Source organism: Centroberyx affinis, unplaced genomic scaffold (assembly GCF_046629955.1).
Source record: "Centroberyx affinis isolate AG114_WGS23_722 - 3 ecotype Tasmania unplaced genomic scaffold, CSIRO-AGI_Caff_v1 ptg002551l_1, whole genome shotgun sequence".
Taxonomy (NCBI): domain Eukaryota; kingdom Metazoa; phylum Chordata; class Actinopteri; order Beryciformes; family Berycidae; genus Centroberyx; species Centroberyx affinis.
In genome coordinates this window covers 1-107,500 of record NW_027280765.1, presented here as the reverse complement: position 1 = coordinate 107,500, position 107,500 = coordinate 1, and the positions used below count along the sequence as shown (strand labels likewise).

The 107,500-nt window shown below is 40.9% G+C and overlaps 7 protein-coding genes across 12 annotated transcripts; 3 read left to right on the top strand and 4 right to left on the bottom strand.

Annotated features, from left to right (window-relative positions):
* Positions 1 to 6,563: 6,563 nt before the first annotated feature.
* LOC139656834 (homeobox protein EMX1-like) lies at positions 6,564 to 7,997 on the bottom strand. The gene is made up of 2 exons (XM_071534462.1): positions 7,640 to 7,997; positions 6,564 to 6,574 (listed from the first exon to the last, which is right to left on the bottom strand). Exons 1-2 carry the CDS (start codon positions 7,995 to 7,997, stop codon positions 6,564 to 6,566), a joined length of 369 nt encoding a protein of 122 aa, XP_071390563.1.
* Positions 7,998 to 22,241: 14,244 nt separating this feature from the next.
* b4galt7 (xylosylprotein beta 1,4-galactosyltransferase, polypeptide 7 (galactosyltransferase I)) lies at positions 22,242 to 31,663 on the bottom strand. 2 transcript variants are annotated; one of them, XM_071534463.1, is made up of 7 exons: positions 31,105 to 31,663; positions 30,634 to 30,675; positions 27,972 to 28,337; positions 26,892 to 27,117; positions 24,529 to 24,612; positions 24,173 to 24,277; positions 22,242 to 23,001 (listed from the first exon to the last, which is right to left on the bottom strand). In XM_071534463.1, the coding sequence occupies exons 1-7, from the start codon at positions 31,155 to 31,157 to the stop codon at positions 22,846 to 22,848; spliced, it is 1,032 nt and encodes a 343-aa protein (XP_071390564.1). In that variant the 5' UTR covers positions 31,158 to 31,663; the 3' UTR covers positions 22,242 to 22,845. The 2 variants fall into 2 exon arrangements, with proteins under 2 accessions (XP_071390564.1, XP_071390565.1); XM_071534464.1 differs by lacking the exon at positions 30,634 to 30,675.
* An 817-nt stretch (positions 31,664 to 32,480) lies between these two features.
* On the bottom strand, positions 32,481 to 41,201 carry LOC139656833 (transmembrane emp24 domain-containing protein 9-like). 2 transcript variants are annotated; one of them, XM_071534460.1, is made up of 5 exons: positions 41,053 to 41,201; positions 38,960 to 39,060; positions 38,157 to 38,282; positions 37,143 to 37,289; positions 32,481 to 36,298 (listed from the first exon to the last, which is right to left on the bottom strand). In XM_071534460.1, exons 1-5 carry the CDS (start codon positions 41,198 to 41,200, stop codon positions 36,149 to 36,151), a joined length of 672 nt encoding a protein of 223 aa, XP_071390561.1. In that variant the 5' UTR covers position 41,201; the 3' UTR covers positions 32,481 to 36,148. The 2 variants fall into 2 exon arrangements, with proteins under 2 accessions (XP_071390561.1, XP_071390562.1); XM_071534461.1 differs by having other exon boundaries at positions 32,481 to 36,253.
* Positions 41,202 to 41,646: 445 nt separating this feature from the next.
* Positions 41,647 to 47,319, top strand: tmem216 (transmembrane protein 216). The gene is made up of 6 exons (XM_071534466.1): positions 41,647 to 41,678; positions 42,647 to 42,660; positions 42,805 to 42,898; positions 44,198 to 44,290; positions 46,001 to 46,202; positions 47,070 to 47,319. The coding sequence occupies exons 1-6, from the start codon at positions 41,669 to 41,671 to the stop codon at positions 47,083 to 47,085; spliced, it is 429 nt and encodes a 142-aa protein (XP_071390567.1). The 5' UTR covers positions 41,647 to 41,668; the 3' UTR covers positions 47,086 to 47,319.
* A 1,984-nt stretch (positions 47,320 to 49,303) lies between these two features.
* Positions 49,304 to 64,621, top strand: matr3l1.1 (matrin 3-like 1.1; the record flags this gene model as incomplete). The annotated part of the gene is made up of 20 exons (XM_071534454.1): positions 49,304 to 50,329; positions 50,603 to 50,664; positions 51,563 to 51,601; positions 52,141 to 52,223; positions 52,315 to 52,346; positions 52,462 to 52,584; positions 53,382 to 53,507; positions 54,197 to 54,313; positions 55,899 to 56,023; positions 56,231 to 56,490; positions 56,900 to 56,987; positions 57,330 to 57,508; positions 57,627 to 57,838; positions 58,881 to 58,959; positions 59,390 to 59,415; positions 59,541 to 59,669; positions 60,356 to 60,486; positions 60,908 to 61,863; positions 63,015 to 63,136; positions 63,929 to 64,621. Coding segments are annotated over 20 exons (3,948 nt in total), but the record flags the coding sequence as incomplete, so codon positions are not given.
* A 288-nt stretch (positions 64,622 to 64,909) lies between these two features.
* Positions 64,910 to 88,248, bottom strand: matr3l1.2 (matrin 3-like 1.2). 4 transcript variants are annotated; one of them, XM_071534455.1, is made up of 22 exons: positions 88,185 to 88,248; positions 86,084 to 87,101; positions 85,581 to 85,642; positions 85,382 to 85,420; positions 83,766 to 83,869; positions 82,974 to 83,029; positions 81,681 to 81,797; positions 80,541 to 80,666; positions 79,372 to 79,536; positions 77,430 to 77,554; positions 75,689 to 76,124; positions 74,781 to 74,981; positions 74,467 to 74,566; positions 73,630 to 73,646; positions 72,985 to 73,107; positions 71,663 to 71,791; positions 70,489 to 70,617; positions 69,923 to 70,053; positions 68,921 to 69,266; positions 68,293 to 68,425; positions 66,773 to 66,888; positions 64,910 to 65,214 (listed from the first exon to the last, which is right to left on the bottom strand). In XM_071534455.1, the coding sequence occupies exons 2-22, from the start codon at positions 86,891 to 86,893 to the stop codon at positions 65,134 to 65,136; spliced, it is 3,546 nt and encodes a 1,181-aa protein (XP_071390556.1). In that variant the 5' UTR covers positions 86,894 to 87,101; positions 88,185 to 88,248; the 3' UTR covers positions 64,910 to 65,133. The 4 variants fall into 4 exon arrangements, with proteins under 4 accessions (XP_071390556.1, XP_071390559.1, XP_071390558.1 ...); XM_071534458.1 differs by having other exon boundaries at positions 82,974 to 83,026; XM_071534457.1 differs by having other exon boundaries at positions 86,084 to 87,098; positions 88,185 to 88,215.
* An 867-nt stretch (positions 88,249 to 89,115) lies between these two features.
* Positions 89,116 to 96,326, top strand: LOC139656836 (polyadenylate-binding protein-interacting protein 2-like). Its single transcript, XM_071534465.1, has 4 exons — positions 89,116 to 89,209; positions 89,532 to 89,709; positions 93,019 to 93,204; positions 95,456 to 96,326. Exons 2-4 carry the CDS (start codon positions 89,554 to 89,556, stop codon positions 95,519 to 95,521), a joined length of 408 nt encoding a protein of 135 aa, XP_071390566.1. The 5' UTR covers positions 89,116 to 89,209; positions 89,532 to 89,553; the 3' UTR covers positions 95,522 to 96,326.
* Positions 96,327 to 107,500: the final 11,174 nt, after the last annotated feature.

Below are 107,500 nucleotides of genomic sequence, written 5' to 3'. Positions count from 1 at the left end.
GATGAGTCACTAACAGAAATGTGCTGTTTACCGGAAAAAGACGCTCTGTTCATTTTTATATAAAAGTCCTAGAAATCTATTTTTTTTTACCTGTATTGGTGAACAGGTGAACATTAAGTCCAGCAACATCAGCAAAAAGGTAAAAGAAAAAAAAGGTTGTTTTTCATTTCATGGGGTCTTTAAACTATTCCTGTTTTTGCTGGAGAAATCCCTAGGTTTTTGGAATTGACATAGAATTGGGATTGTTGTTTATAAATTGTATATAAGAGTTTATGGATGAGTAGTGGAGAAAGGGGTAGGAAAAAAATAAGTGTATACTTCTTCCTACTCGTTTTCGAACATTTAATTTGTGTTGTTTATGAGAATTTGTTTATTGAGTTTGTTGTATAGGGTTATTGTTTATTTCATCTTATTGTTATTCTTGTTTTTTTTTGTTTTTTTTTTACATGTTCGAAATAAAACGTATCAATCAATCAATCAATCAAAAAGTCACGTGAAAACCCACATGTGAATTCAAAGCACATGTGCTTTTTGGACATGTGCACATTGGTTTTCACAAAGTTTCCACATGTGAAACAAATATTGACATATCTAATGGCAGGTGGCAAAATGTGGGAAAACAAAAAAACACATCTTCATTTAGAAATTGAAATTTTTGAAAGTAAAAACTGTCACATGACATCAGAATACAACATGAGAACATTTTTTCAAAACCAGCTTGTGTGCAGAAAACATGTGCTTTGAATTCACATGTGGGTTTTAACATGTGACTTTCTTGTAAGGGATATCTCCAGGTAACACACACACACACACACACACACACACACACACACACACACACACCCTCTAACCCGCCCCCCTGCCCCCCTCCGGTTCCCATGCCGCCTGTCACCCACTTCCAGCTAATGAATAAAAATGTTGTGTGTGTGAAAGGAGAGTCCTGGGAGCAGAGAGCAGGAGGCAGGATGGACGGTCCGCCTCTTCCTGTCCAGACAGAGAGAGGGGGGGGGGGTGATTTAATATAGAGGGGGGGGGGGGGTCACCTGTATGGGAGCAGGTAAGTCTACTCTGTTTAACTCTGTTTATGTTGTGCTGCTTGGACGCTCCGGAAATATGCCAGAGGAAAGTAATACATCCACCTCTCTGTCTCTCTCTCTCTCTCTCTCTCTCTCTCTCTCTTTCTGTCTTTCTGTCTCTCTCTCTCTCTCTCTCTCTCTCTGTCCACGCTCTCATGCTGCGTTCATGTCACATAGCCGTTACCGTAACTATAAGCTTCCGAATGGGGAAAAAACATTCAAGTCGACCTCCGAGTGCTCACTCCGATTAGGAAACACGGGAACTTTCTGAAGACCTGACGGTAAAAAACACACAGAAGTGTGTCAATGCAGCAACTCACACGGCTTGCTGGTCGGCTACAATACAATTTACAATATCAGTTTCAATTTAAAAATGACTGTTTTTGTTTCCTTTGCTCCTCCAAGCTCCTCCACGGTCGCCATCTTGAGGTTTCAAGATGCGACACGTGAACACTCTGAGCAACAGGAAGTCTTCCCATCGTTCCTCCCATATGACATAGTTTTGGTCAGCAGCTAATTTCACTTCTTGTAATGCGTGTCCTTATGGAGATTTTCAAAATAATTGTGTCATTAACAGACATAACAGATAAAACACGGGGTTGTTTTCCTATAGTGATTGACAGGTTGTGGATTACGGGCCAATAGCAGGCGGAGCTGCGGCTCTGCGGACGACCCAAACTCCGCCCCCTCCGCCTTGGCTCCGCCCCCTGTCTCTCTTTGGCTGCTCTGGCTCCAAAAAATGTCAACATGGCGGCAACTGTAAACAGTCTGCAGCTTCAGAAGATGATGAAGGAAGAACACTCACTACTGACATCTGGTTTACAGTCTGTGGTTCAACCTGCCTCTCCTCAGTTTAAAGTAATAATCTGAGTTATTTTCCTCTAAATTACTGTCTGTTCTCCTCTCTATAACTCAACAGTGATCCAACCTATATCCAGTTCTTCAATCTTCTCCACTGTCTGTTCTGAACAGCCGGTGTCTGGTCGCTCTTTCCTGCCGCACAGGAAGTGATGCGTTTTACGTTTCAGTTTTGTTTAGAATCAACAGAAGAAGAAGAAGAACTGGGTAGTTAGCATGAGCAGCGATAGCCACCATGGCTGAAAACAGACGAAGAAAAGAGAAACTCAAACTACATCAACAAGAAAATCCAAGCCCCGCCCACACACTGTTTGATTGACAGGTGATCTGTGGGAAGAGCAGTGCAGAAACACCACAGTGAGGCTGAGGGACAAAGATGGAGACTGAATAAAAACAATGAGGAACTGGAGGATTAGCACTTTGAAGAGCTGCTGACACTAAAAGAGTTTCATCAGTCTGGTTTCAGTGGAGAGTTTTAGTTTCCCATGATGCTCTGAATGTTTCAGAGGCTTTTCCATCCTGATGAGAAGAAAACTCTGGAGGAAACTCTGAATATTTGTCATAATTTGGAATTATTCCAGCATGAAAAAAGCCTAATTTACAGATTTTGCTTGCTCTGTGCATGCCCAGTGCATGCTGGGATAGAGAATGAATGAATGAATGAAACATCGGACCAAAATCAGCAGCTTCAATCTTAAACGATCAGTATCAGTTATTGATCAGATCAGTCGTCCTGCTCTCTCTCTCTCTCTCTCTCTCTCTCCTCCCTCTCTTTCATTCAGTCTTTCAGTCCAGTCTGAACACAGAATAAGCCACTGTGGAAAACGAATGAATGAATGAATGAATGAATGAATGAATGAATGAATGAATGAAAGCAGCTCAGATCAGTCGTCAGTCTGAACTCTCCTGTCTGTTTTTACAGCCACTGGACCCCCCCCCCCTCTCTCTCTCTCTCTCCCTCTCTCTCTTTGAACAAAAGCCTCTAATCTGCCATCTGAAGGAGAGGGGTGGTGTGTGTGTGTGTGTGGGGGGGGGGTAAAATAGCTATACCTGGGACCAACATGGCGTCCGTTTACCCAGGTTTCCGAGTTTTAGCGCCTGACACTGGGCTTAGAAACTGATTCCCAGTCGATGGTGTTGGACCGCCAGATGAAGCCCTGCGGCCCGTTCTGGGTCCAGAGCCACGGCTTTATAAACTAGATACTATGTGGGGTTTTTTTTTCCTTTATAAGCGTTGTGGTAGAGAGGAGGAGAGGATATGTGGAAATTACTGTAGGCTATATAGAATTATATATAGAGAAATAGAACAAGTTTGTGATTTCTGGTTTTAAAATGAAATTGAGTGATTTTATAAGGGAAAGTACTATACAAATAAAGGTATTATTATTATTATTATTATTATTATTGTTATTATTATTACTGTAATTTTTTTTTATTATTTATTGTCTTATTTATAATTATTATTATTTAATAATGCAGTAAATGTTCCTCAACCGTAGAATTCTAGCTTAAAAAAATGGTTGAAATTTGACTATAAAAAAATTTATCAGCTATTGGAAATAAGTCCTATATGTTTCATTTTATAAGATATTCAGTCAGTCTGCAGATCTAAAGAAACTGATGAAGATGTTTATATTTTGTTCAACATGGCGGCCGAGTTTTAAACTGTAATGTGAGCGAACTGAACTTCTGCTGCTGTTTTCTATTCACATCTCAGGCCTTTAGCTCTTAATCTGCTATCTGAAGAAAAAGCTTTAATTCCTTGATCAGCAACATGGGTGAAAGGTCAGAGGTCACAGCATCCTGACAAGAGATGGATCAAATATCCCTGTGAGCCTAAAATGATCTTGGAGGAAAGAGAAGAGACGGGAGAGGAAAGCGGAGGAGAAAAGTCTTTTTTCCCTTCAGCGACACTAATGTTCACTCTTCTGTCTTGTCAGCAGCCGCTTCCTTCAATTATCACTTTAAATTTCTCATTTAGGTCTTTTCCTGAAAAAACCCCACAGTGAAACAAACTGGCTTTGGTAATGATAATATATAGCGCAGAATATCCAATAGTAGCCTAATGCCACAGGAGATTAAAAAAATACCATAAAGTCACTATAAACTAATAGAAAAACTGAGTTCCTATAGAATATTATAGCAATATTATAGTGATAGCCTACTACATGAAATTAAAAAAAAAAAGTACCATCATGTCACTATAAAGTCATTATAGACTATACAGACTATAAGTATCTATAGGAATATTATAGGAATATTATAACATCATATAAGATTAAAAAAAAAAAAGTGTTACCATAAAGTCACTATAAAGTCATTAGACAAGAAGTATTATAGGAATATTATAGTGACACCGCAGGAGATACAAATACCATAAAGTACCACAAGGTCAATTCCCTATAGAGTATCATAGGCGCACTAGAACTCGGCTTATTATAGGAATATTATAGGAATATTATAGGAATATTATAGTGGTTTAAAGGCTGAAAATAGAAACTAAAGACACTGAAAGTTGATGTGAGTTTCTGTCTGTTTGGTTTGAACACAGTTAATTTTCTCCTGCAGGCCTGAACCAGTAAACTTTCTTCTTATTATTATTATTATTATCATTATCATTATTATTATGGTGAGATGATGAGATGTGGATAAACAGGCCAACCTGACGAAAAACATGTAACACTGACGGGACGGATCCTCTTTTAATATTAAAGCTAAAGAAAACTAAAGCAAATCAATAAAGTGAAGGGAAGTCGAGGAAAATAAAAATAAACTCTGAGTTCCAAATAGAAATCCAAATCAGTTCTACTTTGGGAAAATCATGAACTGCCGCATTTCCCCTTCAGAAAAGCCGTTCTGGTTTAAACTCCAATAAACTCTGTTCCTGCAGATGAAAAGCGGGTAAAGTGAGTTTCTGTCGCTGCTTTTATCTGCGTGCTGCTTCAGATTCAGTCAAATCATTTATTTCCCCTAAAATATGATTCTAAATACTTTAATGGTAATATTGTAAACTAATTATTATGCGACTCAGCTGCAGAAAGTCAGATTTCACTCTGTATCTGACACCAGTGGGATTTTTTTTTACTCGTATTTGTTATCATTTGTGCATGTAATATTTTTTACTCTATATCACCTCATTTAATGTAAGATTTTATTAAAACTTATTCTTTGACACACAATGTTGGCTATTTTTAGAGCGAAAACGCGGCTGTTATTTCTAAAGAAAGGCATATTGCTTTGCTTTTTGCATAAATATTATTCTGACTTATGGCTGGACAATAGAAATGACTAACTAGGTCATTGTAGGTTACAGCTGATAATTATAAGGTGTGAGCTGAAAAGCAGAGTCAATATTTTCCATCATCCTCAGGGTGACTTCTGGTTTACAATTATGAAAAACTCCCAGCAGTTAAAATGCTGCAGAATATCTGACACAAAATGCTTTTTAGTAAAAACGAAAAGCGCAGAAAGGCCAACATAATGAACATCATGTCTTTGCACGTTTTCTTATCTTATTTATTTCCTCTGGGGACATAATGATTTTTTCTGGATTATTCCCTCTGGGCTTTGGGCGGACCGAAGCAGAAACATCACAACTTTATTCTATAATTCCTCTGAAAACAGTTTCATACCGAATGATGAAGACTGTTTGCAAAACACTTTTTTTCGTGGAAGATCAATTCTCGTTAAAACAGACGCACGTGGCAAAGCAGTTAGCCTCCTAACCCGCACTCTCTCCTTTTAATTATTAAAAGTAAAAGATTTTATTCAAATCTGTGACTTTTTTGCCACCAGGTTCAGTTTTTCTGTTTTAATGTTCTGGTCTCGTGCAGAAGGCCTGACTCCTCACCTTCTGATCAAATCATGACCTGAAATGAACACGCGGCCCTTCAGACGAGACGCTGGCTAATCAATCAATAAACAGAGATCAATAAAGAATTCAACTTGAACTTTTCCTAAAACCTCATCCTCATTATTTTACATGAATCCCGTAAATTTCAACACGTGAACACTGAATATTTCTGACATCATGCAGCTCCGTCTGCCTCCTACTGAACATCCCGAACGAAAAAAATATCTGGGCTAGTATTCCTATATAATGAATTTCAGGATACTGTACAAATATCACAACAAAACTGCAAACTAGGCTATATATAATAACCTACAGGAATATAGTGAAACCATAGGAAATAAAAAACACCATAAACTCACTGAAGGCCTGAGTCACTATAGGAATATTATAGGAATATTATAGCGATACCATAGGGGAATTATAAACACCATAAAGTAGGTTACAATAAGGTCACGAAACTCACTACTGAGCACCGCAAACACTTTATAAATCACTCTAGGAATATTATAGGATCATTATATTAATATTATAACTGCCTGACTCCCAGCGCGTTCTTAATGAACTCGCCTGATTGAATGAGAGTTTAAACAAAGCCTCTCGGGCATCATGGGATATTATGGGCTGTGCAGCGTCGCTCATTGTTTTACTGTGCAGCTCATGCAAAAAAAAATCAAATCAAATAAAAAATACAAAAATCCTTCATATTCTTAAATGACTGCTATGTTAAAGGTAGAATCAGTGGGGAAAACATTCCTCACATTAGATGAGATGAAACTTTAATGAATCTCTTGAGGGAAAAGAGCACATACAGAGAGGAATAAGACAAATAGACTTTAATACGTAGCCTAGGTCTAATTACGGAAAATGAAAACAAATTGAGAATAAACCGATAGATAAATGAGAGAAGATAAAGCGTCTCCCTGCACGCTGCTGCTGCCGAGACCTTTGACCTCTCCACTGTAATGTAACGGAACTGATTCTGGATCAGAACATGGAGACAGTCCGTCCTGCTCAGGCCTTCAGCTGCTCAACTGGACATGAACAGTAACCTAGGCTATACCCCCCCAAAAAAAATACCACGAAATGACTATATGAAAAATTCCTGCTTCAGATGTTTATATTAATCTCTCTGTATATAAATGATTTGGAACTGAAGCTCATATTCTGCTGCTGCGCTCATTATAAATCACCGAGAAAAGACCAGCAGCTAAATGTCGAAGAAGTGTAACATCTACTACTGCCAATAGCGACAAATATTATACTATCACTACAACTACTACTACTACATTAGGATATTAGCATAATTATTATTATTATGATTATTCTAATGATTGAAACTACTACTGGAGGCCTAATAAAAATAATTTTAGCAGTAGTAGCCTATTTATTATTACCCTTGCTTACCTATTTTTCTTTATCTATCTTTCTTGTTTAATGTCATTTTACTACACAATTTATATATTTTTGTGTTTTATGTGAAGCACATTGAATTTGCCTTGTGTATGAAATGTGCTGCAGCCTAGGCCTATAAATAAAGTTAGTCTCGCCTCGCCTATTAACTCGTAAATTAGAAAATGAAATTAGCCTAATAAAATTAAATGACGCGAATAGCCTAATAATAATAGCCTAATGATAATAACAAATAATAATAATAATAATAATAATAATATAGTAGAGTAGGCTATAGAAGATAATACAACCAGTAATTTAAAAAATGAAAATAGGCTAAATAAATAAATAAATAAACAGGCTATTGAGGAAACCTGAACAGATAAATGAGTAAAGATAAATCTTATTTCTGTTCATATATTTACTCCCTCTTGTGTAACCCCCCTCCACCCCTCCAGCTCACCTGTGAACCGGTGGCCCAGGTATCTGTTCCGCAGCACCCACGGGTAGAAGCTGAGCGCCTCCCGGTGCTGCGGGCTGAAGAAGCTCTGCGGGGGGATCTGCAGCGGGTGCAGCGGCAGGCCGGCGGGGCTCTGCGTGTGCGTGCCCGGATCCTGCAGCACCATGTCCGGCCCGGAGTACAGAGTCCTCCCGCTGCCCTGGAAGCAGGAGCCGAAGGGCCCGGCGGGGTGCAGGGACTCCGGGAACCGTAGCGCCGTCGGCCGGATGGGCTCATCCCCCGAGCCGCTGCTGTTGCTGTTCGCCTCTTTCCCAACCAGAGACTCTATGGTGAAACATTTCTTATTGCTGTGCTGGAACATGGTAAGCACTTGGATCGGAGCAGGAAGGTCAGGGTAAAACAGATAGAAGTGGAGGCAAGAAGGAACAAATCGGCGTCCTGTAAGTCCAGTTTGTGGAACTCGGAGAGCTCAGATTCCCAGCTTCCCCCGGAGATCCATAACTCTCCCCAAGAGTCCGCTTGTGCGTAAAAGCCGTGCGCAAATCCCGGTTTTCCACCTGGAAACGGGAGACTCTCCCCTCTCACCTGCGGTCGGAAGGTGTCGGTTCACTCTTCTCCCCGATTCGGCTGCTTTAAGTTTCACAATCTGGGCGCAAATCCTCCGCGGCGGCCGGCTGGAGAGCAGAGAAGAGCGGGCTGCTGGGCTGAGATCAGTCGGTGTTCATGCCTCCTCCCGCCGCATGTTGGAGTCTGAGGATCCGAGAGTCTCTCTGTCACTCAACAGGCTTCAGCGCGGTACCTGCCCTCCCTGACAGAGGTGTGCTGAGCATGCGCAGACGCCACCTCTCGCAGCCCCTGACAGCCATTTTGTTAACTGAGTGGGTGACGGTGAAGGGAGGAGGAGGAAGAGGAGAAGGAGGGTGAAGGTGATGAGGATGATAAGAGTAGGCTAATAATAATCACGATGAGGAAGAAGATGATGATGAGGTTGATAATGATTATAATGATGAGGAGAAGAAAGATGAAGTTGAGGTTACTAATGATGATAAAGAAGATGATAAAGAAGGAGGAAGATGAAGATGGTGATACGGATGAGGATGATGATGAGGGTGGAGATGATTATGAAGATGATGATGATGATGATGAAGAAAATGAGGAGGAAGATGAAGAGAAGGGTGAGGAGGAAGACAGTCCTCAAGATGAAGATGATGATAAAGGCAATGAGAAGGGTGATGATGAGGATGATGAGGAAGATGGAGAGGATGAGGATGAATATGATGGTGAGAAAGATGAGGAAGGTGATGTTTATGATGATGATGAGGAAGATGATGATGATGTTATTGCTGAAGGCCTATTCACTCTGAATTGATGAGCTCATTCAAACCAAATGAAAAATCCCTATAATATTTCTATAATATTCTTGTAGGAATATGATACTCATTACTGAGTTTATAGTGACCTTGTAATATTTTATGGTATTTTTATCTCCAGTGGTGTAGGATTTTCTATGGTATACTTTTGTGACCTGTGGTAGCTGCATTATATTTTTATATATATAAGAAATTAGTGATGTGTCAGTCATCATTAAACAAAACCAGGAACATGAAGCGTTGAGAAAAGAAAGACAGAACTTAGTAAAAGGTGGAATCTTATCCAGGAGCCAAATGAATCTCATGTTTCCAGGAGGCACAAACACACATCAACACATCCACCATGCAAACCAGCAGAGAACACACAGAACATCACGCTGTCAGGTGAAAACCTCGTAACTCCACTTTTGGTGATTTTCATGTTATAAATTCAGCTGAAGGAGGAGGAGACAACTCTACAACTCTCAGCTTCATGAAACTCTTTCCAAACCAATTACATAAAGTCAGATAGAAGCTGTCAAGATAAAAACAACGCTGCTTTTCTTTACAGCTGCATTCTTTAATCCATCTGTCTCTGATGGTGTCAAGTTACTGGTGCAAGCAATGAAAACATGCAGATTACTCAGGTATGATCTATTACACAACTATAACTTTATCTTGTGGTGTGTTAAGTGTTATACTGGAGGACCGCAGTGGAAATAAGCCTTCGGGCTTTATTGTGTTTTCATCCTCTGCGATTTTTAATGTAAGTAATGACTCCAATGCAGTGTTATATGTGTTTTTTAATCATCAAATAAATTCATTCATATCATTCATATAATCATCATGACTACATATTACAAGTGGAAAAAAAATAGCTTCACAATATGTAACATTTAATATTAAATGATTATTTTTTTTAATGTTGAGTCCATGCTGTCTCACCTGTTTTTCTATTCATTTTCCTGCCTTATTTTGACACAAAATTCACACCAAATCTGATGATGTCATGTCTGATTTATCCAATTTATCACCCAACGTATGAATTTAAATCACATTTCATCTAAAGTTTAAATATAACTGATAACTGGCCTCTGGTGTGTTGCAGGTATAAATATGAATATATCAAGTCTGACTGAAAGTTGCATTCTGTCAGAGTTCTGCTTCTGTCAGAGGGAGGTGTGTGTGTGTGTGTGTGTGTGTGTGTGTGTGTGTGTGTGTGTGTGTGTGTGTGTGTGTGTGTGTGGGAGGGGGGGTTATAGCCGACTGAATGACAGGTCAATTGACACAGAACAAGCCAATTGACCCTGGAGGTCAAAGGTCAGAGGAAACCAGTCTGGTGTCCAGGGAGCCCCCCCCCTCTCCCCCTCCTCACCTCAACTCTTTATCCGGATGCTGTCACCTGCAGCCTTTAAATCACAACACACAACATGCAACATACAACACACAACACATAATACAAAACATACAACACAATACATAACATACAACACAACATACAACATACAACATGCAACATCATTTCACCTCCAATCAGGATTTTCTACAAAATTCAGATGTTATTACTTTATTATGTGACGTTTTCATGGCTTGGTTGCTGGAATGAGCGATGTAGCTGTTGTAAGTGTGTGTGTGTGTGTGTGTGTGTGTGTGTGTGTGTGTGTGTGTGTGTGTGTGTGTGTGTGGGCTTTGTATGCTGCACAACAAACTGCCTCATCCAGGACACTTGGCTCTGTTCACACTGCAGCTGCAAGTTTCCAAACTCTGATTTTCCTCCTCATGTGACTCAGATCTGATGTTTTCCCAGTTTGTCTGATTCCCATCTGGACCGCATGGATCTGAGCTACACCATCAGATCCTGAGGTATACTTACTTACTTAGAAAGTCCCTGACCGGTGGAAACCCTGCAGGTTCGATCCCCATGTTTCAATAAGTTTATCAAAATCCAAAGTCAAGTTCTAATCAGCGGTCATTAAACAGGCAGAGCGGAGGCTGACGACGTTTACATGGACAACAATAATCCGACTATTGGCCTTATTCTGAATAAGACTATATTCAAATGAGTCAATTTCCATGGGTTTCTTCTGGAACTATTCCTGTTCACATGCTGTGGAGCAATGTCCGATTAACAGGACGTCTTAATGTGGTCCTGCTTACTGCATCTATGATCTCATTCAGGTTAACATAATCAGAAAATGCTGTTTACATGACATCTTCTTATTCAGACTGTTGTCTTAATCGGGTTTATATCAGATTATTACTGTCCATGTAAACCTAGTCACTGTTTTGAACTTTTTCCTCAAAAAACGGAAACTTCGCTCTCTGGCGGCTCCAAGTGGCAGCGAGAGGTAACTGTTTGAATTTCTGAAAATTTGGAGGACTTCATTACCCAGAAACAAATGTCTTCGACCCAGGACCTTTGTGGCATGTCTTCCCCCTCTCTCTCTCTCAATCTTTGCTGTCTGTCTCTACTTTCAACTGTCAAATAAAGGTGAAAATTCCCCCCCCCCAAAAAAAAAATCTTAGCTTTAATAATAAGAAAAATTGTCTCGTACTCAGTTTTTGGGACTGTTTATGGACTGATATATTAAGAAGAAACAATAAAGGACTGGGAAAAATATTTGAACTTGAACGGTTTTCCTTGTTTATGGACTATGATATTAAAAAAAATGGGAAAAGACTAGAAAACTTTTAAAAGTCTGCTCTTAGGTTGGAAACTGGTAAATTAAGGACATTTTCTGTTGTGCTTTGCATCTATAGAATATATTATTTGAATTTACTTCGGTCTCTGTTTCTCTTTTCTGAATTTTGGCTAGTTTTTGTGTATAACCTGTTGAGAAACATTTTTCATTCATGTATATTTTGTACTGGGTGTTTTGACACTACACAACAGGTGTTTTGAGCTATCCAGGAGATTTTTTAGTTGCTCTATTGCAGTGGTGGAAAGTAACTAAGTACATTTACTCAAGTACTGCACTTAAGTACAATTTTGAGATACTTGTACTTTGCTTGAGTATTTCCATTTGATGCTACTTTATACTTCCACTCCACTACATTTCAGACGGAAATATTGTACTTTCTACTCCAGTACATTTATTTGACAGCTTTAGTTACTTTTCAGATGGAGATTTGACACAATGGATAATATAACAAGCTTTTAAAATACAACACATTGTTAAAGATTAAACCAGTGGTTTCCAACCTTTTTGGCTTTTGACGTCTTACAAAAAGCAGTGTGTAGTCGGGTCACATTTCAGATGTCTATGAGTTGTTAACAGCTCCACCAAATAGTGATTTTTCCCTCTAAACCTCACATGGTTTCATTTCAATAAATGTTCAAATGATCCAATATTTCAGCAAAAATCAAAGATTAGAGAAAAAGTCCAAAAACTGAAAACAGATTTGTGTATCAAAACTTTGTTTTTTCTTCTTTCCTCTTCCATTAATCATCTCACGACCCCTCAGGTTTATCCGGTGACCCTTTGGAGGGGCCCGACCCCTAGGTTGGGAACCACTGGACTAAACTAGCTAACTGTATATAAAGTAGTTCAAACTAGCTCCACCTCCAGCAGCTACAACAGTAACATGCTGCTTACACACTGATGCTTCAGTATTAATAATCTAATGATGTCATATATAATAAAATATCAGTCAGAGGGACCAAACCACTACTTTTACTTTAATACTTTAACTACATTTTGCTGCTAATACTTATGTACTTTTACTTAAGTAGGATTTTTCATGCAGGACTTTTACTTGTAATGGAGTATTTTTACATTGGTGTATTGGTACTTTTACTTAAGTAAAGGATCAGAGTACTTCTTCCACCACTGCTCTATTGACAGTTTTGCCTGGTTCCCTGTCTATTCAGAATTTCAGTATTGTAGTTTGTCCACTGCTACACTTTCACCACACAGTTCCCTGCCTCCTGCCTCCTGACCCTGTCACCTCCTCATCATCTTCCTCCGTTGATCAGAAACCGTTTGGGGCGTCTGACTCTGTGACCCCCGGAGCCGGAGCCCAGCTCTCCTGCCTGGCGCTCGCTTTTGAATTGAATCAGGGGTTCAGGGCCTCCGGAGCACCTGAGGGACCCAGAGGACAAATGCCGGTCCATTCAGAAGCGCCTAATCGCGGCCCGGGACGCCCCACAAAGCCCCCCTGCCTGCTGCTTCAATGGCTCGCTCTGCGGAGGCCCGTGTGAACCCGGCCGGCCAAAAAACCCCCCCTCCTCCCTCCCCATCCTGCCTCAGTATGTCAGTCTCCGCCTCTCAGTCTCAGCCTGGCTGGTCTAACCCCCCCCCCCCCCCACCACCACCCTCCTCACCCCCCTTCACCCCTTCCCCTCCCCTCCACCGCCCCCCTAACATGATAATTAATAGGCCTTACTGGCGGATTTGGATCCCGCTCGGCTTTGATTGAAGACGGCCATTAGCATCTATTAATTTTGCCTCTGGCGTTTTATCGCCAGCTCTGAAAGGGGGAATTAAGCGGCTGGAGTTATTGTGAGGCTCGGGGTGCGAGGCTGAGTTAAAATGTGATTATTGTCCCGGCGGCCCGGAGCCAGCTAACTGCTGCTAAGCCCTCTTGAAAGTGAAGGGGCGACTCCTCTCATTCGCCGGTCATTAAAGAGGAACAAGGAAAGGATATTAACAGGAAATAACTGCAATTTTCTCCCACTTGTAATCTCTCTCTTTACATCGAGGTGAAAAGGACACTTAGAGATGTAAAGGGGGAAAACTTGAGCGTGAGCTACGGGGCAAAACAATGAGAGCGGCGCTACAGTAGTTCAGCCTATATAGCGCTTCATGTTGTCAGAGAGGTTTTTAAAAAAAAAAATGCAAATTTAATCGGGCAACATCCTGAGGGAGAGTAGGTGCAGGAGTCTGGTTGGCTACTTAAACAGTGAAAGTGGCCGGTGAAATTCTGAATGTATGAAAAAAGCAAATTTGTTGAGCTGGGTGCAGGAGGAAAACAGAAAAACAGACTTCGGTTACACTTTCATCATCAGGCCGGGGTGCACACATTTGGATTTTGCTCATATTGCTATCGGATCTTCAAAACCAGATATGTTAGAGGTCAGGATCACATGGTACGGAAGAGGATTAGGGCCATGTGTGAAAAATGCATTTGAGGTCTGAATTTAAAGTCAGAATTCTGAGAATAAAGTCAGAATTTTGAGTTTAAAGTCAGAATTCGGAGAAAAAAAAAATCTGAGAATAAATCTGACTTTATTCTGAGATTCATCAAGAGACTCACAGTTTTCACAGTAATAATCATCCGCAGCATTGTGAGCTGAATTCTACACAGTTTTAACACAATCCAGCTACAATGAACATTAAAACAAAATGAAGAGAAGGAGAAGGATGGAGAAGGATGGAGAAAGTAAAGCAGACACAGATTTAAAGAACAGTTCAGTCTGGATTATTCTGGTTTTCCCCTCTGAGGATTCGTCTTCGTCTTTGGTCTGAACCAGAGTGGGAGAGTTGATTGTTGTATTTTTGTATTTGGTTCGTTCAGGTTCACACTGACTAATTGTAAACAAAAGTCACATGACTCACAAGGAGCTTGTTTATTGGACAGAGCTTGAACCTGTCATCCTGCAGGTTACAGATTTCTAGTCACATCTTTAATAATTAGGACACTGATGAGGGAAGAAAACACTGGATCTGTCTCATCTGGTTTAATGTGTGTTTGGGATGAAATGAGATTCAGGATGTGTGTGTGAGTGTCTGCAGGTTTCAAAAAGCCAAATTTAAGGTCTTTTTAAAGCTGCCTGGAATTACATTTAAGACAAATTTAACGACCAAAATAAAGAAACCAAGCTGTCAAAAGCAGCCTGTTTCTGACTGAACAGCTAGTGAAAGTTGTGAAACTATAAATGGGCAGAATGAGAAAAATGACAGCAGGAAATTAACTGTTAAGAAGAAGATGAAGATTGGACTCCTAACTCTGTTCTGGATTCATCTGAGAAACCTGACATTACATGGTGGAAAAAATAAGACTGCAATTCACTGAAATTAAGATATTTTAATATTTTTAAGGTCTTCAATTTAGATAATTTATTGTAGTACTTTTTCAGGTTCAGGATTTGTGCAGAGAATTCAATGTGGAGAATTTATTTTGCTGTAAAGAGAGATTCACTCAAAAATGGAGGTTGATGGGTTTTTTTTTTATTTGATTGACTTGCTGACTGTTTCAGTGTCTGTCGCCCTCCAGTGGCTGTTTTACAGAGATGATTTATATTCATTTTACTGGTTAAATTACAAAATCACCTCTTAACTAATTTGTACAGACTTGTTTATGTAATTCTTTTATTAATAATGTGTTCAACCTTCTTTTTATGGTTTACTATAGGCTATTTCCTTGCCTTGCTTTCATTATTGCTTTTACTTGGGAGCTATATTATGAAAAGGGCCATGTAAATAAAGATTATTGTTATTATGAATACAAAAGTGTGGTGTTATGTATTTATGCATAAAATAACATGCATGTGTTAGAATTTATAATTATAATTAGACTTCATTCCTGCATGAAACCAAACCTGCAGCCTGGTTTTGTCCCTCAGCGCTTTATTAGCCTCAGTGAACATTTTGAGCTGCACTCATCTTTCCAGTTTATCATTTCTTTTTTGCTAATTACTCCATAATAGAAGCATAATCCCACCACATTCATTAACAAAGGCTGAAAATAAAGTGTCGGCGCCACATCTGCCACTCCCGGGGCCCTTCAGCGGATATAAACACCTGTGAACCTTTCCTTTATTTATTACTATACAATTTCCATTATTATTTTATTACGGCAAAGAGAAGCCATTATAATCACCGAGTGGGGAATTCAAGAAAAAAAAATTAGCAGGAGCTGCAGGTTCGCGCCGGCTGCTATTTGTGGCAGCGGAGAGGTGTTTCTTCCATCGCATTTGCTTAGAACAAAAAGGTGAAAATTGCACCCTGGGGGGAACAGCTTTGAGGGGGGGAAAGGTGTAGTTACCCTCCATCCTCCCTTCATCTCTCTCTCTTTCTTTGGCTTGCCCCCAAAAAACCCAATATTACATTATTATACCATCATTTCTGGTTTCTAACTGCTGGGACTCCACATGGGAACTGTAATGTGTTTTATGGGAAGAGAGAGTTGTTTTTTTTTAACCAAGGTAGAGAGTTTCTCATTTTGGAACGACTGTGCTGCGAGGAAACAGATAGTGAAATCCTTGTTTCAGGCTGCGTTCAACACCCAGCATGTTCTGATCTGTTTATTCAAACTCTGCAGTGTTTCCTCCTTCAGTTCAGTTGGTTTGTCCAGGTGAGAACGATGACCTTTGACCTCTGGTGGCACCAAATAACGGCAGCGAGAGTCTCAGTCCTCTAACAAGAGAACTGCGGTGCGGTTCGACTACAGGAAACCGCCCCGAAACACAGGGGATTATGGGTAGAAGGAGACGGATGCTCGGAAAGCCCAGCAGAACAAAATGAAGTCTGGACTGATGCTCATATTCAGCTGTTTCTTCATGTGTTCTTAACTGGTATGAACACCACAGAAGAAGAGACAGACAAGTCCATCATGCTGAGATAAAGATACAGAGACTGGAGTCAGATTGGTTTGAAAACTCTGTCCAATAAACAAGCTGCTTGTGAGTCATGTGACTTTTGTTTACAAGTCCTGGTTGGCTTGTAATTGGTCAGTATGAACCTAAATGAACCAAAAACAAAATGCAACAAAGGAGGAAACACTGCAGAGTTCAGATAAACCGATCAGAACATGGTGGCTTTGAACTAGGGCTGGGCGATATGGTTGAAATCAATATCACGATAATCATAAGGATTTTTCTCGACATCAATATATATCACGATATGGTTCATGTATGCAAAATCACGTTAAATAATCAAATTAATGTTCATCTCATTGAACCGAATGGTAATGTTAGGTGTGATGTCAAACAAAACAGAAATATTCAAATAATATTCCTACCATACCTCATTTTATCAGTTTTTAAGTAAAATTTGCTTGTCATCATCAATTTAGACAGCAGAAATGTGTGTCACGATATTAAAATATCTTCATATCATCACGATATGATTCCACTGAAAGACGATAAACGATAATATTGAATTATAGCCCAGCCCTACTTTGAACGCAGCATAAAGACAGAAATAGTCAAACACAGAGTCATCCATACACCAGTCTCTCTCTCTCTCTGAAGAGAGAATTCTGCAGTCAGACTTTGTTGTCACTGACCTTTTATTGATCACATCGTATCTTGGTTGTATTGAATCTCTCCCTCCCTCCCTCCCCTCCCTCCCCCCCTCTCTCTCTCTGACAGGATATGTAGAAGAAAAATGATTCTCAGGTTTGTTTTTTTGTAGACTCAAAGCTTTATATAAATACTGAATATTGTACAAATACATGGTACTGCTGCATCTCCTTAAAATAAACATCATGGCTCATATGTGGACAGAACGCTCGTTAAAACACAGACAGACACTCGTCATCTTCAACACTGACACACTGCCACCTGAACACCGAGACACACAGGGGAAAGAGGAAGCTACAGAAGCCTACTGAGGACATAATTCATACATTTTATTTACGCCGTTTTCCATGATAACGAGTTAATTTTCTTTATTTTGTTGAGATAGATCATCTGGGTTTTGACTAAAATTTTCCTTTGGGACGTTAGTTCCAAGCAGAAAATCTCACATCGTTCAGAAAAAAAAAAAAGTGTTTTCCGAAGATAATGAGATAATTTTCTAATTACCTCGGGAAAACAAAATGTATATGTATATAGGAGATAATGACAAAAATAACTTGATATATTGAGAAAGCAAAGAAAATAATCTTGTTATCACCGGAAATCGTAATTGCGTCATTAAAATGTATGAATATGCAGTATGTCCTCAACGGGCTTCCATAGTAAGCAACCCTCTGTAGTCTGAACATAACAGAATAAATAGTCGAGAACTGTAACAGAAAACCGTTTCCTGTTTAAACCCTCCAGGATCTGAAGTTCTCAGGTTTCCACGCTCACTTGGAAATCCAGCTCAAGGCCTTTTCAAGGACTTTCCAGGTTTTGTTCGCAGTTCAAGAATTCAAAATCTGCATGTTTTGGTGGAAAAGACATGGCATTAATCAGAACTGGACATCACAGTGTTTCATTTTTACTCCTGATGTGTTGAAATCCTTCATGTTAAACCTGCAGATCTCCATCACAGGGTTTTCTCTCAAAGATCTGAGGCACACTGATGAATTTGGGTGATGTATTTTCATTTTTTTTCATGCCATAAATAAAGTTGAAAAGCAGATTCTTAGTTTTATTAACAGTCTGCATGTCAGGGTTGTTTTTTTTGGCTTTCTTTTTAAATTGCAGACTAGTTGACAATCGCAGGTTTTGTCATTTCTTTTGCAGTGTGTGATGGGATTCATTGAAATAGTGAGTAAACCCTGGGTGGGTCTGTTTGATCCTGTAGTGGAAACCTGTTGTTTGAAACACAAGGACAGAAATGCTACTGGAAAACATAAACTGTAGAGGGCGCTGCTGTGGTTTAGACACAGGAGCCTGGTGAGGAACATCTGGAGAGCGGGAGGTTACCGGTGGTTAGGAGAGACAAGCCGCCATGTTGGAAGAACGACTAAAGACACCTCCTCATCCCTGATGAAACAAAGAAAATGCCTAATACGTGAGCACTTCTTCTTCTTTTTGCCTCAAATGTAAAGCCATAGGTCCCCCTATAATATCTTACATATTTATTCTAAAGCCAAAGCTTTGTATAAAGACTGAATATTATATATTTGCATGGTACCATTAAGTTGTACACTGCTAAAATAAAAACTGACCATAACCAAAACTGACCATGTCATAGTCCACACATGGACAAAGATTTTGTTTAAAACACGCATATTAAACCATGACTGCTGTCTATGAAACCATAACCAATAGCCACGGTTAGCCTTCACCTAACTCACTTTTAACACTCCGTACTGATAGAACCATATAACCTGCCACAATACAGAAACTAGGCACTTTCTTTGTGTTGCCAAGGAGGAAGACGCACATTTTTTTTGTTATCTCTATGTGTTTTGTATATACAGTACTATGCAAAAGTCTTAGGCATATGTCAAAGAAATCCATAAAGCGAAGATGCTTTCAAAACTAATGAAATGAAAAGTTTCTGAATATCAAAAAATTACTATAAACAGCAATCTACTGACACACTAATGCAGAAAACAAATAAACATCTCAGACTTATAAGAAATGTATATAAAAAATCTAGGGTACCTAAGACTTTTGCACAGTACTGTACTTGTACAACACCTTGGTCGAAACCTGTTGTTTTTAAATGTGCTTTATAAATAAAGCAAACTTGAACTTCATAAACCCATATGGGCCAAACCCTCGCCTCTGTGTCATCAATAGATGAAAAAGGTAAAATTTAAAAATAATAAATATCAACAATTGCCAATTTCAGCCTTCAAAAACCTGTATCAGTCAAACCCCTAGTGGTGCTGTCTCTCATAACCACTGGTGTCCACTCTCCAGACACTGGTTCTGAAGGGTTTTTTTATCGCAGCGTCCAGATTGACGGAGCTTCCTCAAACGCCACACTGGCCATGAAACCCTGAAGCTTGGTTTGAGATCCGGTCACTTCTGACTCCGTCAGGCAGCTAAGAAGCAGTTCATTGATAAAAGATTAAAAAAAATATATAACCTAAATGAAATGATAAAATAAAATAAAATACAATACATCAACAGAATATTTCTCCAATATAAATACATTCCCATCTGTTTTTCCTCTGAGGTGCAAACGCTGGGTTTGAGGTCGTTCAGCTAGTTTACCGCTCAGACTTTGGGACTACAGGCACCGGCATCATCATCATCATCATCATCATCATCATCATCATCATCATCATCATCATCATCATCATCCTCTTTTTGATCATCATCAACCTTGTCGTAGTCATGGTTACCATCCAGACCTGGGTCAAATAGGAGTTGTAAATAATTGTTTTCATGTGTATGGGATACAGGATGTGTGAGATTTGCCGCATCAAGAAAATTCAGATATTTGTGGGAGAAGTTGCCAGTCACAGAAAATATATTGCATTGACTTTCAAATACTTTTCTAGTTCTGTCTAAACCACAGAACCTGAATGTATAGAACGATCTTTCCCATTCAAATCAATGTTCCCCGACAGTCAGAGCGGCGGCCATCTTGCTGTGACCCGTTGGACTAGCTTCTGTATAAAGTGACTCACAGCAAGTCACTGAGCTGAGAGGTTTTACAGCAAGAACCAAAGCAGCTTCTCTGTCTCCTTGCTGCCATGGATTGCTAACATGCTAATGATGACTAGAAGAGCTAGAGAGAGAAGTCCAGTCTGTGATGAAGCTACGTTAGCCTCGTCGCTAATGTTAGCTTCCAGTTGAGGTTTGACAGGTTGCTAACAGACTCATCTGCTCAGTTCTCAAATATAGACATAGAGACAAATACAGACAAATAATTGTTTGATCCCGTTTGAATTGTGCCATGAATTACACATATGATGTTTTGTCAATTTAAAAGATAATTTTGCATGTCAAGAAAGTGGCAGTTTGTGGTAAAACAGTAAAGTAACGTTTAGTTTAGTGTGAAACCGCTCAGTGAACTACATCTCTCGTCTCACACAATATACGTCACCGACACCGACATGGAAGGAAACATAGGAAACACACAGCATGGCGTTAACGTTAGCCCCCACTGTACTGAAACTATCCTAAAGCAGTTTAAATCCGTTCTTACTGTCTACCTTCCAGGTTGTGTATAATACTCCTGCTGTCTGAGAGGGACTGAGCTTCAGGCTCTGGGCAGCTTGTGGAGAGAGAAAGTTATGATGTCACTTACGCCACTTTTGGGTGTGTCGTCTTTCTGATTACGTATTTTCACAGTCTGATACTTCAACAGTTTTACGACAAACTGCCACTTTCTTGACTTGCAAAATTATCTTTTAAATTGACAAAACATCATATGTGTAATTCATGGCACAATTCAAACGGGATCAAACAATTATTTGTCTCTCACCGTTGACTACCGTACATATTTATTCCGAGATAAGGTCCCATGGTGGACAGCGGAAGGGGAGGGGCTTAGGCTCTCTAGGACTGATCTATTCATTCAAGTTCTGTGGTCTAAACTCTCTGACTTTCACTGAACCGTGTCCTATGTGGTGAATTCTACATCCCCAATTCCTGATCCATATTTGGGGCAAACCTCGTCCTTCTAGCAGGTAATGACCGGTAGGGAAAAGGGGGAATTTAAGAGGTATGGGTCTTCTCTTTAACGTTCACCTCACAGATCCCCCCCCCCCGCCCCTTCACTGCTGTTTTGGATGTCTGGGTAAATCTTGGCTGCGGCTGCTAAGTTAAATCTACTCTATCTTCTTCAGTTCAGCCTGGCTCGGCTCGGTTTGGCTCAGTTACTTTGTAGAGAGACACGGAAACAATCCAGTTACGAGAAGAGTTTCATTCTAAACTCAGATCTCCACCATTTGGAAAAAAATAAATCTTTCTACAATTAAACTTTGACTGCTGGCATGACAGTAAAGCACATTATGGGATACTATTAAGGTCTGTAGTCATCTTTAGACTTTTTCTTACAAAACATATCTGTTTTTGAGGAATCATCTGTCTATGAAATACAGACTGATGAATTTCAGGTTTTTACATTTTTTTCAACATGGATATATGGTGTTTTGAACTGAAACTGCCCATTGATGTATGACATTTATATGGCAGACAGATACTAAATGTAATGAGGCATGCTTTGTTGCCAACCGCCCCTCTACTCTCTCTGCTAAATTTGCACAAGCCCAGAGTGAAAAAATACTTTAAGTCTACATACAGTCCCAAGTCAACAAGTACCAATAAACTCTTACAGCTCCGGTTGTCTTTCAGTTCAGTTTAGCCTGGTTTGGTTTGGCTCAGTTATGGTGTGAACGGGCCATGTAACAGTCCAAGTCCAGCTGCTCTGGTAAGACAGTTTGGTCTTTCTCAGGTCAATTTAGTTGGTGGGGAAGGGGGTGAGTTGGGTGGGGAAAGACCAGCAGCCACCGCCAAACACTGATCAATTCTGTCTGTGTTCATTTCTGATTCCCCAACAGGCAAGCAACCATCACTTGGAGGTTTTAGTCCATTCTTATATTCTAGCTGGCTTGTATAAAACAGTGAAATCAGCTGGCCATTTTTTGAGGAGTACCTGCCACTGCATCCGAAGGAAAGTTTAGTTTGTGTTGCTGCCTGTAATCCTCGATGACATTAAGCACCGTGACCTTTTCCCTCTGGTTACGCCCACCATGGTTACATCCTGGTTCTGTTCGGTGCGGTCAGTCCTGTCTCTCTGTCTGTTAGTACCAGTAAAAAAAGCATCATGGCAGCTAGCTCTTGCCACAGTGTCCAGATAACTTCATCGCTGCTGCTCCGCTCAGTTCAGCCACATTTTGGTTTGAATGGAGAGAATTTCGGTTGCATCATATCTGTAGCTTCTCTCTTCTTTTTTGCCCTCTTCGTTTTTTTTTCTCTCTCTCGCTGTTGCACGTTCCCGACGTCCCGAGCTTAACATATTTTTTACAGCGCTAGAAGTTAAAAAAATACTTTGATTTTAGCTGAAGAGCGCTGGGATTCGAACAGGTTTTCAATAGTCTCTTAGTAAGAACTAGAACCACGACCAGCGCTTCCCACAAGCATCAGTTTAGCGCCGCTAAGCTAAAAATAAACTAATGGACACGTGGGTTCAGCTGTTCGTTTCCCTCCGTCCAGCAGACGACAAGGCGTTTAGGTCTTTTTAGTTTTTTTTTGGTTCCCACCGGTCGGTCCCGTCTCCGCCGCCCGTCCCGCGCCCGCTAGGCCAGCAGGCACCAGGGCGTCTCCGTCTGGTCACAGTCCAGTTTGATGTTGACGATGGTGCAGGGAGCGCCGCTGATGCTCACATCCTGTCTGGACTCCACCTGGTAACCAAGGTTAGTCAGCCCGCCCTCCGGATCCACCTTAAACTGCTCCTACGGGGAGGAGGGAGGGAGGGAGGGAGGGAGGGAGGGAGAGAGAGAGGGAGGGAGGGAGGGAGGAAGAAAGAGAGAAAGAAAGAGAGAGAGAAAGAAAGAAAAAGAAAGAGAGAAAGAAAGAAAGAAAGAGAGAAAGAGAGAAAGAGAAAGAAAGAGTGAAAGAGAGAGAGAAAGAGAGAAAGAAAGAGAGAAAAAAGAGAAAGAAAAAAGAAAGAAAAAAGAAAGAAAGAAAAGAGAGAAAGAAAGAGAGTGAAAGAGAGAAAGAAAGAGAAAAAAGAGAGAAAGAAAGAAAGAAAAAGGAAAGAGAGAAAGAAAGAAAAAAGAAAGAAAGAAAGAGAGTGAAAGAGAGAAAGAAAAAAGAGAAAGAAAGTGAGAAAGAGAGAGAAAGAAAGAAAGAAAGAAAGAAAGAGAAAGAAAGAGAGAGAGAAAGAAAGAGAGAAAGAAAGAGAAAGTTAGAAAGAGAAAGAAAGAGAGAAAGAAAGAAAGAAAGAAAGTAAGAAGAGATTTATACAGTTCAAACAGTTTTTTAAAATCAACAGGTTTTGAAAAGTTACCTCTTGCTGCCACTTGGAGCCGCTAATGTGCAAAGTTGCCAAAGCACTTTAACACTTTTTAGTGTTGACACTGGTGGTTATTTTCTCTCTTTATGTTATGTTAAATAAATGCTCTGTCCTTACTTACATTCTGTTTTTCTTTGCTGCATCCTGTTAATATTTTGCTGCTCCAACAACCCAGTTTCCCCATGGGATCATTACAGTTTCATCTCGTCTTCTACAGAATAATTTGAACATCCTGCCAAAAACTGAGCATTTCGCTGTTGCTGTGTGAAGACATTGTAACATTGTAAAATTTGTAAAATTTTGGTGATTTCTATGTTTCCACTTCAGTTGAAGTTTTACATGCTCCTCTTTGGGTTGAGAAAACTCTTTGATCTCTTATGAAACCCTTTGAAAAGCCTTTGGATAAAGCAAAAAAAAAAAATGCATTTGTCACCAAGCTAAAAACAAGGCTGTTGACATTTTGAAGATCCGTTTTCACCCGACAGCGACGACTTGCTTTGTTTTATCAGGGAAGAAGAGGCGATAATGTTACAATCACCATGTGACCGGCCTGTTTGATATACATTTTATTTTATTATAAACATGTATAACTATCTGAAAGCACATACCTGTTTCTGTGCTGCTACTCTCTTCTGGTCCCTCTTCCTCCAGGCCGGGTCGTGGATGTGTCGGAAGGTTTTATATCCCGTTGTTATTCCACTGGGTCTGAACAGCTGCCGAGAGAACAGACTGGATTAACAGGAATCAATAATACTGATCAGGAATACTACTGATTACATTTACATGTCAGGGAGTGATTTAGCGGATTATCCACTGGAGATGAACTAAAGCAGTTGGTGGCCGGTTCAAATCCCTGACTGCCAGGGAAACATCTGGGGGAGAGACTGAAAAGCTCGACATGTTCTGCTGAGGTTCCCTTCAGCAAGGCAGCAGACTCAGACTCCAGACCTGCAGAGGTCTTTACCTGTAGCTCAGCTTTCCTCAGTCTTCTGTAGAACTCGTCGTCTTCTCTGCCCCAACCCCAGAACCGGTTCGACATGCCGTTACACTGCAGAGAGAGAGAGGAACGACTGATATTTACACTGTTATGTAGCCGATACAATTATTATTATTACCTTTATTTAAACTCGAGAAAATCATTGAGGGCTGGCCCTCATTTACAATGATGTCAAGTATAAAAGATATAAAATAATAATAATAATACAATAAAAGAAAACAATCATATAAGTACAGTTAATAAAAGATACAAAAAACAATCAATTAAAACAAGTATGTATGTACATATAATAAAAGATACAGGATACAAAATAGAAAACAAATCAGTTAAAACAGGTGCAAACAGAAGTTAAGTGGTTAGGCGGTCGGAGCATAAAAACAAAAAGCAGATCTCCCAAGCTCAGTACAAACTCTAGGGACTTGCAGTGAAAGCCAGTCATTAGACCAAGTCTGATGTGGTCCAAAGGACCAGTCTAGCAAAGATGTGATATAAGATGGCAGCTTCCCAATAAGGGCCTTGTAGATAAATAAATACATATGCTTATCACATCACTCAGACGGAGAAGACCACCCAACTTTTTCATACAGGATGCAATGATGAGTGCTATAAACATCACCAGTAATAAACCTAAGAGCAGAATGGTAAACAGCATCCAAGGGCTTAAGAGTAGAGGCAGAGGCATGCCTATAAATTACATCACCATAAACCATGACAGAGAGAAAAAACAGCTTCAACAATCCTCTTCCTACAAAACATAGGAAAGTTAGTTCTATTTCTATTCAAAAAAACAATTTTCCATTGTAATTTGTTGACAAGACTGTCTATATGAAATTTGAATGTCAATTTCTCATCTATCCAAATACCAAGGTATTTATATTCTGTAACGATCTCAATAATGGATCCTTGTACAGTGGTACAGTACAGTACAGTACAATATAGCCTTCTTTCTATGTCTAACGTTGTATTTTAGCAGTGTTTTCTCAATCATTTTGCATTAGCACTGTACAACTAAACTTAATAAAACTACACAATTAAACAATACTTAAACTAATCCTAACCCAATCTAACTGTTATCTTACCTAACCTAACCTACGAACAGAAAGTTAAAGGCAACAATAAAGGCAATGTGATTTTGAACACGGTGCGGCACGTAGCTTCATTTACATGAAGAATATTCATATTCTTCATTTCAGCAAGCATTAAAGGGATAGCCAACTAAAATAAGCAATCTCTCATTAAAACGTTTTTTTTAGCCATTGTTGGTGTAAAAAACAACATGAAAGTGTGAGAATCTGAAGTTCTTTCTACTCTGAGAAAAGCCAATCAGTTGATTCTTGCATTTGCTGCGGATTAAAAACGACTTTCACACATCAGAGTGGGAAATCCAATCAGAAGTCTCTCTCTCTCTCTCTCTCTCTCTCTCTCTCTCTCTCTCTATGACTTGGCCTGAAAAAACATTTTCAGTCAGAAGATTTTTTTTTGCTTTAATCCCTGACTGAGACACATAGAGTCCAGAAATCCAGATTATAAAACTCTGAACTGTTCTTGCTGATTGTTTTATCGTCCAGTTTCTCTGACTGATCAATAACCAATACCATAACAAGCTGATCAATACAGTGTGCTGAGCTGAACCAGACACCTGTCTCACTGCTCACACTGTGTCCCTCTCTCTCTCCTCTGTGTCTCTCTACCTATCTGTCTGTCTCTAACTCTGTCCCCATCTGTCTGTCTCTCTCTCCACTCCTCTGTGTCTCTCTACCTGCCTGCCTCTCTCTGTTCCTCCCTCTCTCTCTCTCTCTCTCTCTCCTCCTCCTCTGTCTCTCTCCCCCACCTGTCTCTCTCCCTCTCTCTCCTGTCTCCCTCTCCTCCTCTGTCTCTCTCCCCTACCTCTCTCTCTCTGTCCCTCCCTCCCTCTCTCTGTCCCTCCCTCCCTCTCTCTCTGTCCCTCCCTCCCTCTCTCCCTCTCTCTCCTCTGTCTCTCTCCCCCACCTGTCTCTCTCTCTGTCTCTCTCCCCACCTGTCTCTCTCTCTGTCTCTCTCCCCCACCTCTCTCTCTCCCTCTCCCTCTCCCTCTCTCTGTCTCTCCCTCTCTCTCCTCTGTCTCTCTCTCTCTCCATCTCTCTCAAAACAAAATGCAACAAAGGAGGAAACACTGTAGAGTTCAGATAAACCGATCAGAACATGGTGGCTTTGAACGCAGCATAAAGACAGAAACAGTTCACTCTCACTCTCTCACTCTCACTCTCACTCTCACTCTCACTCTCACTCTCACTCTCACTCTCACTCTCTCTCTGTAAATCCATAAGAACCGGGTCTCAGCAGATCCGTACCATGTGGTAGTGCTTCTTGGTGAGCAGCAGGATGCCGCCCACGTAGGTCTTGTAGTGGTAGAGCGGGTGCAGCTCGGGCGACGCCACGTGGAACGGCCCTTCCTCGGGGAAGCCGTAGTCCAGAGCCTCGTTCAGCGGCAGCAGGTCCACGTCGTGCATCGCCAGGTAGTCCGTGTCGTTCCCGCTCTCCATGTAGCCCACGTTGATCAGAGACGCTCGGTTGAACCTGGAGCCAGGAAAAAAAAAACACTTTCTTTAATCTCTCCTCAGCTCGGATTTCTCTGAAGAATTTCCTTTCCCCGGCACTTCTTTATCAGCCATGATCTTTCTATGGTCATGAGAATTTGCTCCATCTATTGAGCTATGAGTTTAATACTCTAGAAAGAGTGTTGTCATGATTGCTAAAACCGAGGAGGATCAGAAGCAAATTTTTCCTACATTCTTTATGGCAGACCAAGCGCTAAATGTGGTGAACAAAGTAAGATATCTGGGTCATATCATCAGGAATGATTTATGTGATGATGATGATGTGCAGCCAGTGTTGTGCAGCATATTTCTGTGCTGTTTTGTCCTCATATTGTACTTTTTATATTTCTCTTTCTTTGCTGATATGGACCTATGTGTCTGAAATAAAGTTAAATTGAATTGAATACTACTTACTATGATCTATACTTTCCTCAAGATTTACATCAAGCTAAAAAGATGTAATGCATGCAAATGTATTGTGTTGGACTACTGTCTGCAAAGCAAATTGCCCCTCGGGGACATTAAAGTTTTTTGAATCTTTGAATCTTTGGATCTGAATCTTCTGGAAGGCCTGCTGCCAGTTTCCAGCAGTTGGAACGAAGTTAAAGCAAATCTCGGTGGTACAAATTGAATGTTTATCTGCTTTATATTCAATGCAAATGTACTTAGTAGTTCCCCCAAAAGCACCAAAATGTCCCTAAAAAGCAGATCGAGGGGACAAACTTGCCCTATGAAACAAAAGGTAACTTCCTAGCCTGCTTCCTGCAAAGAAACATTTGGGGAAAGTGATTTTATTTGGATCACCCCTCCCCTCCCCGTCCCCTCCCCCCTCACCTGTAGTGATCCACCTGGTTGATGATGAAGATCCTGTGGCGGATCTTCTTCTTGCTGAGGTAGGCGTGCATGAAGGGGACGAACACCAGCAGCTCCTCGAAGCGCTCCCTGAACGGGACGACGAGGGCCAGTTTGTGAGGCCCCCAGGTCGGGTCGTCCGCCGCGGTCGCCTGGCCGTCCGCCGGGCAGGGGGGGTGAGGAGGAGGAGGAGGAGGAGGCTGCTGATGCTGCGGGAGGCGGCCGCCCTCCGGCCCCGCGCCGGACATTTCCCCCGAACAGCTGAGCTGCAGCCAGAGCAGAGAGACGAGCACCAGCACCATGCAGAGACCGAACAGCTTGTAGACCGTACACTTCCCCGACAGGAACCTGCAACACACACACACACACACAACAGGGACGGGACGATAGATCACAACTGAATATATCGCAATACAAAACTGTGACAGTACTTATGTTGTGTCAGGAACATGAATGGTGACATCAGCTCCATGTTATTCTGCTGTAGTAATCACTAATGAGACTCTTGACCATCACAGTTTCACAAGCTCTCCATCCAAATTATATTATTGTCACTCTGTAATAGGGCTGTGAAAAAAAATCAATACAGCTGAGTATTGCAATATTTTTTTCCATGATACTATATCAATTTCCCAGCCCCTTGTATCGATACATTAAAAAAATTATTCATGTATTAAATGGATTTAAAATGTCCTTAAATTTCCCTCAAATCCCTTTGAATTAAATAGTTTTGACTCAGTTTGTCCGCTGAGTTATCAATATAATGTGATGTACATATTAGACTACCCAGGTGGTACACAGCAAGTTGTATTTTCAGCTCTATTTTAAAATTTTCAGTAAATTTTGTAGAGTATTGCAATGTATCGCAATATGCATCGTATCGCAATGTATCGTGATACGTATCGTATCGTGAGGTCCTTGCCAATACCCAGCCTTACTTTGTAATGACATTTTTAAATTGTTGTTTACATTATAGCAGCCAATGGCATCGCTAGAAAGATTTGAGTCTCAGAAATAAACAGAATTCTGCACAGTCAGACTTTGTTGTCACTGAGGTTTTATTGATCACATCGTATCCTGGTCAGATCACGTATTGAATTGTATCAGGAGAGAAACAGATCGCCAATCATTCGTTTCATTAAATTTAACTCATATTTAAAGAGGTAATCCACAAGATTCTTAACTGTTTACTTTGCTGTTGCTGCCAAGTGCTCATTGCTGTGGTGTTTTCTGTATTTTGTATTTTTGTCTTCATCTGTACCGAAAGTACAGAAAACGACCACAAAACGTAAGGGATTATGGGTAGAAGCAGACGGATGCGGTTCTTCATGCTTAGAAGGTCTAGCAGAATAAAATTAAGTCTGGACTGATGCTCATATTCAGCTGTTTCTTCATGTGTTCTGAACTGGTATGAACACCACAGAAGAAGAGACAGATAAGTCCATCATGTTAGATAAAGTTACAGAGACTGGAGTCAGATGACAGGTGACCAAAACTGTTGTTAACCAAAACATAACAAGGACAGGTGAGTTTTTGTTGGGAAACACAAATACAAACTGGAGAAGAAACTGACATGCAGAGCTGTGAGAGCACACACTCCATCTTCATCTTCATCATCATCATCACTGGCAGTAACGAGGCTTCAGCAACAGGTCTAGTAGTTAGTACTGGTAGGCTACTGGTGATTCATGCATCCAGACTGGAAATTACTAGTAACAACCAAAACAAATGTCGCTGGTGAATTTTACAGGCTAACCTAATAACATCATTTGTTATATTTTTAAATACTGTTATGCTGCACATAGCCTATTTACACATTTGAACATATTTTCATATTTTCCAGTCATATTTCTTTGTCTCAGTATGCACTACTGCTAATTTTTTGCACATCCTCATAATGCTGTAGGCTAATTCATATATATTCAAACTTTTCATTCATATATTTTTACTCATGATATTCCAAGGTGGGAATTGTCAATTGCATTATGTGTAATACCAACCCAATTGTTATATTCTTATTCACATCATACTTTTTTCTTTGCTGTATCCTATTAATATATGCTGCTGCAAAGACCCAGTACCATCCAGACCCATCATTAAAGTTCCATCGAATCTACTCTACTCTAATCTAACCTAATCTAAACTTGGCTGGTTAATTGAAGGTGCAGCTGGTTACTGTGGGTAAGTCAGTTTCCTGCCTTGCATGCATTACACAGCCTGTCTGTATTTGACACCATGCCACCCAGAGACAGTGAACGCACCGTCAGCAGCTCCTCATTCAACAAACTGAACACACACTCAGCATCAGGGTTCCCAAACTCTGTCAGGTCAGACCCAGATAGATTCACTTTACTACAGACCAGAGACCAGCTTTAAGCTTTACTGTCCGTTTCTACTGCAGGAGAGTCAAACCTCTGATCAGAGTGATCATTATTACAGACTGCATGAATAACATAACAGTGAAATTTAAATGAAAATCCCCCTCAGTCAGATCCTCTTCCACAGTTACACATCCTCAGTCTGTGAAGTTGAACACATCCTCATTTTGCCGGTGACCACCTGGAAACCCTTCCAGGACCTCTGGGTGCCCCTGGACCGCAGTTTGGGAACCACTGGTCTGCTCATCACCAAACTATCTACTCACTTCTCAGTCTCTTCTTGACGAGGCAGTTTAGAGGTCTCACTTCTTCAGAGGCCAAGAAACTGAGTTACTGGAGCGGTTTGGGACAAACTGATGCTTGTAGCTTCAATCTATTACTATTATTATTCTGGTTGCAATTACAGAATTATATAGAAGAGTAGCTAGACTGTTTAGATCGGAGTTATAATGGTTAAATTAAGGACAAATCCAGAACACTCACCAGCTTTGAAGCAACTATAGACAACATTAGCTCTAAACTCGAAGAAAACAAAAGTGATTCCTTCGGTCCTCCTTGATTTCTCTTAATTAAGTTGTTAGAAAAATCCTGATGCTTGGTTTCTACTGCTATGACTGTTCATTTATATTACACGATTATACTGAACAGTAAACCTAACCTAACCTACAACAAACTGAATTGATGAACCAGCTACCTACCATTAGCTCTCATTTCAAAGAAAACAAAGAAGTGCTTACCTTCTCTCCTCTTTGAAGTAGAGGACAGGTTTTCTTCTCGATGAATACATCATTTTTTTCCAAAGCACAACTAATTACAGTTGAGTTGTGAAGTTGAAAACAACAAAAAACTAATTCATTAAAAAAAAAAAGGTAATGGTGTTGATCAAGAGTCGTGTTGTTTTCCAGAATAAACCCAGGATTCTTCACTCCTCCATCCTATTATTTCCTTAACCTGGAGCCTCTCATCTCATTTTAACTTTGATTCTGTCGCCTAACTGTCCTCCATGTTAATGATTTTGTCTCGTTAGTTTCTACACACATCTACCGTTAACTTAAATAGCCGTTAAACACCGGGTAAGTAAAATAAAAAGTTAAAATTAGCTGTTGCTAACCGGTTTGCTCTGGATCCATTTCTGCCTGCTAGCTAGCCCCGCTTACATTACTGTTACTGTACACGTAGCATAGCGGTACATGGGAACGCGCCTCCTCTAAATTAACACTAAAACCTTTACTTGTATTTCATTTTCTCTGCGACAACATCTCAGATAGACTCGTTTATAACCGTTGCTTTTTAGGAAACGACAAATTTAACGGAAGAGGAAGCGAGCAGAGTAATATTTTACGATAATTTCACGCTCGTAAATATCAGAAGCCGATTGTAATGCAGTCCGTCTTTTATGTAACTCCGGATGGGAACGACGTCAATTAGTAAAAAGGGTTCCTACCAGGTATAAGAGTAATAACAATAGTTACCAGTTAGCAGTAGCGGCATAATAGTAAATAAAAAATAAATAAACGGAATATTTGTGATGAAAGTCCTACTACAATGCTATCTCAAACTTTCATGTTTTTAATTTGGTTTTTATATCCAATTTTAATGTCCATCCCACTTTCTTTCTTCCATTTTTTTTAGTAGTAATTTATTTTCATTGTTCAGGCTGTGCTTAGTTTGTAGTTTTTCGAAGATTCCAGTTTTTGTTTGGATTTTTTTTTTTTTAGTTTCTATTTCATTTTTGTGTTAGTTCTTTCATTCAGGAAGGGGAAAATGGCAGTGTGTGATGTTTAGGTACTACATGTTTAGGAAAGTACATACTTTATGTTTTTTATATGATTTAAGGTGAATTCCCTGAATATCAATGGAACATTTTTATTTTTAGTTAGTTTTGCAACCAGGCAATACAACTTTTGGATTGGTTATAATTTTATTACTTAGTTTTGCTTTTATATTTATTTCAAATTAAAAACAATTTCCATGTTAGTTTACTCACAATTGTAACATTGGTCTGTAAAAAGGTCTCATTTATAACCTGTGTGTATCTGTGGAGTATATTACTCTATGTAATGTAATGTAAGATTCTGAGCAAAACTGTAAATCACACACTCAATCCATTAAACCAAATGTGACAAAACTTTATTTCGAGTGCAATTTTAGACAGATTTCACATGTAGAGAATCTTTCTAAAAAATATTCAAACCCCTCTACCAGCCTAAACCTTCACCAGCTGATTCCAATTCCAACCCAGAAAAAACAGTTTCTCATTTTACAACAAAAAAGGAACAAAACCTTCAAGAGGGAGAAAAAAAAAATAGAGAAAAGAAGAACAAAACTTCCAATTTCTGTCATACAGAAACAGACAGAGCTCAGATAGCCTTAGAGATCAGCACAGACTGACTTCTTGGCTCGTAACATCTGCATTTTTAAATCTGACTGTTGAATATATTCAGGTCTTTATGTCTTCAGAAACAGATTTATTCCACTGGTTTCTATTTAGTGAACTTGTACAGGAGCAGTTCAGAGGACAGCAGCTGTTTCCTTGCTTCTGTGCCTCCAGGTTAAGCTAAATATTCAGCGACGCGGGTCTTAGAGAATGTAGATTTTCCACTTTGTACAAGAGTTTACAGTTACACACAGGACTGGATCAGTGTTTATTCTACCTGAAGTTCAGAGAGAAGAAGGGAAAACATCCAGGAGTGAGAAGGAGGGAAAACCACAAGCTAAAGATCATCAGACCGGTTCCTGGAGCCCGAGGTGTTCACACACACACACACACACACACACACACTCCAACAGATCTGGTTCAGGATCCCAGGCTGAGCTTCAGTCTGAAGGAATTACTTAGCATTTTGAAATTTAGTGTTTTTCCTCACTGGCTCCTCTCATAGTGTGAGGGGTTTGACATGGCTTTCAACACAGTAACACTGCAGCATTCCTTATTGAAATCAATGGGTAACACTAGAGCTGGGCGATACGGTTGAAATCAATATCACCATAATCAGGTTTTTTTTTCCAATATCTACACACATCATGATATGGCTCATGTCTGCAAAATCATGTTAATAATCAAATTAATCTTCATCCCATTGAACTGAATGGTGATGTTAGGGTGTGATGTCAAACAAAACTCAAATAATATTCCTTAAAATGCTTCATACTTCATTTTATCAGAGTTTTTCAACAAAATTAGCTTGTTATCATCAGTTTAGACAGCAGAATTGTGTGTCACGATATCCCAAAATCACAACATGATTCCACTGAAAGACGATAAACGATGATATTGAATTATCGCCCAGCTGTAGGTAACGCTGCCAACTGGTGGCAGCAGTCTAAACGTTAGAGAAACTGAAAGGTTGCCGGTTCGAATCCTGACTGGCAGAAGACAGACTGACTGTACTGGGCAGAGAAATAAGTCTTCAAAAAAAAAAACTTCCTCTCCTTCCAGAAGCAGACTGCACATCATTTGGTAGGATAAGTTTTGTCGATATGAAATCAAAACCCTAAACACTTCCTTTGACATTTAAAAACAGTAAAAAAAAAAAAAAAGTAATTACTGCTGTTTGTAGGACAGAGCTGCCAGTGTGAACGTGTGAGTCGTTTTTAGCAAAAAACCTTGTCCAGGTACAGAAAGTTGAACAGAACCCAGCTGCTGAACAAGCCGCCTCTGTGTTCACTTTCCTCTCAGCGCGTTAAGCTTTTCCTCCACTGGTGTCCGGTGAAGAAAAACAAAACGGCTAAATTCAAAATGTGACGGTAAATCCCTTCAAACTGCAGAAGTCAGCAGTGAAAAGCTCCGGCCGCTGCAGAGGAGCTCAGATGAAAAACTACGGAGGCAACAAGACGGGCCAAAGTTTCTCATCTGATGGAGATTAATGAGACGACTCCTGGGTCAAACAGACACTTTAGAGATTTAAGGTGCCTCATGATCAATAATATTCATTCAGAATATTCCAGATGCCTTTCTACAAACTAACCCCCGCCCAACCAAACAACCTATCCAGACTCAGACCGACAGAGTAAAAACAAACAGATCAGCTCGCACAAAATCACAAAGAAACTGATTCTCATTAGGTAGGATTTCACTGAGCCAGGCTTGTTCACAAAAAAAAACAAAAAAACATTGAATACACAACTGAGAGCCAACAGCAGCGTTGTCACGGTTACCCAAATTTCAACACCACTTCTACGATACCGTCGCAAAAGACTGAATTAAATATTTAGTTCATTCTTGTGCGCTCGTGTCCTCCAAGACTCTTTTGATGTGATATCTAATGACTGAAGAACGATTTCCAAATCAAAAGAACGAGAGAGAATGGAGGACGGATAAAGATCCCGGACGTTTACTTGTAAACCGAGGAAGCATCGGAGTTGACTGTTGAGAACGAATGGGAAGTCCCAAGATTCATTTCCCTAGAAAGAGGTTGAATCAGACGGGAAAATGAACAGCTGTGTGTCTTAATTGATCGTGTGTGATGTCACGCACACGGTCCATCTGAACCTGTGAAGACTCTTCTCTGTGCTCGACCTCTGGAGAAGATCTTGGGTAGATCTTTCTCCACAAGAACACCAGCGTGGATCTGAGTCTCAGTCCAGCAGGAACCGGATCCCAGTCCAGCTGAAGTGGTTCATAAACTGGTACCAGGAGCCAAATATGGAACCAGCGGAAACAAAAACTAAAGCTGTCATGTTACTGATGGTTCATCTTGTTTGCTGTGGTATCGCTGTAGTTTTTAGATTTTAAACTTGGTATGAAAGTCAAACTTGTGGCATCGTGACAACGCTGGCCAGGAAACAGTCAAGAAACTGACCGCTCTGCTTGAAGATTTAATTAACTGTGTAGGATTGTGATATTTTAGCAATAATCATTAATAATCAGAGCTTTTGGCAACACTGAAGCATTACATTTCAGCTAATGTCACTCAGCACGGCCACTGCAGTTGAAAAACAGCCAAACTGCTGATGCAAGATGCAAAAAGTGTGATCACAACACTCTGCTCTCCAAATCATGGAGACTAATTATCATGATTGCAATATCTAGCAAAATATCCAGGATTATCATATCAGCCCTACTTCAGAGGAGGAGAGAACCAATTGCATTTGCTGAAAACTGTCACCTGACCTTTCATGTAAACCTACCTATTCTTTCTTTATGTACGACTCGAAGCGACTCGGGCGATCTCTAGCGGCCAGTAACACGTCATGTACTCAGGACAGCGAGGAGCGAGGGGAGAGAATCGGTTTGACGAAACACAACGTGAAACACATCGGTCCGTCCGCCTGGCAGAGGATCACCTGGATGGTTTTTGCCTCCCGCTGCAGCAGAACTAGATTTTATGGATTCAACAAACAGAGGAACGTGTTGAAGAGCAGAAAGTGGTTTTAATACGAAGAACGCAGCCGGTTCCTCGTGATGAAATCCAGTCCAAATCAAAGGGGGTAGAACCATTTTCCGCTCTACATAAAATATAGTTGTGTAATAAATAGAATATAACCTTTTTTTCTGATAGTCTCCTGCAAATATGAGGGACAATTGACAAACAGGGGTGGTAAGAATAATAATAATAACAATAATAATAAAGAGCGTAATCGAAACCGAGGCTGTTTTCGAGCCAGATCAACCAGGTGGATTTCTCTGCATCCCGTCTCCTCAGCAGTCGGCGGGTTCCTCCATCGACCGCTGCTGCTCAGTACTGCATGAATCAACAGAGACCAAACACACACACACACACACACACACACACACACACACACACACACGCACGCATGCACACACACACACACACTCCGCTACACCAGCTTCTTGGCCTCGAAGAAGCTCTTGAGGTGTCTCATCTGCCAGAAGCCGATGGCGACCAGGATGAGCGTCTGGACGATGGACCACCACAGGACCCGCTGGTTGGTGCTTTCACTGGTCTGCCGGAAACGCTCCTCGCGGTACTGAGGACACACACACACACACACACACAAGTCTCAAGTCAAGTCCCAAGTCTAAATGTAGATTACCAAGTCAAGTCCATGTCATTAATGTCAAGTCACAAGTCTAAATGTAGAACAAGTCCAGTATCAATTTAATATCTTAAAGAAAACTAAATATCTAGGACTTTTCAATGCAATATGGTTTAATAGGATAAAAACTTGGTAAGAGCATCATGAGTTTGATTTCTATAATCAGTTTCAACTTCAATAAATTCAATCATTCCATACAAATTCAGAAAACAGAATTTAAATTCAGTCGTCTGCTGGAACAAATCTCATCACTTTCAATCTAAGTCATTTACACAAACACAAGATCTCAAGTCAAGACTTTAGAAACCTTTTCAAGTCATCAGAGTACAAGTCAGAGTCAAGTCCCAAGTCACCAGAACCCAAGTCAAGTGTCAAGCAACTAAAAGTCCAGTCCAAGTCATGTGACTCGGGTCCCCACCTCTGGTTACAGCACACATCTGCTTTGCAAACACTGGAACTGTCAAAGAGTAGTTTAGGACATCCTAACATGGCCTTCGTCATTCGTAGATGTACTTTGTCAAAATTAGATGGAGGAGAGTCAGGTTTAGCTGTTGTGATGAAGATGATGATGAAGGTTTGATGAAGTCCATGACTGTGACACCAGGACTGCCCTCCACTGCAGACAAACTCCATTCAAGTCTGACAAAAGACAGCTAAACCTGACTCAACCCCATCTAAATCTGACAAAGTACATCTACGAATGACGAAGGTGGCTGAGGATGTCCCAACACACACACACAAACACACACACACACACACACACACACACACTGACCCTCTGGTAGTTCTGCTCCTTCTGGATCTGGTCCACCTGCTCCACCAGCTGTCGGACTCGGAGCTGCAGCTCCGTCAGTTTGTCTTTGGCAGCGATCTCAGCGTAGTTGTTGGTGTGTTCTCCCACCTGGATGTCCAGGTGAACCCTCTGCACCACAGGGAGGGGGGGGGGGGGGGGGGGGGGGTTAGGAAACTACTGATATAGTCGCATCTTTCGCAATATCAGCTCCATGTTATTCTGCTGTAGTAATCACTAATGAGACTCTTGACCATCACAGTTTCACAAGCTCTCCATCCACATTATATTATTGTCACTTTGTAAAGACATTTTTAAATTGTTGTTTACATTCTAGCAGCCAATGGCATCGCTAGAAAGAATTGTGTCTCAGAAATAAACATAAGTCAATAAAATGATACTACTGTTACTGATACTACTAATACTGTTTTTTTATATGAATAACACACTTTGTTCTTTTGTTCTTTTGTTCTTTGTTCTCAGAGTAGAGTGTCTTTTTTTCTCTACATGGTGAGGTAATCAGTGCATGTGTGCGTGCACGTGTGCTATATATGGTTATGAAATGATTTTGAGTGTTCTTATAGGTGAATAATAGTTTATGCTATTCATGCGTGTTTCCGTGTGTCCCATATTAGGTGAGGTTTTTGGCTTTGAGCCAAGAAATCTGAACTGTGGGTTTGGCTTTATGCCGAGATTTATGTTTTTGTTTAGTCTAGTGTATAAAAGTGAGTGTATTGAGCTTCACTTCTTTGTTATACGCTTATCTGTCTAAAGGACTTCACAGAAGACTCTTGAACCTTTTACTCATTACCCATAATTGTTAAACGGTATTTTCCCCTATACTGCACAGTCAGACTTTGTTGTCACTGAACTTTTATTTTTCACATCATATCCTGGTTGTATTGAATCCTGAGCCTCAGATCGCGTATCGGATCGTATCCTGAGAGACGCAGATCGTCCGTCTCTACTGGACTCTACTAGTCCAGTAGAGTCACTCACCAGCATGCCTCCGGCGAACAGGGCGAACTTGGAGGAGTTGGAGTGCAGGCAGATCTGGTGTTCTCCTGGTGTGTGGGAGGTGAAGGTGAAGCGTCCCTCTGAGCCGTACTGCCGCGACAGAATCACCTGAGGAAACACACACACACACACACACACACACACACACACACACACACACACACACACACACACACACACACACACACACACACAAAACACTTTAAACCTGCCACTAAGGACTAAATGAATACTCTGATAATCTGAAGAAATTATCTCAATATTGATATATTACAAGCAGAATTACAATTTAGGAATTGATGTTCATTGCACTGGACTGCATGGTAATCCCTTATTTGTTTCAGATCTCATTTTGTGAGACATTTTGATTAGTATTTGCTTATTTGCTCTTTATCAATAATTTAGTAGAAAGGTCAAAGAAATAACGCACACTGCCAAAAACATTCTTCTTCTACATTTTTATCAATAATTCAGACAACAGAATCACCATATGATTCTATTGAAAGACTATATATAGACTATGTGCAGAATAATTAATTCTGACACCAATTGATGATCTTTACTTTCTGGTTCATTTTACTTTTAATGACTGAAGGAATATATATGCAAATATATTATTATACTATTATATACTTTATTTATATAGCACTTTTCCAAACAGTGACAAAGTGCTTTACAAATGAGTAAAAACAAAAGAGACACTTTCTTTTTCTTTTAAGTTTACCAAACTGTTTTTAACTGTTTTTTTAGTTTTAGTTGCTGTAACAGGCTCGGTCAGAACGAACCTTCTCATCAGGATCTTTGACTTCCACAAACATCCCGAGGCCCTGAGTGGCCGGCAGGTACTCCTCCTTCTGCTTATCATACAGCTGAGTCCGATAGTTACCTGGAGGTGAGAGGGAGAGAGGGAGAGAGAGAGGGAGAGAGAAAGAGAAAAAGACAGAAAGAGAGAACGGGATGGGAGTTAGAGCTTTACTGCTCCTGTTTGCAGGGTGGGGAACTCATTTGTTCTTCTACCAGCTGCACTTTAGTTATTTTAGCAGCCAGAAAGCAGAGCAGAGCCTCCAGGTGCCGGCTGGACCTGGTTACCTGCCACAGCCAAAGATCGACCAGCATTTGTCTGGTGTTTGGTGTTAATTCCCCACCCTGCATGTAAACATCAGTCAAACAGATGAATGAGCATGTAATCACTGCTGTGTGTTCACAGTGAGCGCAACACAAACAGAGACAGAGAGCAGAGTGACAGCTGTGTTAGTATTCACACAGAGGCAGATAACGTTACCATTAATACTACTTCTACTATCACTATTACTGCTGCTAAGTATATTGTGATACTTATTGCTAATCAAAGGGAAATCCTCTTTCCTTTTGCGCCCCCCTCCACAGGGAGGTCAGAGGTCAAAGTAGGGCTGGGCAATCTTTTGATATTGATGTAGGCCTAGATGCAAAATCACATCTTGAATAATCAAATTGATGCTTATTGCATTGAACTGAATAGTGATGTTAGGTGTGATGCCAAACCAAAGTCTGAAATCTTCAAAAAATATTCCTTAAGTTAATCTTTTTCGTTTCCTACCTCATTTTGTCACAGTTTTGAAATACAATTTGCTTGTTATCATCAATTAAGACAACAGAATTGTACATCACGATATCACAGTATCAACACAATATGATTTCACTGAAAAATGTTAAATGACTATATTGAATTATCACCCAGCTCTAGGTCAAAGGTCACCCTGGAGCTGTTAGGGATCCAGCATCTTGCTCAAGGACACGTCAGCAGGGTGGGGGTTGAAACCCGGCTCCTCTGGGTGAAGGACGCCACCCTGCTGCCTGTGCATGCCACCAAACCATCAACCACAGATTCACACCTTCACATTTTGTTCACTCTTGCATCTTGCATAACTGCAAATGAGGACACCCAGCTGTATTTATGCAGCTAAATGAACCATCTGTATGTGTTGCTCTAACTTCCTTCTCTGTTCAGTACAACTAACTGTTTGCAAGTTCTGCCAGATGCGTTTTGAGAACGATGAGATATCCAAACCACTTCCTCCTGACAAAGTCGAGAAGAAAAACTGAACAAGCAGTCCAGGCTGTCTGCCTGCAGTCAGACTAGACCTGATTCATGCCTTTCTTTCTCTGTTTGCATGGGAGAGAGAGCGACAGGTCAAACTGCAGGTGTGTAATGCCTTGCTTAAGGGCAAACACACACCCTGCAGAACAGAACATGACTTCAGACCTGTTCCATATGGTTGGAGTCTTCTGGTAAGGTCGACTCAGCATACATCTGATCCACAGAACATATTAAGACAATTTCAACTTGTACAGCTGCTCTGTCACTGTGGTGAGCGTTACAATACCAGTTCCCCATTCAGTGTGTATGGAGCAACTCCAGATGACACCACATATATAGGTCAGACATCTGCTTGCTAACCTCTGGTGATAGCTGCTCATGTTCACAAAGATGGGACAAACTTTCCTAGGCCACTGAATTAAAACATGAACGTTTAAATTCAGTGTCACTCCGTCTTTAAGTGGACAAACTCAGAGGAAGAGTTTTCAGTTTCAGGCCGTGCAGACAGCCTGGACACAGTTAACTTGACCTCTTCTGACAGCTTCCACTAGCTGACGTGTAGTAACGTTAACTAGCTAACAAGCATGACAGTAAACAGACAGACAGAAATGAGTGTCTGTTTGTGCCTAAGTGACTTTCCTTCTCTAATATATAAAGCGGCACATTAGGAATACACAATGATTTGTGAAGACTTCCTGGAGGAGACTGAAAAGCTTAGAAGCTAGCCGATTAGCTAACTAGCTAAAGTTGGCGAGCTAGCAGCTAGCGTTAGCCCGTCACTTAATTCACCGATGCACTCACCGATGATCATCGTTTCGTCCGGGATTTCCTCTATGAAACATTTCTTCTCGGTCTCTCCTATGTGAAAGTACAAGGAGGAGACGAAACTGTAGTAAACGTTCAAAAGTAAAACTGACAACACACACGACTGCATTTTGACGGCCACCATCTTCCTGCCGGGCGAGAACTCTTCTGCGGCTGCGCAAACCCATCAGTGCCACGTAAACCATCGTTCGTGTCTGGCCAATCAGCGCACCGCAAGAGACTGATGGGTGTTGTAGTTCTTGGTCTTAAAGATTTGGGGCCCTGCCATAATAAAGGAGATTGAACACGGCTCAAATAATCTAATATCTGAAATATATATTATTATTTTATAAATTTGTTTTAACTACTAACTTGTAACTCTATTGTTACAGTGGCAATATCTGTGATTGTTTTTATATGTAAGAACCGGGTACGGACCATAGGCTGTAAAAAAAGAAAGAACTACCTTTTCAATAAAAAAGCTGTAACGCAAGATGTAACCTGTAGGGGGCAGCAAACCAACACCCCCGCGCCCAGTCTGCTGGAAAATCAACAAACGAAGAAGAGGAAGTATTGTCGCCACTTCCCCAAGCTGTTTCCATGGTAATCAATCATGGCGTCTGGTGAGTAGCTGTGAATTTGTGCGAATATTGTAAAGATACTAAAATATTACCTTATTTTATTTTAACTAAACCTGTCGGCAGGTAATAAATTGTACCTGCTACAACATTTACTGCTGTGAAGTTTCTCCACAAACCGCGTCCGGCAGATATTTGATGCCTCCGCTAACATAGCAAACGTTAGCTGAAAAAAGTCCTGTTTTGCTTTATTGGAGTTTGGAGCTCGAGTTAGCATCATATACTGCCACAACAATGTTCATAATGTAGCAATTAGGGTTTGATTAATGTGGGTTTTTGATATTTAATACCCCAAAATCCAAGTATTCAGTGTTTCTTGTCAGGGTGGAAAAGCCTCTGAAACAGCTTTCAGACCATAACGGGACACTAAAACTCTCCACTGAAACCTGGGACACTACTACTATTACTACTACTATTACTGCTACTGCTACTACTACTACTACTGCTGCTACTACTACTACTACTGCTACTACTACTACTACAACAACAACTACTACTATTATTACTATCACTACTACTACTACTACTACTACTACTACTACTGCTACTACTACTACTACTACTACTACTACTACTACTACTTCTACTGCTACTACTACTACTACTACTACTGCTGCTACTACTACTACTACTGCTACTACTGCTACTACTACTACTACTATTATTACTACTACTACTACTGCTGCTACTACTGCTACTACAACAACTACTATTATTACTATCACTACTACTACTACTACTAAGAAAATATTCACAAATACTTGTGTAGAATCTGATCAAAATGTCTCATTAGAATCAGTTCTGGTTAAGTTCTTCTCATAGACAACCAGTGTAGTATTGATCAATCCTACAATAAATATGGAATCAATCAAACTGCATCATATACATATATCCAATATCAGCCGAGTCTAACCCTAACACCTGTATTTCCTCTTTTTCTTGTTTCATTACAGGGAGGCAACCGATCGTATCCTTCAAGCTAAACAGCAATGTGGAGCCACAGTGTGCTCTCTCTCTCTCTCTCTCTCTCTCTCTCTCTCTCTCTCTCTCTGTCTCCCTCCCTCTCTCTCTCTCTCATTCTCTCATTTATCCTTGACTGTGTCTTCCTCAGCTGTCGTCCGCTCCGCTACAGGTTCTCCTCTACCTGAACAGCTGGTATTTTGCAGCCTTCTTCCTGGCAGAAGTTCTCATGTTCATCTATAAAGGTCTGGAAGCAGCAGCCACACTGCTGCACTTCATTTGCATTTACTTGCATTGCGTTTCTGCGTGAAGCATGAACCAGGCTTTAGACCCCCCCGCTCCTCCAAAAGCACCAGCAGGAAAACACATTTTTTATTAAATTACATTTACATTATAGCAGGGCTGCAACTAATGATTATTTTCATTATCGATTAATCAATTATTTTTTAGATTAATCATTTAGTCTATGAAATATCAAAAATACCCATCACACGTTCCCAGAGCCCAAAGTGATTCTTCAAATTTTTTACTTATTCTGACCAGCAGCCAAAAATGTTAGAATGAGATGAAACAGAGAAAAGCAGCAAATCTTAGCATCTGTGAAGCTGTAACCAGCAAATGTTTGGTATTTTTACTGATAAATGAAACGAATAATCAATTATCAAAATCAGAATTGATTAATTTTCTATCGTTTGACGAATTGATTAATTAAGTAATTGATTAATCAACTAATCGTCTCAGCACTACATTCTAGACATTGAGCTGACACTCCTCTGCAGAGCGCGACAGTAGAATAAAGGATGCTTCGTTCTTCATGTGCAGACGCACGCAGCGGAGTGTCAAGTTTTCAGGAACGTAGAAAAACAGTAGTTATAGTTTTATACTATAGTTTTTAACCTGATGACAGATGTGATCCTTGTGAAAACACGAACATCAAACTGGAGATGAATGGCTGTTACGATACGATACGATACAACTTTATTGTCAGTTTACACTGAAATTCGTTTTGCATCCTTAGGCAATTCCGTTCAAGAGATTAACACACAGATTAAACATACAGTTACACATATAACACTTCTCATAGATGTACAAAACACATGAAACAATCATGATAATCATACATATCACATTATATCCTCTGGATTCAGATCTCAGTTGACAGCACACTGATTTTGGTTTAGCAACAGGATAGACTGATGTATAAAAGAATTCTTCAGTCTGTTGCATTTAAACTGAGGGACTCTAAATCGCCTATTGGAGGGCAGAAGTTGGTATTCTCCTTTTAAACCATGGGAGGAGTCAGAAGAGATGCTGTTAGCAAGTCTGAGCATGCTCTTGTTGTGAGCTGCTTGAAAGGAGTGTGCCACAGGTTTGCCAATAATCTTTGCACAAATTTGGGTTTGATTATATAGTTTAGTTTTAAGTTTCACAGATAGACTGCTGAACCAGGCTGTACTACAGTACAGCATACTACAGTACAGTTACAGTGTGTGTTGCAGACAGAGAGCATCCTGACTGACCCGAGGTCTGCTGTGTGTCTGCAGGAGTGTTGCTGCCGTACCCGTCTGATAACCTGGTGCTGGACCTGGTGCTGCTGCTGCTCTTCCTCGGCCTGGAGAGCCTCCGCATCTTCTATGGTGAGTGCAGAGCTGGCCGATAATTCAGTATTATGGTTTATCATAATATCAGTGGAATCATATGGTGATTTTGGGATATCGTGACACAATTCTGCTGTCTGAACTGATGATAACAAGCAAATTTTATTTAAAAACTAAATGAGACAAAATGAGATTTGGTAGGAATATTATTTATTTAAAAATTTCAGTTTTGTTTGACATCACACCTAACATTACCATATATTAATTTGATTATTTAACATGTGATTTTGCATATGTGAGCCATATTATGATGTATGTTGATATTGAAAAAAATCCTTATGATATATGATGTTATATTGATTTCAACCATATCACCCAGTGTCTTAGAGACAGAGTCTGACCTGACTCATCAGAAACTTTCACAGAATCTGATGGCTGCAACTAACGATTAGTTTCATTATCGATTCATCTATTGATCATTTTTTCAATTAATCATTTAGTGTATAAAATGTCAAAAATAATGACAAATGCCCATCACAGTTCCCAAAGCCCAAAGTGATTCTTCAAATTTGAATGAATGAGATGAAACAGAGCAGCACATCTTTGTATCTGTGAAACTGTAACCAGGAAATGTTTGGTATTTTTACTGATAAATGACTAAAACGATTAATCAGATATCAAAATTATAATCAATTTGTTTCCTGTCGATCAACTAATCAATTAATCAACTAGATACGAGCACTGCCTTCAGTCTGTCATACTGTTTCTGTTACATTTTCTTTGTCTCTCTATGTTCTACTGCTGCCATTTGGCAGCTCTGCATAAACTGTTTATTTGTGTTTTTATGTAGTTTGCAATAACTATAAAGATAATTATGAACTGTAACGATACATTGTTGCTCAAGCATTCACACTACAGTGATATCGTCTTATTTAAAAAAATATATAGTTATAGTCATAATTTTGGATGTTTATAGTAGATAGATAGATAGATAGATAGATAGATAGATAGATAGATAGATAGATAGACAGATAGAGTACTTTATTTATCCCCACAGGGAAATTACAGTGTTGCAGCAGCAATTCACATAAATGACGAAAAACACACACAATGAGGTAAGGCAAGGCAAGGAAAATGTATTTATATAGCACATTTCATACCCAAAGTGCTTTACAGAGTACACAGGAAAAAGCACAAGAAACAAATGATAAAAACAATAAAAACAATAAAAGCAAACAGGCAAAAGCACACAGAGTAAAAACAATAAAACAATTGAAATCCTTGAAAGTTTGTGAATTTGAGAAAAAAAAATCAAGGCCTTGAAAGTTTTTGAAAATAGACATAAATAGACATGGGTCATTGAAAGTGCTTGAATTTATATATTTTGTGCAAGAATAGAAATTGAAGTTCTTTTGATATTTTTTTTACTTAATGTTTGTAAATAGGCTACGTTCCGCTGTCTGCATGTGTGTCTCCCGCTGTCTGTGCGTTCTTGTTTCACATGGCGCCACCTGCCTGGAGAAAGTGCGACAGTCATGTGCGTGCATGAGTGATTGAAGTCGAATATTCTCAGTGTTGTAACAGTAATTAACCTTGATCCATGTCTCAAACTATGCTGTGTTGGGTCCTTGAATTTGAGGGAATTGGGCCTGGAAAGTCCTTGAAAAGTCCTTGAATTTGATGTTTAAGAAGGTGTGGGAACCCTGAGTAAGGTGTGTGTGTGTGTGTGTGTGTGTGTGTGTTGTGCAGGCTGGAAGGGGAACCTGTGTGAGCGCAGCCTTGCCTCCAGCCTGTCTCTGCTCGTCCTGCTGCCCTGTGCTGCGCTGGCTGTTTACTACCTGCTGCTGCAGACCTTCGTCCTGCGGCTGGAGTTCCTGCTCTGCTGCGTCCTGCTCTGCTTCCACAGCCTGGAGCTGCTGCTGGGCCTGCTGGGCCTGTCCGCCTTCTCCAGGTACAACGAGAGGAGACGTCTGCTGCTGCCCGGTGTGGGCCGGTGGAGGAGAGAGTACTAGAATGTCCTACTCAAGTAGAAGTACTGTTACTTTGCTGATATTTTACTGAAGTAGAAGTTTTTTCCATGGAGATATTTGCACATTCAACTATCTCCGATGCAGGTGCGTTGGAAAATATCACTTCAGTCTTGAGAAAAGAAGATCCTGCACACTGCTCTTGCTCAGCATCACAATTTATTGATCATACTAACGTTTCGGTCCCTCTGGACCGTCGTCATTTAAATATACATAGGGTCCAGAGGGACCGAAACGTTACTATGATCAATAAATTGTGTTGCTGAGTGCAGGATCTTCTTTTCTCAAGACTGAAGTAGAAGTAAAAGTTCTGGTGTAAAAATCTCCTTCAGTAAAATTTAAGTGTCTGATTTAAAATGTCCTCAGAGTAAAAGCTCCTTGGTTCCTCTTTAGAACAGAGAACGTTGTCAGCTGTGATCTTTTCCATGTGATTCTAAAAGGAGAGAGGACAGAGTTCAGACTGGATTCTTTTCTCACTGTGAATGGATCCACAGTTTGTCAGTTTACGTTAATCCAGTTTCTGCTGCTGATGGAGAGACACAATCTGTTCTGTGATGGATGGATTTAAAAAGTAGTGAAGGACAAAACTGCAGGAGAAACGTACTTTAAATGTAACTTAAAAATAAAATGACTGACTTTAAAAAAATACTCAAAAAAGCGACTCAGTTACAGTAATGTGGTTCCACCTCCCCCCAGTCTCCCTGCTGTATCCCTAGTATCCGTAGTTAAATCTATAAATATTGAAATTCAAACTTTTTGTGTTTTTCCCTTCTTTTTTTGTGTTTTTTTAGGTCGAAAGTGTATTGAAGCAGAGAAATCCGTTGTGACGTCACCTTAAACATCGAGAAGAAATCAACAGCAGACCTCAGATGTACTAAAATGTACAAAGTTTTCCTCTTTTTTTTTTTTAGTTGTAAATAAAGATATTGTATATTTTTCTAATATTCAAATTTAGGAGTTTAGTATTGAACACTTTTTACTGTTGGTTTTGTACAGGCTGTTTGCACTCATGCAAACATGGTAATAAACTGTTTTATGAGACTGTTGGACTTCAATTCTGTTTTATTCAGTGGAATGATTTTATTACACAGCAGAAACTGAATTGGTTTTATTCACAATTTATAATGATCAGTCTTCCCATGTGAGGTCAGAGGTCAGAGGTTTTCATGCCAGAAATAGATTCCAAATATTTTTCTCAGTCAATTAAAACCAAATGAAAAAGGGGTTTTGTGTTCATTAATTTAGATTGTGAACGCTAAAAATCTTTACTAAATTTTGGTAAGTTGGGTGGGGATCTGAAACATAAACAATGATGTCAAAGCGTGAGATATCACTACCTGAACCCCTTTCTTTTATTCTGGAATATTTTGATATTATGTCCAAAAGAGTTATAATTATTAAATATAATTACAAAGTAAGAGTTCAATAGGTTCTTGTTCCACTGTATAAAAGCTACATTTACATGAGAAATATATTTGGACACGGTATTATTACAAGGAAAACACTGATGAAGGATTTTATATGAGACCGCTTTCACTTTGATTGTAATTATAATTGACAGACAACAAACAGGATCCTAAAACCCCTGGGTTTTAGGATCCTGTTTGTTGTAAATTATTTTTTCACTTAGGGCCTAAGTGAAAAAATAATTAGTTTTACTAGTTTTCCCATTGGCAGATATCTATTATTGACAAAATAATTTGGCGTTAGTAGTTAGCCGTGTGCTATGGCTACTAGAACAGGCTGTTTTGAACAGATCAAGTTATGTAATTATTGTAATATCGTAATAATCTTATTAAAAAATATCAACACGCTACTAGAGACTTTTATTTTGTTAGACGCTGCCCCGGAAGTACTTGGTTAGCTTCTGGCCACAATTTGACCTAGCTTGGAATAATTGTCTCTATTTGCTGTTATTTTCTTTCTCATTAACATAATTCCTATTAGTTACTATTGCTTATTAGCCTTATTAGGCGACTGGGCAGTTTCTTTGATAAGTATTTAAGGTAAGGCCGTTTCTGAAGATGTCATCCTGTTTACCGTTATCTGTTATTGTTAGCTAACTTTACTGTGATGCTAAGTTGGTTAACGTTAGCTCGCGTTAGCCAACTGAAACTGACAATAAATTCTACGGTTTACATTTTAAAATAACGGTAAGGCTGTGGTGTTATCTGTGGTTTCATCTGGTAAATGACAAAACCGAGTCTGACGTTACATTGACTCATCTAAACTATTTTAGTGATTTTTCGGTTTCCCTCTTTTACAGCAACGGACGAAAAAAACGCTAAAATATTCTCATAATATTACCACAGTGGTTTACAGTGTGACTGTGGTGCACAACAGTGAGTTTATAGTGAACTTATCGTGCTTTGTGGTATTTTTTATGTCGTATGGTATCATAACATTCCTATAGTATTCCTATGTTGACATGCTAGTATAATAGTATTCCTATAGTCTTTTAGTATAATAGTATTCCTATAGTCTTTTTTTTATTTCCTATGTGATTAGCTACTATTAGAATTTCTATGGTATAACGTTAATTCTTGACCTGTATAAAGCTGCGTGTTTTAAAGTGTTGTTGTGACACTTGTATCCTACATGTACTACAGGATTACTACAGGTCTTTTTGTAAGGGGACACACAATTAACTTCTCATTTTTCCTTAAAACCTGCATTTCATGTTTTGATAGAAGTGGAATTGTGTTTGAATTTTTCCGTCTGTGCCTCCTGCCTTGATTTCTGTTACTAAAGACCATCAGCCCCCTTGCATTTAGCTGTCTTATTCTCTCTTCCTCACTTTCCATAGAGAAAAAGAGAGCACAGCACGGCATGTGTTGCCCTGCGTTCAGATGCCATGTTGTCAGCTGTAGCCCGACATATTCTACAATCTTAGGATATACCCTATCATCAAAATTCTCTAGTTCTCTTCTCTTTAAGCCATTTTTTACATCTCCTCTCTTCCCCCGCAACCTCTGTCTACAGAAACCCAGTGCGTCTCTCCACAGCTCCTCCCATCATGTCTCACTACCCGTACAGACGAGCGCCGCCCGCCGCAGACTCCCGGCCCGACCTGGGAACTTACAGCTCGTCAGATCGCTATCGTCCCTCGGCAGACCACGACTTTTACAGGCAACCTCACGAGCCGCCGTCTCACTTGGCGTCCTCCTCTTCCTCCTACCCGTCGTCTTCCTCCTCCAGAGCCTCGGGGGAGCTGTCGTTCTCGGCCGTGAGGCCGGACTGCGCTCTCAGCCTCCTCAGCAGCTGCGGTTTGGAACCGGACGACCTGGCCGTGCTGGCCGAGCTACCGGAGGACGTCCTGACCGTCGAGTCGCTGCCCCGCCTCCTGCAGGAGATCAAGGGCAAGAAGGGTGCGAGCGAGCCTTACCCTTCGTCCTCCTCTCGTCCTGCCGGCTCGACCCGCCTACCTACAGCCAGGCCCTCCGGCGAGTGGGATCACCTTCGCAGCCGGCCTGTGCAGTATCCGCTGGACCACGCCTTCATAACGCCCAAGCCCCTCCCACCAGAGCAGGTTCAGGACTGGCAGGACCGCTGGGGAAATCCCAGGAAGACCAGTGCCGGAAGCTACAAGCCCTCCTCTAGTGCAGAGCCGCCACCATTATCATCACCATCACCATCACCATCATCATCATCATTTTCCAACTACGTAGTGGACTACGACCACAGAGGAAGGCCTACTGAATATGGTAAGAAAGGGAGAGATGGCGGTGCGGTTTCCAGGTATGACCGGCCCTCTTCCAGCTCAGCGGCAGCAGGGAGCGGCGACAGAAAGCCTTCCCGCTTCTCTCAGCCCGGATCAGCTGATTACAGGTTCGCTCCTCCTGAGGAATACCGGCCCAAAGCTCGGGCGGAGCGCCGCGAGTCGGACACTTCCTACAACAAGAAGAGTGGCGGCGGCGGCGGCAGCGGCAGCAGGCTCAACGCGGCGCTCAAGATGCCCTCCAAGAAAGCGGCGCTAGACTTCCACGGGACGTCGCCGACGACGTTCCCGTACTCGTGCTCGCTGTGTGATATCACTGTTCTGTCAGAGAAGGTAAGTACCTCCATCTTTCCTTCCTCTTGAATCTCTCTGCATTCCTACCAGAGTCTGAGGGGGCGGGGCTTCCCCGACTTCAGGGCGGGGTGGGAGGGGCAGGTACTACTCTTCCTCACTCATCAGTCTTTATACAGCTCATCATTTGGCTTCTGGGTGCGGAGGGACGGCAGGTACGTTGATGCTCTGGCTGGACTGGAAACTGTGTTTCCCAGAAGCTCTGCTGCCTGAGTGACAGTTCAGTCTTTACATGCTTTGCTGTTTGTGTTGCAGTTCTGGGTTCAGCACATCAACGCGCCTCAGCATGCAGACAGACAGCTCAACCTGCTCCAGCTGTAAGTTTGAAGGCCAATTCAGATTTTCATTCCAACCAAACGCTGCAGCAGCTGATTTCACTGATTAACACACCGGGTCTGAATTCCTCTCCGCCCATCAGACTCCAACTGCTGCTAAAATTTGTCTTTGGTGGATAAAACAGTAAAGGTTTACTTTTTGAGATGATAACATTTGAAAGCCTTGGTTATATATAGTCTTTGGTCTTCACCTAATCTTAAATTTTGTCCCTGCTGGCCACCGTACACTCTCTGATTGTGAGCCAATCAAATCAAAGCAGAACAATGGTGCTGTATCAAATAGGCTCCTGATTGGCTGCCTGTCACGCTGCTCTACACAAAGTGGTAGCGTCTAAATTTCCTGGAAAAGAAAACATAAAGACCAAAACTGAAGAAACTTTAGTATGAATCTGCTCTTGCCTCTTTATTGAACCGAATTAATATTTGTTGCAATAGATGCAACAAATATTCCTGTAACCCCAGAATAATCATGGATGAAAGAGAAGTTCTGGGGAGAAATAAGATCATAGTAGAAATGGTTCTCCAAGCCACTTTCGACTTTTGACTTTTTGAGCTGAAACATCTCACCGTTCAAAATGACTTGTTAGATTTTCAAAGTCACACACAGAAATAGTAGTTAGAATCATATTTACTTCGGTTTACAACTTGTTGGCCTTCTCTTACACCCCTAAAACCATTGGCCTTTCTAGTGTTAAATCAGGTATAGAAGAATAGTAATGTAATAATAGAGTAATAATTAAGTTTTTATTTGTTGCCTTTTAGGTTTGTGTGAATGGGACAAGAGTTTAAGGACTTTACGTCTCTTTCTTGATGTTCATTCAAGCCGCTTTTACCTTGTTGTGGTTTTCATGGCTCTGTTGTCTTCACGTCTCTTCTGCAGGTTTCCTGACTGGGACTGTCGCTTGGAGACAGCCGGCAGGTCAGTTTACCACACGCTACGTCTTATCTCACTAAATCTTCTTGGGTTAAACATCAAGTGTGTCGTCTGTAGGGCTGAACGATTTTGAAATAATATCTAATTCCGATTATTTTGACTGATATTGCAATTGCGATATGATTTGCGATATTAGAGGGAATGATAATTTTTACATCATTATTCTCATTTTCATTGAAAAACGTATTAAAATGATTATGGTGTGATTTTTGTGGGAATCTGTACCAAACAAAGATGTTTTCTTAAGTCTGTAGAATATGATGAGTAGGCCAGGACATCTCTGCAGCATGACAATATTTAATTTAAAATGGTATTTTGACACATATTTCACCTTTAACAAATTTTGCGCCTCCTGCGTTTTGAAAATTGCAGTAGGCCATATTGAGATTTCGATAAAATTTCGATTAATTGTTCAGCCCTAGCGGTCTGTACACGCACATTTTAGCATTTTTAGCTGGCAGGTGTTTTGTTGATGAGGCTAAGCTAGATGTTATGACCAAATAAAATCCATCCTGTCGTTCAAGGGACGACCACCAACCGGAGAAGCCCAAGGATGAAGGAACGCCCGCCCAGCAGCCCCAGACAGCCAGTCAGACAGCCAGCTCTTGTAAAGCTTCTTCATCGGTCTTTCTCTGTGATGTTCATGTCGTTGTACTCATGTCATTGTTATCGTGCTAACTGTTTTCTTTGTCCCACAGACCCACAGCCGAATAAAAAGCAGAAAAAGAAGGTACTGAGAACCAAACCCTCTAGATTGCTCTATAAACACTTCTGTAGATTGGGTTCTTCTCCAGTGAGTTTACCTGAACACTAACTCATGTCTTGTGTTTTTTACATGTTATCAGTCTGGAGGCAACAGCAAAGTGGTTTGTGTGAAGTTTCCAGCCCATTCTGTGGATGAACAGCACCTGAGGAAGTTGACTGAACCGTTTGGGAAAATAGTGAAAGTCATCATGTTTCCTTCCTTAGTAAGTGGATTTCATTTTCTACCACGTTTGAACATATATTAGTGATACACACCCAAATATTTATCCATTTTAATACAGTATATATATGGTGTTGTGTGGTTTCACATGTTAAAGGTTTAGGGAGAAGCAATGATCTCATTTTGTTGTCAGGTTGTTTTTTTTTTGTTTCTCAATCTGTTCAGATTGACTTCACTTTCAGTTTATTTTTGTTCATTTTTTGTTTTTTTCTTAGTAATGCAGAATATAAAAGTGTGCAGCAGGTGTTTGGGCACCCAGGCCTCCCTGCCCTGCACAGACCTTGTTAACATGATTGTAGGAGCCATGAATGGATTTATTGTGAATTTAGAATGAATTATAAATGGATAATTTTGTGATGGTTTATATTTTGGTTATTTTGGTTGTTTATTTGTTATTGCACAATCACAGTGATTGATATAATCAGGTCACATGGATATGGGCGGTGATATTCGTATAGTTAATATAAGCACCTGTTCACCTGCGTGGCAGCTGGTAGAAAGAGAGAGAGGGTGAGCGGGTCGCTGTATTTTTTGTTGACCGCTGTTTTTTGTCTCTCATCGCTGTGATTATTTTGGGTATATTTTCTGCACGTTATACTAAGTTGATTCTTTTCATTAATAAAAGTTATAAAACGTATATTTTGATCTCAGCAGATCTTTTTTGGTAGTGCGTCAGACAATCAGCAAACAAGGCCCTATCTCAGCCTCTCAGCGACTTTTTACTTTGTTTCCAGTAGGCCGCCTAGTTGCTATAATGAGATCTCATGTAAACCCATCCAGGCGTTTGTGGAGCTGGGCTCCAGCGATCAGGCCAAGGACCTGGTGAAGTACTACACCAGCTCCCCTTCCTCCGTACAGGGGGAAAACATCACCTTCTACATCTCCAACACCTTCAACTTCCTCCAGGTAAACTCTCATCCAGCGAGCAGTCAAAATCAACTCATCAGACTGAAGGGAAAAGTTTTCTAAAACAGATAATACTCAGATCATTTTTCTGTCCTGTCACTGTGGTACATGGTGACAGGACATTATGTTGTCATATTGGTGTCAGTCTGTTTGTCTGTGTGTTGACACATTCTTCTGAACACAATAACTGAAGAATAACACATTATAGAAACTTCATACTGGCACCACGGGTTCCCTTTATACAGTAGATGATGGGATTAGATTTTGGAGCACCTTGCTGCATATATTTGGAAAATTTCCTGTCCTGTTTCACTGTTTTACCAGCAGAGTATGACTTCAGAATGACAGTTTGGTATCCACCAAAGTTGTTGGTAGAGTACACCAAAACAACCACAGCCATAATTTAAGAGCATTTGGCTGACGGTAACTTCCCACCCTGGGTTCACTTTCACGATTTTACCGTCCAGCTAGGTGTTTAGAATAAAACTTGACTCCAGATGAAGGTTTGTTACCTTGTTTTAAAAGCCAGAAATCTTGGTCTCATCTCATTGGTATTGATCAACAACCCATCAACCTTTGCAGATACAGTATATTATGGTCATTTTGTGCTATAGGGCAGAAAAAACCTTACTTATTGCCCCAACCAACATGTATATTGTAAAGTGGTTGTGCGGTGTGTTTCCTCCCAGAGTTCCCGGGTGTTGAGCTTCACTCCCGCTCCGTCAGGAGACGACGGCCACTCCGACCTCCTCAGCATCGCCAAGCGCTTCGGCTCGCCGCTCTACACGCTGTTCCTGCCTTCCATGGTGAGATCCAGATCCACCGCACTGCGCTACAGCTCCATTTGTTGGTGCAGTGATGAACCCACTGAGAGTCATAGAATTTCTGGAATATCGTGGGTATTTTTAGCAGTGTATTCCAGACAGGGAAAGTCATGGATTTCAGGGAGTTTGCTGAATGGGTACAGCAATATAGCAGAATGTAGCCTATTTTCAAACTTGGTTTCACACCTTTATTGCGTTAGCTGGTTTTCAGACTGAAAAAAAACATAAACAAACCAGGAAGGAAAACAGTTTCAGGTCATGGAAGTGCTTGGACTTAGCTCTGCAAAGTCATGGAAAAGTCATGGAATTTTACATCATGTGTGTAGGTGAGATTAAAAACCCCAATTCACCACATAGCATATCAAAGAAGAAGGAAAGATATTAAGCAAAACAAAAGTACAGATCAAAAATAAAAGATGATAAGAAAAAGCACAGCTGAACTGGATAATAGAATCTAAAACAGATTACAACACAGTGGAGCAACAATAAGATGCATGGAATGATAAGGGCAGGGTGTGGTGCCGGTCCACGGTGTCCTGGAAGATTTCAATGTCCCGGACAAATGGGAGAAATTCCGGTCAAATATTATCTGTGTCTATTGAGCTTAAAAACAATTGATAGGCAGGCTATATAAAGAATAACATCATCAAGGCATGTAGATTTATAATATTTTTTTATTGAAAAGTAGGCTTCTTTTACTTATACATTATATTCCAAATAAAATAAGTCCCGTCAATAGACTCACATGCATAACGCTATCTCTCTCAAACACACACAACGTTACCATGCAAAATAGAAAAATAGGATCATCTACTATGAAAATTTGCACTTTACTTCGTTCCTGACATGTATTTTGTTGCCAAATTGCCATATACTTTCACCATTACGCAATGCCAAATGCCAAAAACAACGTGTCCCTCTCACCATTACGCAATGCCAATTGTGCAATGTACATGTCCCGATAACCATCATCACACATTGCCAATTGCTAAATACGCAACCGACAACCAAGAAAAACAACACAGTAAATATGTAAAAAGCACAGCCCAGCAAAAAGTCATCAAAATAAACTGCAAAGGCATCTTACCTTCACCCGACGCACACACACATCACCCTTGATTGGTTAATACATTACGCTACATTCAAAACAATTTAGTAAATCCTCCCCAGTTGTGTCTCATGTCACTTAAATCAACTCACATAGTGCAATATTTATTATTACTTTACTGAAAGAGACTCAAAGCTACTTGTCTGGAGCAGGTCGGGAGACAGACTGGGAGCAGAACTCAACCTGTTGCTGTAACTCACTCTCAGTAAAACGAGTACAATGTTCCAATAATTGTGCTTAGAGGGAATTATTTTCACCGGACATTATGACCGGAGAGATTTAAATATGTCGGACTTCAACAGATTTTCCCGGTAAAAAAACGGTCATTACCGGATAATGGAAACTCTGGATAAGGGAATTGAGTGAAATATGAAAAACAAATCACATTGACATTGTCTGCTTTGTTTCTTTGATCTTTGTAAATGCAATATAACATTAACTTTCTTGTTATTTTCTCAGGCGTTTGTAGAATTGAAAAACGCTGCAGACGCTCAGAAGCTGGTTGACTATTATTCAACAAACATCCTGAGGATAAACAGTGACATTATAAAGGTCACCTACTCCGGAGAATACAACACCCTAATGTAAGTATAATGTCTTCACTTTGTGACAGTTTCCTGGTATTCATAACGGTTAGGATATCTTTGTCTCTGCTACTAGCACTTTGATATTCAGTCTGAATGTAACTTGTATGATGGATTCTCATATAATACCGATGTATCAATGACCTGTTTATCGGCTGATTGTCACTAGTGGCCAGTTGATCCTTCCTGTCCTATTCTGTCCTGCAGGCGGGTTTCATCAGCCAAGAAGTACGAAGAGGAAAGTTCTCCAACCAAGAGGACGAGGAGTCCCAGTCCGAGGAGGAGAGACGAGCCGGCATCTTCCAAGAGGAGGAGGAGGAGTGGAGAGAGGGAGGAGAAGGAGGTGAAGAGAGAAGGGAGTGAGAGGAGAACCAGGTCGAGGTCCAGCGATAAATCCAGCGATAGATCCTCCAGGGACAGCAGATCCAGAGAAAAGACTGTGGAACCGGACAAAACTCTGCAAATTAGTAAGAAAATACAAACTTACTGGACAGCAAACACTGGAACAGGAGCTCCATTGGACCCAGTTAAACCGCATTAGATCCCATTAGATCCCATAGAGAACCATTGGACCCAAGGAACCCCATAGGATCCAACCAGCCATCCTTATGCTTTTTCTCAATGTGTTAACTGCTAGTGAGTTTGATAAGATAAGATTGTACTTTATTGATCCCCTGGGGGAAATTCAGGTGCCACAGCAGCAATTGGCAGAAATTAAGCTATTTAAGGTATTTAGGTATTAAGTTATTCCTCATTTTGTTTGGGACCCATTCAAACCACCTCGGAGACCCCTGGTGGTCCCTGGACCCCACTTTGAGAGCCACTGATATACAGGACTTTCCGGCTAATTCCGGCTACGTTCTCTCTTGCCGACAGAAACCGAGTCCAAAGCCGATGAACCTGCGGCTCCCAGCTCCTCCAAACCTGAAACCAGCCAGAAGGCACCGATCAAGGAGGAAGCAGTGTGAGTTTTTACATTTGTTGTGGCTGTCGAAATGGTCTTTCATTTCATTTAGAGCAGTCATTTCCAATCCTGCAGCAGTTTAACTCTTAGTTGGGTTGGTTTGGACATATAAGAACGCGGCAATCGGACGAGACAACATTTAAAGTCTGAGTTAAAAAAATAACGAGACCCAGAAAAGTCCAAGACATCAGAAAATTGTCTGGACTAACCCTAACCCTCCAGTTCCTGGCTGAACCGATGGGTAAATGCAACAAAGCGGCAACTCGTCCCCTGATTTTAGACCAAAGCAGATGGCCTGTAGGTTTGAAAACGCCTGTGAACTAAACTCCCTGAAACCCGCAGGTCGTCCGGGGAGGAGAGCGACATCGAGGGGATGGAGGTGATCGGAGAAGACGGAGAGAATCTGGAGGACCAAGATATGGAGATTCTGGACAACACAGAGGAAGAGGAGGAGGAAGAGGAGGAGGAGGATGCTGCTGAGGAAGACGGTCCAGCAGAAACGACCGACTCTCCTGAGCGAGGTAAAAATTGATACTGTGATGAGTTGTTTCTGAAAGGTAGATGCTAAACAAAAGCTAGCAAGCTAGCATTTCCTGAAAACAAAATTGTAAAAAAAAGTAAATCACAACACTTTTGTAGTTCCAGAGCAAGAGAAGGAGATGAAGAGGAAGGAGGCTGGTGATCAGGAGAAAACTGTGAAGGAGGAGGAGGAGAAGGAGCAGCAGGAGGGAGAAAGGAGGGAGGAGGGTCCAGAGGAGGAGGCGACGTCTTGCATCAAGATGGAGGAGGAAGAACCAGAAACCAGCGGAGAACCAGTGGAGAACGCAGAGACGGAACCAGAGGAAGACGAGGTAGAGAGAGACAGCGCAAACCCATGTCACAGTCAGAAAACCCTTATGTAAATTTCATTGTATCTTAAATAAAGGAGCTGTTGCACACTTAGATGTATCGTCCTTCATCAGGATAAACCCAAGGAGCATTTCTTCACACAACTCCCATTCACTTCAAATTTAGAGTTCCATTCCTAATCAGTAGTAGTAGTAGTAGCAGCAGTGTAGTAATAGCAGTAGTAATAGTAGTAGTGTCCCAGGTTTCAGTGGAGAGTTTTAGTGTCCTGTTATGGTCTAAATGCTGTTTCAGAGGCTTTTCCACCCTGACAAGAAACACTGAATACTTGGATTTTGGGGTATTGAATATCAAAAACCCACATTAATCAAACCGTAATAGTAGTAGTAGTAGTTGTAGTAGTAGTAGTAGTAGTAGTAGTAGTATCCAAGTCTACAGTGTCTGCTGTAATCACGGCTGCACAATTAATCTTGTTTAATCATATTGCGATTTTTTTTTTAGAATATTATCATATTGGCAATAACGAAACATTTAATTTCACTTAGAGTGGCAGCTGTTCTTCAAAATAGTCAATATGTTGATGTGAGATGCAATAAGTGAAATAAAATAATTTTGTCCCTCAAATCATGGAGATTAATAATCGTGATTAATAATTATGATCACAGTATTGAGTAATTGGATCGTCTTTCAGGGTGTTGAAGGCCGATACGAAACCAATGTTTTTGGATTGAAGCTGCCAATATTCAGTGTTTTGTGCTGATATTCAATATCTTTGAATTTGACCCATTTCATGCCAAAAGACATTACAGTTATTCAAATTACAAGTATTCAGTGTTGGAAAAGCCTCTCAAACAGCATTTAGAGCATGGGACACTAAAACTCTCCACTGAAACCTGGGACACTGAAACCTAGAATGATGGTGATGACGATAATAATAACTGCAAACTGCATCATATCCATCATGTCAGAGGTGGACAGCACTGACCGGCTGATATCCGATATTCAGTAAAGGGTCAATATCGACATGTCTTCACTGTTCTTCCCCAGGAGGAACCAGATTTCCCAGTAGACCTTGAGAACTGCATCACTCTGGACGAGCTGGAGGAAGACGAGTCTGATGACCAAGGTACCAGTCAGCAGAGTTCAGGATTCAGTACAATACAATACGATGTGATCAATAAAACTTCACAACAACAAAGTCTGACTGAGCAGAATTCTGTTTATTTCTGAGACTCAAATCTTTCCAGCGATGCCATTGGCTGCTAGAATGTAAACAACAATTTAAAAATGTCATTACAAAGTGACAATAATATAATTTGGATGGAGAGCTTGTGAAACTGTGATGGTCAAGAGTCTCATTAGTGATTACTACGGCAGAATAACATGGAGTTGATATCACCATTCATGTTCCTGCCACAACATACGGATTGTCTCATTTTTGTATCGCGATATATTGCATTTCGATATATCGTCCAGTCTCTATAAACTACTATGAATGCCAAACAAGTTGTCTGCAGCTCAATATAGGGACTAATGTTTTGGTTTGTCTTTTACAGATGGGAAAGACAGAGATGAACCCAAGGTAAGGAGGAAATATATACATGTTTTAGCAGAGTGGGTTTAGTTGGATTGACTAGACGCGATACTGTCTGCTTACCTGAAGAAACATTTGAGTGATTGGGTGTTTTTGTTGTGTTTTTCCTCCAGTCTCCCTCCAGCAGAGTGATCTACCTCAGAAACCTCCCCCGCCGCTTCTACACCGACTCCGACTTTGTGAAAGTGATGAAGGGCTTCGGGAAAGTGGCGCGATATTTCCTCATCCGCAACCGCCAGGAGGTCAGAAGACATCCAGCAGTTATTTTCCTGTCCATCTCTCTCTCTCCTCCCACCACTAGTTATAGCAAATGCCTAACCCCCAACTCTGTTAATCTGATATTATTCCCTCCTCTCTTGACTTGATCAGCTTCTTAACGTTTTAATCACATTTCTGTTTTATCAGTGCCGTCTACATGCAAAACCTGTGAATGGGAAATCATTTTTCACAATTTTAGTTCCCTCTCTTCTGATAAAAAAAGAAATTGCTAAAACACAGTTTACAAGTATATTTATTGCATTTAAAAAATAGGTTATTTAATTTATTAATTTACTTTTTACACCAAGGTATTGTTTCAGAGTTTTAACACTGACACCCTTGTTTCATACTGCATATTTTTCATTGTTTTGTATATATTCATATTGTACATATTTTCTTTGAAATTAGGTTCTACTACTGTTATTTTACACACACTTGAAAAGCTGCAACATGTTTTTTTTTCATGCAATTCCAGTTAATATGTTCTTGTAATATTAGAATTGTCTGTTGTGTTATGTTAAATGCTATATATTTGTGTGTTTTTGTATTATGCTCATAGGGATCAGTAAAGTTTCATCTTAGTATCTTGGTATTGGTAACCAGAGTCATCATGTTGGTATCCTGACAGCATGTCTGTGTGTGTGTGTGTGTGTGTGTGTGTGTGTTGCAGGGCTTCATTGAGATGTGCAGCTCTTCAGAGGCTCTCAGAGCCGTCAAGAAGTTCAACTGTAAACCCGTCGAGCTCAACGGCTCCAAGCTCAACGCACAGATTTCCCACAAGTATCCGAGGCTCACAGTAGCGTAAGAACCTCCGTCACAAACTGTAATCTGTTGTGTGTTCACTGGATCCATGCTCAGGTCCGGAAAAGAAATGTCAACATTTCCAGATTTTGAGTGTGGAAATAAAGTCTGGAAAAGTATTGTTCAGTTGCAATACACATGTAATTATTTGTCACTGTCTATTCACTGTTGTGTCACAAATTGTTATATTAGTTGTGTAGAGTAATGTTCAGCTATAGAGTGATATGGTCACTATAGCTCTTTTGATTTCGACTGGTATGATGAGTGTATTTTTCAATTAAAATCTTGCCCACTGCAGCTTTAGTGGTTAATATATACTGATATCTCTGCATTCCGAGTGAGACTAAAAACTAAAGTTCTGTTCCGTGCTACTTAATTATATTGAATTTTGTTCTGTCGTTTGTGATTTTTTTCATGGCAGGTGGAAGGTGCAGTCGGACTGTGAGTCGGACGAGGAGCAGAGGAGCGAGTGCAGGAGCCGAGGCGGCAGGAGGAGCAGCAAGTCCAAAACCTCCGAGAGGGACGAGTCCGGCAGGAAGAGCTCAGAGGGAGAGGAGATGAGCAAGAAGTCTGCTGAGAGAAAAGAGTCTGCAAAAAGGACTCCAGAGAAGGAGATAGTAGCTAAAAAGACTCCAGAGAAGGAGATAGTAGCTAAAAAGACTCTAGAGAAGGAGATAGTAGCTAAAAAGACTCTAGAGAAAGAAGAGTTAACAGCTAAAAAGACTCTAGAGAAGGAGATAGTGGCTGAAAAAATTGTAGAGAAAGACTTAGCACGCAAAAAGACTCCAGAGAAGGAACTAGTGACTAAAAAGACTCTACAGAAGGAGGAGTTAGCAGCTAAAAAGACTACAGAAAAGGATTTAGCAGCTGAAAAGACTCTAGAGAAAGAGATAGCACGCAAAAAGACTCCAGAGAAGGAGATAGTAGCTGAAAAGACTCTAGAGAAAGAGGAGTTAACAGCTAAAAAGACTCTAGAGAAGGAGTCAGCGGCTAAAAAGACTACAGAAAAGGATTTAGCAGCTGAAAAGACTCTAGAGAAAGAGTTGGCACGCAAAAAGACTCCAGAGAAGGAGTTGGTTAAAACGACTCCAGAGAACGAGACGTTGCTGACTCCAGAGAAGGAGTTAGAAGCCAAAAAGACTTGTGAGAAGACGGAGTCATCAGCTGAAAAGACCCCAGAGAAGGCAGAGTCGGCTAAACAGACTGCAGAAGATGAAGAGACTCCCGAAGCGAAGGCAGTTAGTCCGGAGGAGGCGGAGATGGAGGATCCAGAGCCGGAGCGGATCAGAGACGAAGCCACAGAGGAGGCAGAGGAGGAGCAGCAGCCTGAACCTGCAGGAGGCGCTGTGGAGCCGCACAAACCCACTAAACCTGTTGGTAAGAAACCAGTTCAGCCTGCCAGTTACAGAGCTGCGGACTCACCTTCTGTCTTTCTTACTGTTTGTTCATAATAATAATAATTACTATAGCAGCATGCAGCAATACAGAAACCAGGCTCAGTCTAGCCATTTAGTCCTTATGGGAGAAAAAAGGAAATGTATTTTTTTTGCCTCCGTGCCGGTGACAGCTCTGGCCGGAGGCTTTATGTTTTCGGGTTGTCCGTCCATCCGTCCCATTCTCATGAACACAATATCTCAGGAACGCCTTGAGGGAACTTCTTCAAATTTGGCTCAAACGTCCACTTGGACTCAAGGATGAACTGATTAGATTTTGGTGGTCCAAGGTCAAGGTCACTGTCAAAGATGTTTTTGGCCATAACTCAAGAATTCATACGCTAATTATGACAAAATTTCAAAGAAATGTCTAATAGGTTAAAATGATAAAGTGATGACATTTTATATCCAAAAGTTCAAAGGTCAACTTCACTGTGACATCATGATGTTTTGCTTACCACTGTAGCTGAGAAAACGATCTTGGGTCATTCTACAAAAACGGTGGAAGTGCTGTTACTTACTTTTACAGACACCAAAATCCTTTAAGTTGACCTAATAATCACATTAATTATATATGTTCAATAAATAAAGACTGTCCTTGCAATGATAAAACAAAGTTTATTGGCAGAGGCATACAACCACGAGGCAGTTATTTCTAGTTTTGTATTCATTCAGAAGTTTTTGTAAGCCTATATAAAAGCTTATAATAATAATAATAATATAAAAATAAACTTTATTTCCAAAGTGTGTTTCCAAAGTGCTTTAACAGTCGCATTAAAGCAAACATGAAACTCCCAAAATGAATTAAAACAAGGCACCACAAGCATAAAAGTATAATTGTAAAATCAAGAAGATAAAAGAAGTCGCATAAAAGCATTTTACCTTTGACAGCCAAATACCTGCTCTGACATCACTGATTGGGGCGTGGCCAAAAGTGCAAAATGCTTTAAAGTTTCCACCCACAGACAGCTGCAACAAGGACTTTTTGACCCGTGTGATTTAGTGTTGATTTGCTCTTTAAGCTGCCTGTATCTACACTGTGTAAAGCTTGGTTGAGTGTCAGCAGAGCGGCTGATTGGCTGTGTGTCTCTGTAGGGGCGGAGTTTGTGCGCCCGGTCGTCGGATACTTCTGTAACCTGTGTCAGGTGATCTACGCCGACGAGGACGAAGCCAAGCAGCAGCACTGCAGCAGCCTGGAGCACTACCGCAGATACCAGGTCAGCTTCCCCACAGCTTCCCTCCAGCTTCCCTTCAGTCCAGCATGGAGCCTTCTGTCTTTTCATGTCCAGGGGCAAAGCAAAACACATGGGCAACTTTTTCATGGTATCCAGCGGTTCTTAAAACGGGTGACAAAGTCTTAAATTATCCTAAATTTAAGGCCTTAAAAGTATGAAAATGTCTTAAATCCAGTTATTTTTCACCATGTAATGTCAGGTTTCTCAGATGAATCCAGAACAGGTTAGTAGTTCAATCTGCATCTCGTCTGCTTTACTAAACACAGCTAATATAACCATCAGGGTTCCTACACATTTTCAATTAAAAAATTCCATACTTTTTCCACTGTTCCACTGTACTGTTTTGAAGATTTTGTCTGGTGTTCAATATGATTTCCGCAGATAGACATCTTGCCCCTAACTAGGTCATATCACTGTATAGATGAAGATTGTTCTTCACAGAGACAAATATCAGAATATGTGAGATGATTGGCAGGGTTCCTACACGGTTTCCATTTTAAAATTCCAGATTTTCAGCATTTTCATCAGCTGTTCAGTCAGAAACTGGCTGCTTTTGACAGCTGTGTTTCTTTATTCTGGTTTTTGAACCAAAATAAAAAAAATTTAGCTTTCTGAAACCCGCACATTCCCTGGTTTTAGAAGGAACTTCATTTATATAACTGTATTTTCATGTAGTTTACAGTCTGATCAGATGCTTGTTAATGCAGGTTTACATCTGCTGTAGCTCCTCCCACCTGATCCTTATGGAAACCCTTCTCTTCTTCTGTTTGTCAGGAGCACACAGGGAAAGACCCGTGGACCAGCTGAGAACTCTGCATGTTCACCACTGCATGTTCCTCTGAGAACCGGCCGGGGAACCGAGCCTCCTCAGCACCAGGAACTCTGGAAGTCCGTTCATGTTCTACAATCAGAGAAACTTTCATCCCAGGTTGACCTCGGTTGTTTCACTTCCTCGTTTGTTGGTGAGGAAACACTGACATCACCCATCAGCGGCCAATCACATTCTCTCACTGGTATCGTTCCAACCCATCGCCGCCACATAGTGGAGCTACAGTTAGCAATCAAGTGGCTCCAATCAGACATGAACACAATCGTAACCCTCTGGATTATACATGGAATTATACAGAAACACTCTCATAACCTTACAGTTCTTCATGGAAACATTCAGCAGCACATGAACACTTAATAAATCAACAAACTGCTGAGACATTCCCATCCCTCTAATCACAATGTTAACTGAAACAAAAGGCTTTTAAGATTCTTCTTTAATTTAAATTTTTCAGAAAAAAAGGTTTTTATATTTGGACTTTGTTATTATTGATTTCTTTGTTTCAGACTTCAGGTTATGTTGAAGGAAAACACTACAGACTAATTCCAGTTATTTCTGTTCTTGGTTGTTGAATTCAGATCACTAAGGGATTTCAAGTGGAAACTGAAAAGGATGTAAATTGTGCAAATGTATATTAAAGACGCGACTGTTCAATTTCTGGACGTCCCTCTTTTTCTTTACCAGTCTGCTGCTGCTGGTTCAGTGCCTTGCTCAAAGGCATTTTGACAGAAGTTAAGGCAGAGTTGAATTTCCACCTCAAACAGGATAAAATTGAGTTTTTACTGTGAACCTGATCACCAAACCAAATTACTTAATTTCAGATTGTACACAGTCTGATGATGCTTATCTTTTCACTTAGTGATGTTTCAGTGTAATTGTTCCCAAATAACGAAGCATCACATTCAAAAAGCCCAAAAGCTCTGGAAACTGGATTTTTCTGTGTTTATTTTTTTTTTTTTAAAAACAGAAGTAACACATCAACATGAGATTCAGGCATGAGAAGACTCAGAGCCACACATTCAACGTCCTTTTTCCTTTTAGTGTGAGTGAACTGAAAAACAGCTGATCCAGTCCTGGAGGAAACGGAGAAACTAAAAAAAACTAAATCCGGGTTGTTTCCATGCGTTCTGGATGTTGAACTGACCCTTCGTTACACAGAAGAAGAAGAAGAAGAAGTCTTTTTCACTTTCTTGCTGCTCTGTGCTTTGGCCTGCTCCTTCTCCAGATGTTTCTGGAAGAGAAGGAACATGAAGGAAGGTTATGTTGCAGCAGGAAAAACACATATCCAGGCACTCTTCCCATACAAAAAGTAAAAAGTAGGGCTGTGAATCGATAAAAAAAAGCATCTACTTATCAATCACACAATTTGCTGTGATTAATCAATCTTTTTGAAGCTTGTAATCATAGATATTTAAATGTAGAATCACCAAATTAATGTAGAATCAACAGAAAGGAAGTTTATTTTAAATCAAATACTGTTGTTTAATGGCATCTTTTAATTGAAAACACAGACTCTCGTGAACTACAGATCAGTCTATCAGAACCAATAGCGTTTTTTGTTTTTTTTTACACTGGTTAAACATTTCAAATGAATAGCAAAAATGAACGTGTTAAGTTTCACAGCCCTAGTAAAAAGCCTTTTTATTGGTTAACGCATACACATGTTAAAAATGTTTTAACAGCGTTGATGCGTTGCAGCCAAGCGGCCAAAACCACGGGTGAATTCTGAAGCCAATAAGGAAGTGGCTGAAAGCTGCAGTTCCTCTAACGTCCACTAGAGTCCGGCTCCAAAAAGACTCCAAACTCCATGCAAGTCAACAGACCACAACCCAACTTCTCACTCAAAATATTAAGTCAAAAAAAAATTTCAGCAATAAGTTTTGGTCTCAGTAGCTAGTTTCACTTCTTCTAATGTGCGTCCGTATGGCGATTTCCAAAATAATTTTGTTATTAACGGGATATAATTGTTATAACATGGGGTTGTTTTCCGAGTGATTGACAGGTCGCCGATTCTGGACCAATAGCAGGCCATCTGTTTATACAGTCTATAGCCCTATTCGCACGGGACCAGTATGACCTGGGGACCTCTAGTAATTTGTAATAATTGTTGAGGTCGTCTGTGATCTTAATCCCGTGCGAATCTGCCATGTCCGTAATTTGTAAAGTAAAAATTCTACCGCAAATTACCTAACATATTTCACCAAACACAGAGGTCATGTGATAATATTAGTCCCGTGCGAATCGGCATCTCTGTGATTTGGGGTCGTATTTTTTTTTTTTCAAGGTTTTTTTTGTTTTTCTCCGCGCCTTTTTTTCTGCCTCTTTTCCGGTCGAGAATTATGGAGGCTGCGTTGGAAATTATAAATGAAAGTTTTGGCAGCATTTTGGGTGCAAATTCAGGAGGCTCATCTCGCTACACAGCATGGAGAACCATTCAAGCTCGAATCCATCAGAAGAGTGAAATCTCGAAAGATGACGAGATGGATGACATTCATGGCAGCATGCGGTAAGGAACATTTTTCTATCTTTCAACAGGCTCAACAGTTATTATGTGGTAGCCTTGACATCATATCCGGGGGATAATGTCAGTAAATTAGAGTAAAATACAGACTTCGCTTAACCCGTGCGCCGCATGAAACACAGATGTGGGGGGGGTAATTTCTAAATCACATGAGGTCCCCGGGTAATACTAGTCCCGTGTGAATAAGGCTTATGGTTGCAGCACACAGCCTTCCTCAGAGTGCAGCTATATAAACACAGTGATTGTGATGAGCAGCAGTCTTCCTCACCTGCAGCTTGTCATAGTGCGCCTGGCTGCTGCAGTGAACTCTCTTGGCCGTTTCTTCATTGGAGTAAAACAGGAAACAGACTCGGCAGTAATAACCCATCTTCACGTGTTCCACACCTGCAGCGGCGACACGTTTACGCACAGAAACATCAGATGAAACATTTCCACACAGAAACATCAGATGAAACATTTACACACAGAAACGTCAGATGAAACATTTACACACAGAAACATCAGATGAAACATTTACACACAGAAACAGATAAACTTCATGATCCTGTGGAGAGTCGAGTCATATTTCATAAACTTAGTTTCATGTCATGATTTTGATTTTGCCACTTAATCTTTCATTTATGTTTTTACTTTTTAACCACTTTCTCCTTTGAACACTTGCTGATTTTTATCTTTTATTTTACTATTCTTGTTTTTATGCCTTTTTATGAAACTCTTTGTAAGCTCTGCTTTTAGATAACTACTTCCACTTCTGCTACTACTACTATTACACCTACTATTACTTCTACTATACCCACTACTCTGGGTTTCCGTTATCCGGTAATTACTGTTTTTTTACCGGGAAAATCTGTTGAAGTCCGACATATTTAAATCTCTCCGGTCATAATGTCCGGTGAAAATAATTCCCTCCAAGCACAATTATTGGAACATTGTGCTCCTTGTTTTACTGAGACAGCAACAGGTTGAGTTCTCCTCCCAGTCTGTCTCCCCACCTGCTCCCGACGAGAAGCTTTGAGTCTCTTTCAGTAAAGTGATAATAAATATTGCACTATGTGAGTTGATTTAAGTGACATGAGACACAGCTGGGGAGGATTTACTAAATTGTTTTGAATGTAGCGTAATGTATTAACCAATCAAGGGTGATGTGTGTGTGTGTCGGGTGAAGGTAAGATGCCTTTGCAGTTTATTTTCATGACATATTTACTGTGTTGTTTTTCTTGGTTGTCGGTTGCGTATTTAGCAATTGGCAATGTGTGATGATGGTTATCGGGACATGTACATTGCACATTTGGCATTGCGTAATGGTGAAAGCATATGGCAAGTTGGCAACAAAATACATGTCAGGAACGAAATAAAGTGCAAATTTTCATAGTAGAGGATCCTATTTTTCTATTTTGCATGGTAACGTTGTGTGTGTGTTTGAGAGAGATAGCGTTATGCACGTGAGTCTATTGACGGGACTTATTTTATTTGGAATATAATGTATAAGCAAAAGTAGCCTACTTTTCAATAAAAAATATTATAAATCTACATGCCTTGATGATGTTATTCTTTATATAGCCTGCCTATCAATTGTTTTTAAGCTCAATAAACACAGATAATATTTGACCGGAATTTCTCCCATTTGTCCGGGACATTGAAATCTTCCAGGACACCGTGGACCGGCACCAGTTTTTCAACGGAAACCCTGCCCTGTACATTTTCTAGCAAAATATTCTATTACAATGTAGAGTTACAAAACCAACAGAATAAAACACCAATGTAATGTGTTCAGATCCTGTTCCTCACCGATGGGCCTGTTGGGCTCGTAGGGAGCGAGCGGCAGACAGGCGGCGCTGGGTTTGGTGTCGGGGGGCGGAGCTTCAGTCTGTCCGTTCTGACCCGCGGACGCCTCCTCCTCCTCCTCCTGCTGCTTCACCTCCTGCAATTTGCACAACATTTTTTTTGTTTTTAAAAACCTGCTGCAAAACCTTCCATTTTGTTCACACTGTGAAAGAGTGTCACTGGTGTGTGTATTTTCATTTTGGTGTCTGTTTACAGTCAATTAGTGCTGAAACGCTCAGTCAATCATTTTGTCGATCAACAGAAAATTAATCTATTACAATTCTGACAATCGAGTCATCGTTTTAGTCATTTATCAAGTAACAATACCAAACATTTGTTTGTTATAGCTTCATAAATTCTAATATTTGCTTTGTGTTTTCTGGCTGCTGGTCAGAATAAGGAAGAAATCTGAAGAATCACTTTGGACTCTGGGAACTGTGATGGACATTTGTCATTATTTTTCACATTTTATAGACTAAATGAATAGTTGATTAATCGAAAAAATGATAATGAAAAAGCCCTACAGCCTATATATGAGTGTTTTCATCATCATCATTGTCATCATCCTCCTCCTCCTCCATGTGTCACTCACAGCATCACAGCTCTTCTGCTTGTCCGAGCCGCTCGGCTGATCAGACGCTTCAGGAATCGTCTCCTTCGTCTCTTTTTCTGCCGACTCTTCCTCGCTCTTCTGCTCAGCGCCGGTCGCCTCGCTGCTCTCCTTCTCCTCCTCCTTCTCCTTCTCCTTCTCCATCTCCTTCACGTCCGTCTTCTCCTCTTCCTCCTCCTCCTCCTCCTCCTCCTCTGCCTCTTCCTCCTCCTCCTCCTTGGCCTTCTTGGTTGGAGGTTCGTCGGTGTGTTTGGAGGATTTGACCGGCGTTCCGCTGCTCTCTCTCTTCGACGGCTTCTTGTCTTCAGGCAGCGTGGGACGCCGGTGTCTGGACGGACAGACAGAGAAGGGGCAATTCTTCTCAGCACAAACTAGGCTTAAGCCCTATTCGCATGGGACTAGTGTTACCTGGGGATAAGCAAAGTCTGTATTTTACTCGAATTTACTGACATTATCCCCCGGATGAGAGGAAGAAAAAAAGGCGCGGAGAAAACAAAAAACCTTGAGAAAAAAAAAAAAAATACGACCCCAAATCACCGAGATGCCGATTCGCACGGGAATAATATTATCACATGACCTCTGTGTTTGGCGAAACATGGTAGGTAATTTGTGGTGGAATTTTTACCCCAGGTCATACTAGTCCCGTGCGAACAGGGCTTTAGACAGAAATATTGGTTTGCTGATATTGTCCTTTATTCCAAATTTATTGTAGAATTGATCAATACTACACTGGTTGTCTATGAGAAGACCTAAACTGACATTTGATCAGAAAGTATGCATCAATATGTTTATTCTTTTTATCATCAGGGTTTCACTGGAGAGTTTTAGTGTCCCATGATGGTCTGAAAGCAGTTAGTGGGCAGAAGCAGTAGGAAAGGAAATTAACTTTTGTCTCGTAAAACCAAAACTTCACCGGCCACTTTCCCCGTTTTAGTAGCCGCCCAGATGTTTAGAGCAGAAAAAGTCTCCGGTGTGTTTTCTCACCCGTATTTGAGCTGTTTGTACTTCCTGCTGACGTAGACGTTCAGACGCCTCCCTTGGATTTTCGGCGGGGTCACTTTGTAAACTTCGGCCATTTTCTCTGCGTCTTCTGCGTTCTCCATCTCAACGAAACACTGGAAGACACAAAACGAACCTCAGCAGAGAATTTTAAAACTTCCTGTCGGCCGTCGCTGGGTAGAAGAGGTTTTGCTGCAGTACCTCGCATATATAAAAACAAAAGATAGAAACAAAAACCCCAAAAAAACGAAAACAGAGACTATGTTCCCTAGTTCCTCCCATTTTCCTGATTGGTCACTGTGTTCAAAGTAGTTATGTTTTAGCCTCTGTATGAGAAATTGAGAAATTATGTTATTAAGTTTGTAATTTGTTAGTTCTTTTTTTAAGTCATCAGATTGGTTTGTAGCTAGTATACCATTCAGTTCTCCTACTCTCTCCTCAAGTTCTCTTTCCAGTTTTTGCTCTTTCTTTGGTGAAGTAAGATTATTTTTCCCCTTATCACTGCCATGGCTGTTTCCCAGAGTAGTAATAGTTGAGATAAGTTTCAGTACCTCTCTCTTGATCCGGTTGAGGAAATACTTCCTCACTTTCCCGAAAGGCTCTGCCAGCTTCAGGACCGTCTCGTCCGAGTATTTGATGTTGGGGATTTGACCGATGTACACGACTCGACTGGAGCCGCACTGCAGGGGGAAACACACCGGATTTAACGGATGAAAGATTAAATGACAACGATAATGTCAATGAATATGGAAACGGACCCACAGGCTCACAACATCAGAGACAAGACAGTATGAAAACAGGTAGAAATGGTTAAATAGCTAAAAAGAACAAAAAAAACAACATAAAAACTAAAAACAGTTGTAATTTGCCTGGTTTAGGGAGTTGTCATGATGTACTGAGTGTTTCTGTTTTAAGACCGAGGATCACAATAAAAATCTTTGTTGATTTGTTAAAAAATTACCAATAAACTAGATAATTAATTAGGTGAGGTTATAAACAAAAGGTCAACTCTTTCCATGATCAATATATGGAGTTGTGGAAATGCATTCAATTTCAATAAAGAGAATTTTGAATCATGTTCTATTACACATTTCAGTTTGTGAATAAACTTCGGAGGCAGTTACTTGAAAAATCCAAACAAAAATTCATTTTTTCAGTAATTTAGAAAAGCGGCTTATTTTCTCATCGACTCCCAGGTATTTTTGAAATCATAACCATGGGGTTTTAACAGGCTTCACTGGCCCAGGGGGCGAGAAACTCACTCAACACATAAATGTCTAGGGCTGAACGATTTTGAAAAAATATCTCATTGCGATTATTTTGACTGATATTGCAATTGCGATATGATTTGCGATATTAGAGGGAATGATAATTTTTACATCATTATTCTCATTTTCATTGAAAAAAGTATTAAAATGATTATGGTGTGATTTTTGCAGGGATCTGTACCAAACAAAGATGTTTTCTTAAGTCTGTAGAATATGATGTGTAGGCCAGGACATCTCTGCAGCACCACAATATTTCATTTAAAATGGTGTTTTGACACATTTCACCTTTAACAAATATTGCGCCTCCTGCGATTTGAAAATTGCAGTAGGCCATATTGCGATTTCGATAAAATTTCAATTAATTGTTCAACTCTATAAATGTCCAGCTGAAACTTAAAATCATGCCAAAAAAAGAAGAGCAGAGGAAGAACAGAGCAGGGCAGGTGGGTCTCCTCACCTGGATGGTGGGGTAGGTCATGGAGTGGCTGATCCTCACTGATCTGCCGCAGACGGACGCCGTCACGTTGCTGTTGTAGAACTTGGCCATCGCTTTGGCTTCGTCTTCTGTAGCAAACTGCAGGTAAGCCTGTTGGGAAAGAAAATCAGAGCGATGCACACCACAAGCTATCAAGCTGAAAAGTGACAAATAAAGTGCAGCTCAAGTAGAAAAGGCTTTATCCAGGACACACAGGCCTCAAAGCCAAAGATGAAAAACTGAATTATAACACAAAGGCTAAACATTAATCTTCTTTCATTTATGTTACTTTCCAACTCTGCCTGGACTAAATATCACCATGGCTGATGAGTCGCTTTTTTCTGTACTTTTTTAAAGTGTACTATTTTAACGTCAGTAATTTTACTTTTACTTTACTTAATTCAATCCATCACAGAACAGATTGTGTGTCTCTCCATCAGCAGCAGAAACTGGATCAACGTAAACTGACAAACTGTGGATCCATTCACAGTGAGAAGAGGAATCTGACTTTACTTTGTTTCTGCACTTGATTTTGTCGTTTCTAATGTTTCCAGTGAAAAGAATCCATCCTTTTACTCTGAGCATTTTAAATCACACACTTTTTTACTTCTACTTAAGTAAAGTATCAGCAGAGTAGAGAGACGAGAAGAAGAGATGAGGAGAGGAGGAGAGAGGACAGGAAACACGGAGAGGAGAGGAGGAGACGAAAGGAGAGGAGAGACGACAAGGAGAAGAGAGGAGGAGGAGAGGAGATGAGGAGAGGGGAGCAGGAGAGGAGAGAGGAGACAAGGAGAGGAAGGGAGAGGAGACAAGGAGAGGAGGAGAGGAAAGGAGAGGAGAGGAGGAGAATAGGAGAGGAGAGGAGACAAGGAGGAGACGAAAGGAGAGGAGAGGAGACAAGGAGAGGAAGGGAGAGGAGACAAGGAGAGGAGGAGAGGAGAGGAGAGGAGGAGAGGAAAGGAGAGGAGAGGAGGAGAATAGGAGAGGAGAGGAAGAGAATAGGAGAGGAGAGGAGACAAGGAGGAGACGAAAGGAGAGGAGAGGAGACAAGGAGAAGAGAGGAGAGGAGAGCAGGAGAGGAGACAAGGAGAGGAAGGGAGAAGAGACGAATGGAGAGGAGGAGAGGAGAGGAGAGCAGGAGAGGAGAGAGGAGACAAGGAGAGGAGACAAGGGGAGGAGAGGAAGAGAATAGGAGAGGAGAGAGGAGAGGAGACAAGGAGATTTTGGCTGTAGAACCCGAGACAGAGAGAGGAGTAACTTTTTTAACGAAACTATAAAATAATTGGACATGAAGGCCGGTGTACCTCGGGTCTCAGGTCCAGCACCAGGTGTTTCACCACTTCCCCGAACGGCTTGGCGAGCGCCAGCAGCTCGTTCAGGAAGCCGTAGCCTCGCCTGAAGCCGACGACGTTCACCACCCGCATCCCCTGAGGAGAGGAGAGAGACGTAAACAAAAACAACTGGAAAACAGGACAGACTTCACTCTCAGCCGCAATATCTCAGCTCCTGCTCAGATTTTTACACATTTACTACAGCAGAGACACCAGAGAGGGCGCTCTTTATCCCACTACTATAACTGGAGAGCAGTCTGTGTGTTTGTGTGTCCCGAGAGGAGAGGAGGAGAGGAGACAAGGAGAGGAGAGGAGGAGAGGAGACAAGGACAGGAGAGGAGAGGAGAGGGGAGAGGAGAGGAGAGGAGAGGAGAGGAGAGGAGAGGAGAGGAGAGGAGAGGAGAGGAGAGGAGAGGAGAGGAGAGGAGAGGAGAGGAGAGGAGAGGAGAGGGGAGAGGAGAGGAGAGGAGAGGTGAGGTGAGAGAACAGGAGACCAGGAGAGGAGACAAGGAGAGGAGAGGGGAGCAGGAGAGGAGAGGAGATAAATGGTAGGACAGTGGCTGAAATGACCGACTGTATAGAAAAGTATTATGTGATACAGAAGTTATAGATACATACCCCTTTCCTGGACTTGTCTGCAGGGAAGAGGGAGACACACACACACACACACACACACACAGGAAAGGATGAGTGTTAGTTGTAAGCTTCATTTTGACAGCAGGTAGAAGCATCGTTTTGGTTTTTAAAGAAGATGACATCATCATGACCAGGATGGGACATTAACACCAGACACTTTATCCACTTTGTCAGCTAAACAACAATCATATAAATATCAAATTCTATTAAAAACAGATTTAAATGTCCAATTCTATTAAGAACAGACTTAAATGTCCAATTCTATTAAGAACAGTTCCATTGCTTGGTAAATTTTGGGATTCAACAGCCACTATGGCCAGAAGACAAGAAGTTGAAAGTTTACATTTCAAAAAGTTATATATTGCGTTGTAAAAAAAAAAGAAAATTGCGTTTGTAAAAAAAAACTAAATCTGGACATAAAATAAGGCTTCTCTGCTGCATTGATTTCAAATAGGCTTAATTCAAGAATAAAAAAAAGGCAAATCTGCACTCTCATATCTTGATTCAAATAAAAAAATATGCAGGTTAAATCATGTAATTTTAGGATTCAAATCTTTTTGAGAGTGTGGATTTCCTTTTTAGTTCTCAAAATTTAAACAAACATGATTACATGCTCTGAAATACTTTTTAGCATTTTCACTGTTTTTGTAAGTAAATGGCAAAAAAAAAATATCAAAAAACTTGATATTCAATAGTGAGTTTTACTTCCATCCCAGAACTTCTTTATCTCAGTTTGGGACGAAGCTGTTCAGTCTGTCCTGATCATGATCATCAGCACCGATCGATCGCCCTGATCGGTTAAACGAGGCGGATCTTTACCGACGGGATCGGAGCGATTGGCGTGCGACTCGTCCTCGTCCTCCGCCAGCTCGTCCAGAGTCACGAAGTCCTCCATGTTCTCCAGGAAGTCCAGATCCTCCTGACAGACACAACACAAGAACAGCAGGATCAGATTTATTTCCAATTCTATAATTCATATTTGTGACATCATTCCTGTTATGGTTTGTCAAACGATGAGTCCAACAGACACGGATAATGCAACAGTCACTTATTAGCTTTTATTTCCAGATTCTGTAATGTAACGTCTGTGACACCAAAACATATTTCTGGTCTCTCCATGTCGGTTTTCATACCAGATTTTCAGGTAGATCTCCCTCGTTCATCTCTGAACCGTCTCCCGGCTCGGCGCTCGGCTCGTCTTTCGCCTCCGTCTCCTCAGACGAGGCTTCGGCTTCCATCGGCCCCGTCCGTCCCTCTGGCCCCGCCCCCGGCTCGCCCTTGGCCCCGCCCACGCCTCCGTCTGCCTCCTCTGTGATGTCACCACCACCCGGAACCTGCATACGTTTCATATATTTTCATTTTCAGATGCAGTTACTTCAAAAATCCCATCAAAAAGTCTGTCTTTTTTTGGCTTATTTTCCCATTGGCTCCTGTGTATTTTTGAAATTGTAATAGTTGGGTTTCATGTAAATATGCACAAATATATATTTTTCATTTGTTTCTTCTGTCTCAGTATGTTCTACTGCTGTTGTTTTGCACCCCCTCGTACAGCTGCACCTCATTTCTATCTTTCATGCTTTTCTACATAGCATGTTCTGTGTTTAAATTGTCGGGTTATGTTATTTTTAAACTGGGGTTCATCCAGTATGGGTTTCTGAAGGCAAATACTGATCATTTTGGACTGAAGTTAGTTGACAACTAATCGATTAATCGTTGCAGCTCTACCAAGAATTATATTGTTGTCAAGAGTGGAAAGCATCTGAAACATCACGGGACATTAAAACTCTCCAATGAAACTCAGGATAATAATAATTATTATAATAAGTAGAATATTTGCATACTTGTGTGGAATCCAATCAAAATGTCTCATTAGAATCAGTTCAGGTTCAGTTCTTCCCATACACAACCAGTGTAGTGTTGATCAACTCTACAATAAATATGGAATCAATCAAACTAACTTTGTAACTTTTTTGTTTTGAAAGGTGCCATATAGATAAAGTTTATTATTATTATTCTATTGTTATCATCATCTTTTCCTCACCTTCTCTGGAGCGCGGCCGGACTCCTGGACCGGCTTGGTGGCGGTCTCCGCTGGCTCCGCCTCCTCCGCCGGCGTCGAGGCTCGGTCCTCCTCCTTCCCCTCCTCCTCTCCGTCTGTTCCCTGCTCCTCCTCCCCCTGCTCCTCCTCCTCCTCCACCTGCATCTCCTCCTCCTCCTCCTCTCCTCCGTCCTCTCCCTCCATCACCCCGGCCACCTCCTCCTCTGACCCCGGCTTCTCCTCCGCCGCCGCGTGCTTGGTCGCCTCCTTCTTCTTCTCCTCCTTGGTCTTGGCGCTGGAGGAGGAGGAGGTGGATTTGGAGGCGGGGCTCTTGGAGGAGGATTTGGTTCCTGAGCTGGAGGAGGAGGCGGTCGCTCCGCTGCTCCTCCGCCCGCGGCTGTTTCCTCCAAAATTGCCCTGGCCCAGTCTGCGGCTCACACTGAAACACATTTATAAATTTGGTTGAACACCGAAATCCGGTCAGAGGAAACTTACACCGATGGAATGAAGAAAGTAATAAGTTAATCAATAATTGTAGATAGGCGGAAAAAAGTGGGAGACAGGACTTTGACAAAGCAGATTTTGAAAGCAAAGCAAATTCTGGCAATATATTAGAAAAAAAATGAAATGTTAAAAAAACCCAAAATGAAATGCTGAAATCCAGTCGGAGGAAACTTATGCTGATAGAATGAAGAAAATAATAAGTTTACCAATAATTGTAAATAGGCAAAAAAAAAAAAAGAGACTTGTTTTTTTATATATTGGCAAAATCTGCTTTGTCAAAATCCTGTCTCCCACCTTTTTTTTGCCTATTTACAATTATTGGTAAACTTATTATTTTCTTCATTCCATCAGCATAAGTTTCCTCCGGCTGGATTTCAGCATTTCATTTTTTTTCTAACATATTGCCAGAATTTGCTTTGTTTGCGTTTGTTCACATTATAACAACATCTAAATGGCAGTGTAAGATGTGAAAGTCATACATACCAATACTGAACAACAATATTTATTTCTACATGACAGACATTTTTTGTGAATTGCCAAATTTTTGCGACTCCTGGATATTATTAATTAAACTCATTTTCCAGGCTTGAGTTGAAAACCTGCTATCATGTTGACTGAAACTATGAAGCTGTATTATTATTATTATTGTACAGTAATGGTTTAGGTTTTGTCTGGTGTTCAGTATGATTTCCGCAGATAGACATCTTGCCCCTGCTAACTAGGTCATATCACTGTATAGATGAAGATTGTTCTTCACAGAGACAAATATCAGAATATGTGAGATGATTGGCAGGGTTCCTACACGGTTTCCATTTTAAAATTCCATATATTTCCCAGTCCCTATGTTCTTGACCGGATTTGATGTTGGTGGGTATTTGATATAATGCATGCTGACAGCGGCTGGGTAATAAGAGCGTCCCTCTATCTGAACATTATTCTTCACATCAACAAAAACTGTGGACTCAAAGTGGCTCTACAACAACATAAAAGCTAGAATTATGTGTGTATCGGACCTGAACCGCAACATTTTCCATAATTTTCCAGACATTTTTTCAAATTCCCAAACTATTCAAGACCTGGAAATGATCAAATTCATTTTTAATACTTTTCCAGACTTTCCAGACCTGCGTAGGAACCCTGTGCTAAGTAGTGAACCAGTAAAGAACACACTCTCAGGCATTAATATTGCATTAAAGGTGATGTGGATTCTCTGGGGCGTTTCCCGAAGCTCCGTACTCACTTGAGAGTCTTGTACTTGGTGCAGATGTTGAGGTGGATCGGCCGGCCTTTGATGGTGAGCGGGTTCACGGTGTAATACTTCACCAGCATCTCGGCGTCCTCCGGGGTTCCCAGCTGGACGAACGCCTGGATGACACGGACAGACAGACGGGAGCAGAGTTACAACATTTGTGTTTTGGGGTGGATTTTTCTCTAATGATTCCTGCGGGGAAGTTTGGTATTTTCAGCCTCTGATGTCAGTAAAGTCGAAGTGTTTGTGTCGCGGTATAAATGTGTATTTACAGTTCAATGGGTTTGTGTTGTTTCAACATAGATTTAGTTTCATTTACACTTTATTTAATACGACAGGCCAATTCAGAAGGATGCAGAATAACTGAATACTGAAAGGGAGTCAGAGATGTGACACGGTTAATACAATATTCACAGTTTTAGTAATCTTTGCAAACAAAACAGGTTATAACAATACACAGAGGTGTGACCAAGTCAGCTTTGCTCGAGTCCCAAGTCAGTCTCATGTCTTGAGGCACAAGTCTCAAGTCAAGTCTCAAGTCTAAATGTAGAACACCAACATCAAGTCAGAACAAATCAAGAGTCCAGTATCAATTTAATATCTTAAAGAAAACTAAATATCTAGGACTTTTCAATGCAATATGGTTTTAATAGGATAAAAACTTGGTAAGAGCATCATGAGTTTGATTTCTATAATCAGTTTCAACTTCAATAAATTCAATCATTCCATACAAATTCAGAAAACAGAATTTAAATTCAGTCGTCTGCTGGAACAAATCTCATCACTTTCAATCTAAGTCATTTACACAAACACAAGATCTCAAGTCAAGACTTTAGAAACCTTTTCAAGTCATCAGAGTACAAGTCAGAGTCAAGTCCCGAGTCACCAGAACCCAAGTCAAGTCTCAGGTATTCTCTTCATGCACCAAGTCAAGTCTCAAGCAGTTATAGTCATGTGACTCGAGTCCCCACCTCTGACAATATAACAGTTAAATAGTAAAAGATTTGAAAATAGTGCAGGGAAGGGAACAGGAACCTACTTTACAAATAAAAGGTTCTGTGTCCAAAATCATCCGTGGAAAAGAAAACTATTTCCAAATAATGACAGGAATCTCAAATAGGGTTGCAAAATTCCGGGAATTTTCAAAGTTGGAAACTTTCCATGGGAATTAACGGGAATTTATGGGAATTAACAGGAATTTATGGGAATAAACGGGAATAAACCAGGAATTTACAAAATTGAAGGTATGCTCTTAATAGGGAACTTAAATATAGTTGGGGAAAATATATTTTAGCATAATCCTGACTAAAACAACCAGATATCATGCAAGTACAGTTGAATATCTATGCTATTCCTCAATCACATGCACACATAGCACACTGCTTACTGCAGGGCTGTTGAGACCACGCCCCCTACATGCACTGTGCATTCCTCTGCATTTTTATTAATTTTTGAATGGGTTGGGTCGGGGGGATGAGTAATATTTAACTCAACATTCATGTTTTTGTTCTTCAATGAAAGAATTGATTGTTCAATAAAATATTTAACACTTGATAAAGTTATACTTACAAATAAATCTGTTAATTGTATTATTTTGGATGGATGTCTGCTTATAACAAAACAAATATTTATGCTTGGATATGATACCTTTCCATTAAATTACCCTCAATTCCCAGTTAATTCCCATAAATTCCCATTAATTCCCATTAATTCCCATAAATTCCCATAAATTCCCATAATTCCCATGGAAAGTTTCCAATTTGGAATATTTCCAAAATTCCCCAGCTTAACTTCCCATGGAAATTAACCGGAAACTTTCCAGAAATTTACCGGAAATTTTCCACCCCTTTGCAACCCTAATCTCAAATCTCTAGAACACATTAAAAGCAGGAATACTTCTTGATTTAACAGCAGAAAAAAAACCTCCGTTTACCTCGTCGGTTAAGAACAGGTGTTTCTCCACGGTGCCGAAGCGTCCGGCGACGGTCAGCAGCTCCATCTTCTTCTCTTCCTCCCTCGGCAGGTTGGAGAAGAATATCACCTGGCTGCCGCGACCTTTGACCTCCCTGCTGGGTCTGTTTCCCGGCCGGTCGTCTTTCTTTTAGAGGTGGAAAAACAACACAGAACACATCAGACACATCCAAGACCAGGAGACGTTCATCAGCAGTTTTGAGTTTTTATATTTGTATCTTTTAACTTCTACAAATTGCGGCTTTGCATAAGAGCAAGACCGAGTGAAACTGATAAAAATGACTTCTCTATCTTCATCTTCACTTTCTCCTCTTTAGCTGTTGCTTATTCTGACGGCTTTTATGATGCCATTTTATTTTTTATTTATTTTATTTATTTATTTGTTCCGCTCATGGTAATGCACAGCTCCAGAAAAGAAAAAAAAAAAGCAATTCACAATCAAAACAACTCATTTTACACATTCCATGACCGAAAAGGAGCAGGGAGAAGAAAATCATATTTTGCCCCTTACTCAAAACATAAAAAATAGAAATAGATGATCTGTCAATTACAGTTACTTAACAACCAATACTTACAGTAACATGAGAAATAAAAAAGAATCAAAAGACATACACAATAATTCACAATCAACTAAGGAAACCTATTACCATCAACCAACTTCATATAGTCTAATTATTCTTTCTTTATACATTTGAACAGAAAGATATTTATACAACCCTTTAAATCATTCTGTAGAGAATTCCACAGTTTGACGCCAACAACTGAAATACACATCTGCTTTAAAGTGGACTGTGCATACTGATGCTTAAAATTTTATTTCCTTCTATGGTCCTCGTCCTCTGAACTAAAAACAAACAACTTTTGTAAATTTTCTGGTAATACTCTGCTTTTTGCCCTGTACATAACTAATAATGTCTGTAACTCAACTAAATCTTTAAGTTTCATTAGTCCTGACTTAATAAACAGTCTGTTGGTGTGTTCTCTTGAATCCACTTAATGAATAATTCTTACTGCTCTTTTCTGTAATATAAACAATGGCTTTATGTTGCTCATGTACGTGTTGCCCCACACTTCCACACAGTAACTAAAATATGGCAAATTTTCTAGTGGCGGTGCAGCCGGCGTCTTTACCTCGATCACCATCAGCTCCTTGGACAGGTAGAAGGTGACCGGCTTGCCGTACATGGAGGCCGGATGCTGCTGGTAGTAGTTCACCATGTCCAAAGCCTCCTGGTGCGTGTCCATCTCCAGGAACGCCTGAAGAAGAAGAAGAAGAAGAAGAAGAAGAAGGAACCCGTCAACGTCAACACACATCAGTTCAACAGGCAGAAAATTCACTTTGTATTTGGTGTTAAATTCAGAGTGTAAATGTCACACAGTTTCACTCTAAAATGACAGTCCATCATCACAGAAATGTGACACCTACTCTGATAAAATGAACATGATAAATATTGAATATTAATAGATTTTTCTTTACTGTATCCTATTGCTATTTCCTGATATAACATCCCAATTTCCCTACAGGGACCAATAATATTTGATTTTATTTGAATTCCAAATGTGCACAGAATTAGTGGAATGATATACCTCTATACGTCTATACGTCTTCTGTATAGATGTATAGGGCTATGTCAAACTGGAACAAGCTACCACTACATTTAACCCAGATTACTAGTAAGATCGGTTTTAAAAAGAAATTAAGAACAGCAATCATTCAGAAAGAAATCAGTTTAGGCTACATATGATATTCTGTATGTGAAGGTTGATTATATTTGTGGTGCTAACTTAGGTAATGCTTCACTGTGCACTAGTAGTATTGGGCAGTTATACTGATATATACCTAGTTTACTTATTCTATTATTTAGTTTAACCATTTACTGTTGAGGTGACATTATGAATGTGAGAGAACTTTTTTTTTTTTTGTTATTTTTATTATATTTTGTTGATATTGTGGATTGTGCATTATGTGATGTTTGAATGTCTTGTCTTGTCTTTTGTGTGGACCCCAGGAAGAATAGTTGCGACTGCGGTAATAACTAATGGGGATCCTAAATAAAACAATAAAACAATAAAACAACTCCACAATCGAAATATTGGCAGTTAAAATCATATCGAGCTGATACTGACATTGCTTTTAACGCCAATATCGATCGATACCGATGTACCGATGTCTGACGATATATCAGTGCATCCCTACTAACATTGTTTCCATGGTTTAAAGTTGAATGTGACCCAGTGCAGAGAAGCACAGATGATGTGTGGCTGCAGTACCTTGTTCTTGAGCACCAGATGCTCCCTCAGGCAGCCGAACGGCTCGCAGAAGGAGAACAGACTCTTGTTGCTGAGCGGCTTCCTGTCGTATTTCGCCACGACGACTCTGCTTCTTATCTGAGGAGGAAAACACCGTTCGGCTCAGCTGCTGTTCTGCACAGGGGGAACTCACTGTTTTATCCACAGTGTGTTTCAAAACCCACCAGACACGTTCACTATTTGACCAGCCGAACAGGACTGAAGGAAGAGCAAAGTCCTATTCGCACGGGACTAGTATGACATGGGGACCTCATGTAATTAATGCATTACCCCTAGAGCTGCAACGATTAATCGATTAGTCGTCAACTATTAAATTAATCGCAAACTATTTTGATAATCAATTAATCGGTTTGAGTAATTTTTTAAGAAAAATAAGTCAAAATTCTCTGATTCCAGCTTCTTAAATGTGAATATTTTCTGGTTTCTTTCCTCCTCTATGACAGTAAACTGAATATCTTTGGGTTGTGGACAAAACAAGACATTTGAGGACGTCATCTTGGGCTTTGGGAAAACTGATCCACATTTTTCACCATTTTCTGACATTTTATAGACCAAACAACTAAAATAATCCACAGATTAATCGACAATGAAAAAAATCATTAGTTGCAGCCCTAGAAGAGACATGTCTTTAATCATCAAATAAACTAAACCAAGCAACACTGTCAAGCTAGAGCTTAACAATAAATTGTGTTTGATTGTAGTTTGATCATAATTGCAGTTGCCACAATTGATAACTGTAAATTTTGTCCATAAAGAATCGTTTGGTTTAATTGTATTTTGTTTAGAACGACCTTTGAGGCTGAAAACAGACACGGTGATGATATAAACTACAAAAAGTGTGATAAAATAATTTGGTTGCCCAAATAAGCGGCTAATGATTATGCTTAATAATCGCGATGGCAATATCTATCAAAATGATCTGGGTTATCATTTTAGTCGTAAATGTGCAGCCTTATGCCAAAGAACAGACCAGTTTCAATACTGGATCATCAGAAACCAGAGCATTAGCACCAACAGCCAGTGATGTACAGATAAATGATTTTAGTGTCGACTGACTGCTTTAGAGACAGGAAATGTTGCTTCAGTTATGAGCCTTCATGAATATTTCAACAGACAGGATCCAGGTAAAGTAAAAGTGATGCTAAAGTAAGTGCAGATCTGACAAAGACAGAAATACAATGAATCCAACTGATTAATAATAAATATAATCATATATTAATTTATTAATACAGTAACAGAAGCACAGTGCCTGACCTTGGGTCCAGAGTGAGACTGGTTCTTTCCCGACAGACCGGGACCTCCACCGCCTCCTGGGACACAAACATACATATTATATTATGTTAGAATAGGATTCAAAACATCACATATTACAATAGTACAGGATAAAATAAGGTACAATACAGATGAATATGGCACAATAAAGAACAGGCAAATTCTGTAATTATAGGAACTCTATTTTTTGTTCATATGATAAATATGATTATATGCAATGCATCCTAGACAAGTTGGTCACTAATTATCACAATGAAACTTTTCTTTCTTCTCGCCTCTGTTCTCTCCTTTCACAAGCACTGATTAGATTATGGAAACCCAGGACATGTTGACCAGGTTTTACTGTCCTAGCCGAGTCTTTCACCTGGCTCATACTGGTTTCAGAAACGAACATGACAGGAGTGTCCGCAGTCAAAATGATGCGATTATGACCAAACCTACTTTGGTGACATTTTGTGAAATTCCCTGATATTCCCTGACTTCCCCAGAGAATTTAATAGATGACTTTCCCTGTCTGGAAAACACAGCTCAATATTCCATGATACTCCACAACTCTGTTAACAGCCAGAATCCAGAAATTCAGAAACCATATTTGACTCCCAGAAAACAAACTAACATTACTTTAGCATAATGACAGCAAAACAAACCACAGGTTAATTACAAGTTTCTAGAACGAGTTTCCAGTTTTGTCTTCAGTTGTTCTGAAGTTTAGGAACCCTGATGGAAATAATCTGATCAGAGGAACATAAATATGACCCAGCTGGCCTCCCTTACCCCAGCTGGAGGGCATGCCGCCTGCTGACTGGCCTGGAGCCATGGGTGCCGGTCCCAGCAGCCCCGCCGACAGGTTGGGTGTCTCCAGGAGATGAGACCCCCCGCTGGGAGACAAGACAAACTGTTAATCTCTCAGTTTATTATTTATTTAATCAGGGAAGTCACACTGAGATTTATATCTCTTTTTCAGCATACACTGTTTCACAATTCTAAAACATAAAAGACAACAAAACACTTATGGGAAATAATTTGGAGAAACACTAGCACTAACAATACCACTGGTGTGAGATAGACCAATCGACCAATCGTCTCCACCATGCTCTGCTCTCATTGGTTCACCTTAATTATACCAAGGTAAAACAAATAATTTGGTATTTAAAGAGAAACTAAACCCCAAACCCAAATCTGTGTAAAGCCTGACATCTAAAGGTAAATGGCATGCTACTGAAATAGCCATCTGCTATTGGCTGGTCTTTAGTGCCAGGTGATGATGTCACCATCTGTTGTACTCTATAGAAGATGACATCATCACCTGACACCAAAGATCAGACAATAGCAGATGGCAATTTCAGTAGCATGATTTTTACCTTTAGATGTCAGGCTTTATTAGGGTTGCAAAGGGGTGGAAAATTTCCGGTAAATTTCCGGAAAGTTTCCGGTAAATTTCCATGGGAAGTTAAGCTGGGGAATTTTGGAAATATTCCAAATTGGAAACTTTCCATGGGAATTATGGGAATTTATGGGAATTTATGGGAATTTATGGGAATTAACTGGGAATTGAGGGTAATTTAATGGAAAGGTATCATATCCAAGCATAAATATTTGTTTTGTTATAAGCAGACATCCATCCAAAATAATACAATTAAAGCAGATTTATTTGTAAGTAGAACTTTATCAAGTTTTAAATATTTTATTGAACAATCAATTCTTTCATTGAAGAACAAAAACATGAATGTTGAGTTAAATATTACTCATCCCCCCAACCCAACCCATTCAAAAATTAACAAAAATGCACAGGAATGCACAGTGCATGTAGGGGGCGTGGCCTCAACAGCCCTGCAGTAAGCAGTGTGCTATGTGTGCATGTGATTGAGGAATAGCATAGATATTCAACTGTACTTGCATGATATCTGGTTGTTTTAGTCAGGATTATGCTAAAATATATTTTCCCCAACTATATTTAAGTTCCCTATTAAGAGCATACCTTCAATTTAGTAAATTCCTGGTTTATTCCTGTTTATTCCCATAAATTCCCGTTAATTCCCATAAATTCCTGTTAATTCCCATGGAAAGTTTCCAACTTTGAAAATTCCCGGAATTTTGCAACCCTAGGCTTTATACAGGTTTGGGTTTGATATTAAGTTACTCATTAAAGACAAGGTATAGTGAGATCAGAGTGAGTGAGATCAGAGTGAGTGAGTGAGCGCAGAGTGAGATCAGAGTGAGTGAGTGAGTGAGATCAGAGTGAGTGAGATCAGAGTGAGTGAGTGAGATCAGAGTGAGATCAGAGTGAGTGAGTGAGCGCAGAGTGAGATCAGAGTGAGTGAGTGAGTGAGATCAGAGTGAGATCAGAGTGAGTGAGTGAGTGAGTGAGTGAGTCTGTGCCTGTGCCTTACCCTCTGCTGGAGGCCATACCAGGGTCCCAGTCTGGATACCTAAACACAGCAGGAGAACATTTACCAATGGTGTCACTTCCTCCTTTCCTCCTGATACTGAATCTTAACATGAATATTTATCTCCATTCGAAAGAGTACGCATTTATTTACCATAACACCACAACACTTAAAACTGTATCAGTGTGTTTCAGTGACTTACATCTCCAGCAGCAGCCTTCGGTTCTCAGCATGGCGAAGCCCATTTGTGTGTTGGTTCCACTCCTAAATTAACAAACAGAGGATTACTGAAGCTGCACAGACGGTTTTTCCCAGGACTGAATATAGGAATTACAGGAATTAACCCCCAAACTAGTTTTCAAAGCATTCCATCTATAATTGTAAGATGTTAAAGATATGTGGCTGATTGAAAGCTTAAGAGATCCATCTCTATTTGTATATTCCTGAAGCTTTTGAGTGGTATGTGTAAGAAAATGAAGACATATAGACTAGAAGAAGATATAAAACAGGTCAATTAAATGGTGCAAATTGGATTTCCAGTCAGTGGAGAACATGAGGGAAGATTACAAATGCACCTGGACTGAAGTGGACTGAAGACAAAACATGAGCTGAGCTCAAGTGTCTGGATTGGAATCAATGAATGTGAACATTTACAACAAGTTAGTCCAAGAGGAAAAGGAGGGAAGGAGTTTGGACGGTACTCACCATGGTGGAATGCACATCAAAGTCACAAAGAGAGCAGACATGGGGGAACATGGGGGGCATGACTCCCAAGAAGTCTTGGACTTTTCCGTGTGACGGGGAGCCCATCCTCCTCTGCATAAAGACAGGGTCGGACGGCGAGGGCCCCATGCCGAGCCCACCGTAGGAATCGCGGTGGGAAAGCTCCGAATACTGCCGCTCTCTGCTCCCGCCGCCGCCGCCGCTGTTGTTGCCGTAATCTAAATTGTACCCCCGGGCCGAGGAGACGTCCTGCATGGAACCGTAACCGAAGTCCGAGGGGTGCTGGGCTCGGGCCGAAGCTTGCCCCATGGAAGGACCGCCCATTCTCCCCATGTGCATGTCGTCCCAGTCTTCCCTGCCGCCTCGGTAGGACGTTTCGGAGGACATGGAAGGCAGATCCCGGGGGTTGGCCGCCATGCGCCGCTCTCCTGCGTCCCCCTTGCGGCTCTTCAGCTGCATGAGGATTTGAGGCAGCGTCTCCACGCTGATGTTCTCTTCGGGGATCTGAGCCAGAGCGTCCAGGTCGGCAGGCGACAGCCCCAAGCTGGCGAACAGTTTCATGGTGCTGCCAAGATGGCTGCCGCCGCCACGCCGGGACATCTGGGAGCCACAGTCCTGGCCATCCACGCCGCCGCCGACCCCCATGCCTGACACCATGCCCCCCATCGGTCGGCCGGCGGGGCCGGACCGCTGTTCGCTCATACTGAAGTTCAAGGTCTCTGCGGCGGCCAGGAGCCCGCGACCCACGGCAAAGCCTTTCTGACCGCCGTCTGATTGGTTCTTCTGAGACATTGCGTCACAAGCTGGATCTGCTCTCCGGCCTCAAAACGTCTCAGATGACTCAAGATACGGATCAAAGCAGGCGGCAAAAAAATGTCTATTTTTCTAAAGGATTGGGGGGGAAGATTGATTTCTTCTGTCAGGTGAATTTGAAAAGAGTGAAATCAGTCTAAGTCAAGGGGAACTGCTCCTCTCCTCAGGGGGAAATGTCTTATTTCTGCTGAAACACAATGAGGTAGAGACATTCTTGAAATGCTGCCTCCACAAAGAAAACAGAGGCAAATGGAGAGGCAACAGCACTGATCCACAGCAAACGCAAGAAAATGACCATAATTCAAAAATAAGTCAACTGAATAGACTTAGGCCTAGACTTATTACAAAGGGAACATGAGAGGCAATTTAAAGGCACTGAAAAGAAGGGAAGAAAAGGAGACAGTGACAGAAAGAGACACAGGCTAAAGACTCAGAATCACCTCAGACAAGGAGGAAGAAGATGCAAAATGAACTGTAGGACATTGATGTGACCGGAAGGTGATGGATCATAACTGAAACCATCCTCACTCAGAAAGAACAACTCTTGAAATCAATGTCAGTGTCAAATATCGGGATATGAATTGTAGAATATGCCAATATATGAATCACTCTGTGAAAAGGTAATGGGCTGACAGACGCCTTGATAGAGACGTGAAGGAAGCCAAATGTGTCAAATTGCACTGAGAGAAGCGGAGGCCTTGACAGTAACAGATTGGGTCTGACCTGATTTCAACCTGTTTTGCAGCCTGTTAGCTTGTGATTTGCATGAAAGAAACGATGCTTATCTAAACTGGGATTTGGACAGTACACCGTTATCTGGTAAATGAATATCTAGAGAAGCTCCACTGTGGTGCAAATTGTGCTTTAAGTTTCAAATCGAGGATCCATGCAATCCGGCCTATACTGTGCAAGCAGCTACGCTAACGTTAATGCTTAGCTAGCTAATGTTGCACGAGTTTAATGTTTCTGAACTTACTGCAAAACATTCAAATTAAGCACAAACGTGTTATCCGATACATGAAACCGTACAACTACGAACTGAAGACAACCAAAAGAGTAAAATTATACTAACGCTAATCTAGAAGCTAACTTATCTCGACTAGTTATGGCATTAGCCTGCTGGTAATGCTAGTCGCTACTCGCTAGCTAACGTTCTCTGGTAATTTAGCTCAAAGGTATTCACCCTACAGTCAGTAATAGCTGTGCAACGTTATTTTATTTATTCTAGTTTATGTTGTATAACTATATCATGACACAACTGCACTCTTACCTTAGCTTGCGTATGTGTAGTTAGTTTGCTAAACTAACCAGCACGTACTGCGATGGCACCAGTGAGGCACCGAGGCAAGAGTGACAGAGTACCGCGGTTTGTTGTCTGCGGCAGCACGGGCTGGTGGAGCTTTTTATGTTTTGTGTCATATCATGTCTGTCTTGTGCTCTGGCGTTTTCTGCTTGGATGCTTATCCACTATGGAACACACAAAGTTTCAACGTGGACCTTGAATATTTATGATCTCTGCGCCACATTTAATTAGCAAACGTTTAAAGGGTTACGGGTTCCGCTTACCCGCTATCAACGGTAGAGCAAATCGAGCGTACATAGATGAGCCAGCTGCTACGGGGCGGCCCGGCGGTGGGACGGGACCTGGAGGGGACTGGAGTCAGGCCGCCTTCAAGGGCTCCTCGGTTAAACAAGATAAACAAGGAATGAAAATAGAAACAAATAAATTATATATATATTTTTTACTATCAGTGGTTCACACAGCTTCCATGCTTTCCATCCCTACATGTCGCATCTCAGCAATTCGGGTACGGGGGAGTCAATTCACTAAATTCTACCCAAAACTCAAGATATACTATTATTGTGTTAATGTGGTCCCGAATGTTCCCTGATGTGATTTTTTTTTTCCATGGCTTCCAAATAGATTTCTGAGGATTTTTGCTTCCCCATTGTAATGATAAAAACTGCAAGATAAAATGTGTCTCACTTAGTTTAAGGTACTGTAGTTTAAGGTAAATTCCAAATGACGCTCATACTCTGGTATCATTGAAAACCCCCAATTTCCCCGTCCTGCTGTATTTGCCACTTTGTTTTGGTCTTTCATGTGCGTCACATCATAATTACGACATTACGGACAGCACTTTAAGGCAGCAATCCGATATAACCAATCACATGCGAGCACAGAGTGACGTTGTAGATGTAAACAAACAGATCCAGCGCGGCCATTACAGTTGAATAGTTCGACGGAGAGTTTGACGCTTCGGGCTTTTGCAACCGCCGCGGATTGGTTGTCAGGTATATTATTTTGAATAAACAACGTCGACTTTACTTGGACTCGTGTGATGTCTTTGTTCGTTCGCCTCGGTATTTCTCTGTCGCAGTTACAGTAAATTTGTCGAGTCTGTTCACCCCAAAAATGGCAGAGACAGCTAGCCAGACGCTAGCTGGCTATTGTCTGTATGGTAATGGTAGCGGCCATCATAACAAACCTTACTGTTGACATAACGGTGAAACTGCTCGGTGTTTGATCATGAAATTGAACCTATATTTCCCCTGTAGTTTCCCATCGTGTTGTCGTATAGTATCGAATAGATTGTGTGTTTTTGTGACATTGTAGAAAGGCTGTGGTGAGGAGTGAAATGAAAGACCCAAGTCGCAGCAACAGCAGCAACAACAACAGCGCCCCGAACATGACAATTAGCAACGACGTCATCCTGACCAACCAGTTCAACTTAGAGGACAATCCCTTCGCCGAGTACATGTGGATGGAAAACGAGGAGGAATTCAACAGACAGGTGAGTCAAACACACTCAGAGCTGCGGGCTGTTTTCCTGATCATCACCTCCACACCTCAGGAGTGAGAGACATGTTCAAGCCTGACTAGATCCAACTGTTCAACAATCAATTTTAGAACAGAATGATGTAAGACAAACACAAAGAAGCAGAACAAAGCACAAGACACACAATAGCAGATTTTAGACATACTGTAGTCGCTGGTGCAGAGGTGTGACCAAGTCAACTTTGCTCGAGTCCCAAATCAGGCTCAAGTCAAGTCTCAAGTCTAAATGTAGAACAGCAAGTCAAGTCAGAACAAATCAAGAGTCCAGTATCAATTTAATATCTTAAAGAAAACTAAATATCTAGGACTTTTCAATGCAATATGGTTTTAATAGGATAAAAACTTGGTAAGAGCATCATGAGTTTGATTTCTATAATCAGTTTCAACTTCAATAAATTCAATCATTCCATACAAATTCAGAAAACAGAATTTAAATTCAGTCGTCTGCTGGAACAAATCTCATCACTTTCAATCTAAGTTATTAACACAAACACAAGATCTCAAGTCAAGACTTTTGACCTTTGACCTTTACAAGTCAGAGTCAAGTCCCAAGTCACCAGACCCCAAGTCAAGTCTCAGGTATTCTCTTCATGCATCAAGTCAAGTCTCAAGCAATTATAGTCATGTGACTCGAGTCCCCACCTCTGACAATATAACAGTTAAATAGTAAAAGATTTGAAAATAGTGCAGGGAAGGGAACAGGAACCTACTTTACAAATAAAAGGTTGTGTGTCCAAAATCATCCGTGGAAAAGAAAACTATTTCCAAATAATGACAGGAATCTCAAATCTCTAGAACACATTAAACCAGGAATACTTCTTGATTTAATTAATTAATTTAATTTAATTCAGAAAACAGAATTTAAATTCAGTCGTCTGCTGGAACAAATCTCATCACTTTCAATCTAAGTCATTTACACAAACACAAGATCTCAAGTCAAGACTTTAGAAACCTTTTCAAGTCAGAGTCAAGTCCCAAGTCACCAGAACCCAAGTCAAGTCTCAACAAGTCTTGCTCCATTTTCCACCACACTTCACAAACACAGCTCCGCCTAACTGTTGAGTGTTTTTCTGTGTTTACGCCGTCACATCACTGACCTGCTCAAACACTAAGCTGTGATAGAGAGAGCAAGAGGTCAAAGGGCACAAGGAGCGTGCAACACAAAGTTAGACAACAAGAGCACTATTTATAGTTTGCCCGTTATGGTTTTGTGTTTGTGTTCTCCTCAGAGATATTACTGCACAACACTCTTCATGATGGGTCTATAACTGGGACATGGTATTTTCTAGAGGTTTAACCTATTTATATCACAGTAGGGCCGGCCGATACTTCAATATTAGGGTTTATCGTCTTTTCAGTGGAATCATATGGTGGTGATGTGGTGATTTTGGGATATCGCGACGCACAATTCTGCTGTCTGATGATAACAAGCACAATTTTTTTAAAAACTCTGACAAAATGAGGTATGGTTGGAGTATTATTTGAAAATTTCAGTTTTGTTTGACATCACGCCTAACATTTGGTTCAATGCTATGAACATTCGTTTGATTATTTAACACGTGATTTTGCATACGTGAGCCATATTGTGATGTATAGCAATATTAAAAAAAGCCTCATGATTATTGTGGGAGCCAAGACATGGACGTTGGGTTTTGCATGTGGTGTGGGGAATATTTGCTGTGTGGAGGATATACTCTGTGTAATGTTAGAATTATAATGTTATTTAGGCATATATTTGTGGCTAAGATTTGGAATTTTGTTCACCAGAATTTGTGTTGTTTTGGGACAGTGTGGAATCAGTGGGAGCAGCAGCCTTAAGGTGGACTGTTGCTTTAAGAAAGATAGGGCACTGTTAATTAGGTAGGCTGCTCGAGGAGGAGAACAATTAGTTTCAGTTTTGTGAGCCATGGAGCCACACTGTTTTCTTACTGTGGTTGGGATTGTCAAGTTTAAGTTAATTCTTCTGGAGTCTATTTAAATCATTGACTCATCATCTATTGTGGAAAAACCTTGTATAATAAAAGTGTAAAAACGCAGGAAACGTGGATTCTATGACTCTCACCCATGTGTAAGGCCAAGGCTATCAAAGGAACTAAAAACCACAGCTACAATTATTGTAATATTGATTTCAACCATATCATACAGTTAGGTCGGATCAATAACTGATACGGTTCAGTCAGTTGCAGCCGGGGTTGTAAACGACCAGCAGCCTTCAACCAAACGCTGGTAACATTTGCTGGAGTCTACTTTACATAGAACCAGCCGTCTTCTGGAGTTCTATTCTACTCTGAACTCTAGTCGGCTGCTAAAATAGTGAAAGTGGCCCAACAGAAGTTAGTTTACAGAATCGTCTTTCTGTCCCCAAACTGCTGTCACCAGTCAGTCCAGCAGACAAACCTCACTCAGCTCACAGCAAGGTCAGACAGCAGTGAGATCAGGTGAACAGGTGAACAGGTCTGCACAATAAATTGTTTATGAAGATCATGTTCTCTAGAAAATATCCGACCCTCGCTCTCCATCAGTCCACAGTGTGGATGGGACAATAACTGGTATTACTGTATATCGACAACTACAACTACAAAAACATATTTCCTCATTTCCTCTCTCCTCGCATGGAAAAGACGCAAGTGAGGGAAACGTGAATGCAATTTAAGAGATTCATATTACTATATACTGTCACATTTACCTCTAATAAATAGTGATGTGACGATGTGTTTCTCTCCTGATACGATTCAATACGTGATCTGAGGTTCAGGATTTAATACAACCAGGATACGATGTGATCAATAAAAGTTCAGTGACAACAGTCTGACTGTGCAGAATTCTGTTTATTTCTGAGACACAAACCTTTCCAGCGATGCCATTGGCTGCTAGAATGTAAACAACAATTTAAAAATGTCATTACTAAAGTGACAATAATATAATTTGGATGGAGAGCTTGTGAGACTGTGATGGTCAAGAGTCTCATTAGTGATTACTACAGCAGAATAACATGGAGCTGATATCACCATTCATGTTCCTGACAGCAGAATAACATGGAGCTGATATCACCATTCATGTTCCTGACACAACATACAGACTGACACATTTTTGTATCGTGATATGTTGAGTTTCGATATTTTTGTCCCATCCCTGGTTTCTATAATCCAGTTCTTTGAGTTGAAGTTATTTGAGACGCTCAACATGAATCTGTTCCTGTCTTCCTGTGTGTGTGTGTGTGTGTGTGTGTGTGTGTGTGTGTGTTTGTGTGTGTGTGTGTGTGCAGGTGGAGGAGGAGCTGTGGGAGGAGGAGTTCATCGAGCGCTGCTTCCAGGAGATGCTGGAGGAGGAGGAGCAGTGGGAGTGGTTCATCCCGTCCAGAGACCTGCCCCCCCAGGCCGTGAGCCAGCTGCAGGACCAGATCAACCTGCTGGTGCTGGGCGCCGACGTCGACCTGTACCAGGACGTCGTGGTGAGTCGTCCCGCGCCGGGAGACCGGGGCCGGGTCCGGGTCCGGGTCCGGGTCCACCTAAACCGCTTTCTTCTTCTGGTGTCTTCTAGGGCTGAACAATTAATCTGAATTTTATCGAAATCACAATATGGCCTAATATTTGTTAAAGGTGAAATGTGTCAAAATACCATTTTAAATGAAATATTGTGGTGCTGCAGAGATGTCCTGGCCTACACATCATATTCTACAGACTTAAGAAAACATCTTTGTTTGGTACAGATCCCCGCAAAAATCACACCATAATCATTTTAATATGTTTTTCAATGAAAATGAGAATAATGATGTAAAAATTATCATTCCCTCTAATATCGCAAATCATATCGCAATTGCAATATCAGTCAAAATAATCGCAGTTAGATATTTTTTCAAAATCGTTCAGCCCTGGTGTCTTCCCTTGAATCGAGAGGGGAATCCCCAAAGTGGCCGACAAACAAAGTGGAATTCAGTTCCAACTTCTGCTAAACAAAGGAGCGTTTATTCTCCCTCGCTCCCTCGTTTTCCTCCCTCCCACAAAGGGTTCTTCCAGCATGAAGTGTATCCCACAATGCACCGCTCTGCTCCGGTCGCTGAATCTGCACTGAATGTGACAGAACAATGGCTGATAGAAATTGTGCATACTGTAAAACTTCAATTAAACACTGAGTCCAGTTGCCATTGACGCTGCAAAGCAGTTTTGTTTTTTTTCCTTGCATTCAAACGTCAGTCACATTTGCTGATCGCCATGGCGCCATAACGCCTTTTATCAATAACACAAATGAAAAGTACAACCTCTTTCTGCCATAAACGTTTTTTGTTTCTCTCTCTCTCTCTCTCTCTCTCTCTCTCTCTCTCTCTCTCTCTCTCTCGGAGCAAGATCAAATGAATTATTCGTAATTGATATGTTATTCGATAGCCTAATTTTTACAGGTAGTAATATTCATACTGGTTTAAATAAACAATTTGATAGTATTTCCCATCTTTGCTGAGCAAGAGTTTTGTGCAAAAGGAATTAAAGGCCTGTCCCATATAGAGCCTGTCCCAAATATATATAGGCCGGTTGAGTTCAGTGTTTGAAGCAAATAAAAGCCCGGGCTATTAATTGAAGTTTTACGGTTTTCTATAAATGTAAGCTGATTTGGCAACTTCCGGTTTTGATATGGTTTCTGCGTTTCAGTTTTTCATAATGTTGCACTGTTCAAAAGTGGGCAGGTTGTCAGAAGATGAAGCAATTTAAGAATTTCAATAATCTCTGAGTTATAGAATCAAAATTTTAGCTGCAGATTTATTTGGTTTCAAACATGAGAGTAAAACGTCTTTTTATATTTTGTCCCTGAGAGTGAATGTGTTGGACTTTCCCCTTATCTATAGTAGAGAGGGTTGTTCACTTCTGACTTGTGCTGATTGTAAAATATCATTAAACTTTTGTAAAAGTGATGAAATTTTAAATTCTGATACTAAGTTCATCATTTTTGTAAACTTGAAAATAAAGTTTACAGGAGTAACTTGGAAAAATGCAACAAAAAATGAGAAACACTAATGCAATCGGTCTGAAAAGCGTTTGCTGTGAGTCTCAAACAAAACAAAATTTCAACGTCAGAATTTCTAAAGTTTGCTTTACATCACATCGCAGTAGTGCAATGAATGCAATGAGGAAAATTTGTAGTTCTGGAAAGTTTGGGAATTTAATTAAAAATGAAATAAGTTTGCGAACCCTGCAGAGATAATTAATGCACCTTTTTTTTCAATATTTTCCTCTTTTTAAAAAAAAAAAAATTATATTTATTTATTTTGCCTTTATTATTGTTGTACTTTACTGTGTTTCTGTCAAAAAGTAATACCTAGGACGATCTTAATATGTTTCCGATATCTAACCCTAACCCTAACCCTAACCCTATGTACTACAGTTATACACTTACTTAATTAACCCAGCCTAATTATGTAAATGTTTTCATTAACGTACAATAGATGTTTTATAGATAATAGGCCAAACAATGTTATACTATTGATAGCTTGATACTCACATACTCAAAACTTGTACATCTAAATTTATTTATTTTATCTATTTATTTATTTGTTATTTTTATTGTGAAGAAGCCTGAGAGGGGGAATGGGGGAAGCGGAACGATAGCAGCCAAAGCCATGTATGAATGAATCAATAAAAAAATTGGTCACAAAAAAAAAAATATTTTCCTCTTCTTCTTCTTCTTCTTCTTCTTCTTCTCCCTTCCTCCAGGTGAACAGCAACCTGAACCCCAACGCCAAGGAGTTCACCCCGGGGATACAGAAGCACGTCATGTGACCCGCCGCCGGCCGCCGCTCTGCCGCACTGTGAAGTCAGTGGAAGAAGATGTGTGTGTCGTTTCCAGTCGTCACTCCGTTGCACTCGACCTTAGGCCCGACGTGTTGCCAAAGTTCTCCGCTAGCCTTGCATGTCTACGAGTTTGAGTAACGTTACATATGTACAAGTACAGCATACTTACATGCCTATTTGTTGTAACTCTTTTGAATGTATTTTCAGGGGCGAGAGGAAGGTTAGTTTCTTTGTTACTGGCTGTTGTGTTTGCGTTCAGTTGATCCAGGCGGTCCGGTTCCCACGCAGAACAAACTGGATTCTGTTACAATCTGCTCTGATGTCCGAACAGTAGCCCGACTCTAGGAGAAATGTCTTGTTTTGCACTTTTTATTTTATTTTATGTAATTTTATTTTTGTGCGTGTGTGCTGTCATGTTTTCTTTTAGATCCCTTAGGTTCTAGCATCTCCTCGTATTGAAATGCACTTTTGCCCTTAATCGTTTGGTTTTAGCGTGACAGTTTGAACCCGGTTCGACCCGGTTTTGGTTTTGTCCTTTGTGCTCCAGTTTTTTCAGACTGTGAATCTGAAATGCCACGTCTCCCTGACCTTTGGGTTTCCCTTCTGTCGGTGTTCCTCTCCACTCCCTGCCTCCCTCGGAGCCGGTGGCTGCCTACTGCCACATTAACTGATTTTTTTTTTTGGTTTTTGTTTTTCTAAATGCACATAAGTACTGTATAAAAAGTGGAATAAAGAAAAAAAGTTGTAAAAAAAAAATCTATTTTTTCTTAAACTATTTCAAAATAAATGTTTATGGAGAAAATGTGTTTTGGTGTGGTGTTGTATGTCATGTGTATTTGTACTGTATTTACTTGGGTCGGCCTTCAGATGTGCTGATAGAAACACAAATCGTTGTTTCTAGTCTTTAATATTTTAGACACCAATATTCCCACTGGTCCTGGAATATCATTGGATTCTGAGAAGTCTTAGGGAAAGTCAGGGAATTTTACAGATTAGTCATTTTCCAGGAACAGAGCAGAATGTATTTTCCAACTTGTTTCACATGTTCATCACATGATTAGCTGGTTTCAAACTGAAAAACAACATTAACAAACCAGAAAGGAAGAACAGTTAAGGAAAAGTCATGAAGTTTTACATGCTACACAGAAACTGTGGACACATACAGTTAAAATGTTGAAATTTCTTCTTTATTTTTGTCTTCTTCTTTTTGACCAGCAGATGGTGCTGCTTTCCATATTTTACCCTGCAGAGGCAAACAGTCACAGAACAGTTTCTGTACCAGAGTTAGACCAATACATGAGGCTGATATTGTCCTTTTATTAAAAAGGGATCTGGTCCAGTCTGATATGATATGATGCAGTTTGATTGATTCCATATTTATTGTAGAATTGATCAATACTACACTGGTTGACTATGGGAAGACCTGAACCTGAACTGATTCTAATGAGACATTTTGATCAGATTCTACACAAGTTTGCATGAATATATTTTGTTATTAGTAACAGTAGCAGTAGTAGTCACAGTAGAAGTAGCAGTAGTAGTAGTAATAGTACTAACAGTAGTAGCAGCAGCAGTAGTAGTAGTAGTAGTAGGCCTAGTACAGTGGTTCTCAACCTTTTTGGCTTGTGACCCCTTACAACGAAGCAATGTTTACTCGCAACCCCATTTCACAAGCGTTCAAGAGAGAAGAGAGAAAGAATGATTTTCCCTTTTCAGGTTGTTTCATTTTATTCATTATCAGAGGAGGCTGAGAGGCTGAATCCTATTCAGTATTTCACAAGAAAAAAAGCAAAAATGACAGAAAAATCTGAAGAAATTGACATGATAATACATTTTCAGAAATATGCTTTTTTCCTATCTCATAAATCATCTTGTGACCCCACCAAATATATCTCACAACCCCCCGTGGGGTCCCGACCCCAAGGTTGAGAACCACAGGCCTAGTAGTAGTAGTAGTAGCAGCAGTAGTGCTACTAGTAGTAACAGTAGTAGTAGGTTTTCATTGTCTGTAGTTTAGTTTTTGTATCAGAGTCCATAAGCATGGATATGCTTATTATTAGTAGTAGTAGTTATAGTAGTAGTACATTTTACTAGTAATATTAGCATCAGCAGTTTTAATATTAACAGTTTTAACAATATCATCATTATTATCAAAATTACTATACTGTTATTATTAGTAGCAGCAGCAGTAGTAGTAGTAATTGCAGCATAGCATCAGTAGCAGTGTAATAGTAGTATTGATGTTGTTGTCCAGTAGGTGGCAGTGTTGCTCCTGCTTCAGACAGACTCTGCTCATCATGTCTCATTTCCCCTGACACACACACACACACACACACACACTCTGTGTCTCATTCTGATGCTGCTTCCACTCACTTCTCCTCACGTTCCTCATGTACTCTAACACATCATCTAAATGAGCTGAGTGTGGATGGATGTTCACACAGGACCATCCCCACCCTCCTCCCTCCTCCACCCTCCACCCTGCTCTCTGCTCTCTGCTCCATCCGTCTCTCCTCCGGCTCTCGGGGGAGTCACGGCGGTGCGGTCGCCTGGGCAAAAACAATCAGTGGTGGGAGGCTTGTGTATGTGTGTGTGTGTGTGTGTGTGTGTGTGTGTGTGTATGGGCGTGTTGGGAGGAGACAGAGAAGAAGAACCAAAGAAGAGTGGTGGAAGGGTTCGGCCCCGTCTGCTGAAAGGAGGTCCCCCCCCATCACCCCAGCCCCCCCCCCCCCCCCCCCCCCCCCCCCCACACACACACACACACACACACACACACACACACACACACACACACTCGCCCTGACTTTTCAAAAAGGGCCAATTTTTAGAGTCCTGTCTCTTTGAGCGGGGGGGCATAAAGGCGGCAGCAGCCATAGATCAGCCTCTCTCCTCCATTGTGGCTCCGGCAGGTCAGCTAGCCCAAGACGGAGAAGGCCATGCATGTTGATGAGCCAAGGTGGGGGGGGTGGGGGGTGGTATAGGGAAGGGGGGGTGGGGGGGGCAGATGTCCACCAATACACCGAACCCTGGTTTCCACAACGCATACACACAAAAAAATAACAGAAGAAGAGGGACGGTCCCTATCCTGAAGACAGAGGGTCCTGGGGGACTTCCTCATTCTGTCTGCTGGAGGGGGGGGGGTGGAGGGTGTGTGTGTATGTGTGTGTGTGTGTGTGTGTGAGGGGGGGCGGGGGGGGTACATTCTTCCAGAGAGAGATGTCATTAACCTTGATACAGGGGAGCGGCTGCAGATGTCCCCGCAGAGTCACAAGTTCACGACCCCCGTGTCGATGTCAGGAACACCCTCGCATATCATCATCATCATCATTGCCATCATCAGATTAAAACCCACCCTCCCCAACACACACACACACACACACACACACACACACACACACTCACTCACACCCCGTCCCCAGAATGAAAACACACCCACATTGTTCTCCTCTCTGGCTCGCTGCATTCTCATACATCATCACACAAGGGTTCGTATTTTGGTCGCAGTCTTTCATTATAACCATTTGATAATGAAATCTCAACCTTTTGAAATAACGCAGGACAGGGATTTTCTCTGCTTTTGCACGAGTCGATTTATCTGCAGGCCTAAAGGATTCAGGTTCATTTTTTGGCAGCTGTATGTTACAGTGAAATTAATTGATTTGCAGGGAAAAAAGTGGCGAGTAGATTTGACAGAATTACCAGCCACAAACTAAATTTATCCACATTTTCCCGGAGGATCTGACTAATTTCAAACATCCAAAGTGGGAATTCAACTTTAGCTACCAAACCAAATGCTGGCAAATTTAGTCTCAGCTGGTAATTTTCAGTTGTCTGACCTCCTGTGTTATTCCTGCAGGCTGGTTAATGAAGCGCCTGCCTGTCGCTCCACAGAGTGAAGCACAGAGAAACTGTTACGTTTCAACTTTTTCTCTGGCAGCCGAGCAGCTTCTCTTCCATTGGTGGAACCAGGAAACACAACAACAACAACAACAACAACAACAACATCCCCGATGCAGAGAGGCATCTTATTCCACCTTCGCCCCTCTCCTCCCCCCTCTCCTCCTCCCTCCCTCTCTCTATCCCCTCTCTCTCTCTCTCTCTCCCCCCCCATCCTTAGCCCTCAGCTTTCAGATGCAAACGAAGCAGACATATGGAGAGGAGGTCTTTCTGCAGCGGCCCTCCTAAAGATTCAGATTGTATGACAAATCACGTCCAGGGCCGCTGCCCCCCCCCCCCCCCTCCACCCACCCACCCACCCACACACCACCCAGCACCCACCACACCCCCAGACAACAGCTTCATTAGGCTGAAAGAAGGGAGTTTTCGCAGCTTTGTCAAGTCAAGACTCAGACCCCCTTCTTCCCCCTTCTCAATTACTCCATTGTTGGCAGCAGCTTCAAGTTATTGCACTCCAAACCATATGGCTCTTTCTGATGCCCGGCTCCCTGCAACCAAACCTACACAGGCTGGCTAGTTTATCACAAATCTCCCATCAGCCACGTCTGTCTCCATCATGGAGGAACATTGTAGAATTGTCTGTTAGTTAAAGGAATAGTTCACCCAAAAATGAAAATCTTGTCATCATCTCCTCCCCCTCATGCCAAATGAAACACAGGTGAAATGTGTTAGTCCATATAACACACAGGGAGGCTGCAGCACAACTTGGTAGCAGCCTTCTCCAAAACAACTGAAGTCAATGGGGACCTGTTCTTTAGAGCTCCAAAACAAAAACAGCCAAACAATCACACTGTGAATAGAAAGACCTATACACCATTATTTGTTGCAAATCAATCAGCTGTAGTTCAGATTTGCACTAAATGATGGTGTAAATATACTGTAGGTCTTTCTGGAACTCTGAAGAACTGGTCCCCACTGACTTCAGCTGTTTTGGAGAAGGCTGCTATGGAGTTGTGCTGCAGCCTCCCTGTGTGTTATATGGACAAACTTCACCTGTGATTCACTCTTGGGTTGTAGCTTGAGAAGAGTCAGCTCAGTTAACCTGGACAAACTGTTAGCTAGCGAACTAGCCAGCAAACACACTTGTTGAATCCAAATGTCCACCCTCCGGACTTGTGGACTGAGCCCGTGAGACTGTAAGGCTGATAGACAGACCTCAAGTCTGTTTCACTCGTTGCTGTGGAAACGTTCGAAGCAACAGTCTAGCGAAAACTACAATCATGTACACGGTGATCGCTGCACGATCGTGGTCGAGATCGCTCGTGTCATGATGTGGTTGAATATTATTTCTGGCCTACATGATTCAAGTAACGTTTTAATAAAGTCATTGTTTTACACATTCATAATAAGTTCTTTTTGCTTTTTTGTTCGGCAATTGGAAAAACCACAACGTCACGTCCGTATTGCTATGAATTATGGGTAATTAAATCAGTGAAGTCTGGCGAAGTCTGCGCCCCGAGCGGACTCTCTGGAAGTCTGCAGAAAGTCCGCTTGAGGCCCCTTTGTGGACTGGATGGATTGTGGATTTGGAGCCTCAGCACTCGCAGACTTCCCGGGAACAGAACGCGCCCGCAAAGTCCGCGAGTCTGCAAGAGCGGTGAAGTCCGGACATCTGGATTCAGCTTCTGATGTTAATGTGAACACACTCTGGCGGCCATATTGGAGGTCCTCAGCTCTTTGAACAGCTGATTGTGTTTCTGTTGAGATATTGTACCTTATGTATATGTATTTCGCCGATGCTCTTATCCAGAGTGACTTACAAGGAGAACAGTGAAATAAGCTTAAATTCCTAAATCACCAACAGCACAAGATGCAATAATCAGAACAAAGGTCAGAGGTCACAGCACCTTGAACGATAAGACAGAAGAGCTGGGAAGGAAGGAGACAACAAGAGGATTAAAAAGGGAAACTATATGATAGAGAAGTGATAAAACAGTTATCCAATTTATGTTAATATGTGCTGAGAATCCACACAGTGAAAAAGCACAATATCCAAGTAAAGAGGTGAAACATGCTAGTGAGTCTGGAACACACATGTACACACTCTTTATACATACACTCTTTATACATACATACATGTTATACAACACACACACACACACACACTTAAGCATCTGTCTCTCGTTCTTTTCTCTCTTTTAGTGTCTTTCGTCTTTCCTCACCGAAGGGACATACACACACACGCACATACACACACACACACACACACCTTACAGACACACTAGTTGGATTGTTAGACTGATGCATACACATGCTTTCTCTACTTTTAATTGTCCCTGCACACACACACACACACACACACCCTCTCATTCATGCACACACACACCCTCTCATTCATGCACACACACACCTCAGGCACCAGTTGGATAAACTGTTGCACACACAATTTGTCAGCTTTTAACTTTCTCTCTTTCTCTCTCTCTCTCTCTCTCACACACACACACACACACTCTCTCTCTCCTTATGGGCCATACGGTCTTGTTTATTCAACAACAGAAATCGGATGAGACTAATTGTAGCCAGGATTAATGACGGGAGCTGAAGTCTTGGTGTGTGTTTGTCCTACTGGATCGATGGCACCTGAACGCATCGCCACACTGTTAGAAACACGGGTTCAGGTTCAGCGCGGGTCCAGCTCTGCACCCACAGACACAGCAGTGGGTCTTAAGGTACTTTGTCCTGGGATGGAAGCCCTGAAGGGACAAATCTGTATTTTTTCCAAGGCTACAGTTTTGTACCAAAGCATCACAGTAAGTACAGTTTTGTCACTTTGGGTAGAGTTTTAGTTTTTTAGTATATTACTTTATTTGACAGGGACAGTGCATATTAATAACATTTCTGAAAATATGCCAGAGTTAGCCAAAAAGGCTAATTTTCATCTGTAGTCCCCGGGCAGGCAATAGTTGAAAGCACAAACGTTAAGAATAAAAGCATTGACAATACAATCAACGATGAAAAATATGCAGATACAAACAGAGCCTGCACTACATAGAGACAAGAAAGACAGCTCTTATAACACACAAAATCAACAACAGCATGACAACAATCAACAAATCAACAAATAGCATGATGACACAATGTTAGTCCTGGTGAAGTGTGGATATTATGTACAGAGCCTCTGATAAGCAGGAGCAGCTCTTACACTAAGCATAATAATGACAAATAAGACAACAAACAACAGGAAAACACCTCCCTGTTCTAGTGTTCACAAGTTTGATTTCTAATAAGCCAGGCTCTTCATGTTGTGGAGAAGGAATGGTAGTTGGCTCAGTTTCTTATGTGTTGCGGTAAGTTGTTCCAATCCTGAGAGGCTCTGACAGAAAAAGCAGATTGGCCAAAACTACTTTGTCTTCTAGCCGGGTGGAATACCGAAAATTTACCAAAACCGACACTATGAATCTTTCACCAATCTCATTTTCCATGTTGGTGTGTTTGGTAAATGCGTTCCTTCAGTGCAGCCCAGTGCGTGTTCCTGTAAATTAAAAGAATTTAAAGATAATGGCCCTTATCTGATTAAGAAAATCACACTCTGTTGTTTACATGAACACTGGAATAATCAGGGAATCGTCTTAGTCGGTCTATTAGTCTGCATGTAAACACACTCAATAAGATCGTGATGTGGATTCAGGTCATAACACCCAGCTCTAATGGTACGTTTCCACAGGATCCGTCATTTCCACGCTTCCCATTCATTTTCTATGTAAGCAGCCGTGCAATGCATTCTGCGTTTCGAGAGACGGGGCGTCACGTCGGCCGCTCCACATTTGCATAAAGTTGCGGTCTAGGCTACTTTATGCAAATCAGGGGCGTCCAACACGACTCGCCACCTCTGGAAACTCCTGAAACTCTCGTACAAACTTAAACTAACCGTCGATCTAAAACGAAGACAGATTCAGGAACTGCACGGCTGATTTCTCGCCTCAAATGTTTTCAGAAACACATTTCGGTGAACTGTTTTCGCAATATATGAGAAAGCTTGCAAACGAGCCGCCATGTTTTTTCCAGTTTGAAATCTGGGGGCAGACGGCCCAGCGAGTGACAGCGTTTGTCCAATCAGGAGCAGCAAGGAACCAATATAGAAGCTCGCCTATCAAGCGTCCGATACTGGGAAGCAGTGAAATGATGCCCCTGTGAAAACCTACCATAACTCAGGGTCCGTAACTGTTCCTTTAGAGGTTCAGGTGACCAGGACACAAATCTGAACCCCAGTACGGTGGCCAGTTTAGGACATACTCAGCCGCCTTTGTCATTCATAACTGTACTTTGTCAGACTTTGAGGGAGATGCATCAGGTTTAGCTGGACTTTGTCAAACGTAGATGGAGTTGGTGTGCAATGGAGGGCGGTCCTGGTGTCACAATCAAGTGCTTCATCAGTCCTTCATCACATGGAGCAATCTCGCACACGCTCAGTGTGCAACAACCGGACTGAAAGGCACCAGTTGCAGGTAAATACAAAATGGATTTTGAAGCTGATAAATCTAGATTGATATTTGGATAGTCCAGCTGTCACAAGCGGCTCAAGCTGACAAAGAACATCTATGAACAATCTGGGAACCCATCGTCTATCGGTCTGACGGCGATTAGACTCTGGGGGCGACGGCCAATATTTGGGGGTTTCCGGTGTAGCCAGCGGACATCCGGGCCAAGACTTCCTCTTCTGTGCTCCGGTCATTGTTTACAGTCCGATTAGCGACTTGAGACGCGAGAGTCGAACGTTTCTCCATATAAAACACAAACATCCATACTTTTTGTAGGTGTTTTAGGTCCGGACGACATTTCGGCTAATCTTTAAAAACAGATATCTGCATATGAGTCTCAAGTTGCTAATCGGACTGTAAACAATGACCGGCGCACGGAAGAGGAAGTCTCGGCCCGGATGTCCTCTGGCTACACCGGAAACCCCCAAATATTGGCCGTCGCCCCCAGAGTCTAATCATCATCAGACCGATAGACGATGGGTTCAGAGATTGATCTATGAATGACAGAAGCCACTGAGGATGTCCTAAAATGGCCGCCCTACCCGCGCCGCAGGGTCCAACGCTCGAACCCCAACGGTTTCTTTCAGGTGCGTCCCCTGCACCTCGTTTTGTCAGAGTGCGGTTGCCATGGCACCGCCCGGCCGCACATCAACTCTGCGGCCACACTGGCCTCTTTGTGGCCTTACTGCAGGGTGAGCCGGAGGTAAATTATAACCCTGAGCAAACAGCCGCAGACAAGTGAATGGGAAGCCGTCCGCGCTGCGCCCCGCTCCCAGAATGCAACAGCTGATTGATGGAGGCCTCGAGGTTCAGGCCGCGCGACGCCGTCAGCATTCAGCCGGCTGATTCACGAGCGAATTCCCTTACATGAAAACATTAAAACCTTCCTGAACAACAAGACTGTGAGGGAAAGGGGAAGATATTCATAACCGCAGACAACATGCACAATGCACTGTATTTGATCATGCTTTGTTGCTGTGTTTGGGGATGGTAATTTGGGGGGGGTGGTGGGGTGTGTGTGTGTGTGTGTGTGTGTGTGTGTGTGTGTGTGTGTGTGTGTGTGGGGTGCAGAGTTCAGGCCTGGGAAGCATCACTCTGCTCCACTGTGCAGCAGTCTGAACCCTGGTGAAGGAAGCATGGACAGCTGAAATGCTGCTTTAAAATGTTTTGTTTTTTTGTTTTTTTTATGAGATTTTATTTGGTTTATCAAGATAAAAACAAACCATGACATCCCAGACATTTATCCACAAACAAAACAACCAAAAAAGAAAAGAAATCAGCATTACTAAGAGTACAGCAGAACATACAACACATCAACAAATGATACCACCTGTTCATATTAACACCCAAACCAAGTTAACACATTATCTGCTTATTATTATCACTTCTTTTATGATATCCACCTGATTGTTACTCTTTATTTCCTCTGTTATTCTCACACAGCAAACTGAACAGACTGATTCAAACCCTCCTGAGCCGTCACCAATTCTTCAAATTGTGTTAAAACGGTTTTTGACATCTTACACCTCCTCCCTCCAGCTCCATTTTATTTGTTTTTTTTTCTATTTAACTTTTGTTTAACCAGGAAGTCTCTTGAGATATACGTAATATCACTTGACCTGGCCAAGGCAGCAGCATGAAGAAGTTAAAAGCAAATACACATTACACATATCGCACATAAAACACATAAAATAAACATTACGAGTCACATAGAGCAGTGGTTCTCAACCTTTTTCATATCAAGGACCCTAATTTAGTCCACATTAGGGCCACAGACCCCCATTTGATGAGATTTTGTCTCTTGGACCCAAATCTGAGAATATTTTTATTGTCAGATATGATTTTGTCCAGAATCCCATGTAGAGAGTAGGTAGAGAACAGTGAAACTATGATAAAAAAAAAATCATTCTTCTACATTCTCTAATTGTGTTAACTTCTTGTAAATGAAATAATGGTGAAGTTTAATAATTCATCAGTTTGCTGGGGACCCCCTGGAACCCCCTCAAGGACCGGGGACCACCAGGGGAAATTCAATAAAAAGGTGAACATTTATTCCAAATCATATATCAGCCTGTCCAGTGTTCGTCTTTTGCTGTTTTATGCAGTTTTGCTGATTTCTGCTTATTCAACTAGAACAAATGTTCAGCTTCTGCATCTCAGGCGCTTCCAGTCTCTTTCCATTAAATTGTTATGTTATTGAATGTGATTTATTCCAGTAAACTCAGGCATGAAGTGTGTGTCCGTCACTTCCTGGTTACACCTGTACACACACACACACACACACACACACACACACACACACTGTGCATCCACACACCAAATGCCCACAAATATTAATACAAAAGATATTTGTTTAAGATAAATTAGACAGACATAGATTAACAGCCCCTACAAATATATGTATACTTTTTTTTATTTTATTTTATTTTTTACACTTTTTAAAGGTTACTGCTCCTGTTCTTGTCCCTTTATGATGTTGTTTATTCTATTCTATTCTATTCTATTTATTCTATTCTGTTCTGTTCTGTTCTGTTGTGATGTGCTCTCTCCTATTCTATTTTATGTTTTTTAAATGTGTTTTTTCATGTTTCTTATTTCTGTGTTTTGTTGATTTCAATCAGGAATTTTATTCTATCAAGGCTTTTCTGTCTTTGTTTATTTTCATTCTATCAGTTTTTCATTCTGTCAGTGTTTTTTATTCTATCAGGGCTTTATTTTATTTTATTTTATTTTATCAGAGTTTCATTCTATCATGGTTTTATTTCCCTCTCTCGGGTTTATTTCCTCTGTCACGTTGCAGCAGCGGCTCTCTGTGTGTTTCTGATGGAATAATAGCGGAGCTCTGGTCCCAGTCCGGCCGGGGGAAAGGGGATTATTCCCCGGATTACCATCCAAACCTCCTCGGAGACTTTCTGACTCAAAGATTTCTGTCGGACAGTAATCGCGTTAATCCCGCAGGATCTCGCAGGATTAGCGCTGCCGCAAAATGCAAAGGGGAATTTAATTCAGACTGGATAAATAGATATGAAATCAATTGAGGAGTGGACTGACTCCATATACCCCCCCTCCCCCCCACCCCTCCACTCACACACGCAACACACACACACACACACACACACACACAACACACACACGTCCACCGGGTTTCAACTTCAACACTTTGCAGTTGCAGTCTGAGCAGCTGACATGCAAATGGAGAAACCAGACGGCTGCTTTTCCTTTTGTAGAACTTTTGTAAAACTTTAAAACATGAAAGCTGATCAAAATACAGCAGGAAACACCTTTCAAATAATAATAAAAAAAAATGTATAAGAATCATATGGGGATTTGTGCTACTCAGTAGTGAGTTTACAGTGTTTTTAGCATATTTTATGGTTCCTAGAATATTTATATAGGGCCTTAAAATGTGTCTATAGTACTCAATAGTGAGTTTACAGCGAATAGTCACTTTATAATAATTTATAGTATTTTTTTTACTTCTATGGTATCACTACAATATTCCTATAATATTCCTATATAGGGCTTTAAAGTC

What these genes read in the sequence shown, in the direction of transcription:
- LOC139656834 (XM_071534462.1), bottom strand. Translation starts at nt 7,997, where the DNA reads ATGTTCCAGCACAGCAATAAGAAATGTTTCACCATAGAGTCTCTGGTT.
- b4galt7 (XM_071534463.1), bottom strand. Translation starts at nt 31,157, where the DNA reads ATGATGTATTCATCGAGAAGAAAACCTGTCCTCTACTTCAAAGAGGAG. An exon ending in TACTTCAAAGAGGAGAGAAG is followed by an intron (nt 30,676 to 31,104) that starts GTAAGCACTTCT and finishes TGGCCTCTGAAG; the next exon opens with AAGTGAGACCTCTAAACTGC. An exon ending in AACCAGGTGGATCACTACAG is followed by an intron (nt 27,118 to 27,971) that starts GTGAGGGGGGAG and finishes TCCTGGCTCCAG; the next exon opens with GTTCAACCGAGCGTCTCTGA.
- LOC139656833 (XM_071534460.1), bottom strand. Translation starts at nt 41,200, where the DNA reads ATGGTGGCCGTCAAAATGCAGTCGTGTGTGTTGTCAGTTTTACTTTTG. An exon ending in TGTTCGCCGGAGGCATGCTG is followed by an intron (nt 37,290 to 38,156) that starts GTGAGTGACTCT and finishes CCTGTGGTGCAG; the next exon opens with AGGGTTCACCTGGACATCCA. An exon ending in AGGAGCAGAACTACCAGAGG is followed by an intron (nt 36,299 to 37,142) that starts GTCAGTGTGTGT and finishes GTGTGTCCTCAG; the next exon opens with TACCGCGAGGAGCGTTTCCG.
- tmem216 (XM_071534466.1), top strand. An exon ending in TCTCATGTTCATCTATAAAG is followed by an intron (nt 42,899 to 44,197) that starts GTCTGGAAGCAG and finishes GTGTGTCTGCAG; the next exon opens with GAGTGTTGCTGCCGTACCCG. An exon ending in GAGCCTCCGCATCTTCTATG is followed by an intron (nt 44,291 to 46,000) that starts GTGAGTGCAGAG and finishes TGTGTTGTGCAG; the next exon opens with GCTGGAAGGGGAACCTGTGT.
- matr3l1.2 (XM_071534455.1), bottom strand. Translation starts at nt 86,893, where the DNA reads ATGTCTCAGAAGAACCAATCAGACGGCGGTCAGAAAGGCTTTGCCGTG. An exon ending in TTGATGTGCATTCCACCATG is followed by an intron (nt 85,643 to 86,083) that starts GTGAGTACCGTC and finishes TTGTTAATTTAG; the next exon opens with GAGTGGAACCAACACACAAA. An exon ending in AGGAGCTGATGGTGATCGAG is followed by an intron (nt 79,537 to 80,540) that starts GTAAAGACGCCG and finishes CACCTCTAAAAG; the next exon opens with AAAGACGACCGGCCGGGAAA.
- LOC139656836 (XM_071534465.1), top strand. Translation starts at nt 89,554, where the DNA reads ATGAAAGACCCAAGTCGCAGCAACAGCAGCAACAACAACAGCGCCCCG. An exon ending in AGGAGGAATTCAACAGACAG is followed by an intron (nt 89,710 to 93,018) that starts GTGAGTCAAACA and finishes GTGTGTGTGCAG; the next exon opens with GTGGAGGAGGAGCTGTGGGA. An exon ending in ACCTGTACCAGGACGTCGTG is followed by an intron (nt 93,205 to 95,455) that starts GTGAGTCGTCCC and finishes CCCTTCCTCCAG; the next exon opens with GTGAACAGCAACCTGAACCC.